The sequence below is a fragment of the Anoplopoma fimbria genome, chromosome 14 (genome assembly GCF_027596085.1).
Source record: "Anoplopoma fimbria isolate UVic2021 breed Golden Eagle Sablefish chromosome 14, Afim_UVic_2022, whole genome shotgun sequence".
NCBI classification, from domain to species: Eukaryota; Metazoa; Chordata; class Actinopteri; order Perciformes; family Anoplopomatidae; genus Anoplopoma; species Anoplopoma fimbria.
The window spans coordinates 3,167,268-3,311,446 of record NC_072462.1 but is presented as its reverse complement, the minus strand read 5'-3'; the positions used below and the strand labels follow the sequence as shown (position 1 = coordinate 3,311,446).

General features: G+C 38.8%; 10 protein-coding genes across 16 annotated transcripts in view; 5 read left to right on the top strand and 5 right to left on the bottom strand.

Moving 5' to 3' along the window:
• The window catches only part of tbca (tubulin cofactor a), a 10,748-nt gene extending 4,861 nt beyond the window's left edge, over nt 1–5,887 (top strand). The window contains exons 3-4 of the mRNA XM_054612795.1: nt 3,185–3,271; nt 4,956–5,887. Coding sequence (XP_054468770.1) covers nt 3,185–3,271; nt 4,956–5,042 — 174 coding nt within the window. The 3' untranslated portion in view covers nt 5,043–5,887. The remainder of the gene's footprint in view (nt 1–3,184; nt 3,272–4,955) is intronic.
• Nucleotides 5,888–10,562: 4,675 nt separating this feature from the next.
• otpa (orthopedia homeobox a) lies at nt 10,563–15,769 on the top strand. The gene is made up of 3 exons (XM_054613138.1): nt 10,563–10,599; nt 11,107–11,537; nt 15,251–15,769. Exons 1-3 carry the CDS (start codon nt 10,563–10,565, stop codon nt 15,767–15,769), a joined length of 987 nt encoding a protein of 328 aa, XP_054469113.1.
• Nucleotides 15,770–26,969: 11,200 nt separating this feature from the next.
• On the top strand, nt 26,970–37,319 carry wdr41 (WD repeat domain 41). Its single transcript, XM_054611877.1, has 14 exons — nt 26,970–27,213; nt 27,299–27,363; nt 30,269–30,384; nt 31,232–31,280; nt 31,380–31,508; nt 31,603–31,665; nt 32,248–32,359; nt 32,490–32,552; nt 33,378–33,482; nt 33,592–33,776; nt 33,876–33,997; nt 35,074–35,159; nt 36,589–36,722; nt 36,816–37,319. The coding sequence occupies exons 2-14, from the start codon at nt 27,316–27,318 to the stop codon at nt 36,954–36,956; spliced, it is 1,353 nt and encodes a 450-aa protein (XP_054467852.1). The 5' UTR covers nt 26,970–27,213; nt 27,299–27,315; the 3' UTR covers nt 36,957–37,319.
• Nucleotides 37,320–41,058: 3,739 nt separating this feature from the next.
• On the bottom strand, nt 41,059–79,857 carry pde8b (phosphodiesterase 8B). 7 transcript variants are annotated; one of them, XM_054611871.1, is made up of 23 exons: nt 79,534–79,857; nt 78,023–78,025; nt 67,773–67,829; nt 60,340–60,530; nt 57,857–57,916; nt 57,100–57,157; nt 56,733–56,821; nt 56,523–56,601; nt 55,633–55,773; nt 55,459–55,547; nt 55,315–55,369; nt 52,207–52,258; nt 51,319–51,396; nt 49,827–49,903; nt 48,787–48,951; nt 48,001–48,046; nt 46,754–46,883; nt 45,617–45,815; nt 44,511–44,728; nt 44,253–44,391; nt 43,410–43,577; nt 43,110–43,239; nt 41,059–41,168 (listed from the first exon to the last, which is right to left on the bottom strand). In XM_054611871.1, the coding sequence occupies exons 1-23, from the start codon at nt 79,855–79,857 to the stop codon at nt 41,059–41,061; spliced, it is 2,658 nt and encodes an 885-aa protein (XP_054467846.1). The 7 variants fall into 7 exon arrangements, with proteins under 7 accessions (XP_054467846.1, XP_054467849.1, XP_054467848.1 ...); XM_054611874.1 differs by lacking the exon at nt 48,787–48,951; XM_054611873.1 differs by lacking the exon at nt 55,633–55,773.
• A 15,856-nt stretch (nt 79,858–95,713) lies between these two features.
• crhbp (corticotropin releasing hormone binding protein) lies at nt 95,714–100,701 on the top strand. Its single transcript, XM_054612957.1, has 7 exons — nt 95,714–95,803; nt 95,892–95,985; nt 96,671–96,828; nt 98,395–98,605; nt 98,845–98,990; nt 100,339–100,456; nt 100,547–100,701. Exons 1-7 carry the CDS (start codon nt 95,714–95,716, stop codon nt 100,699–100,701), a joined length of 972 nt encoding a protein of 323 aa, XP_054468932.1.
• An 8,037-nt stretch (nt 100,702–108,738) lies between these two features.
• Nucleotides 108,739–110,754, bottom strand: s100z (S100 calcium binding protein Z). Its single transcript, XM_054612652.1, has 2 exons — nt 110,614–110,754; nt 108,739–108,894 (listed from the first exon to the last, which is right to left on the bottom strand). Exons 1-2 carry the CDS (start codon nt 110,752–110,754, stop codon nt 108,739–108,741), a joined length of 297 nt encoding a protein of 98 aa, XP_054468627.1.
• Nucleotides 110,755–119,329: 8,575 nt separating this feature from the next.
• Nucleotides 119,330–120,223, top strand: ch25hl2 (cholesterol 25-hydroxylase like 2). Its single transcript, XM_054613023.1, has one exon. The coding sequence runs from the start codon at nt 119,330–119,332 to the stop codon at nt 120,221–120,223; it is 894 nt and encodes a 297-aa protein (XP_054468998.1).
• A 3,202-nt stretch (nt 120,224–123,425) lies between these two features.
• f2rl1.2 (coagulation factor II (thrombin) receptor-like 1, tandem duplicate 2) lies at nt 123,426–125,647 on the bottom strand. The gene is made up of 2 exons (XM_054612403.1): nt 125,487–125,647; nt 123,426–124,889 (listed from the first exon to the last, which is right to left on the bottom strand). The coding sequence occupies exons 1-2, from the start codon at nt 125,560–125,562 to the stop codon at nt 123,799–123,801; spliced, it is 1,167 nt and encodes a 388-aa protein (XP_054468378.1). The 5' UTR covers nt 125,563–125,647; the 3' UTR covers nt 123,426–123,798.
• A 2,356-nt stretch (nt 125,648–128,003) lies between these two features.
• Nucleotides 128,004–130,739, bottom strand: LOC129102314 (proteinase-activated receptor 2-like). Its single transcript, XM_054612402.1, has 2 exons — nt 130,543–130,739; nt 128,004–129,457 (listed from the first exon to the last, which is right to left on the bottom strand). The coding sequence occupies exons 1-2, from the start codon at nt 130,613–130,615 to the stop codon at nt 128,400–128,402; spliced, it is 1,131 nt and encodes a 376-aa protein (XP_054468377.1). The 5' UTR covers nt 130,616–130,739; the 3' UTR covers nt 128,004–128,399.
• A 2,473-nt stretch (nt 130,740–133,212) lies between these two features.
• Nucleotides 133,213–136,745, bottom strand: LOC129102558 (proteinase-activated receptor 1-like). The gene is made up of 2 exons (XM_054612763.1): nt 136,588–136,745; nt 133,213–135,460 (listed from the first exon to the last, which is right to left on the bottom strand). Exons 1-2 carry the CDS (start codon nt 136,670–136,672, stop codon nt 134,211–134,213), a joined length of 1,335 nt encoding a protein of 444 aa, XP_054468738.1. The 5' UTR covers nt 136,673–136,745; the 3' UTR covers nt 133,213–134,210.
• Nucleotides 136,746–144,179: the final 7,434 nt, after the last annotated feature.

Here is a 144,179-nt window from a genome sequence, read left to right as displayed (position 1 = left end):
ATTAAAACTAATCTTTTCATTAGTAGTTTTAGCGGTTTTATAAACGGCAAATTTTCCCCTCTATAATATCTATTAAAAATGTTTGAAAACATCTTCAAACAACTGTATTTATTAAAGTGTCTCTCCAACACCACATTTTGCGAGATTACATGCAAAAACATCATAACGTTATAATTTACCTTTGCCCAATACTCATTTTCACTGAACAGAGCCTGAACTCATCATAATGTAACAAAACGAAACCTTCGTTCGCTGGCCGTTAGCGGTGCTGCTAACTTTACTAGCTCTCTTCCTGTTAGCCGTTAGCGGTGCTGCTAACGTTTCTACCTCTCTTCCTGTCGATTTAAACACAGATTGGTTGTTTACAATGTAACATCATCAGAGATCAGAGACTAAAAATTCCATCCGGATCACGGATCGAAAATGATCCGTTCCACCACTACATTACGACAATTATGTCTTAATTCAAGAAACTTTCCATTTACCATCAGCAGTTTTCCCGCCGCTCTCGGCCAGGAAGTGAAGAGGTTTTTCTCTCCCGTAGTTAGGAAGTGAATTCTATCTCCTTTCACGTAATGAGGTCGGTCCACGGTGATAATGAAGAATTAGGTTTTGAGAGGAGAACCATTAGTGATTTTGTAATTTGCTTGATGCCGATGTAATTATATCATGTTACTTTAGAGGAGTTTGATAATTACTGACACATGCTGGTGATTTAGTGTCCCTGCCCTCGTCTCCATTGTCTCTCACTGTGTCTGCAGCCCTCCGTCATTTGAGTGAGCACAGAAAGCAGTAAAGGGTTTGAAAACTAGTATGACACATTATGACTCACATTATGTTGCTAGCTTGCTTTATGTCTTGATAGCATCTTGAACACTGACTTTATCTGTTAGTGGAACATTTTTACACATATAAACATTTATTTTTTCAACTGTAATACAGAAGGAAAACACAAAGACTAGGATAGGGTCATATTTAACAAAAGGTTTAAATTAAGAAGAATATGAAACAAACAGCATTTATCAGTCTGTTTCCTGAGAGCAACAATCCCATTTCATACAGTGCTTACAGCCATGCTAGCAACATGGCTCCGGGAATGTAAATATGTCTGTGCATCACTTTGGTGCAGACTGAAATATCTCAACAACTATGCGATGGATTGCCATGAAATATTGTGAAGACATTCATGATCACCAGAGAAAGAACCCTGCTGACTTCGTTAATTCCCAGATTCTGTCGTCTGGCGCCACCATTGGTTTTACATTTATGGTTTGAGTGAAATTTCTCAACAGCTGTTGGATGGATTGTCTTGGAGCTTGGTTCAGACATTCATGTTCCTCTGAGGATGAACTGAAATCACTTTGGTGATCCTCTGACTTCTCAACCTGCACCATCATACTTTGGTTTATGACCAAAAACTGTACCTGCAAAATTCAGTCTCAGCTGTACTTTGTGTTAAGTGCTAATTAACAAAAGTTAGCATGCTAACACGGTAAACTAAGGGTGCGTTCCAAATCCCCTACTTTTTCTTTTTTACTTTTAATTTGGACAAACTACTTCCTAATAACATCGACCTTTGAACTTTGACCCTCCTGCTTATATGTCTGAATAGCCAGAAAAGCATGCTGGCTAGCATACTGCAAAAATTGACAAGGATGCAGGAGGACATCTTGGTTTATTTTCTCTTTATACTGCATTTGACATATTTTTATTGGGGCATACTTAAAATCTATCTGGCATACTATTTAGTGTGGTAGAACGTACCCAAAGATTATACATGCTAAACACAGCGTAAGTAAGTATGTTAGCATGCCGTCATTAGCATTTAGCTCAAGGAACAGCTGTGTCTGAGTGAAGCTTCACAGAGCTGCTGGGCTGTAGATTTTTAAGGCTCTTTCACCCTTCTTTAGTTGAACAGTGTTATTTTTTTAATGGAGAGCACATCGTTGACATTGTTTATGAAAAGCCTCCTCGGGGTAGCTCCATTTCTTCCTTTTTTTACTTTTAAGACAAACCCTTTAGACATATCTCCAACAAGAGAGAAACTAAACATCACATTTAAAACCCGGTATCCTTGAAAACAGCTGAGAATATGAACAATAATAAAATATGTGGGCATGGTCCATGAATACTGCTCCACAGAGTACTGGGACCCAGTTGATTTAGATTTTTCCACTTCTAGATGTTCCCGTCAGGGTGGAACTGCAGAGCAGGCAGCGCTTCTGATTATGTTTGCTGCTAACATTAAAATTCCGTGTGTGCTTTGTTTTGTTTGTTCATTCATGGCGCGGCGGCTCTCTGGCGGAGCAGCAGGCTTGGCTGGTGTTAAACGGGGAGATTGGGAGGCCAGATGGATTATGGTTGGAGATGAGAGGTCTGAGGCAGGATGGATTAGAGGTTTTTATTTTAATGGAATCAATACGCCGTAAGTGTCGTCTTCATCCAGCGCTGATGGGATCATTCCACCGCACCGGGAGGGCGCCATGACTTTTCTCTGTTCTCACCACACCTCTGCTTAGTCTGCCTCACCTTGTCATATCTGGATGGCAACCAGCTCCACTAGTTGTCTCTCGGCGTGTCAGTTAGTCCCTGCGTACGAGTTCATCCGACTGCCTGTTAGTGTGCACAGCCGTGTAATGCACATGTGTGTGACTGCGTCCGTGTTTTGACTCTGCGGCTCGACAGAGGGCTAGGTGAGGAAGCATCTGTCAGAGAGGGAGTGTGTCTGACAGCGTTAGCCAGCTCCTCTCTGCTCTTTAGGGTGCCAGTGTTGTGGGGCGGTGGGGGAGGGGGATTCCACTTTAGCCGCGGCTGTGAAAGTTACCGTAACATAGTTTCACTCCAGGCGTAGTAATACCGCTTTACGCCTGATCACGGGGCCCTCGGCTCGGGGGTTTCTTCATTTATCCAGGTGTGCAGTCGGATCGAGGCCGCCCGGCTCCCTTCCCCGATCGATAACTCAATAACATATTTCATACCGCCGGCTTGTTTGCAGATGTTAACCACGGCAGAGTGAGTGTGGGACACCCTGCAAGTTAGGGCCGGGAGCAGTGAAAGAATATGCCTGTTTCTAGCTGCTTAGATTAATCTTCTATACTTACTCAACGATGTGTTCATGAAAAGTGAAAAAAGTCGATTTAATGCACAACATGATGTCACTGATGTGGTCTATGTGTGGTTTCAGATCGAGGTTCTGCAGGAGTCCCATATGATGGTCCCAGACTGCCACCGACGTCTGACCGCAGCACACGCAGATCTGCTTCAGTTATTAGTAAGTAAACCTCACAACAGGACAGATGAGTATTGACGAGACTCATAAATCCATTTATTTTTATTTGCTGTTACTGTGACTTATTTATGGAAATGTTGAAAATAAACGGTGTTCTTGTTTTTGTTAGACACATGACGACAAAAACACTTATTTATCAAAAAAACTAGCGTAGCTTCTCTACTTTTTTTTGGACATTCTTGGTTCTCAGAGGATGAATCCTGCTGACTTTGTTGATCCTCTGGCTTTTGCTCTAGCGCCTCCATTGGGTCAAATTTTTAATGAATGAAATACTTTGGTTTATGACCAAATTCCTGCAAAACGGACATTCCCATCAGCCTTAACTTAACTGTGTGTCTCGTGCCAATTAGCAAGTGATGGCCCGCTAACACGCTAAACTTAGATGGTCACTGTATTGTGACTGTGAGCGTGTTAGCATGCATGCTGAAGTTAGCATTTAGCTCAAAGTACCATAAACCGAATGCGTCGGTGAGTGAAGAAGACACAAAGTTCACTATTATCACAACTGTAAGTCCAAAATAAGCCATGGAGGAAAAACTAATTTACTCATTTTGCGAGAAATTTGAAAAAAAATATAAGATACGGAATTATGACCTGTTAACCTTCCTAACACTAGCTCTAAACAGCTTAAATTAAAACTACTAATGACAAGATTTTTTTATTTATTAAAGCATGTATTTAAATAAAATTTGATCATTTATTTCCTAATAATTTGAATTGCATTTTTTTTGTAAATAACTACTTGAGATGACAATAACAGAGTAGAAAAAAATTACTTTTAGAATTTTTTTGGGTTTACATTCACTACATTACGGTTTAAATTTTGCTTTGAAGTTTCCATTTGAGTGCACTACCCCTTAAGAAGTATTTATATTGACAAAAACAAGTGTACTTTAATATAAACCGTTATCGTCCTTGTTTTAAGATTATACCATGATACAAATTTTCGGCTCTACCGTGAAGCCCAACCACAGGGGTTATAGGAAAAATCCCTTTTTTTGTGTGTGATTTCAATGAACTGCTCCTAAGTATCACACGTTACACCAATTAGCAGCATTTCGTTGTATCCGTGTGCAGCGTGCGTCCAATCCCTTCAGGACTTAAGTTGGTATGTTGGAGGAGCAAACATAAGCATGCGTGTCTCGGGGTCATCTCAATTAATGTGGAGCAAACAGTCGGGCAGCTGGTTGTGTGAGTCACTGGAGGGGAGGCAGAGGGAGCTAACCTGGAATTGGCAACATGTTGTCTCTCACTCATCCTCCCTTCCTTCTTCCTTTCAGACACACATGCACATATGCACACGCTCATCACAGTTCATTAGCGGCGCTGTCACGTTCGGTGACCACTGCAGGAACTCTCTCACACACACACACACACACACACACACACACACACTCGATTTAAGGGCATGGACACCAAACAGTCACGCCATCACTCGGTCCAACCCTTAAATGCTAAATTTAGATCTTGATTACATGATTCTGACTGAAATATGACTGAATTTTACGTTTTTTATGACGAGAACGACACTTTTGTTCAAAAAAAGTTGAGGAGAGTTGTGGCTTTATTCTTAAGTAGCTGTAATTCCTCACTTTTGGGTGGCGGAGGTTGTTCTAAATTGGCAATAACACTAAAAGCATCTGTGTGTGTGTTTGTGTCTTTCCAGGAAGCAGAAGAGGATTTGGCTGAATCAGAGGAGTACAAAGAGGCTAGAAGCATGTTGGACTCAGTGAAGCTGAAGTCTGATAACTGATCAGTTTCTGTTTCTCACTGTGAGATTCACTTGCTTCTTTTTTTTTATTTTTTAAATGTCCATTCCTTTTCTTTTGCCCTGTTTGGAAGCCGTGGAGGGCGTACTGTAATCCGTTCAGACTCCCTGTTCTTGATGTGATTATTTTCTACTGTTTACCGTTAACGTGCCACCCGTGTTTGATCACACTCCTCCTGTGCGTAAAAAATCCCACAAGAACACGATGAAACATTGGGTTTATCACCGCAGAGGAGGTGAGAGGTTGTTTTTCTTTTCATTCGTCATACTGATACACAGTCTGGACTTTAAAGACACCATTAAAAACACACACATTTGTCTTTTTTGCAGTTATAAACATCACTTTTAATGGATTTGATTTGAAGTGGGAAAGCTTTGCACTGGTGAAAGAACGGTAGTTATTATCATTTGTAGTTATATTCAGAATGATTTTGCATTCCTTTTTATATGCATAGGGTCACTTGTAACTGCAGGAAGTTCCGATATTGGCTCTAACCTTTGATGACGATGCATCCCAGAATACTAACCAAAGCTGCAAGTAACGATTATTTTTCATTCTTTCGATTAATGTTTTTGGAAATATCCAAAGAAAAACAAAGTGAAAAATACCCATCACAAGTTTCCTAAACTTGTGTTGTGTTTTGCAAAACGCATATATTAAACTAACTGTGAAATAAAACAGCTGGCAAGCAGCAAATGTTCATATTTGACAAACTGAAACAATGAATGCTGCTTCTTTTTTTTTTTTTATCAATTATCAAAATTGTTTGGGATTGTAATTTTCTTTCACACTGTAATCGATTAATAAACTGATTGTTTCAGCACTTAAATGATGGATTGAATTGCACAGTTTCTTGTTAAGAGCAGTGAAAAGGAAGCCTTCAATAAAGAGGGATTACTTTGGGGGGAAGCCTGTCGGTTAAAAAGACAAATGTCGGATATGGACACGAATGATAAAAACAGGCGGTTACATCTATTATCCAAACAGCCTAAAATAACGACACCTTGCATTAAGGCTGAGAGAGTCCTTCCTAAATAGTCATACTAATGAATGAACTCAATTGCCAGACAAATTAAGGTTACATTTGACTTGATCCTTATTTTACAGATTTCGATAATTATCGGGATCACCCCAAAGTCTCATTACCGCCCTAATGAGGCGCTGCTACTCCGTGACATCCACCCCGCTCCATCTCGTTAAGGAAATCGCTCCTCAATGCTGATTATTTTATTTGGAGGTATAATTATATTTCTTTCGGATAAATCACGGGCCTAATCGAGTCCGTGCAGGGGGCAGCGGCGCTAATTGAGGCATGAGATGCGGTGGCGGGGCGCTACATCTGGGTTTGTGTGACCAGAGGACCCCTGTGCAGGCTGCTGACTGCTCTGAACATGCAGTGGCTGCTGGGTAACAAGCTTTCACATCCTACACTGAAGTACGAGTGATGTTTAATACTCTGTTACAAGACCTTCATATCCTTAAGTAGAAATATGGAGGTGTTATCTGCAAAATATTCCTCAATTACCAAAATAAAAGCACTAATGAGGCAGCAGAATGGCCACTTTCAGGGAGTTATATTTATTATATAATTTAGATTTCTATTAGGCAACTTGTGCGTGAATTTGACAGCAGCATTTTAATGTTTAATTAGAGGACACTTAAATGCATTTAATTTCTTAATCTGATGTTTCAATCCGAGTCTAACAGCTGTATGTGTCGGATAAATGATTTGTTAAAAGCACAATTGTCTTAATCTGAAATGTAGTGTACTAAAAAGCATTAAACACTCAATTGCAAGTATTTAAAAATTCTACTTGCATACAGTAGTAACTATTCCTCGCTCATTTAAAGTAATATATTGGGGCTGCTACTAAAAAAAAAGAAACTGAAAAACTAGCTGCTTTAACCTCTTTGCTTTAAGATGATTTGACTCTTCTGCTGTGGATTATCAGAGAAACCAACTGTCTGCTTTCTAAAATTGGCACTAAATGAAGGATTTGGCCTTTATATAACCTCTGAGCAGGCTGACATGACATTTCCAATCTAATAATGAGAGAATAATGAGAGGATGTGAAGCAAGTATAGGCCTGCATTTACTCAGCTACTGTACTTGAGTAATTGTGAGTTATTGGACTTTACTTAAATCATTTTATGGCACTTTTACTGCAAAATCCAATGGAAAATATTTTAAATAAAATACTTTTTATAAGTCTACTTTGCTCATTATAAGTTAAAAAACTTATAATGAGCAAATTAAATAAAATTAATAAGTTAAACCATTAAACATTGGGCCTTAAAAAAATATAAAATGATAACACTTCACTATTATAATAATCTAATTATAGGCCCTAATATATAAAGTAACTGATCCAAATACTTCTTCCACCACTGAGTATATTGATGCAGTATTTTTAAGTTTATTGATTATAAAAATAAGCTTTAACTAGTCCTTATTTATGACGTGGAAGCGGTGCGTTGCCGCCTTGGACGCATGCGTTTTTTTCCGCTTGTGCGTAAAAGCGCATTGTCCTTCTTTTGTGCCGCTGAAGTTTGTCCATGTTAAGCATCAGATGCTCCCCTCCTCTTCAACACAGTGCTCCTCCCGATCCCTCCATGACTGTCCCCAGATCAGCTGCATGAAACAAGAATCTCATTTGTTAAACCTGGGCCTCCTGCAGATGGAAGATCGATTGTTTTTCCTCCTCAGAAATCTCTAATTGAGTGGATGCAGACTGCAGAGGCGGATCAGAAGGAAGGGAAGGAGAACAGAGATCACCAGGGCCTTGTGGTTTGGAGAACCTGGACTGTCAAACCAAGAGGTCATAGGTTCGAGCCCCAACCCTGCTACCCAAACATGTGGATCTGGAGGTAAAAAAAACCAAACTGAGGCTTCAACCTTGATCCACCTTTCTCATGACAGTACCACACTCACATGTTGTTGTTTTTTGGCTTTATTAAAAGTCACTCCTCATCTCCACGGCGTGTGAAAACGTCTACTTTCCGCACAGATGCACCGCATTAACCTGCAGGGGGCCGAGTTTGTTTGTCTATTTTTATTTATGTCATGGATGAGATGGATGTGAGCGTTAGTGGAGGAGATGTGGCAAACTGTTTACCCTAATTACAGCCTTAACAAGTCAGCAAAACCGGGACCTTCATCTCACACACACACACACACACACACACACACACACACACACACACACACACACACACACACACACACACACACACACACACACGCAATCTATTGACATTATTAAGTGAAATGATGCCTTTGAATTAGCTGAACTAAATACATTGCATCTAGGATTAACAGCTTCCAAATTGGGTCATATTACAAAAAAATAACATCAATATAAACTCGTATTTGAGTCTCACATGCATTGAATAAATTGTTTTATTTTCCACACATTTTTTTGAATAAAGCATGAAATATTGCAAGATTATATTCATCCAAACTAAATGTATTATTTTACAGGCACTAAAGTGTTTATTAAACACTTATTCAGCATGAAAAAAATATTATAGTGCAGCTTTTTCCTCGGCTTGTAAATATTAAAACGAAATATTAAAAACAAAATCAGACATGATGATATTTGTATATATTTTTGGGGGCCTATTCTTACAAACCTCCTGACACCTCATCCTTGTTTTGGGGTTGAATGTGAGCTGCTGTGCTTCCCTCCTGTCTGCAGCTTTACAGCACTGAGCTGTATGTGATGCTTTTAAATGATCCTTTATGGGCGAGGATAAACACAACATTATGTACCTCATTTCTAACATTAAACAATGATTTCTTTATATTTCTGTGACATAAATACGTTTTAAAAATACAGAATATAATTTCGCAGCCTTAAATCTACCTTGAAGTCCAAAACATTCAGAGAGGATAAAAAATATCTCCAAGTGCGCATCTTCTGCTCCGGCTGCTAAAGACACTTTTGGATAAAAAAACCTTCCTCCAGGTCTGCGATGCGTCCGAGAAGAGAGACTGACCTCCAGATTGCAGGTAAATAACACATCAGATGAGCGGAGAGGTGGATGGTGGATGAAGCCTGGATGGATGAAGGGAAGAAGAAAGAAGAGAAGCTGCTTCAGGCTCGGACGTCTCCTTTGTGCCACCTTTTCTTTTTTTTTTCCTTTTCTTCCCCAGCACATAATAAATAAAACAAAAAAACCTGCTCTCTCACAAAACACCCCGACATCTGTCTGAAGCTGTCTGATTTAGATTTGTCCTTAAATATTTGGCAGACTGGTGTGTGTGTGTGTGTGTGTGTGTGTGTGTGTGTGTGTGTGTGTGTGTGTGTGTGTGTGTGTGTGTGTGTGTGTGTGTGTGTGTGTGTGTGTGTGTGTGTGTGTGTGTGTGTGTGTGTGTGTGTGTGTGTGTGTGTGTGTGTGTGTGTGTGTGTGCTAATTGAGCCTAATGGTGGTTTATTCAGTGATTAAAGGGAGCTCCTTACTTTTTTTTCTTTTCTTGTCTCATTGAGAATAAATAATATAGATTTAAAGGCCTCCTCCTCATCTATCCAGCCCGGTGTTTTTAACGGTGTCCCTTTTATCAAAGTGTTGAACTCCCTCCACTTTCCGCCGAATTAATTCGCTCACACATCATTTATACCAAGTCCCTCCCTTCTTGACAGTCGGGCCTAAATACTAGTAAATCACCACTAATTTATACTGATCCGATATGTGGAATAAAGGAGAATAGATCCGCTGCTAATTACATAAAAGCCTAATGGCCTTGAACATGAGAGCCTGGTTAGGAATTATATAAAGTTTGTTGTTTGGCTGACTGGGAAATCATATTAGAGGAGGTTCACTTGGTCTCCAAGAGGCATTTAGTGTCTTTTAAATAGGTCGAAAATATCATTAAGGAGACTAAAAAAAAATAAAAAGCTTCATATTATAGCCTATAGAGTCAAGTTCATATTTAAAGTGTAGCATCTGTTAATGCAGTCATGTGATTCCTATTTATGTGCATATATTTGTGCACTATTTAAAGAAAAAAACAACAACAACAGAGCAGCATGCACAATTAAACAAATATTGTGGTGATCCAACATTTCTTGAACGGGTCGAAAGCTCTCACAGATATTAAATCAGGTTATTTTATTGGATGTAATTCGGAGGAGAAATCAAAGCCAATTACAGGAATGAGGAGGAATGAACTTGTGGATGTGAGAGGATGGATGGAGGAGGAGGAGGAGGAGGAGGAGGAGGAGGAGGAGGAGGAGGAGGAGGAGGATGGGGGTCTGGGGCTGGAGCTGACATACCTCAGGCTTCAGCTGTGATTGGTCCTCGTTTGGAGAAGCTCATGGGTTCATTCCGCCGTTAAGCACCTCCCCGTTTCTCTAAACTACATTATAATGCAACGAACCTCCCTTTTAACCACAAACCGAATTTGCTTTCATTTAGGCTATATATATTCCTTAAATAGGTTAAAGTCACAGAGATTTTTTTTTTTTTTTATATAGTTGGGAATAGCCCCAGAGCGGTGCGCAATGCTTTCTCATGCCGACCTCCTGGATGCTCGCCTCGGTGAGTTATCATCACCAAACTCCGGTCTTCAACTCTACTGTAAGCTGGAGGCTCTTCTAAATCCTAAATCAAGCTCTGAATGTTGTCAATTTGCTTCTTATTTCCTCTTAATGTGACTGGAGTGAGCCAAACGAGCTTAATTCATTGGGAAAGTAATTATTATTATTATTATATTACTGCGTAATTTGATTTAACAATTTCCTAAAATATCAGTGCGGTCGAATTGAATTAAGAGTATTTAAGGAGCAGAGTGTGATGTGCATGGTTGTCTCTCAGAGAGCTGTGTGTTTTAAAATGTCTGCATCTGAGTTTTACATCTGCTTTAATGCATATTAAATACAACAATGCATAGGCTACATAATGGATATTTTGTATTGCAGCAAAAATATGACTCTCTTTTGCATGAGAAGTATTTGCTAACATGTGTCTGCTTTCTTTTTTCCTCCCAGAGAAAACAAGTGTTTTTTCTGTTCATATCTCACCGGCTGGTTGTCTGTGTCTGTGCAGGGATGAAGGACGCCGCCGCGGAGCTCCTGGGACACCGGGAGGCTCTCAAGTGCCGGCTCGGTGGAGGAGGGCCTGACTCCGGACACTCCGTCGGGGAGCTCGGACCCGGACCGGAGGGTGTGGAGGGCTCCACCATGCTCCCGGGAGATGATGGAGGAGGAGGAGGAGGAGGAGGAGGAGGAGGAGGAGGAGGAGGATCCAACGCAGTGCAGGTCAACAGCAAAGAGCAGGAGAAACAGAACAACCAGAACCAGTCCGGAGGAGGCCAGCAGAGCCAGAGCCAGAGCCAGAAACAGAAGCGACACCGGACCCGGTTCACCCCGGCGCAGCTCAACGAGCTGGAGAGGAGCTTCGCCAAGACGCACTACCCAGACATCTTCATGAGGGAGGAGCTGGCTCTGAGGATCGGCCTCACGGAGTCCAGGGTGCAGGTAAGAGCTGGATCTGGTCCTTATGCTGAGGGGGACACGAGGGCAGGACCTGAAGCTGCAGATCCTCCTGTGGATTCAAAAAAAAGTCATTTAAAAATCACCCAAAAAGAAGAAATAGGCTAAAAATATTGATAGCGATATTGTTGTTATTGTGGATATAACAATCCTCATAACAGCATTTTTAAATTTAAAAATAGAAAACAATAGTTCCTTATTGTTGCCACTGTTTGGTATTCTAAATGAGAAATGTTCTGTAACATGAATTGAGATGTGATCCCAGAGGTTCAAAAAAAAAAAAAGCAGTAATTTAGGGTCAAATTGTGGTTTTAAAAATGTTGGATTTTGCACCAAAATAAAAGCAACCTTATTTCCTTATCTTTAAAAAAAGAATGATATAATTACGCATAAAAATATAAACGAAAATGCCGATTTATTGATGCAAAATGAGAAACAATAGTTCCTTATTGTTGCCACTGTTTGGTATTCTAAATGAGAAATGTTCTCATGAATTGAGATGTGATCCCAGAGGTTCAAAGCTTTAGCTAAAAGTCTAATAAATACGTTCTACCCACGTGTTATTTATTTATTTGTATTAATTGGAGACTTTTAAAAATAAATAACAACAATTTAAATGGGTGGCACGTTGTTACAAGCTGTCAATATGCTGATAAAACCACATACATCAGTGTGTTTCTTTATTTTGGGGTTTTACTGTGTTGAGCATTTGTATTTAAATGACTTTGCACATTTGAAATGAACCCTTTAAAATGATGAATATAATAAATAATCAAAGTAAACTTGCTTTCAAAATTACCATTCATTTTTTTTTTCTTGGATGTAGAATTAAACTAAAAAAAAAAAAAAAAAAAAAAGATTTCAGTCGGTGTAGAACAGATTTTATTACTGGATAAACTAAAAGTTATTTTTTATTTGAAAAGCATAAAATAACACCTGATGTTTTCTTAATAGAAGTTATTTCAGTTAAGCACAAATAAACATCTCCAATGATATTAATGTCTTCACTTAGCTCCCGGTTACACTGGAATAATAATCCTATTAAATCTAACCAGTAAAATATCAAAACGCACATTTTCATTATATCCCAGAATTTTACTTTGCCAATTTATTTCATTTAAAAAAAAAGAAAAAACAACTATCACAGCTGAAATAAATATATTTTGTTTGTTATTACATGAAGTCATGTTTTTACAATACAAACTTTAATAATTGAGCCAACAGCCAATAATAAATAAATGTATCTTACAGCACACAGGGCACAGTGTGTGTGTGTGTGTGTGACAGCATTATTACCTCTCACTTCACAAGATGTAATCCTTAAAAAAAGAACAATAACAATACATTTAGGCTTATTATATTATATTATATTATATTATATTATATTATATTATATTATATTATATTATATTATATTATATTATATTTTATTATATTATATTATATTTTATTTCTGCTGACTAAAGGCTGCTTGTTTCAGAATTGTCCCTTTACATTCTGCCTCCACCTCATTAACCCATGATTCCAGCTTAATTACACTCACTGACTCTCCTCCAGATAAACAGCCTGTGCACTGAAACCAGCCTTTTAAATCCACCTGAATCCACTGTGAACGAGCTCTGTGTAAATACACTGGGCTCCTCCGTGATGCCTTCAATGACTTCCAGTCTGCAGATAAAATATCAACCACATTAGGAATCCTGGCTTATTAACTACAGCGATGGCAAATGGCACTTGAAGCACTCACATGTGAAATAAAACCCTAATAATCATTATTATTATTATTATTGCATGGGCTTGTATTTCCATAGAATAAGAATTAGTGTAATAAGGCTCGTTCTGCTGGGATGAGAAAGGGAAGCAGCTCGAGATCTGCTACGTCTTCATGCTGAAGGAGCACTCTGTCTTTTTTTATTTTTTAAACGGAATGAGAAATTGCGTTTTCTTTCTCTGGAAGTGTAATGCATCCCGGGCCGGATTTCACGGCTGGCTAGGCGGAGGAGGAGGAGGAGGAGGAGAGGAGGAGGGAGGAGGAGGAGGAGGAGGAGGAGGAGAGTGAGATTGTCCCGTTCTTATTACTGCGCCTCCACTTTCTCAAGCAAATCTTCACATTAATCATATAGACATATAAGAAAGCGCTTACAACCAAACGCACAGAGAGCTCAAGGACCCCGAAGGAAAGAAAGTCTGTTTGTCTCAGCAAGAACAGTCTTTATTATGTGAGTGTGTGGTGTTCAATGGTTTAAAAAAAAAAAAAAAAGCAGTAATTTAGGGTCAAATTGTGGTTTTAAAAATGTTGGATTTTGCACCAAAATAAAAGCAAAAACCTTATTTCCTTATCTTTAAAAAAAAAAGATATAATTACGCATAAAAATATAAACGAAAATGCCGATTTATTGATGCAAAATGAGAAAAAATAGTTCCTTATTGTTGCCACTGTTTGGTATTCTAAATGAAAAATGTTCTGTAACATGAATTGAGATGTGATCCCAGAGGTTCAAAGCTTTAGCTAAAAGTCTAATAAATAAGTTCTACCCACGTGTTATTTATTTATTTGTATTAATTTTAAAAATAAATAACAACAATTTAAATGGGTGGCACGTTGTTACAAGCTGTCAATATGCTGATAAAACCACATACATCAGCAGATTTATCGCTGCTGGTTCACATCATCATGGTGACCACAGCCCGATGTCACCACCTGCTTTATGGGCTCTCCTCTCCAACAACATGCACCATCACATGCACACATCACATGCACATTCACATGCACATTCACATGCACCATCACATGCACCATCACATGCACATTCACATAAGATAAGATAAGATAAGATAAGATAATCCTTTATTAGTCCCGCAGCGGGGAAATTTGCAGGCTTACAGCAGCATAGAGTAAAGTGCACACAAGAGACATAGTAAAGAAAGACAAGATAAAAAAATAAAAATAAAATAAAACAAGTATTATAAATAAGCAATAAAAAAACAACAGTAACTGAAATATTATATTTACAGACAGAGAAAAACAACAACAACTATTTTAACTATTTTTAACTTTTTTAACTATTATTGCACAGTGTAATGTGTGATGTATTGCACAGGTTTTTATTGTCATGTTATTATTGTCATGTGGTCATGTGGTCTGCTGGGAGCAGAGCTGGTTGTGCAACCTGACAGCAGCAGGAAGGAAGGACCTGCACCATGCACCATCACATGCACCATCATATGCACCATCATATGCACATTCACCATCATATGCACCATCATATGCACCATCATATGCACATTCACATGCACCATCATATGCACATTCACCATCATATGCACCATCATATGCACATTCACCATCACATGCACCATCATATGCACATTCACATGCACCATCATATGCACCATCATATGCACCATCACATGCACCATCACATGCACCATCATATGCACATTCACATGCACCATCATATGCACATTCACCATCACATGCACCATCACATGCACATTCACATCACATGCACCATCATATGCACATTCACATGCACCATCACATGCACCATCATATGCACATTCACCATCAAATGCACATTCACATGCACCATCACATGCACATGCACATTCACATGCACCATCACATGCACATGCACATGCACCATCACATGCACCATCACCCCCCCTGACTCTGCACCGTCTCTGTCCCTCTTCAGGTCTGGTTCCAGAACCGACGCGCCAAGTGGAAGAAGCGCAAGAAGACCACCAACGTGTTCCGGTCTCCGGGGACCCTGCTGCCGACGCACCACGGCCTGTCCCAGTTCAACTCTGCGGCGGCTGCGGCGGCGGCCATGGGGGACAGTCTCTGCTCCTTCCACGCCAACGACGGCCGCTGGGCCACGGCGGGGATGCCCGGCGTGTCCCAGCTGCAGCTCCCTCCGTCTCTGGGTCGCCAGCAGGCCATGGCGCAGTCCCTGTCCCAGTGCAGCCTGGGTGCAGGGCCGCCTCCCAACTCCATGGGTCTGTCCAACATGTCCAATGGCTCCGGGCTGCAGTCGCACCTCTACCAGCCCACGTTCCCCGGGATGGTGCCCGCGTCCCTGTCGGGCCCGGCCAACGTGACGCACTCCCCGCAGCTGTGTAATTCCCCGGACAGTGAGGTCTGGAGAGGGACAAGCATCGCGTCGCTGCGCCGCAAAGCGCTGGAGCACACAGTATCCATGAGCTTCACCTAGGAGAGCTTTTTACCTCCACTCACACTGAGACCCCTCCACAGAGCACCGGGAGAAACACAACCAGGATACTTGATGAAATAAGAAAACGCAGAGCAAAATCTGATTTATTTTTTTTTCCTCCCAAATCACAAACAAGACGGAACACTGAAGCTTTCACTCGGCCTGCTGGGCTCAAGGACTGGTTCTGTTTTAAGCTTTAATTTATGATTTCGCATGCTATTTATTTGTCTATTTAAATTAACTTATTTGTTCTATATTTATTTATTTATATGGCCTCCCATTTGCTTTGTGACTGACTTTTTTTTATTTTTATTTGAAGACAAATTCTGTGGATACTTTGAAATACAAACACTCCTTATGATGCCTTTTTATTTCCACCTGCTGCACATGCACGCACCTCCTAAAGGGGGGTGCACAGTGGACCTGCAGACACCTGGAGGTTTAAACAAGAACCAGGACATCATGGAAGAGGACTTGACTGCATGTTCTGACCAAGGCAAAAAAACTAAACAAGGGAAATACTATAAATTAAGACATGGAAACTGACTTAACTATAATCTGTTATATAGGATGTTTTGTGTAGGAAGCACTCTTGTTCCCATTTGGTCAGTTTGTGATAACTTCTGTTTCCAAAAGTATGTCTGTGCTTATTATCACATTATGACTTTCTTAAATGTTTGAACCATTTTGTTTTCATGGACATGTTTATATCAATTAAATGTAAATGATCAAATAAAAATCATTTTCAATTATGTCACATCATGAATCAAACCTCCTTTTTTTGTAGCAGTTTAAAGGTGTCGCTGTCCTGTAAAAAACATGTATGTCTAAAAAAAAAAAAAAAAAAAGGTGCACGAGAAACAGTCATCTTTTAACTTTGTTTATTTATTGTTTATTTAACTCTTAAAGTACACAGAATCCATGAAGCAACACTTAATCATTTTGGTTTTATGACATCATGCAATGAGTGATGAAGACATGAAGATGACGGTGGAAATACCTTTAAAGCTCAAAATATACATATATATAACATTTGAGCAGTAAAAGTATTCTGTTAGTAGTATTCTTTAGCAACAAAGCTTCAATCAGAAATGATCTAGGAAGTAACAATTGTATTTATTTACTACATTTCTGAAGAATAAACTGTACTTTTTTTTACTCCAGTATACATTTATCTGAATGCTATACATTGCAGAATTGTATTTTACCTTCAAAAACATATGAGCACTTCATTAAATATGCACAAAGGATGCATTGTTAAAGGTTAAACATTCTAAGTAGCCCAAATAAATCAGCTACAACTTTAAAATGCTGCTAACATGTACATGTTAGTGTGTCCATAATAATAATAATCCAATAATTAAATAAACAGTAAAATAATATAGCACTCTGAAATGGGTTATTTTGCATCATGAGAGCTTTTGATACTTAAGATTAATTTAGCTGATAATACTTCTGCACCTTCACGTATAATTTTAATGCATAATTTCTACTTGTATTGTGGTATTTTTACACAGTGGTACTAATACTTAGAAAGTCGTCTCCCTCCTCTGTTTCTGGTTCCAGTGGGTCTAAACTGGTTCTGTTTCAAACAAACAAAGCAAAGAAACTGATCATTATCCCATCATGCATTTCTTTTTTTGGTGGACAAAAGTCTCTTCTTAGCTGGAATGTGATAAAAAAAAATTAAATAAAGGTTATCAAGGAGCAACTCCACACAAAAGGCTCAATTCCCAATTAATTATTTAGGGTAGAATCAGAGGTGTCAAACTCAATCGCAGTGAAGACCGACCTGATAAATGAAAACACAAAATATTAATCCCAAACCTGCTTAATAAAAATACAGAAACAAGAGAATAATTAACTCCATGTTTGACAAAGACCTTGAAGACATTTCTCCAGTTTATATATTAGCAGTAAAACAAACAACAGGCTTTGTTCATATAATATATGAAGGTGGCGTCATGGCAACTCAGCTCTCTGGTTGTACAGAACTTGTGCTGCAAATGCAGATATTTTGACTTTTCACATCATTTTAGTCAATTCTCTTGCTGACTAATCTTTACTGCTAATCTTATTCATAATTTTTCATTCTCTATCAGGATGCAGAATTGTTATTTTTGGGTCATCTATTAGACTGTCAATCCATATTATCCTCTATTTTACAACACAGACTCTGTGTTAAAGTGATGACTGTCACATGATTCATGATTCAGCATCTTTTGAGTCTGAAGACTACAAGTACCAATTTGAGAAAGAATATCTGGTGTTTTTCAGTTATAAAGAAGTGAGATCTCTTTAACTCGCTGCTCATCTCTGCTGCAGGCCAGAGGCCCCGGGCTACGTTAGCCGCTACTAGCATAACACACCAGAATCTCAAACAGAACTTTTGCCTGTCGGGTTGCATCGTGGGTAGTGTAGGCGGTAGGTTTTGACAAGAAAGAATAATGCATGGAATAAAATAGATACCTCTGGTTCAGCTGCATTGATTTTAATACTTGAAAGAACTGCTCAGCATGATTACAAGGAGGTTTTAGTTGTAAGTATCGTTCTACATTTTTAAACTGTAAGACATCTTTAAGACATATTTTCAAGTCAAATATAAAAACTGGCTGCAGCTACTGTAAACGTAATAGTAATAGATTAGGTAGCTGGTGTGGTGAAATTACTGTATATAATTCCTATCTGTGTTTAACATGTTATCCTTTTACCTTTCATTTGTAAGCCCTTGCTCTTAGAGTAATCAAAGTTCATTATTGCTGAGTATGTGCATTTTTCTAAATTAAAGATATGTATTGTTGCAGGCTTTCTGCGACTCTTGACAGATGTCTTATCTTTCTCTTTTAAAGGTGCAGTGTGTAGGATTTGGTGACACCTGGTGATGAGGTGGCAGATTGCAACCAACTGAAACTTCTCCTTTGTACCCAGTGTATGGTTTGTCCTTTCTGGGCTACTGTAGAAACATGGCAGACGAGTCCACCAAGAGGACCAGCTGCATATGTAGATACAAACGTCTCATTCTAAGGTAACAAACACACAACTATTCTTATTTTCACATCATTATACACTACTGAAAACATAGATATTAATAATAAAATATTTTTTTTGCTACTAGACACAATTAAATGCTAGACGCTGCACCTTTAACTCATGAACAATCCTTTAAAAAGTGGTTTGTTTACTCACCTCATTGTTCCCTGCATTTTTGCCACTGGTTTTAAATGGAAATATGAATTTTGAGCATCTAAACCAAAGAGTTTTAGAGGTAAAACTGTATTTCACAAAAAAGAAAAAGATCAGAAAGCCATAAATTATGAACATAATCCATATAGCTAAAATCTACATATGTCTTGTCGATCATCTTATGAGCCCTCAGATTCATTTTGTGACTCTGATGTGACTGCACATGTGTCTTGTGTCTTACGTATTGTGTTTATGAACGTATTAAAGTCTTAAATTAGCCGGACACAATTCTAGAATAGCATACTGTAATTTATCTTATACATAAAGGTATTGTACAATTGTGTCAGAACTAGATTGTAAGCAAAACCTTGTGGTGGAAAGCATGAAATAAAATAGAAATAATTGTACAAAAAAAGGGGAAATTAATAAATCTTGTGACCCTGAAGGGTTCATGATCCACATGTTAGACAATAGTGCTCAAATTGCTTGTTAACCTTCTGTAATTGACAAAAAACAATCAGCTTTTGAATAATTTTGGATTTTTATTTAAGGTTCTGAAACAATGTTAAGTCCTTTAAAATAAATCCTTCTTTATGTACTATACAGTACAGTTTGTGCAGAGCTTCCATGATGTCTGGATTATAATCATAAAGAAAAATAGATCGGGGGGGCGATGAAGCACACGGATAAAGATTTTTGCAGTCTAGCGACAGATGTGAAATAATATTACATAAATGTAATAATTTGTTTCACTATCACACAGGTTAATTAGTTTGTGGAAATGGGTAACCTATTTCTCATTGGGTAATTTGTCACACACTGACGAGGTAGCCAATCAGTGACCCCGCTGCTGGTGGGATCATTTCTCCCAGAATGCTGTGCAGCGAGTGTGTCGCAGAAAAAAATGTGAGAGCGAGCCAATGTTTACCTCCCATTTATTCCACACAAATAAATGAAATCAGTCAATAAACCATCCAAGGGTGAATATGGCTCTCTCGATCTGGGATTATGAATGAGAGCTCATTAATTTTCCTGTGTGTGTGTGTGTGTGTGTGTGTGTGTGTGTGTGTGTGTGTGTGTGTGTGTGTGTGTGTGTGTGTGTGTGTGTGTTTGTGTGATTGTGTGAGAGACGATTTGTGTGTGTGTGTGTGTGTGTGTATACATATGGTTATTGTGTTAACATGTTTAAATTTGTGTATAATAAGGGGAAGTCTGAATGAAATCATGTGAATTCATATTTATGACTAAGCACCAGGCTACTGTTTTAGAAATCAAAATGATTAAAGGGTCCACGTAATATGCTTTTTTACCATATTTACAGAACAATGCATAGAGCAACAAAATATATAATGTGTTAAATATGAGCTTTAGATGTGCTGATAGGGAAATTCTGTCCCTTTCAGAAGCAGCAAGGCTAGCTGTTTCTCCCTTTTCCTCATAATTAGCATACAGACATTGATTGTGGTATCAGTCTCCTCATCTAACTCTGGCAAGAAAAGCAAATAATCATACAGCCCCACAATTTCGCTAAAGTCTGTCTCAAAACAAGAGATGGGATAAAATCAGAGTCTTGATTCTGTGCAAAAATAGATTTTGTTGAAGCTAATTTGAGGCTACATAAATCAAAATGAGTCATATAAAGTGGGTGTTTTCAAAGTTAAGTGTTTTGTAACCAATCTTACACCGCAGCTAAGCAAGGAATGAAATGCAGCAGTAATGCCATACTAAAAAAACTACAACTTTGTGAGAAACCCACTTGATTTGACTAACAGGAAGCTTGACCTTAAAAACGTATTTTCCACAGAAGAAGGACTGAGGAGTTTGCTGCCAATCTTTTGTAATAAGACAAAAAATGAGCTTCCTTTAGAAGAATAACTGATTGTTTTATTGTTTATATTCACTGTTCACTGTTTGTTTTACCATTACATTGTCACTTTACCTTTATGGATAATATATTACTTCTCATTACACATATAAATTAAATACATGTATGTTTGCATTCAGTTTTTCATATTGTAATTTCTGTGTGCTACAAATATTTTATATTTTATCCCTATATTTGAACTTCTGCACTTCTGTATCTAAGATTCTCTTTTTTTTCTACATGCATGATTTTCTTTTTAAACTATATTACATATTTATTGAGCATTGTTAGAGGGAGCATGATATCCATTGACACTAACAACTGCTTCTCTGCAATTGTTTTGCACATGGTAATAAATAACTTGAAAATTTGGGGGATTTGGGAAATATTAGCTTTTTTGCTGTGAGCTTGATGGGAAAAGATCGATACCGCTCTCACATACCTTAAATATGAAGCTGGAGCTATTTGCCGGTTAGCTTAGCTTAGCATAAAGAGATCTCTTCAGGGCGGAGATACAGTGATAAGTACAAACAATTTTTATTTAATGTAGCTTACAAATGGACATGTGGGTACTGTTTTGAGGGAGACTTAAAAAAAAATAGAATTTATCCTTTAAGTAACACTAACATGACCTGTTTTCTAATGTCCGTACTCAATCATCCAATGAGGAAACACAAAAATTGATCTCTTAGATCAGTTTGGGCCACAAATTCCATCAGGTATTGATGTGTAGAAAGAATTCCTTGTTTTTTTCGGTGTTGGTGTCGTCACATCAACGTTGGGAATCCAAATTCATGAGAACTTTAATTTTATTTGACAGGCAGACTCCAGGAGTGTCTTGGTGATTGTTATGCCAGATGGCGGCGAGAAAATTCCATCTGAAGGTTTTATTAATTTTCGTTAAAACGGAGTATAGGCCTCGCCGACGCTGCCTCTGCTCCTCCTCACTGACGGGGCTGACTGACACCTCGCTGCTCCCTCCATTTGTCATTGTTTGAAAAGGTCTTAATTGTATTACATGCAAATGAAGAGATTTGATTTCTGCCCATTATCTATTCATAAGAGAAAATGAACAGAACATTAGTGGGTCACCAGATGAGGGAGGGATGTGGGAGGAGGGGTGAGAGAGACAGGCAGCGATGATCAGTTAGACAGTGAAGAAGACGAAACAGAGGAAAAGAGAAGAGGCAGCTTTACATTACTGAGCTGTGTGACTTCTAACATTTTTTTAAGGGTTGTACTCAAACGATCCTTCCATCCGCATGTCTAAAGCGTGTCTCTGCATGTGTGTATGTAATAGGTCAAGGCTGGTAATTAACCTATGATGACTGAAACACAGCAATTACAGTCATACTCATGTGACAAATCAAAGTGACAAGCTTGAACACACTCAGGCTTCTTCTGTGGTCATCTTCAGACCATCACCCTCTGGATTAGGTGTCATATATATTCCAATCAGATCCACACGCACTTTGTTTTAATTAGGTGTTATGGCACCAAGTGTCACCATACAGGTTAAAAGGGTCAGTTAAAAAAAAGATATAATGTTTTCACTGGAACTACTTTCTACAAAACAAATAGTCTTTATGAAAACTGTTCTGTGGATTATCTGAAAAAAACGGGGACACTGATTCTGGAAAAAGATGTTGCTGTTGACTTTTTAAATGTCTTATTTTAAACCAAAAAAAGAAAGAAAGCAAAATAAATCCTTCTCCAAATGTCTCAGAGCCAGATGTTTCAAAACTGGCAAAAAAGTGGATAAAATCAAATAGTCAAATATCAGTAGACGTGAGAAGAGAGGAATTCTTTGGGTTTTTTTGCGGGTTAAAAGTTTTTTGTTACCTTTGAATGAGCCGTTTATATCTACATATATAGCAGGATTTCTTCTCAGAGCTGGCCGCTGTGGTTCTACAGTAGCCCAGAAAGGACAAACCAAACACTGGCTCTAGAGAGGGACATTTGTGTTTTCATGTCTGAGTATGATTGAAACAAAAGACATGTCAGAACAATGTCTTTCCAACATCAGGATCAGGAAGGACGGGGCTGCGTACGAATCATTTTTTACTACATTCTGAATACCATCAATCAGAAAAGCATGTCCATTTTCCCCGAGAATGTTTCCTTTCTGCAAAGAGCAAATTCTGTTCTGGAAAATATCCTATTAAGTTATTCTACTTACAATTTATGACTGCGTTCCAAATCTCATACTTTTACTTTTAGTACGTACTGCAGCTTCCCTAACTAAATACATACTGTTACATGAAGTATGCATTCATTTGGTAGATACCTCTTCCTCAAAATATTGCATCTTGAACTTTGATCTATTGGCTGAAATATCCGCTGCAGGTTGCTGCAGGATTGTGGGGTCAGAATAGCATAAAAAGCATGCCCGCTTGCAAACTGCATGATGCATCCTGGTATTTTTTGGCATACTGCATTTTACATACTGAATATTTTTCTTTTATACTAAAAAGTATGGTAGTATAGGTAATAGAACTCATAGATAAAAACATATATTCATACATACAATGTCCTGCTGCTGTAAATACTCACTAATACACCAAATGTGTATTAATCCGCGGCAGAAAATAGTCCCCAACAACTGCTCTATTTACTCCATTTTGAGTCACTTTTGCTAAAAAACTACAGTGCCTTGATGTTTTAGAATTTCATTTTAGACCTGAGAAAAAATACAAAACATTTTAATTTCGACTTGATTTTAAAGATTTTTATGGAATTAATAGTATAAGGATAGGAAAGTAGGCAAATTTTGGATATGTTGATATTGGAAAATACAATAATCCTCTAAATCATAAGCTTTGGACTTCTGATACTTCCCTTCGTATTGAGGTCTGAGTGCAGCTCTCGTGTGAGCCTGAGGCCTCTCTAGGTAAAGCAGAACACAGTGATCGGCTGATGAAGAGGGACAGTGAAGTGTGTTGGTCAAGTAAGAGCCTCTCTTCTACACGACCCCTCCGAACAGCAAAGGAGGGAGCCCGTTATCCAATCCTGTTGTCGGGCCCTGTTGTTAAATCACAGCTTAATTCCTTTTCCATCATAATAACCATTTGTTTTCCTTACAGGGTGCAGAACGGGGTAGCAGGAGGAAGAGGGAGCAGACAGACCTTTTTCTTTTGACTGTGGTCTTTAGTGCTTGGAGTGCTTTGGTGGCCATCGCATCATGACTTCACCTCTTAGCTGATTCCATCCATTGGTCATATCTGACACCTCGTCTACACTGGGCCAAGGCTGCTGCATTCAGGAACCACTTACTGTTTTTCCTCCCATTTGTTCCCAGTGAGCTCCTGAATGCCTCCCTGTCTGAGCTCACCTGGTGTTTATCTTTTCTATCATCTTCACCCGATAATGTGTTTGAATTTTACTTTTCCCCGCCTCATTTCCTGGAACCCTCCAAGCCTCATTGCGTTCATTTTTTTAAGCTATGCTCGTCACAATGTCCATACTTTAGTGGGTCAGCTGTTCCACTATTGGATGGATTACAATGAAATTAGGTGCAAACATTCATCGTTCCCAGAGGATGAATCCTCATGACTTTTGTTATTCCCTGACTTTTCCTCTAGCACCACCAACAGGTCATATTCTTCACGTTTTCTGTGAAATATCTCAACATTTACTCAAGGGACTGCTGCATTCTTTTGCATATTCATGGTTACCAGAGGATGTACCCAACAAACCTTGGTAAGCCATTAGGTTGATATTTAGTTGATTGATCGGTCAATTGGTCTCAAAAAGTTTTGAAAGAATAGCCATCAAGTTTTGTGCAGACATTCATTGTCCCCACAGAGTATTTTGACAACTATTTGATGGAGCATCATTAAACTTGGGGCAGACATTTTTGTCCCCCGTCAGGATGAATTGAAGTAACTTTGGTGCTTCTCTGACTTTTGGTCTAGCACCACCATCAGGTCAAAATTTCAATTCGTGCAATATTTTGGTTTATGACAAAATACCTGCAAACCTAATGATATTCATCTCTACTTTGTGTTCAGTGCAAAGTACTAAATGTTTGCATAAAAATACGCTAAACCAAGATGTTGAACATTGTAAACATGCGGAATATATGCATGTTAGCCATCTTTTCATGAGCATGTTATCATGCATACATTAGCATTTAGCTAAAAGCATCATTGTGCCTATAAGTACGGCCTTACAGCATCTTGTTGCTTATGTACTTGGATCACTTTCTTTATCATTTTTTGCATTAATCATATACTGATTCACATCTCTGGAGTCTACATATTTGACCTCTTCATTCAGATATCTGACAGACGGTTAAACAAACAGAGCATCACACACCATCCCCAAATCTAAAACCCATTCACTCCACCTCCACCGATTCCCCTCCTCCTTTCTCTAGCTGCCCTTGAGCTTTTCTATTACCGCATGGAAAGCACCTCGCAGCCCCTGACAAGCGCGGCGGATCGACACTAAATCAGAAATCAGTGCCAGCCGCAGATCTGAGCCACCATGAAGGTCACAGGCCCTACACCGCGTGTCGTCTCAATCGCGGGAGCAGGAGTAGACACAGCTAGGGGTGATGTGTGACTGTGTGTGTGTGTGTGTGTCTATCTGTGTGTTAACAGGGGAGACACCGAGAGGAGGAGGAGGATGGAGGAGGAGGAAGATATGGAGGGAGAGCAGGTCAACATTAATGCAGAAGTCATGGGATGGAGGAGAGAAATGTAAGGGGAAGTAAAAACAACTGAAGGCAGAGAGTGTTTTAACATCATACCAGAGAATCAATCAAATTATTTTATTTTGTCTTTCAGGAATAAAACATATTATTTAGATCAACGAAAAGGCAGCCAGTTAGAAAAAATACTTATTTTTTCTGTTAAATGGAGGTTTGAATCTTCCTCTGCTCTCATGGGATTGTTACACACTGCCATCTAGTTGTTTAAAGGAGAATGACACACAAAAATGTTTTCTTATTCTTGTTACTTCCATTGGATGTTTGAGTTTCTCTGTGCAGAATGATGAATGTTTGACTCTAGAAAACTGTTTCACATTCATCTGCTAAAGAGTTTATCTGTGTATGTACTAGTCTGGCAGCCAACAGTGGTTCAATAAATATGCAATTAACACAAGTTTGATGTAGAAACGTGAATCCTTCCGTGCTTTAGCATTGACTTTTGGGTGTGTTGTAATCATTTTTAGCTACTTTTTGTACCATTTTGATGGTTTTCCACAAATTTAGGCTAGATTCCAATACATACGCTTATTAATTTCCTCCAGTAGTATATTGTAGTATGATTGAGATGGACAGTGCACTAAGTTTAAGGACTGCATTAACTTACAACCACTAAAACCAAATCCCATTTCAGTTTATTTATTTTTTTAAATTATTAATTATAATTATTCTTTCACAGCTCTGTGTTAAAGATTTGTAAAAGAAGACTTTCATTTTAATTTTTTTAAATTTTTATTGTGGTTTTGACAGACATTTGTATGACCCCTAAGGAGGCAAAAAACTGGCAACCCTGTTTGCTTATTCATAGGTTTTGCATTATTCAATGGGGGAGAAGGAGTAAATGTAATTTCAATTATTTTAGGGTAAGTTTATTTTACCTTTTTGTGGGAAAAACTAATGTAAATAAAAACAGAGTATTTTTAAATATATTTTAAAGCAACCACTAAAACCAAATCCCATTTCAGTTTATTTATTTTTCCCTTTTTAAATTAATAATTATAATTATTCGTTCACAACTCTGTGTTAAAGATTTATAAAATATATATATATATATATTTCTACATTTTAATTGTGGTTTTGAGTTTGCTTAATTATAGGCATACTGATAAAGCTGAAAAAAAGAGGGAAAGGCATTTTTTTAACCCATAAGGAGGCAAAAACTGGAAACACTGTTATGCATATAGAAAGATTTTGCATTATTCAATGGGGGGAAAAGGAGAACATGTAATTTAAATTATTTTAGGGTAAGTTGATATGACTTTCTGGTGGAAAAAAACAACATAATTAATAACAGAATATTTTTAAATATATTTTAAAGCAAGTCTGGATGGCTATCTTTACATAAAAAAGGATAAATAAATATATAAATAAAATGTGTTGGTACAGCGGTCCAACTATTTATCGGCCTGAATGAAGTTTGTCCAGCCAAAGCTTCCGTAGTTTGTCCAACCAAAGCTTCCGTAGTCTGAGTCACATGGATGAGTTGTTGTGGTCGTGATGGCGAAAAACACATGAAGCTCGCTTACAAACCTCTGCAGTAACGTCACATTTAAGTGAAACTATCCTGGCAACCAAACCAAGCCGTGTTACAACTCAATATCGTTTCAAAAGAGGGATTCAATTAATAAAACGATATTTAATTGCATCAAGCGGAAGCGTCTCTGGTTCCTCTGCTGACGCTGATGAGTAAGGCGAAGTGCATGCTTTTGTTTTTGTTTTGTTTCTCTTATTCAGATTCATATATAACCTGTCTTCATTATGTTTCCTCCAGATGACACATAAAACACGATGCTCAGGTGGATTCTTGGTGGTCGAGAGGCTCAGGGCTCAGTGGAGGTAATGTTTATTAATCCATATTTCATGATGTATTTCTCTTCTTTGTATTGTAATACTGTGTGTTCCTGCAAAAAAAAAAGGTCTGTGAGATTGACAGGTGGTGGAAAGTAACCAAGTATATATATAGTACCAGTTAAAGTGTGGACACACCTTCTCATTCAACTGCTTTGAAGAATGTAAAATATAAAACATATTCTGGTTTGTTGAGCATTTGTTTGTTTACCACATAATTCCATATGTGTTCCTTCATAGTTTGGATGTCTTCAATATTAATCTACAATGTAGAAAAAATTAAGAAAAATAAAGAAAAGCCATTGAATGAGAAGGTGTGTCCAAACTTTTTGGTACTATATATATATATATATATATATATATATATATATATATATATATATATATATATTATATAATATAAAAATATAATGTATAATAAAACATGTATAATAGTAAAACATATGAAATAAAATAATAAATAATATATATATATATATATATATATATATATATATATATATACAGTACCAGTCAAAAGTTTGGACACACCTTCTCATTCAACTACTTTGAAGAATCTAAAATATAAAACATATTCTGGTTTGTTGAGCATTTGTTTGTTTACCACATAATTCCATATGTGTTCCTTCATAGTTTGGATGTCTTCAATATTAATCTACAATGTAGAAAAAATTAAGAAAAAACATTGAATGAGAAGGTGTGTCCAATCTTTTGACTGGTACTAGTATGAGTGAGCCCACTCCTTTGGCTGAGAAGTGTAGTATATCATTTGATATCAAAGGATGAAGGAAGATGTCCAGGTCCGTTGATGCAGTTTCAACAATTTCTTAATTGAATCAATGCATCTGAAGTCATTCTGCGCAGAATGGAGCCCACACAGAGATTCAGCATGGACTGAGGTTCTCAGCCTTCAGGCTGGACTTATATCTGTGTTGTGCATCCCTTCAATGTGCACAAAGGCAAAACACATGTTGAGCAGTACATACATCATCCAGACACCTTGAAACATACACTTTTTGAAATTTTTCCTGAGACCCTAGTATCCTCCATCTGTGTAAACATCACTATAAACAAGGTTGTCATGTCTTATGTAGGTCATGAGGTCATTATTAGGGCAGCTCCTAAGAACCCAGACTCTCAATATCACACAGCATGCAACAACTCCATGGCCTCATTACAGCAAGGTATAGCAGAATATGATAAAATACACAACAGAAGCACCCCCACACATGAAATGAATGGTCTCAGGATGCTTTACTGGTGGCATGACACAGGACTGATGGTAGCGCTCACCTTCTCTTCTCCGGACAAGCTTTTGCCCCAAACAATCGGAAAGGGGATTGATCAGAGAAAATGACTTTACCCCAGGCCTCAGCAGTCCAATCCCTGTACCTTTGGAAGAATATCCGTCTGTCCCTGATGTTTTTCCTGGAGAGAAGTGGCTTCTTTGCGTGCAGATGCACTCACAGTTCATGTGTGGGGTTTGCTTCTCAGCCAAGGGAGTGGGCTCACTCACACTTTTGCCTAAGAACACAGCCATGAATAAAGAACGGTACCAAAACATCCTCCGAGAGCAACTTCTCCCAACCATCCAAGAGCAGTTTGGTGACGAACAATGCCTTTTCCAGCACGATGGAGCACCTCGCCATTAGGCAGAAGTGATAACTAAGTGGCTCGGGGAACAAAACATCGACATTTTGGGTCCATGGCCAGGAAACTCCCCAGACTTTAATCCCATTGAAAACTTGTGGTCAATCCTCAAGAGGTGGGTGGACAAACAAAAACCCACAAATTCTGAAAAACTCCAATTATTGATTATGCAAGAATGGGCTGTCATCAGTCAGGATGTGGGCCAGAAGTTAATTGACAGCGTGCCAGGGCGAATTGCAGAGGTCTTGAAAAAGAAGGGTCAACACTGCAAATATTGACTCTTTGCATAAACTTAATGTAATTGTCAATAAAAGCCTTTGACACTTCTGAAATGCTTGTAATTATACTTCAGTATACCAAAGTAACATCTGACAAAAAGATCTAAAAACACTGAAGCAGCAAACTTTGTGAAAACCAATACTTGTGTCATTCTCAATACTTTTGGCCACGGCTGTACATGTACAACAAACAATACGTGTTCTCTGGTCTGGGATGCCGTAGTACATGTTATCAAGAGCCCGCTTTCTTCTGAACAGTTTTAATTGAAAAACATTAATGCATGCTGTCCAATTTGTTCTTTATTATGTCTTAATCTTTTAAGATGTATGTTTTCTTTTTTCATAATTATTGTCTGTTGATATCGTGAACTCAGTTCATATTGTGTATTTTTTATTGTAATTCTTTTTGAGGTGGAGCTAATTTTAACAACTTTCTATACAGTTAAGCAGTTAAGTCCAGTGGTTCTCAACCTCTAAAAGGTCACAAGATAAATCTGAGGGGTCGTGAGATGATTAATACAAACATTTTTATTAATTCTGCGGACTTTTCTTGAATCATTGTTTCTTTTTTATGAAGTATTGGATCATTCAAACACTGTGGGCCTGAAGAAGAAAATCATTAAAGAAGTATAGAGGGGAAAAGACTCTTCGTTGAAACTGTTAAAAACTCATAGATATCTGAAGCACAACGGGGACCAAAAACCAATACGTGAATTTAATAAGCTTATATTTTTTACGCTGACATAAGAGTAAAGTCCAGTAAAAAGTACAATATTTCCCTCTTAAATGTAGTGGAGTAGAAGTATAAAATAGCAACAAATGTAAATTGTAGTTGTACAATACTTGAGTAAATGTACTTTCCACCACTGTCTGCTCTATTCTCTCCAGCCTCCTGTCTCAGAGTCCACTGTCTTCCTCTGCACCTCAGCTTGTTTGTCTCACTACTTTCCCTCTTATGTCTGCAGAAAAGCCCCGTGTTGTGCATCGGAGAGGAACAGCCCAAAAACTGGTTCACTGAGCTGCAGGTGCTGAAAGGACATTTTGACATTGTTCGATTTCTGGTGCAGATTGATGACTTCAGGTAAGCAGACCTCAACCCCTCCCCTCCTATTTTTTTTTTCTTCCTCGCTCTCTCTAACTCCTCTCCTCTCTACCCTTGGCTGGCCTCTATCCCTCTGTGATTGACAGGAGATCCTCACCTACAGAAAACTTACAGAGCATGACAAGAGCCCAATCATCACCACTATGTGATTGTGTGTGCACAGTACAGTGTAACCAAAGCCTTTTAATGCCGTCCATACACACATGCTCACACAAGTAGAAAGGTTCTGCACCTGCTCTCTTTTCTGCGCCGCTTTGTGGAAGCATGCTGCACACCGGCATGGTAGAGTGGGTCTGCATAAGAGGTCAGATTGGGATTTATAACAGAACTAAGTATCTGTGTGTGTGTGTGTGTGTGTGTGTGTGTGTCAGGAGGTGGGGGATGCTTCACGCCTGGTCTCCTCCAGTAATAACCCCGTCCTCTGGGTCTCGTCCTCTCCGCACACAAGTCCACAGTCGGGGGGCAAAGGGCAGAAAATTCTCTCCAGATTGCTTTCCAAGTCCGAAACTGTATCCTCGACAGTTCCTCTGTTCTCATTTTATCTCTCTTTTTTTCTTTATCCGGTCATCCTGTCTGTTGATTTTGGGAACAGGTAGTGTGGATGGTTGAGGGTCAGAGGCCAAGTGAGGGGGGGAAACCCCCAGGACAGATGTTTTGTTAAGATTTCTCTGGAGGAGATGGACCTACGGGAAATGATTCCTCACACAGACCAGATTAACTTGGTGTGTTTGACTACGCGTAAGATGAGGCCTGCCAAGTGCACTGAAGTATTTTTGTCACGTATGAGTCTCACTTGGCGTGAAACAACTCGTCTTGTGTTTTCCAGATGTGCCTCAGCAGGCGACGACGGCCTTGTTTTGGTGTGGAATGTCGAGGTAATACGCTGCAAGTTGATTTATTCAGTGCAATGTGGAAATGTACACAACACAGTGGTGCTAATTGTTTGGTTTTTTTCTCCTCTTTCTGACTGTTAGACCGGGGAGAGGCTGCAGGAGCTGAGGGGCCATTCTCAGCAGATAACGGCCATAACCACCTTCAGCTGTAATAATGGACTCACGTCACACACCTCACTCATCACGGCCTCCTCAGACCGAAGTCTCAGTGTATCCTCATCCAAAAATACAGAGCGAACGCACTGAAACATGGTATTGTTGTTGTTTGTAATTCAAATTCGGTTTTCTTAACCTGACTTGTCAGCTGTGGGACCCTGATACTGGCAACAGGGTTCAGACCATTTCAGATCTTCAGTCTTCTGTAAAGGTAAATGTTGTGATCAACCACTTGAGACACAATAATCCTTTTCTTAGTTTTTATTGTGTGCACTTCTGCTTTGTGCAGATAAGCGGTTCTGTATTAACAAATATTCCCTGACAACAAAGTTAGTCTGAAATGCATCTTGCAAACAAATATTTTCATCTTTTAAAAATGGAAAAATATGAAGTATTTAAAGTAGTTTTGAAGGTTATATCTGCACAAATGCATCAGACACATATAGAACATATACGGTGCGGCTTGGCCCTTCACATTCTTTTTATGTATATTCCAATCATCTAAATCTGGGCATTAAGTTTGTATTGGCATGATATATAATATACTAATTAAAATGTTTGACACAAAGGTTGTTCTGCCAGTTATGACTTAAGATAAAATGGTAATTGCCTCCTCTTGATCACATTAAGGTTAATTACAGCCATCTAAGGCTAATTGTTTTTGATTTATTTTCCTCCCAGATTTTGTGTGTGTGTGGTTGTGTGTGTGTGTGTGCTGATGCATTGATGTGTGCATGTCCAAATTTAAAAATAGCACATGTATCTCATGCAGTCATGTGTGTGTCTCCCTCAGTGTTTGCTGGTGCTGGAGCGTCTGTGTGTGTGGGTCTCTGGCGGGGAAGAGCTGTGTGTGTGGAACAAAGACTTCCAGCTGCAGTGTCAGAGACAGAACCACAGCGACACCGGTGAGGGGAAACAACGGGAAACACAACTGTCACAATAATCCGCCGTGGGCTGATTGTTGGCCCAACTGCTCTCACCCCCCGTTTGCAAACAAACTGAGTAATGTTGTCCGTCTGTTTTGGCATTTTGCAGGAATAACTGCTTTGATAGAGCTGCCCAAGAACTGCATAGCAGCGGCCATGGATAAAGAGATAGGTAAGAGACAGGGTTGATGTTCAATATGGGCAAAAATGAGCAAGTTGTTTTGCACCTGATCGGAGTAATTTAATATCGAGTCCTGATCGGATGCTTCTATTTTCCGAAATAATACAGCTGCACAGTGCACAAGTACATTCAAGTTATTAAAATCAATCAATAAGCTCATTGCATTAAGAAGTGTCTGCATGCAAGATGTTCCTTAATGTCTCTGTCAATGGCATTTCTCTCTCCATTTAAAAGTGTCCTGCAGTCTTGACCTTTGTTCCGTTGAGTGTTTATTTTTGTCGTCTGTACATCTTTTGTCCAGATTTCATGAATGAATTACTCGTATTGGCTTTTTGCTCGCGGTGCCTTTGTAGCACTTCTGTCTGTCTGTTGAACACTGAGCTGAAATTAAACAAGTTCACATAAATAACTCAAATAACATAATTAAACACTTTGCTACTGTGTTTTGCTGTTGTTTATGGATTGTGATGTTTTGCCATGTTCCTGGCTCAACCTGTTTGGAGAACCCCTACGTTGTATTTCCCATCGCTAATGGATTGTAACGTAAAAACTCAGACCTTCCTCCACTTTCAGTTTCCTGTAACAGGCTGCGGACTGATTTCTATGTAAAGGACTCGGAATGGTTATGAAAATATGATTGTAACGTTACGTCATGTCACTTTTTTTGCTCGTTGCCCAGAATGCTCGATAGCGCCTACAACAGGATGCTAACTGCAGTTCACTAAACGGCCACCGGTGTCCATGATAACAATGATTTTCTAAAAGTTCCACATAGTACCTTTAAAGAACATTGTCCATTATTTTTTCTCCCTGCAGTGATCTACAGGCTGACAGTCTCTACGGACTCCTCCATGTCCGTGGCCGAGGTCAGCCGCCTGTCCGACCACCAGGACAGGATTCGAGCTCTTATCAACGTCAATGGTCTGTCAGGAAACTCTGACCCATCGATGAAGTTGTTTTTTTGAGATATTGAGGAAATTGCCGGTCCCACCCTTTGGTTCACATGACTTATGTTCCACGTCTTCCTCAGACGGGCTCTTCGCCAGCGGCTCCCATGCGGGCGAGTTGATCTTATGGGACGCGATTGATTGGAACATCCTGGGCTACGAGCACATCCTGTGGGAGGAGTCACAATCCAGCTCTCAGGCTGAAATACGACTGGCTGCTCCCAAACCCAGTGAGATGTCAATTCAGCATCTGACCTCCAATGGACGGGTGAGGAAGACGGCATGAGTGGATGTTGTGTGTCATTCAAAATTGTTTGATTTGTTATCGTGATCCATAACAAAACATAATGTTTGTGTGTTTTTGTAGCACATCCTTGCAGCCGTGGGCAGCGGCCTGTATGTGTACAGCATTCAGACTAAGATGGTGGTGGCCTACAAGAAGGTTGCCCATGACTCTAATGTCTTACACACCATGCTCTTATCTGACAGGTGAGATATCAGTTCATGTCCAAACAGAAAATTACAGGAAATCAGAGTTTCAGTATGATTCAAAGATAATAAATGTTCTCTTTAGAGGAATATTTGATGAATAAGAGGATTTTTTTCCCATAGATGCATCAAAGATTTAGATTTTTAGTGGCTTGTGACCCCTTTTAAACAAAACAATCTCAAATTGCAACCCCTAGTCCTAAATTGCACATTTCAACCACGGATGGATGTTTTCCCTTATATTAGAATATTAGACTGCAAGCCTCCCAAACACGTCAAATGTTTCAGTAATGTACAAAAGAAAGACTTAAGATTAAGCATATGTTTGCGTAGCATCCATGATGTTTTTGTTTTGTTTTTTTACTTTCCTCTCCAGTTAATAATCAGACGACCCCTGAGCAGGTAATCTTCAAAGAATGGTTGAATAGTTGCCGGTTTAAAATGCCCGTCTCAACAAGCAACAAGGAGCGGGTCCTCCTTCTTTGCTAAAAACTAAAACCAATACTTAAAAAGGTGTAAGTCGACTTCATATGTTTGGACATACCAGTGATACAAGTTATGTCTGCTACAAAGGATTGATTGACAATATAAATACATAGAAGCTGGGAATTTTTAAAAGGAATCAGGCATCTAATAAGGATAGAAACTAAGGCATAGATATTTGAACAATATAAAACTGAGGTAAGTCTTTTTTAGAATCATTATTCAATTCTTATTTACAAAAGGAAACAACTAGCATAAGCAATTAGTAATTGATAAATATATATTAGTGAAACTTAGTGACAATAGTAGTGTTTAAAAATACAAATATAAGGCAAAATACAGAGAGCTACCTACAGAGCTGTAGCTCCACCTAGTGGAAATGTAATGCAACTGAAGAAATCTAAAAAGAATACAGTCTTTGTCTACTCCCTGATGTCGTCCAGGCAAACCAAATGACCCAAGATGTTCAATGCACTTTTAATAAATCTCTATGGGCTTGTAGACTGTTGTGGACAAAGCCAGCTAACTAGTAGGTACTCTGTCAGACGCATGTTGAAGCCAGATGTGAACGTGGGCCACTGTCTCTGTTTCAGCGAGCTGATGTCCTGCTCTGAGGACGGCAGTGTGAGGATGTGGGAGATCCAAGACCTGCCTTTATCTGCTGAACCCGCCTCTCCAGGTGACACATACACAACAGGACACACACTAACTTGTAACATGTAAGATGCTTAAATGTCACACTGCTGATGGGATGGAAAGTAGTCCACATTAGCAGAAGCAGAAGAAGTAGTCCCACCGTTTGCCGCCTTAATGAAAACTGGATTCCGTTCCCAGTGATGGATCAGATACATGAGTATGAATCAGAAAGTTCAAAGACTGAGGAAAAAATTGCCTGCACTCAATTTTTTTTGTGTGAGTGTCTTGATGTGTGGGTGGGGTGGAGGTGCAGTAATGCAGTCCAGATGTGGTATTGTTTATATATATATGTATCAAAGGAGAGAGTACTGTACCAGCACTCAGAGAGGCTGTGGGTTCTACTTAAGTGGGGAGGTCTAAAGTCAAATGTGTGTGTGAGGTCGTTCCGTCTTTGATGGTGGAGCTCTTTGCAGTCCGTGTAGAGCTGTAGTGATTCTTAGTAGGTCTTGGCTGGAGAGGCTACATCACTTGCTAATCATTCATATATCGTTTGTTTGTTATGTATCCAAAAGATGCAAATCAATGGCTTACATCTCCTGTGGACAGGAAACTTGGTGTATTTCCCATAATTGTGGCATTGTGGAAGCTTCGTACGGATTTATTTAAATGTAGTTCCCCATTGTTTGGGTTTCAACTCATTGTTTAGCTGTCACGCCTGCAGCTTTACTGTTTCTGTTCACTGTCACTGCTCTCATAGTGTTGGGCTGCAGCAGAACGTTGTTTTCAGAGAATAAGATGGTCAAACCCCCACTGTTCACTACCTGCTTAGCATCAAAAAGCAGACAGACACAGTTAAAGAATAGCTCATAATGAAGCAATTAGCAGCTAAAGAGACAGATCTTTCCCTCAGGAGTTGGTGGAGACCAAAAACAGAGCTAAAAGAGAGAGAACATTGGACTTACATTCATCAGGTGGACACAAACACAGCTACAAATGAATGATCATGCTCCTCTGTAACCGTTGGATGTGTAAATAAGCAAATGTTTGCCAAAAAGAATTCACCATAACAACTGAAAAGGTGATGAGATCTCTCCTAAGTCTTTCCAGATAAACATTTTCCTCTGAGTCTGATTGAAGTTTAACACAGGAAGTAAAGAATCCAAAGAACACATTCACATTACATCTTGGCATTTGACCCATTGTAATAGAAATATATGAAAATGTTGATTCAAGCTGCTTTAGTTTCAGTCATTCTGGTTGATTTTTCTCCACTGATGATGTGTAACTGCTATTTTGAGCTGATTCTACCTGACTTCTGTCTCCACCTGAATATAAAGACATTTTTTGCATTTTGTTCATGCAGTAACTATATAGGTAACAAGTACTTTATGCACCAGATCACCTGTATTGTTTACGTCTATTTAAATCCATTTATCTAAATATGAGTCTTTCCTGTCTGTCCATCACATCAGGGTTCTTTGGAATGTGGTCTTTCAGCCGGTCAAACAAACAGACCAATCTTCCATCAAAGAAGGTCACGGACGTCCCACACATCAGGACGCTGGAGTTGACGGGTGATCTGATTGGACACTCGGGGGCAGTCCAGGTATGAATTTATTTTTACGATGTCTAAACTTCAAAACGGTGTCACAGCAGCGCTTTGACAATCCATCTTTTTGTTTTTTTGCCCTTGTGTCAGATGTTCGTGAGCTTTAGGGAGAACGGTTTGGTCACCTGCTCGACGGACCACCTGCTGATTCTGTGGAAGAACGGAGAGAGGCAGTCCCACCTCCGCAGCCTGGCACTCTTCCAGAAGCTGGAGGAGAATGGAGGACTCTGACCTTTAACCCTTTAAACAAGCAGAGATGTGAAGCTGTCGGTTATGTTGTTCTCAAATCATTTTTTTTTTTACTGTGAAGATTGTTGTTTGCTTTTAATGATTGTGCAATGGTTGTTGTTTTGCCTAATGACTGATAGTATTTATCTTAAATTAAAAAGAGAAAATCAGTAAAATACCTCATCTCAGAAACACTTTTTTCTCATATTTTTATTCCTAACCTGACCTTTTTGTACGGGACATTTCCTGTTTTGGGTCAAATGCTTAGCAGGTATTTTCTTGGCGAGCGTTGGAAAAGAATATCGATACATAAAATATGAAGCTGCAGCTGGTTAGCTTAGCTTAGCATAAAGACTGGAAACCATCAGACCTAAAACTCACTTATTAATATCTTATATCGTCCTGCACATACCTCCAGTAAAAAGACTCAATTAAGGGCTGTGGAATACAAAAATTAAAATGCTGCGCAGCCTTTTTTTGCCTTTCTATTGGTTCGGTTTAAACGTATTTCTGCTCAGTTGCAGATAAAGCTCAAGTTAGACTATTATTATTAATATAATACTATTTAAAGAATCGGATTCCAGTGATAGCTGCGTAGAATGATTAAAGTCCAAAAATCAAAATGTATTGAAAAAAAGATAGATGTAATAATTTCCAAAATTCACAACATGTTTTTATCTAACTTAATATATATTTTGCGCCAATACATATTTGTTTGCGTTCAGCCTTTCAAAAACAACCACGGTCAAAAACTGTTACTGCTTTCTGCAAGTTTTATTCACTAAAGAAAATTGATTTAATTAAAAAAAGAACAAATTCAAACCAATGAATCACAAACTAATGATTTTGTTTGAGGATGTTTTTTTGGGTGAAGACGTCGTAAAAAAACAAACAAGACCTGCCTTCATTTGTAGTTTGAATGCTTCCGGTTAAACAAACAATATATAAAGTTTTAATTGGTGAGCTTTAGAGAGGCTGGTAGATTTTTCTAGAATAAGGACAGAGCCTAATTATCTGTCCCCCCAATGCTTCCATCTTTTTATTTTAAGCAACGATATCCTCCTTGTTGTAGCCTTTTATTAACCGGACAGACATGACGGTGCTACTGATCATCTGATCCAATTCTTCATCCCAAAATGTCAAACTTCTCCTTGAGCTTCGTCGCTGCAATTCAGGTCACAACTTCAAATTTCAAAGTATGCTTTAATCGTCTCTCACAATGCATTTCTGTATCTGACAGAGAACATCAAAATAAGACATCATAATCCAGAGAGCAAACTAAATGAAACACCTGATGGAAAGCTTGAAGCAGTGAAATCCTTCAAAACACACATTACAGTTCTCATGGACAATCATTTTTGTTCTTTGAAAAATAATGTGTACTGTATATAACATCATCTCTCTCTAATTATTGTTATAAATGATAGAAAACAACATAAGTGTTGGAGATGAACGAGAGAGGAAATAGAAATGACTAAGTGATGAAGGCTTATCATTACATAACAAGCACTTATACAATCTGGTTCTGCCTCAGTGGACTCAGAGCGAGGCGTTAAGTGACATCTCGTCTAATTGATATCATCTCCCTCCGTCACTGCTGCTCACAGAAAAGGCATTAAATCGTCTCTGTGAACAGACGTCTTTTAGCAAAAATATCTTCTCATGATCAGAGATGGCAGTAAGGAAACATTCAGAGGTGGAGCCACATTTTTAAGTCACTGTAAAAAAGAAAAGAAAATGTCATCTTGTTTTTAGAGATTTTGGAAATCACCCCTGCAACACATAACAGCCCAAACAAACAAAGAAAACAAGCAAATTATGTAAAAAGCAAAGCAAAAATAATACATTTGGTGAGTATTTACAGGAACAGCAGGTACATTAGGTAGTTTTTTACAGTGTATTGCAACAAAAGCAGACCTAAACACTGAGACGGGACACGGTTAAGGCGTTGATTAAGACCTTGGTCATCAGTTAAATTACTTCATATCATTGTGAATACGTTGAACGTGGAAGTGACCAGTTCTGTGTCTTTAAAGTGAACTGAAACAATAACAGAAACCGATAGTGGAATTCACATCTGATCCAACTTCCCCCTGATTCAGTTTCTGTCTTTTAAAAAGCTCAAAGTTAAAACCAGTTTAAGTTCTGTTTAAAAAACAAACAAAACAAAAAGGATAACATGTCCGAGGTCAAATATATATGTTTTTAATATCTAAAATATGTATGGCTTTTCTTTAGAGGAGAGTAGGAACTATTTCAACCAAAACTATTTCTGTTTTTGTAAAGTTGACCAAAGACTAAGGCACCAGTAAAGAGCTCTCTGTGCCTCTGGTTCATATTTTGTAATGTTTTCTGGATGAAAACATCTGGGGACTAGAGCTGGTATTTCATAATAATGACTTTTCACAATTTCACCAAAGCAGCTCAGATAGTTTATGGATATCTGTAGATTTAACCAATTTTCTTTATAAAATAATATCAAAGGTTTCAATATGCTGCAAGTAGTAACGCTTTGGAATACCGTTTAATTTAATAAAAGTGCTCTGAAAAGCTGCATTAACTAAGAGGTAACACTGGTTCAATTCTCAAATATTAAAACCAGATCTTTATAATCTCTTTTCTCAGTCACAGTGGGGTAATAAGTGACATGACAGATGATTCACCATATTTACCACCTCTGCAATGGCCCCATGTGGCCACCAGAGGGCAGACACAACCAGCAGACCTCATGATCTGATGTCTTATTTCTCTTGAATCCAAATAATCTGGAAATCATGTGCAGGACTAGATTTCTCCCCAAAACAGCAGTCGCAGGATTTTGAGAATACAGTAAATCGGTCGAACAATAACCGTGTTGAGATCCGGAGTTGATTGCAGACAGACTCTGAGCTCTGCAGCTGCTTTTATTTATTTATCTATTTTTATTTGTACAAGCTGGATCCAAACACGGAGTCAGGTCACTGTGAGGTCCGACACAGCTACTCGCTACTCCCACACTAGCGTTGCATGGCCTCTACAGGATTTGTGCACCGAACAACAGTCAGTGTAGCTTCACATACTGAGCTTATACTCGCAGGTCGGATTCGTTTTTTTCCTCTCAAACGTCTACAGTTAGTGTCACAAAGCTATGTGTGTAACATCTGGTATTACTTGATGAATGCATCGCAGATAAACAGGTGACACAGTGCAATTCCCTTCCTCAAATTTGTTCGGACAAAGATCTCAACAAAAAGGACGACGACACTGTTTGGTAGCTACATGATCTTTAAATCCAGCAGTCATCCGAACGCAGCTCTTTGTAGATGTCAGCTCTGAAAACCTGTGTGCACGGCTGCTTCTCCCCCTCTGATTGGACCTCGGATAACTCTCTCTAGAGCTCCCAAGATTCTTAAATCTTCCCAGCAAGTTCTCCCCGTGCACAAGTCAAAGTGTCCCTCACACTGTGGACCACATCACAGCTCAGAAGAGCGAATAAATCCAGCTGAGCACCTTCAGAAGTTGGCAATTTGGAAAGTGAGCGCCTCTAGCTTTGGTCTCCATCTCATTCACCACGTTTTTTTTGTTTTTTTTGTTACAGCAACAGACAGACGTAGAGTGAAAAGATTTGTTTGACAAGGATTAAAAACAAAACAGCAAGAGGATGCTGGAAATAAAAAAATGTCTTGATTAGTTAAAGTGCAGGTTTCTGGTTGTGTTACACTGTATGGTACAGATTGTCAGGTGATCCGCGAGGTGCTCACAGCCTCGTAGAGGTGCTAGTAGGAATACTTATCAGGGCCGTGAAGTCCGAGATGGGCCCCTCAAATGACAACCTGTTCTCCGATGGAAGAACACCGACCTCCGACAACAACCACGCAGGAAAAGAGGCTGTGATTTGAGATTTAAAAACGTTGTCTCCGTGTTTTCATCAGTCAGTGATTTCTGCTCCCCGCTCGCCCAGCCTGCTCCGGGGCTCGTTAACGTGTCCGTCAGGGGCGCAGAGCTCCATCCAATCACCGCTGAAGAGACCAATCGTTCCACCGCGGGGCTGCGTTGGCTGTCCCACCCTGCCCGGTGGGTGATGGAGGAGGAGGTGATGAGGAGGAGGAGGAGGAGGAGGAGGAGGTCAAGAAGGAGGAGGAGGACGCAGGCTCTTGCACTTCATCTCGTCCAAGCCCTTCCAGTACTTGTAGTTCTCTGACAGGTGCTCCATGAGACCAGGCAGGCTGGCAAAGGCTGAGAGGGGGTGCACAGAGAAGTTAAGGTGGGTTGAAGAAAAAAACAAAATTTAAATGATACTTCCCATGACCACATGCACATTAAGACATTATAGTTGCTGTAATCTTCCCTTTTCTTATTCTTTGCAAAAAAGTGTTTCAAGTTAAAGTGAAGCTTCAGCAGTCTGAGTTGGACTTCCTTAGTATAAATATTTTCATACTTTGTGCAACTAGCTGGGAAATTTAGATTTTCTGATCATAGATTAGTCTGCATTTTATTTCATTTTTTTATTTAACAATAAACCTGTTCAATTTATGAAGTCTTTGTTTCTAAAATGTAAAAAGAAAAAAGGGGGAAAATGCTCCAATTTAATGTCTTTGACCCCAAAATATTTGTTTTTTTAAAAGGAGAAAGCCAGCAAACCTCCCACTGGAGAAACTGCAACCACATGTTTGCAAAAAAACCAAAAGTATTATTTATGGTTTCCGTTTAATTTTCTTTCTTTCGACTAATCATTACAGCTTTAGAATTTTGTTGATTTGACAAACAGACTTCTGAAGCCCTAAATTAACCTCTGCTGAACTTTTTACACAGAATCTTTGCCCACCGTCTCTTACATTTTAAAAACTTTAAAAACTTAAAAAAAAAACGGGGGCAACTATCCTTTAAGGCTTCAGGAATAAACACAAACAGACAAGCCAGACCTGCCATCAGACACTTCCTGTTTCATTCCACATGAGCTGGTAGGAACGTGTGTGTGTGTGTGTGTGTGTGTGTGTGTGTGTGTGTGTGTGTGGTTAGTTCATGTACAGTGGTTAATGTTGTGTACACACTTCAATGTTTCTCCCACATTAAAGGACTCGTGGGGTGAAAAGGTCTCTCTGCCTCTCTCTCCCCGTGTTGTTTACGTCCTGGTTTCCGGCCCGTTGATGACCCTCGCTGTCTCTCTGGAGCTAACGGTGACCCCGCCGTGACCCCGCCGTGACCCCACCGTGACCCCACAGTGACCCTGGTGAACTGGAAGCGGCTGCTTGTGTTTGCGTGTTTATGTGTAACTACATAATCTGTGCAGTTGCTCTTCCTCTCCCTTAACCCCGAGTGATCGCCAACCCCCCTCCCCTCTACTGTTTCTCTCTCCGTCCCACTGGCGTTCGGAATCTTTCCGTGACATCAGAGCAGCGTTGACAGTAAACATGTTCCCTCTTGGGGGAGACTAAACTAAAAGGGAAGTTCAGTGGGAATGGGGAGCGATAAGCACCGAGGAATCCTTTCCTGTGATTTTCTATCCTGCAGAATGCAGAGATAAATGAAGCCATTATTAGAAGAAGAGAAGGAGGGCAGGAGTGAGGATCTGAAAGTTTGAGCTTCTGTTTTATCCTGGTAATTGTTTTCTATTTGAATAACTAAACAAATCAGAACCGTACCAGGCTAGATCTGTTTCTACTTTAGTCACAATTGAAATAGAAATCCAATTAAAGGAAACTGGAACTTGAGGTCTATTTACTAGCTTTTACTTGAGCTTTTCAACAATCTGAACAAAGTGCATCTGCTGAGTCGGACTGAGATGTGGCTGAAAGCACTCAAAATTAGCTTGCAACTTCAGATTTTGTTTTTCTAACCAAAGTTATAAAAAGGTATAAAGATTGAACATCCATGCTCAATCTCTTAACTTCATTTTGAGAAGAACAAAGAAAAGATGCAAACAATTGTAATTAGAAGTGGACTTAATAGCAGACATCCAACAGACAAACGACCAGATAAAAAGCAGGTGAGGAAAGTTCACCGAGCCAATTATTTAACGTACTTAAGTCCTTTAAAAGTAAACATTTAAGCTTGTAAAGTGTGTGACTCAAACTATGACAATCAGACTTTATAGTAAATATATACAGGGCTGTACATCAGGAACTATCTAGCCTACTTGGAATTGGAAAAATACAGTAAAACACTTGTAGTTCTTACCATCCCAGGCGTCAAACATGTCAGTGATGAAATAGTCCATGAAGGAGATCTGAGATTTGGGCACGCTGCAGGTGTTCCTGTCAAACACCGGCATCACCACGGGCAGCCCTTGTCTCTTCTCCTCATCCGTCTGCAGCCGAAAAAACACACAGAAATCACAACGAAGCACTAAAAACACCTGAATGTGAGAGACCATAAATGAGATGATGAAATTGAACAAATGCTTTGCCTCCATTTACAGATACACTTATGCTCTTATTCTTTCTATTGAATTAATCATCATTAGTGCCGTTCCCACACCTGTGCAAAGTACTCCTCTGAGATGCGTCCGGCCCACTCGATGCAGAGCTCCAGCGGTCTGCAGGGGTTCGCCACATCTGCACACTTGATCAACATCCTCTTGATGAGCAGACGGTTCTCTGGAGAGTTCCTGATGTTGGCCTGACCGTCACAGTCGCTGTTCACGCTCTGCAGGAGACACAAAGGACAAATGTAGAAATGATAGGTTAGCTTATACACATTTATTGACTATATAATATATATATTTTATATTTTATATATATATATATATATATATATATATATATAGATTTTCATGTCACACTTTATTTTACGTCTGTAAGTTTTGTATAATTTCCTTGAAAGTTACCTTAAGAGAACGATGTAATTCTTTTTTTTGACATACTTACTTTTTTATCATTTTTCATGTTTTGTATTTGATGACTTTTTCGACATACAATACTATGATTTTTTTTTTATTTTTCGAAATGCTATACTATGATTTTAAAAATGTTTTTAGGTGCTATACTTTGACTTTTTATGATTTTTTCGTCATACTATTGTACCCAGCATAGTATGTCGAAAAAGTAATACTATAATATGTCATAGTATAGCATGTCTAAAAAGACGCAGTGTAGTATATCATAAAAAAACCCTCAAATAAAGCCATGGTATATGTCATACAAGATAATAAACACAAGATAAACAATATCACCTTATGGGACCTGAGGCGGTCGATACAATACTATGACTTTATTCAGTAACAAACAAAGAGTTCTTTTCATGAAATTTTGAAGAAATGATTAGCAAATAACAGACCTGCCATGTTTAATCTTAAAGATGTAACAAACTGAGAACACTTACACTCGTGCTGGTCTCCTCTATGGCGGCCATTGGCTTGTTGATGCTGTTGACAAACTTGCTGACGTGCTCAAAGTGTCTGGTCATCTCTGTAGCCAGCACCATGTCTATGATTGCCTGTCGCAGTGTTCGAAACTGATTCCTGTCAGCAGTGATGGAGACAGAGAAGATAAAGTAAAGATCTGGATCCGTCTCATGCGAATACAAGGATTATAAAGTCACACTCTGATACTCCATGAACACAAAGCTGCAGCTACCGACCTGTCTGTGTTCTTGAAGATGTTGCTCTTGCTGTCTCGGACCGTGAGCTGGAAGGCGAGGGCGGCGTGGTGGCTCTCCAGCACGGCCGTGTCGTTGTAGAGGATGGCCAGCTCGCTGCCGGCGTTACACAAGAAGGAGTTGGTCCTGCCAGGGTGATCCACGTCGTGAACAGTGGCCGCTATCAGAGCAGCTACCTCATCCAGCTGGTCCAGACTGTTCTGAAGAGAAAGCACAGCAGAGACACAGAGGGACGTCAGTACTGGACTGCATATACATATTCACCGTTATTGTTAATAAATGAAGCTGTATGATGGATTACCATAATATCAGCAGTATTCACACTCTGACATTAAGAAATGGCTTTGTTTTGGACGACAGTGCCAATAAAGTATGTTCAATACAGAACTAGCACATAACCCCTGTCGGGAATATTATTTATTTGAAAGCATCTTGTTCAAAAATGGCATTTAAACATACTGGATTTGTGACAGGAGGCAGACGCCTCTGTTGTACTGTATTCCATATGCCTTGGTATGATTGGAATTTAGCTAAAGTGGCTAATAAAATGTGGACGTACATTTCTTAACCTAATATATCATATTTTATAGATAAATATGAACGCATTCTGCATATTTTTCAGTCCAGCGTCCAAAAGTAGATATTGCAAAGTGCAGTTATTTTTGTTCATTTTGGTGCATTTGTGCCTTGTTAGTGTGATGCTTGGGTTATATAAGCAATGTTTTATTGGCTAAAAGCCATGTATGGCAAGTCAATTTCATTTCTAAAGCCCAAAATCCCAATTTTATAAGGGCTTTATAATCTGTACCCATATGACCCCTGAGTCCTAAGACCCTCGATTCAGATAAGGTAAACTCTGCAAAGAGTCTTTTAACTGGGGACAAAAAAGGAAGTAAACACAGGAGGAGCAACAGGGGAACAATCCCTCTTATGTATAGTTGAGACAGAAATTCTCTTTTTTTTCTATCACTATATCTGTGGTTACAAGTCTCCAAGCTCTCATTATTAAAGATTGTGTTGATTTAATTAATGGAAGCTATAAAAAGCATTAAACATCATTAGGACGTAATAAACACTGCGGGTGGTACCTTGACTCTCTCTTTGCGGAGGAAGTAGGCGGTGGCGTGCAGCACGTCTGCAGCATGGGTGGAGTTGTGGTAGGAGTTGGAGGAGTGGTAGCTGGCCTCCATGAGCTGCAGCCAGGAGCGCAGCGTGGCGTCCGAGCAGTTCAGGAACTCGCACACGCCGAAACTTGCGAAGATCTTCAGCCCGAGGTAAGTCAGCGGCCTGCAGAGGAAACGCACAAAAAGACAACTCAATACTTCTGTGTCCAACTCTTTTTGCTTCATCGTGGTATCTTTGTTATCCCTTCTTTCTGCATTGGCATATTTTTAGCACATTTATAATTATATACACGTTGGATATTTTTCAAAAGCTACATGGCTGCTGGCTGTCAAAACATAAGAATGGCATTGATCTCTCATCACATGAGGGCTAGGCGCTAATTAAATAAGGTAATTGATCTTCTTTCAATGGAATCATATTGTGATGAAATCATATATTGAGTTATTGTGGCACATAATTACGTTGTCTAAATTTACAATAACAAGCACGTATTAACTCAAAAGGAAATCGTGTGAAGATAGCCCTTTTGTATTTAATTCACACTTTACATTAGAACTCAGTTCAATGCGATTAACAAACAGGAAATATGGATATTTTTATTCATTCTCCCTCTATGATTTCACTTAAAACTGATTACGTCCAATTTGCACAAATCTTTTTAATTAAATTAGAAAATACTTATTCGTCAAGTATTTAATTCACACCGGGGTTACATTTCTTTGACTATTTTCTTTTTGACTTACTAGAGAACATGCTATATATTGTGATATAAATCATTATCGACATGAATGACCCATAAAGGGAGTGAAGATTTTGGCCATATCGCCTCCAAGAAAGTGAATAAAAGCATTTCCCCAAATCTTGAACTACTCCTTTAATGCTTGTTCTTCTATTTAAACATTTGAATCATCAACACATTTGGTTTCCTTCATCATTCACATGAAGTCACCTGATAATTCTTTGAGGATTTAAAAGAAGTGTAACAATAAACTGAGAAACCGCTGGAGTGATACCTCAATTAAGTCATATAATCCCTTTTTATGATATTAAGAATGTGTCTTTGTCTTCCTCCACTCTTTCAGTGTCCATTGTCTCCGTACCTCTTGTGTGTCGCCGCCTCCAGCTCCAGGATGTTGAACTCCCAGCACTCCTCATCGTTCAGCATCTCAGCGATGGATGGAGGGACGTCATTCAGAGTGACGGGGATGGCCAGCTGGCTCTGGCTCATATCTAGCAGACGGACAGACGCGTGCACACACAAACACACAAACACACACACACACACACACACACACAAACACACATGCAGTTCAAGGTGATTTGACCATAAAAGGAGCAAACCGAGAGGGAGCTGTTTGGGATTTGACGGATGAAAAATGAAATTCTGTGCCAGTCTTGGCTCTCTGATATCTATATACTTTGTAAATCTGGCTCCTTTGAAACGTCGGTTTAAGATGGTGTGTGATAAGATTGTTTAAAGAATTGTACGAGAGCAGAAGTCGCTGCAGCTCTGAGAGAAAAATCCTGTTTCCAATTTAACGAATTGCAAAGATAATTTCTTGGAAAACAGACTCTTGAAGTAGATCTTCTCTCAGTTAAGTGCTCTTGTGACTTTAATCATCATAATGGGGTTATGTAATGAACTCAGATGGAAGAATTCACACTCTTCAAGAACATTCATCACGACAATAAGCACTAAATGGGTAATATTTATTCATTAGATTCATTCAAGGCAGCAGATTATGTTACATAATCTCTGTGATAATGAGGGCCACAGGTTAAAACACGTCTGTACTCCCACTCTTTTCTTAATGCATGCACATTAAATGTCTTAAATATCGTTTACAATGTAATCTTGTGAAGAAAGGAAAGTCAACATCAGAGCGCTGAAAATGTATTTATACTTTTTGCAGAGAGTTAGATGAGAAGATTATGATCACGATCATATATGTGCGTTAAATATGAATCTGGAGTTGGGAGTTGATTAGCTTAGTTTAGCATAAAGACTGGAAAAGGGGGGAAACAGCTAGCCTAGCTCTCTCAAACATCACATATCATCCTGTAAAACAAAACTTTTTGTGAATGTATTAAACGCACATTATAAACCATGTTTACTTTGGAGAGAGCCAGTCTGGCCGTTTGGCCCTCCTCAGTCTTAATGAAAAACTAGAAATGCGACTAAACCATGCTATGTTTCTATTAACATATTGGGTCTATCAATTGCATGGTGAGTAAAAAGTACTGTGGCTGTGCAGGGGCCTTTAAGAGGTTATTATATTATATTACTACTAATATCATATTGTATTATATCAATATCACCGATAGTTCATTGGTTCTTTAAACTTACTTTTGCAGAAGACATATTCATTCCCAGAGAGTCTCCGCAGCCCGTCCTGGAGAGAAAAACAAAAATAAGAAAATTGATTGTAGGAAGACATTGATTGTTCTTTGATTCATCTAAAGCTTTAAATTATAGCACATCATTTATCCAAAGCTTTAACTCCATTTACTCAATAAATCTCTTTCTGCAAAACACAAATCTCAAGTAATGGGAAAACTGATAGGACTTGTGTTATTCTTTTTATTTATTGTGAAAAAAACAACAATGAGTTAGTCAGTGTCTCAATACTTTTTGACTACTGTATCCTGTCCGTGGCGTCTTTGTTTTTTAATATTTAAATATACAACTTGTTGTAGCAGGATGATGTATATAATACTTCATAGCAGATCAATTCCTAGTTTGTTTCAATCTTTTCATGGGATTAGCAGAAAAATATGTATAATTTGATATTTATATCTGCAGTCAACCAATGGTTCCTAATAATTACAATCACCATCTGCGTGCAGTGACTCACTTCAAAGTCGGTCTTGTTCAACAAAATTCAGAACAAAATAAATAAACAAAGACTCTCTTGGCACATCGAAAAACACAGATTTGATATTGGAAGCCAAAAAAATTCTTGGTTCAACGAGAATGCACGTTCAATATCAGACGCATGAGGTCAGAACATTTTTACAATGTGATTAAAAAAAAAAGAAGTATATTTCAAACTTCTCCTTATAAAGAGTTTGATGCATGTATAGTTATGAATGAACTCAGAAGCCGACACTGAGTATCTACACGTTCTCTTACACTCATGAGCCCCCCGACCAGGTCGTTGGTGTGGGGGTCGTCTTCTTTGGAGGCGAGCTGAGGGGAGTAGAGCTCCGTGGTCCTCAGGATCTCCAAAACCCGATCCAGGGCCTCGGCCACCGTCACCGGACTGCTCTCCTGGGCCGCGTTGATGATGTTTATCACCTGGGGAGGAGGGAAAAAGGAGAAATATCTTTATGCTGCAGAACAGACACCACATACATGCACGAAAACCCCTCTGCAAGATATGTTAGAAAACAGAGAGCTCCTTTCTTTGTGTAATGGAGATGTTCATGTGACGCTGGAGAAAATGTTGTCTACTAAAAAAAGCTGCTTCTCGAACACACAAGAGCATCACAGGACCTGCAGTATGATTACATTTTTATTTAAATGTGACAAACACAGTATGAAATGCCCCGATGCTGCAGAAATAGTGGAGAAAAACAAAATAAGAATTTCCAAAAACATGGTGCTCTTTCACAACAATCCTAAGAAATGTAGCTTCCTGCTATGAATGCAGAAACAAAAAAAATTGTTTTACTGCAAATCATTTTTTTTTTTATTCTCAAAAAATTCATCATCTATTAAATAAAGTTAAATGCTCTTTTGTTTTTTTTGGAACATTTCATGGTCTTCTCAACTTTTTGGACATTTTGAGTTGTGATCTCCTGTTGCTAGGCATTAGAGGTATTTGTTTTTCAACATAGAACAGATAAAAGAAAATAGAACAATAATTAGTAATACAATTAACAGCAAACAAACAGCAAATTCGAAATAATGTAACTAAATAAATAAATATCGATATATAGAAGTTCAAAAAGGAGTAGGCAGAAGTTTAGTTTAGTTTCAGTGAGCATCCTTAACAAATCCATATAAATCCATAAAGGTGTGCAATTAAAAAGTCCTTAATTTGACTTTAATAGAGAAAAAAACATGCATAATGTATGTGTATTGTTTTATTTAGTAAATTAACTAAGAAAATACAAATACTACATCCCAAGGTTTTTTGTTTTTATGACTGAATGCTGAAGGCAGCGTACCTTTGTGATGGGAGCCTCGATGGTCATGGAGTGAATCCTGGCGACGGAGGAATATCTTCTATTCTGTAAACTTGGAGCTGCAATTAAAAAATAAATAAAAAATGATTTAATGAATCATGATGGTGTGACTCATTGATCATCAGCCCCTATAGTCTATTAAGCCTTTTATAATTAACATCATTAAGACTGTAATACACAGAAATAGATCAAAGGGCCTTCAATTGTTTGCCCTCGTCAAAAGATGTTTAGAAAATGTACAAAAGAGGAAGTACGTCGAGCAATTGTAATACAAAGGTAATGAAGGACGAGAAGACAAAGAAGGGGAAGCGGTTTGCACTCAGCGGAGAGAGATTCCTGAAAATAGCAGCAGCTGTGTCAAAGTGAGATGATGTCATCAGCCCACGACTTCTCTCTTTAGGTTCTCTTTAGTTCAAGAGCCGACCGCGACGCTGTCTGACTCATCTCCCCTCTCTCTTCCTTTGTGCTCACACTTTTTAATTCTCTATCTTATTATTATTATCATCTCAGCCAGGAGACAATGAGATCGATCGTGTGTGTGTGTGTGTGTGTGTGTGTGTGTGTGTGTGTGTGTGTGTGTGTGTGTGTGTGTGTGTGTGTGTGTGTGTGTGCATCTCTGTGTCTGTCTACGGCTAATCTCTCACGCTGCTGCAACAAACTGCATTATATTTTTGGGTGCTTATTCATGGCTGCATGCTCAAGGACCTCTCCTGTTTGCAGTGACTCACACTTTTTCATAACATCTTTTATTGCCTGATTGATACTTCCATTGATTGACTGCTTACTCCTCACTCACTTCATGCTGCTGCACCACGGCCAGAGAAAACAGTTTGCTCAGTAGACTTGAAGCCTAAAGAAACACTTCCATTTACTGTTGTGTGAGACGTGCGAGTGAAAAACATGTCTGATAAACTTGTTGTCTAGACGGGGGTTTAGCGAATTGTATGTTGTATTTACAGCTGTGGTCGTCACAGACACCCTTAGTGGAGATCTGCACTCTAATCAGTGCATCTTTCTAGGTACAGATTGATTTTTTGCATAATCTCTTCGACAGAGTGGCACAAACTGGAGCTACAATCATTCGACGCCACTTGCTTTACATGCACACTACAATACAAACATGAGTCTCTGTTTTTTTTTTGTTCGCAGTCTTTTCGGTGAGTTTCGCAGTAGTTATACACAAACAAACTAGCAACATTTTTGCAGAAATTGCATGGCCAAAAGATAAAAGTCCACACCTCTGGTTGGAAGGAGAAACACATCTAGACTTGGATATCAACATGTTTTTGCATATGCACACATACTGCAATGCACGGCAGCATGTATTTAGGAGCATTAGTGTAATATTAATTGTCATAAGCCATGTAATAAACCTTGTCTTTTACAGAATACGGTGAAAAAACTGAATATTTAGTGCATGTAAACGTAGTCAAAGAAGTTCAAATAAAAGATAATGCATTTTAAACGGTCTTACCGTCACTACTGCGAGAGCTGAGCGATCTGGCATCGATTGAGTCTTTCCTCCGGTCCCGGTGACGTAGAGAATGGCACTCTGTAGAGAGGTAGAGGGAAGGAATGGACATTAAATGAACAGCATGTTTAGACTGTTGCAGTCTAAACATGCTATATATATATATATATAGGTCATTATCAGTGCTCTGATCACTTCATCATGCCCCAGTTTGTGCCTCATGTAAATTCAAACCAAAGGGCTACTATAGGAATACATTATTCTGAAAAATAAAACATTTTGTAAGGTTCCAAAAAGCTATTTTTATAGTCCTTAAAGACTTTTCTTTACTATCTTGATGATAAAATATTCTGTCTGCTACTTGATAAAATAGATTTTTATTTAGTTCTTTAAAAAGTTGCAACTCTTGTCTAGGTAGCCAGAAATGAAATAAGTCCTTGCTCATTATGTACATCCAACCAGTAATGGACATGCATGATTACGCCCTTCTCATTATACCGGTATATGCATAAGGACAATTAGAAATATGGAAAACATGGAATAGATAAATAATTAAAAATGTGCCCAGATCCCCACAAAAACTGACAAAAAGGAAAATGAAAGGACTCAAAAAGGAAAATGAATAATACAATGTTTCCTTTTCAACCAACATATTTAAGGAAAAATATAAATATTTAAATGTATTTATTTTTAATATCAACTAACAATATTATTAGCTGATGTATGCAGTTATATTTTCACTTTTCTAGTTTAGTCCCATAATAAACTTTGGGTTTCAGATGTAATGGCAGCACACAGGCGCCTCATCTAAGTAATACTATTCTATAATTATCTACCTGTCTAATAAAGAGTCTCTGTCAACATTAAAAAAAGTGTGTGGTGGTGAGTTACCTGACTGAGAATGTTCCCCGCTGCATCGCTCCTCCTTGTTGAACTTGTGAACCTGAAGGATACAGAGAGAGAGAGAGAGAGAGAGAGAGAGAGAGAGAGAGAGAGAGAGAGAGAGAGAGAGAGAGACGGTTAGAGTTGAGAGTTTGGACGACAACCAAGAGTCATGGCCGGTTCACCGACGCTGTGAGGAACATAATCTGATAGTCTGATTTCCTGTTCCTTGAAAGCAGCACACTGGCAGGATTTCTTCTGTTGATTAAACCTTTAATGTGAGACAGCGTTGATATTTCTCTTGACTTTGAAGATATCTTTCCGTCTCATATCAACAACTTTTTACACTTTTTAATTCAGGCGGAAAAAGGCAAACGATAAATTGAAGTGTTTGCAGATAATCAGTCACGTTAACACTGACTTTACTTTGTAAACACGCGGTCCAAGCGTTTTGTAATTTATTCTACATATTCATCCACTTATTTATTTTATCTTTCAGCTTCACATTTCTACCCCATACCATCACATTTAGATTGTGCCTCCATTCTTATGTGTTATGTTACCCCCATAACTAGTTGTAAGCCTATGTATCATTGTATGAGTGACAGTTCTGTAATATGTTAAATGTATTTCCTATTTTATATTTTATTAATTTTATATATATATATATATATATATATATATATAAAAATAAAATAAAAAATGAATATATATATATATACACATATATAATTTTTTTTATAAAGAAATATATAAATAAAATTATATAATTTTTTTTTTTACCCAAAACATGTTACCACTGTTCCTCATTAATCCTTTTATCATATATGTATATATATAAACTATAAACTCAAGATTCAAGAAAATAATTCTTAATTTTTTACAATTAAATAAAATGTAAAAAAAATACAACTGTGAACTTTACAGCATATTTCCCTCATGTTTGCAATAATGCATTTTCATGCAGGTGTCAACTGTTCCAGTACATCCTGTTATCCACGCTGAGGTTATGTAGGTATGGATAAGTAAAGCCGGTTTAATCCGGTTACAGAAGATTGTCCTCACCCGATGACTCACTGCACCTTTACAGGTTGCTGACGGTGCACCCTGCACATTTATGTAACGTGAATGTGCACATATGAACTATTCTTTTTTTTATAAACAATAATCAATGGTACAGAGAAAGGGGGTCTCTGATATTTTAGTTAATTGCATATCATTTTTTTTACTTTTGCACAGTTGCTCATTTTCTCTTTTGACCCCATCCCCCCTTCTCTACATTAAGTCTCTTGCTCTCCAGTGCGTCCCATTCTGAGTAAATAGGATTAAGACAGTATAAACACTTCTAATGACATACAAGGTTGCCAGACTTTATTGCTTGCTACGTCTTAATGGGCTTCTTGGGCTGCGAAGCACAAACAGATATCTGAAAAAACGACATATTTTGAATTAACTTGACTGAAGACGGGAAATAGTTGAGATTATGATGGCCCTTTAATCGAGAGGGAAAGAGAAACAAAAGTGGCCGTAAACCTGCTGTAAATCTGCAGTGCTTAAAACAAATACTGCTAACTAAACAACACTATGAAATGGAAAACCGCGGTCCTCAGCCAAAACGTCTGGGTGGGAATAGATGAGGAATAATGTGTGGTTTTAAGTTCTCTGGGGCAAATGTATCAGATCAGGGCTATCCTGAGAGGACCTCTGTGGCCTTGGGTTGTCAAAACGGATAATAGATTCTTAGTGAAGTAACATGACTCACAGATGATTCACTTTAAAATGTCACTTTTGTTCCCACCGTTTGAGGCTGCATGATTCAGGTCGTTAGGGGATGACTTTCTTTTAGTTTTTTCGAGAATGGGATCAGCCGCTGCCATGTCGAAGGATTCCCAAATCCCAAAGCAGAAATGAATGCCATTTGGGCTTTTCTGCAGGCGGACGCCAACGGCTGACTCACCTAATGTCCACACGATGAAAGAGAGCAACGAGCCAAAGCTGGTCTCTGTGCAGCTTTGCCCCGTGGGGGGGGGTATAAATAGCCCTGGCGCCTGGCTGCTGGCCCTCTCGGGGGCCTTAGTGGGGAATCCTTGGTGCTTAGCCGTAGCTTAGCGTAGTATGACGCTATTGGCCCCAGAACCCAGCGGAGAGCGGCGGCACACCTGCTTCAGAGGTGCATCGTCGCCTGTGTGGCTGCATAACCCGGTGAGGTATTTAAATCTGACACTCAGCAGACCAAACAGCTCATCTGAAGTATTTGTGTAACGCTAACTGTCAGCAGAGTTTTGTTTCCTCCAGCAGGAGCTTGAGTGGGCCAAGCTGTGCTGTAACATCAGGACTGATGATGGACATTTGTTTAAGTTCCACAACAGAAAAAAAGAAATCCTCTATGTAATTTTCAAAATTGGGTTTAGAAGAAACATGCTTTTGTAAATTTAATTTTGTAGCAGCAGCTGCTAGTGTGCTTCTAAACTAAGGATTTATCATTAGAGCCTGCAAATCAGCGTTTTGGTTTAGGATTTCAAAAGTGTTGCAGAAGGTATTTATGCTGGAATAGTTCATGCAAAGAAAAGTGGTCCAGCTTTAAATGTCTGCCGAAGAGACCTGAATGTGATGACTGAAATCATCACTTAGTAGATCAATTAATTAGGGTTGTGCATAAGAAAGAATTGTGCACTCGTATTGATTTTGGTTTTTGTTTGTGTCAATATATTGTGATTTAAAAAAATATCTAATTTAAGGAAAACTGTAATAGTCTAAAAAAACATATAATTTACCACATGCGTAAAATCTGAGTGAAAAAAAACTTTTTTTTGCAATTGCATAAACAACAGTTGAATAAGCATTTGCATAAATCACAGTCCCTGTTACATCCAATTACTTTGTGAGGGCTTAAAGACTAAGAGGACACATCTTTCTGCAAATTGAATAATGTATTAATAATGGAATAATTGCATATAAACTATTAATTCAAAATCGATAGAGTTTTGGGAATCAATACGATATTAAAATAACAATATCGCGTTTCTCAATATTTTCATGCACCCCCTACATTACATCATAACCAAAAAGGAAAAGGTCTCTTATCTGTGTCTTACATTAGATCGTCACATGACTCACCTGATTATTGTTGTCTATGTGAGGTCTCTTGATGGCCACGAAATGTCGGATCTTCCTGTTGGGAGTCGAGATAAGAGTCCGTCAGTGATTCTGTTTTCTTGGAAATGCAGAGTGAGCACTTTGTGTGGATTAATCTTAGCTTACCCTCCTTGGCCGATCACAGGTGTTATCTTCACGTGCTGCTGCATGCTGTCGCCGGACTTCTTCCTGGCGTAGTAAATGCCCTGCCACTCCTTCAGAGACAGCAGAGCGGTCAGGCAGTGATACGTCGTTGTCTCTTTTAACAGATGAGTGGATGGAAGGATGTGTTAGACTCACCTTTCCTTTTTTAATACAGGTGTTGATGGTGTCCAGCAGGTCCGCTCTGTTCTTGTCGCTCTTGGGGAGTTCGGTCAGTTCCTTCCCGATCAACTCCCCCTTGTGGTAGCCCATCATCCGCTCGAACGCTGGGTTCACGTACTGGGACCAAACCAGGAAGACGTAGAGTTAAAGTTTAGTAATATTTGATGGTTTTACTATTGATGAGAAATTCTATGAAAAGACCAAACCAACAGTGAATGTATCCAACCAACCATAGAGCTCCTGTTTATTTAACTGATCCCATATACATCATCCTGGTGCTTTAAAGGAAGGTTCCCTTATTTATTTATTTTTCTCTTTATTTTTTTTATATTATTGTATAACAACTCAGTGGTGTTCCTTCTGTATTAAAACCTAAACATTCTAATTTTGGTCAAAGTATGTTTTACCTTCAAAATGCTATTTTTCCAAGACTTTTTCTTCAAAGCCTCCAGACTCCATTGACAAAATAAGTAATTTTACTTCGCAGAAGAGGGAGTATACAAACAACCTTACTTCAAAAAATCCAAACTCACCCTTTCAGTTTTATCCAAACTTTGACTCAGCTAATGCTAAAATTCACATCATTCATAACCTTATTGCTCACTTTGGTAACATCACGTCAATATAGTCCCAAGAAACGCACAATTTACAACTGTTTGAGGAATGTTTGCTGATAAAATCTGTTTTAGATTACATTTTTTTAAATGAACATCCTCCAAGAAGCTTTGGAAGTTTTAAAGTTTTTGTTGTTGGTTTTGATCTTTTCATGGGATTTCTTTACAACAACAAAAATATAGAATTTCACCTGCCTCATCCTCTAAGAGATCTTTCCATGTACCTCTTGTGTGTGCATGTTTGTGCTTTACCTGTATGATGTGGTCCTCACTGGTGATCTCCACGGCCTCTTGGCAGTGCTCCAGAGCCGTGAAGACGGAGTTACAAGCCCTGTGGATCAATAAAGCCGAAGCATCTCAGGATTAGTCACTCCATTACAAACACCCCCACCTTGTCTGTGTGTCTGTGCATGCATGCATATGACCATTAATGTGTCTCTAGGTTTTTTTCGTCTGCCGTACCTGAGTTTGAACTGGCAGCGCACCTCTCCATGCTCGATCTGTATGAGCTCATTGTAGCAGGCCGACACACTGCTGTTCTCCACAAACCTCTGGAGGAAGAACGAGGTTAAGCGGTGTTTGAAGGAGAAAGAGAGACAGGGGAGAGGAAAAAAATCCAAAGAGTCAGGATTTACTCAGTAGAGACTTGTTTGTGCAACCTCCTATACGTCATATTCACACCATCAAACACTGACAATAAGTGCCTCCTACGTTTTAGCGTCTGAAGTGTCTTAGAGGCTCAATGAAAAGCATCAACCAGAAACCAGGATATCACATTCAGTCTGCTGTAAACACACATGAGGAGTGAAAGGTGAGTGGTGAGACGTACTCTGTTAAATCCTGCACAGAGGAGAGGAAGAACAGATGGCTCGTCCTGGTCAGCAGGTCTGTACAACGACAGAAAAAGGAATCATGAGCAGCTGCAACCAGAATCATTTTTCAGAAACATTGAGCGAAAAAAAACTGCAAATAAAGGCCTGAGCTTTTATTTGTTTGGATCAACCAGCGTATATTTTAGGCAGGGTTTTAAATTATTTTGCAAAAATCCTGCTCAGCAAAGATGGGGAATACTATAGAATTGTTTATTTGAAACAGTTTGAATATTACTTTTAAATAACATATACATTTGTGGACCCTTACGTACTAAAAGGAATATAAATCTTCAAGGAATAGACACATATTCTGACTTTTGAAAAGGCAGGAAGTGTGCATTTTTGGCCCACAATAGAACAATTTTGGCTATCTCACAGAACAGATTTACATTAAAAACCTTTCCATAAAGGGAAGGCTGCAACTTTTATTGTGAAATTATAGGAAGTGTTGAGTTCCGTTCATAGATCAAGGAAATGTGAAAACACCAAGACAACCAGGACATAAGGAGGAGGTTTTTGAGTTTGCATTCACTCATTCAGGTAAGTAAAGACTTTATTGTAGTTTTTGTGTGTTGGACTATACTATATAGTACACAGTACATAGTACTATAATAATGTTTTGTTGCTTTAAGGCAAAGTTTTCAGGGACTTTAAGGGGAAACTGCACAAAACACCTACAACCTAAAGTCTTCAAAAGGTAAAAATCAAACTTACTTTTGTGGCACGACAGCGAGAATAACTGTGTTTTCTGACGGCTTCGTTGCACGGATCAACCTGGAATTAAAACAAATGCGGATTAAAAGTCAATAAGGGTTAATTTCATGCACACTTTTAACTCTGGATGAACTTTGGATGGGTTTGTACAGCACCAAACAATAACTACAGCCCCAAAGTCTGCAGAAATAAACACAGAAGGAAGTCTCAGCTAAAGATAATGAGGATAAAACACCAGCAAAATGCAAGGATGTTTAGACATGAATAAAAGATCCTTACAGACCTTGCAGTGACATCCAGAGGTTATTCACACAGCGTTAACACAACCATGAGACACACATTTAACACTTTGTTCAGTGGAAACCCATTTAAATGCTCTAAACACAAGTCCTTTGTTCATAGAGGTCAAAAAGTAGAAGCAAATTATCCAGCTTTTACGAAGTTATTTGCAATAATCAAAGATTGGTTTGATTCAAATGTCACTTCATTTTCTATAGGGAGTCAGTGAGAAGAGGAGGACATATTTTAAGTTTTCAAGTGTAAATACACTTCCTCCTGCATAAATGTAAAAAATGCCCATAACAGGGGACAAACTCAGTGCTGCCAGAATGAACTCAACTAACACCTGGCAAGAACAAAGAAGGAATGAGGTTATTCTGCAATCAAAAGGAGTTTCTGAAAAGAGGCCAGGAGCTTTTTCTGAGGAAAAAATGGACAGAAAGAAAGAAAGAAAGAAAGAAAGAAAGAAAGAAAGAAAGAAAGAAAGGAGGAAATAAAGGAAGAAAGACAGAAAGAAAGAAGGAAGGAAAGAAAGACAGAAGGAAATAAAGAAATAAAGGAAGACTGAAAGAAAGAAAGAAAGAAAGAAAGAAAGAAAGAAAGAAAGAAAGAAAGAAAGAAAGAAAAAAAGACAGACTCCTACATGTTTACTACTCTTGACTCTTCTGGGCCACCGTCCAGCTTTCATGTAAACTAACAAACTGCCTGGAGAGTCGCTCTACGTCAGCAAACACTTGTTTTGTGACATCCAGCGTCCACGGCTTCTTCTTTCCAGAGCAGAACAATGAACTGATCAACAGTCAGAGCTCCAGATATCAGACTACAGAGGATTAAAGAGTGTAGTTTCAGTTTGATAGATTCCTCCAGTGAACACCAGATGGTGCAAACAAACCCTCCACTACAGCTGTTCACAGTTCAGCTGCATTTAACTCTGGATATTCTTGTTTATTAATAGTTTTAGCTAAAAAAATAATTTAGATTTAGATTTACAGGAAGGATTGCATGCTCTTTTTTTACAAGAATTATCTGAACCTTTTGGCCTTTTGGCCTCTTTGTTTAATGTCAAACATGTGTGTTGAAAGCAGCAACAGAGAAGAAGTCTGTGCCAGTTCTTCAAGGAATCACAGGGCAATGTGATGATTAAACAAAGATACAGATTCATCTTTTCCACTGGGAGCACTGGTGCTCCTTACTGAGAATTTCAGAAGCTCCTGAACATTTAAAAAATAAAAATCTGTATTACTGATAAATGCTTTGTGATAAATAGAGCATTTACAGAAATAACAATATGCTGTGTAACTTTAAAGGAAAAGTCACAATGTGAATTGGTTCTTTAAGAGAAAAGATCATTATGTGAAATTGGTTTTTTTTACATTGTCACCAAATAAATGTAATATTTTTCTGTCGAGTCTTATGAGCTACTGGTGAGGGCTGTCCAGATGTATTATGCAATTACAAATATCCAAACCGAGAACAAGAATTGTTTTGGGATTGCTTGTTAGAGCCTTAGTGTCCTTCAAAAATAGTGCCAAAATACGACTAAATGGTCTCAGTCTGGAGTTTTAGGTAATATATTTATTGGCGGTCTTTCTGAGAGTTACATGAGATGATTGAAGCCGCTCTCATGTCTGCATGTTAAATATGAAGCTACAACTGGTTAGCTTAGCTCAGCATTAAGAGTGAAAACAGGGGCAAAACATACATTATATATCAGAAAAGGACTTAATCACTGTGACATCACCCTTTGGTTTATGGACTGACGTTTTGTAGCCTGGAGTTGGTCATTTTGGCGGACACCATCAGATCTAACACCACCGTAGTAGCGACCTGTCAATCAGTGTGTAGCCCCGCCCTAAAGCATACCCTGCTTTATGGTCTGTTTGACTCTAAATGGAGCATCATTTACTAAATGAACATCATGCTGTATTGAAGAAGACTTGAAACTAGAGATTGAGACCATAAACTCATGTTTACAATGTTTACTGAGGGAATAAATCAAGAGAGAAGTAGAGTCATTTTCTCATAGACTTCTATACAACCAGAGGAGTCGCCCCCTGATGGACAGTAGAGAGAATGCAGCTTTAAGGCACTTTCTTAATTGGCTTCAATTCTCTGAACTTGAGGTTGCTGCCTGGGGCTAACTGCTACCCTGGCTCTGCCCAATGGTATAAAAATCCACAGATGAAGTAAGAAGCAACGCTCACCGGCACACAGCTTCGGGCTCAAAGTAGCGCGAGTGGCGTGCGTCGATGACTATAATCTCGTGGTGCTTCTCCAGGAAACACTCGACGGCGGACTCAGGTGTGCGTGCGATGTTACACCTGAAGCCGGCGCGGTCGCAGGCCCACCAGAAGGCATCGCTCTGGCTGTCCTCTTTGGCGAACACCAGCAGGACCTGAGGAGGGAGAAAAAGGAAAAGAATGGAATGGACGCCCAGGTGGGACGGTGCTGTTACTACGGTGATAATTATAGGAAGATCTATGTTAGCGGGTCCTCACTACATTTACTACTCAGACAGGACATTCTCCAGACTTCAGCTGTAAGATACACTTCTGACACCGAGGTTACAGTACGACCAGGGTTAAGAATAAAACAGGACTGCAAAACCTCTTTAAGTTAAGTTTCTTTCAGAGATATTTAACCCTTCAACACATATCTCCCTTTTGAAGGTTGGCTTTTTTTGATCATTAAGGAGACATCATTTAGTTAAGGTTTGACGTTTAAGGTTCTCTCTCAGATATTTTTGGCCCTTTATGAACACTTTCCGTAACTCTGCATTTCTGCAGACTTTGCCCAAGGGAATTACCCACAATTCATAGCAATCTGACATTAAATGCAGGGTTACCACTGCAAGCTTCAAGACATAAAAAAAGGTAAACAAATAGGGTGTTCAGCTGTCTTATAACATTTACTTTGAAACATTAAGGATTAAAAATGTAACATAAAAAACACATGAAATCAGAGATTTTTTAAATTTTATTCATTCATTATTCACCTTTTAGTAAACAGAGCCTGTAAGTCCAATTTATTTAGCGGTGCGTTTGGATGTGATCTTTCTTATGTTTTATTTATTTTGAATATTTTATTAAAACATTTTAACATTACAATTTCAGAGTCTCAAAGTCTGAATATATTTGCATCTTGTTGCTATTATATTATTAATATATAAGTGGCATTAAATTATTTCTGGGAAGATATAATGTTCAACAAAATAAGTTATTGTGACTAAGTGGTTCGGTTTTTTGTCTGGTTATGAATGTTCTTTTTCTTTCTGGGAAAACATGTACAATCCGTGACAGCAACAATATTTACAGTACAAATATATGTTCCCAAAGCACTCACTGTCTCCGTCACACGTTGTATTGTCATATTAAACACAGCAACACAGCTACTCACAAGAGGAATAAATACATTTAAAAAAGGACAAAACTATAAATAATAGCCCTGTCACAGTTTGCATCTTCTCTCTGAGAACGAGTGCACTTCCTCCCACAGTCACATGACCTGCTCAGGGGATTTGAACACTGAGAACTGTCCAAAATTATAAGTATGTTCATCCATCTGCTAGTTTCCTCCTGTGATATACTGGCAGCTCTTTTGCTCATTGCATGCTGGGATACATTCCAGCCCTCAACAAAACCCTCAATAGATTAATGTAGAACACCTGGGCTAAACAGAGCACATCATGTAAACGTCATGGCAACGTTTAAGTTAAGACTCATTCCATCAATAAAAAACTGAGCAGCTCATAATTTTTTTTTTTTTACACCAACAGACATGAAGCCTGCAGACTCTTGTTTTTGATCCCACACTGTGTTCAGACCACGAACACACCAGTCACCTTTGGTACAGTGGTGAGGAAATACAACACTGTAAGAGAGACACACAATCACACACACACACACACACACACACACACACACACACACACACACACACACACACACACACACACACACACACACACACACACACACACACACACACACACACACACACACACACGAACAGCTGGTCTGCAGCCAGAACCAACAGTACTGAGCTCTGCCTCGCAGCAGCATCACCTCCTGACTCCTTCTGAGGACAACAAAGGATAGAGAGACAGAGGGAGAGCATTGGGGTGAGGCAGAGAGAGAGAGAGAGAGAGAGAGAGAGAGAGAATGGAGAACGAGCGAGTTGGTGAAAATAGTGGACTCCTCACTCTTCCTGTATCGTGGATCATTCATTAAGAAAGAACATTTTATAGCTTTATAGGATTTTTAGGTTAAATGTGTCATTGTGAAACAGAGTACGACACAATGATCGTTTTATGTCAATTATCTTATTTTCATATTATAAATAAAAATAAAAATAATTATATTTGGAAGCCAAAATCATAATACAACCTGATTAATTGCACTGTGGTGTACATTCTTAGAATCAGTAAGACAGGAATACAGAAAAGAGCAGGTGAGAACGGCTGAAGAAGACGTAGGAGAAGAAGAAGACGTAGAAGTAGAAGAAGAAGAAAAAGGAGTAGAAGAAGAAAAAGAAGTGGAAGAAGAAGTAGAAGCAGAAGCAGAAGAAGCAGAAGAAGACGACATAGAAGAAGAAGACGTAGAAGAAGAAAAAGAAAGAAGTAGAAGAAGAAAAAGAAGTAGAAGAAAAAGAAGTAGAAGTAGAAGAAGAAGAAAAAGAAGTAGAAGAAGAAGACGTAGAAGAAGAAGAAGACGACATAAAAGAAGAAGACATAGAAAAAGAAGAAGAGGTAGAAGAGGAGAAAATGAGCTGGTATTGGTGAGTGCTTGTGAAAGTCCACAGTCTTTGATCCGGTGCTGGCTTGCGTAACCGTGGCAGCGCTTTGTGTAACCATGGGGCCAATGTGTGAAATTCCACACACACAGCACCCGGCCGACCGCAGGACGACGGCGGCCGCACAGATCTCTGACCTGCTACCCAAATATGTCACCGGGGACGAGTGGGAGGCTGGTTTTAATACCTCCAACTGACAAAGACATTTAAACACCACCATGTCTGTCTGAGACACACACTGTTAATGGTACACGAATGAATGTATGTTTACACAATTATCTGGTTTTTAAAGTAAATATACAATTTGCTTTTTCCAACATTCACCATCGTTCAGAAGTCTGTAATCCTGAATTATTATCCTTTCAGTTTGCAGAAAGTCCTTTTTTAGATATGTTATTTAGTTTAGTACATAAAGAACAAAACGCTGTTCAAAGGTTCAACCAGTTTAGCTTCTTGTTTTAGAATTTTACAATAATGCAGCCTGTAACAAGCTGGAATTAACATGCAACGTGTTGTTTTAGCAAAGCTCTTCTTCAAACTTCACTTCAGAAATAGAAGGTTCATTTAGAGTTAGCACTGTTGGAATTAGCACCAGCTGAACAAATCACAGTTTAACCCGTCAGTCTAACAACTGAGGCGCCTGCAGAGAGAGAGTATTTATAACCCAGTTGCATTGTTGTGGTTCAATAACGATCAATTTACTTTGCTTTTTTGGACTGGACAACACATTCACAATTAAAGTTATGTCATGAAACACTGTTGGAACATCGACTAAATAGAAGTTTGGATCATTTAATCTTCTTCTTTTGGGGTCAAAACTATTTAAACTGTAAATAAAACATATGGTGATGAATTATTCTGTTTTAAATCTCTGTTAAAAAAGTCATTTTTGAAGGAAAAGTTTCAATAAAACTCCAAACCTTTGAGTAAGTAGTGTAAATGTGTTTAGCTACACAAACAACACGGCTCTCGGTTTGTATTTAAACGCCGTACAGTCTCCGCTCTCTCTGACGGCTGCTGCTAAGAGCTGCCTCACATCTCCAGAGGTCAGAGGTTAATCCTCGGTGTTTGCACACCCGGGCCAGATGCCATCTGACAGCGGGAGATTCCCAAACACAGAGAGGTGTCATTGGGGCGAACTGAGCTCTGAGGGCTTTATCTGTGTGGGAGAGTATCAGAGGGACTAGGAAGGAGGGCAGACATGTTTTCAGGCTGTTCAGCAACTCAAATATTTATATAAATTATGATTAATATGTAAAAATATGAGTTTTTGAACTGAGTTTATAAACAGTAGTTTAATTTCTGTTGTACAAGAACTTTATAACAACATTTTGGACATAATTAGTTTTCTTTACTGTGTGCATTTTGATTAATTAAAGTTTTTATTATAGTTATTAATATTGTATTGTATATTTTCATATTTTTATTCTTAATTACATCATATGTCTATACTACTGCGCTTTGATTACTGTCATGCACCAATCACCAAGCCAAACTCCTTGTATGTGCATGAACATAAACAGTTTCAGATTCTGATTCTTTAATAATGTTCTAACTCGAGGTCCGCTTTCTAACTCCACCAGGAATAGAGCGGAAATGATTTGTCATGTAAATGGAAATTAACCACCAGCAATTTTGACAATTGATCAATCTGTCGGCCTGATGATGATTTATCCTTTGGAGGCAACGGACAATTTTTCGGTGGTTAAGAAGTTGCCAGCGGATATCAAACAACAACACAGGTGATGGCTGCTAAATTTCAGACCCTGATAAGAACCAAGACCTCCTCTTCTGTGCACCGGTCATTGTTTACAGTCGGATTTGCAACTTGAAGAGCAAAAATGAAGTTTGCGTTGAGAGATGACGTCTTATCTCATCTTTATAAACAGATAAAACATTTTTAAAGTTAACAAAAAGGTCAAGACGAGAACATAGGTTCCCAGATTGCATTTCTGCCCATATGATACACACGGACTGTTTACCTGCTTTCAATAAAAGCCTGCTCAAAAGTGATTGGTTGGTCAAAACGGAAACGCTTTTGATACTTAGCTATTGTCAGATTCTACGTTCATATGAAGAGATCTGTCTATAGAGATTAATATTTGATTCATCGTTTAAGTATTTTTAAGCAAAAACACCATAAAATCCCAAATACTTTTGGACTTTATTGGAAAAACAAGCTTTACTTGAGCTTTAAATAGATTCAATGATTAATCGAGAGATTAAATAAAAAATATATATAATCGTCAATCAAAACCTTTGTAAAAGCAGTTTATTTTGTTACGGTGGAGAATTAACTTTCATGCTAAACTATATCATACAATCCCACATGAGTTAATAAACTGTATCAAACTGTCGAGGCTTTTGACATAAATCAAGCTGTTAACCCTTCATCCCCCAAACCTCCTTTGGCTTGTTGGACCTCTGCAATGATTTTTGGACACAAAGTGTTTAAGGATTTATTACATTGTTTTACTGCCAGAACGCTTTGAAGCTTCGGCTGTGCATTGTTTCAGAATAATATGCTGATTATTTTCTGTCCAACTTGACATTTCTTTTTTTCTCAACGCATTCAGTTTTTGTACCATAGAAGACCAAAAAAACCTGGGGTACTATTGCTTCAAAAATTACATCATTGGCTATACAATTAACTTTTTTGCAATAAATGTTCTACTAATCTACTAATTGATCAATTGACTAATATATTTGTCTCTAATAAAATGCTCAAATCCCTGTAACTTTGCAAGAAAAAACAAAGGTTACTAAAGGGTTAAAGTAGCAGAATGACAACACTTTTAACTGTTCCAACAAGACATAAAAACCTTAAAACATACGTGTGTGTGTTACGGTAACGTCACTTATCTGTGTAACGAGTGAAACACACATGAATCATGAGATAAGCTGAAGGGGGAGGAGGGGGAAGTGAGGGGGGGGGGGGGGTATCTGGAGAGCTTGAAACTCTCCAGGGCTGTGAGGCAGTAACAGTAAATGTCAAGGAAAAACTCACTATATATAACTCTCTCTCTCTCTCTCTCTCCTGCAGAGCATTTTATCTCTCCCTCGTTTCATCTCTCCATTCCAGAGGAAGGAGTAAAGCGAGGATAGTGGGGGGGTGGTGGTGGTGGTGGTGGTGGTGGGGGATCCGTCAGAGGGCTGGAGGAACAACTTCGGGGAGAGCAGTTTAAGGGGTCTTAAAAAAGGCTTTTTAATAAAGCCCACTTGGTCGCTCCACCTGCCTGCACGCCGCCACAGATTCCTGGAGCGATGCTATTTGGCCGGGTGGATAAGAAGGAGGAGGTGGAGGTGGAGGTGGAGGAGGATACTGTAGCACAACATGAACACAAGTGGCATGCCAGGCCTCTCACATCACCGCTCCGGAGTGGAGCTTAAACCCCCAAAGAAAACCCCCTGGAGATCGGTCAAAAAAAACCGGAGCAAATGAAATGAAAGCAGCTCATAAAAGATTCCTGACGGAGGAACGCTGACGTCTGAAAACACCGGCTGGTCACCTCGCAGAGTTTCTTTGTTTGTTGCGTAAGGTTAAATCTGAGCAGCACATGGACCTAATCCCTCCGACCAGAGGATGAGCAGACAATCCCTCCCTCACCTTGAAATACTCCTCTTGAGGAAACTCTCTGACACCACAGACGACGGACAAAGTGTCTGAGACAGCAAATACAACATCAGAATAATCTCTTCTAAAGACGCACTTTTACATGTTTTTTATTTAGATTTACCTCTTAGGTTCTGGATCTTATTTGCTTGTATGTTTTTATTGTGAAGCACTTTGTAGCTTTGTTTTGTAAGGTGCTATATAAATAAAGTTATTATTATTATTATTATTATTAACAATATCCTTTCAAAGCCATGAATGTACAGTTAATTAAAGTATACTCAGCTCTGTATATAAATCATACAGTGTAATATAGTTTTCATTATTGATTCCAGTTTTGGGAAATTTTTCTAGAAAAAGCGTTAGATCCAAATCCATTGATGATTTTTTATATTTTTTTTAATTTTAAATTTGACACAAACCAACTAGGGGACATATTTCTATTTTATTATTATAATATATTATTTAACGGATAACTTCATTGTTTTTCAAGAGGACATTTTGGACTAAAAAGACAAATTACTCCTCTTAAAGCTTCATTTAACTTCAGAAAAAACTCTTGAATACATTGTTTTTTTGCACAAAACCAGCACTTTAGATTTTGTCACTTACATAAGAATCACATTATGACCTGAATCCCTAATATCGTAAAAGATGTGTTTCAGTGCTCATATGGGACTTTTTGTTGTTGACAAAAAAAAATCATCATTAATGTTCATGTAGAGCTGAAACAATTAACAGATTGACGGAAAAATAATCAACTATTTTGACAATAAATTAATTGTTTGTCATTTTTAAAGCAAAAATAGTGAAATATTATCTGATTCCAGCCTCTCAAATGAGAGAATACACTGCTTTTTTGTCACATATCATTGTAAAGTTACAATTTTGGGGGTTTTGGGACTTTTGGGTGAACAAAACAAGACATTTGGTTCGTAAAAGTTGTGATGTTTTTGATTATTTTTGGGCGTTTCATATACTACTAGATTCATTTGTTAATCATTAAATATTCTGCAAATTAATCGCTAATGAAAACAATCGTTAGTTGCAGCCAAATATTCATGAAAAGGTGTCGAGGAAACTCAACTTGCTGTTATCAAACATGATCTAGGTTACTATCCAGACAACAAAGAAAGAGGAAACGTTTCCTATTTTCTAATTCTTTCATTTGACCGTGAGCTCCACAAACAGGACTAAAGGCACCACGACTCCAGATGTCAGGGAGTCTCTTACCTGGATGGGCTCTTGGGTCAGTCTCATAGGTCCAACACATTGTTCTGTAGATGAAACCTGCAGGAAACACATGAAACCACACATGAATCACTCTGCCACAATCCAAACACGTTCAAAATAAAACACACAAAAACAAAAGAAAGCTGCGAACACTTCTTACCATTTGACCGTTCATGTCCAGAAGCATGTTGGCATATTGTGTTTGATTCTCTCTTCACCTCCTTTAATCTCCTCTCTTACCTCCCTCTTTAACATCTAAGAGTCCATGCAGCCTCTTAAAAACAACAAATATCTGGTTTCTTTACTTCAGATTTTCTCTCTCCTCCGCTGCAGAAGTGGATATTTACATTTAAGTATTAGCCGTCCAGAATGGAGCCGTCCACTCAAACCTCTTGAAGAAGGAATTAGCAGGCAGCCGCAGATTGACTTGGATAATCCCACTGCAGGAGCATCACACCCTGAGCTGTATTTATATATATATATATATATATATATATATATATATATATATATATATATATACACACGTGTATATGCGTCACTCTGCCGTGAACGAGCTGCTTGGCCACATGAGTGTGCACACACATGCTTACACCACACTTTGGACACACGATGAATCAGCTGTTGTATTTACCGTGTTGCATCTCAGCGGACAACACTTGATGATGAACCACCTCTGACTCATTTTTTGTGGTTGGAAGATCTTTGTTGGAATATGTGGTTTTGTGGCGCAAACATGTTTGTAAGAAACACTTATAATCCACGGGGGAATAGTCCAGATTAAGGTTTCTTTCCAGACAAATATCCACAAAAAAAGTAAGGAGACACCAGTTGGTGACTAAACCACATGTAATTTGTCAGCGGTCACATCAGCTGACAAACTTCTAGCCTCAACCAGCCACTAACCAACCAATTAAACGTCATCCAGAGCTTTTATGGTGTTAAACTTTAAGAAATAAATTTGGGTGACATGCATCTATGTTGCTTCAAAAGAACATTATTATATTTGCGAAGAAAAAATAAAACTTAGCATCAGTGTTGGACACAAACCACAAACCCCACTTCACCAGCTATGACATACTGGTAAGTGGCATGCAACCTCACACGATCCAAATGTTTGGCAGTGATGTTGATCTAGTTACTTCAAATATAAGGCTTTTTTTTTCATATCGCATTTGTTATTTTGTGTGTAGTGTGGTATAAAAACACAATTTTAAAGGGAATGAATATCTACTGAAACGGAAACAGAAGCTTAGTAAGCACATAAAATATTCCTCCATACTTCTTTTATCTTTTTAACAAACTATGTGCTGTTTGATGTCTGACATTCACATATTTCTGATTTAAAGAGCAGAAGCAAAATGAGCATTGTCGTATGTAAGAGTGTAAAAAACATCCAGGTATTATTTATTGAGAGTTTAACTGAGTGTGTTGGGATTAAGTTTTGATTGAAAGTTCTGCAAACACTGGCAAAAAAACCAAACAACAAAATAACCAAAACAAAAGAATTTCAATTTATTTGAAGTTCTTGGATTTAATATTTATGTATAAATTATGTATTATGTATAAAGCAAGAAAAAATATATACTTCCAGGCAACATACAGAAAATGTTTTCAGACAGAGAGAAGGGTTATAAACTGAGAGGAAAATGTTATAAAAATATTAAAAACATGCTCGTATCACTATGAAGAAATTCAACAAAGAACTAAGAAATACATTTAAGAAAATGTAAAAGAAAAAGTATTTTTTTATGTTCACTGTTCATTAATTGGTTATTCTTGTTTATCTTTTCTGATCCTGCTAAAATCTATCTGTCTGTCCATCAATCTATCTGATCTAAATGGTCTGTTTCTGTAGAACCCATCACTCAGAGTAAGAAGCTGACTGAGAAATTACATTTTCAAGGCCTTTAAAAGACATAATGTGCCCACTAATATGTCTAAACGTCTGTGCAGAGATCTTGTTTTTTCTTCTTGCAAAAAATCCAAATCGAATCAAAGCATAATCAAGCATAGAGAGTAAGAGTTCCATGAAGTCTGCACGCTATTAAATCAAACAAATCACTTCCTGGAGCTGCTCCACAGAAGAAAAAAATCCTCAAATAAGACGTGATGTTTTTTTTTATTAAACTGTGAAGCAGCTGAAGAAAGTGATTTTGTGGGAAAATCTGACAAATGATGCTGTTTAGTTGATCAGTTCGTCACATCAGAAAATACTTACAAACGGTAGCAACTCCTCTTTGTGCAATATAATGTCATTAAATTAGAAGACTTGTTCTTTTAAACATTTTGTGCTGCTTTTCGGGTGAAAAGATGCTTTCTTTTAGGTGCATCTGCAGAATGTAGAGCGTAGGCTCGACAATATTAACAATAAAATCTCCCACAATAACGATAATTAATGCATGAGATTTGTTTTCTTGTTTTTTCTACAAAAACACTAGATGAACAGCCGATCCACTTAGCCACCGTCTGGAAAAGAATGGATTAAATTATTTTGATGGTCAGGGTAAGTATGCAAAAAAACCTGGTGGCAATTGATTTAGAGTCTCCCCATCTGGTGCTCCAGTATTATACAGAAGTCTTACACAGACTCAATACACAATATACAAGATTTCATGGATGTAAGCCAAGCCAACTAGCTTGTACACACTTTGCATAACATCACTAATCCTATGTTTACACCAAACACAAAACTAATTGTCGCATCATGTTTTGTGTGAAGCATAAGGCTTATATTGTTAACAATAAGACCACTCACATAACTACACAATGCAAACACTAAAACACGCTCAAACCCGATACACAGACTTTAGCTGGGCCTCTTCTTATTGCCGTCCTGGTATCCAAGAAGAGCAAAGAATGTCCGGCTAAACCAGAAATATGTGCAGCAGTGAGATGGCTAATAAGAACAACCTTTGCGGAGCATAAATAATTGTAGATAATAAACCATAATTGACCTCAACCAATTGCCCTGGTGGAAAGAACATCCCTGATCAGGAGAGTCAGTTGTTTGTCTCTGAGTGCAAAGAGATTCTTGGAAGTCTGAGCTGGGATCACGTTCTTGTTGTCAGGGATCACGGTGAGGTCTGAGAAATGATGTCTAGCTAGTAAGTGACGACCCGAGGGAGATCTGAACTACAGAAGTCAGTAAGAGAGACCAGAAGTGGTTCAGTTTCGTAGTTAGGAGATAAAAAAAAGACTGAGGGGACTGAATCACTGTTGACAACAAGAAGCTCCAAAGATGTCAGGGGGGGGGTTGCGGGTTTGTGCTTCATGAGAAAATGAGTAATTGTGTTTTACTTGAAGAGTAAGCAGCCAGATGTGAACCAGAACAGGAAGGAAGTCGGTGCAAACGGGGACAGACAATACAGAAAATCACTGCTAAGAGAAGAATCTGGAGGGAGATCAGTCAGAGGAGTTAAGACTGTGATGTCATCGGACACCATCTCTACTTAAGAGTAGGTGACGAAATCCTCACAGGGAGACAGGAAGGGGAAATAGGTGAAGGGAGATTAAAGAGTACAAAAGACAAGAGATGGGTGGAGGAGGAGGAGCATGAGGAGTTTGCTGGTACGCTTCATTCATAAGGATTCAGACAACGGAGAGGGGAGAGGACAGAAAGTGTGCAGAGTCGATAGAAAGTTGGAGGAAAGAGAATAAAGAAAGACAGGAAGTACTGCAAAGACCTGTTTTTGAGATAAGTTAGTATTTTTGTTCTTATCAGTGATTTGGAAGCTGTAGATTTACATAAAAAGACATGCAGATATAAAGACGATGGAGTGGTTTATAATCCCAAATCGGAAATCACAACATACTGCAAAGACACTCAAAGAGTTACAAGTAGATTAGCTATAAAATTAAGATAAATAATACCATTGATAGTGCAGGTCTGTATGTGTTGTGCATTGATTTCTTGTGTTGTTTTAGCAAAACATCAATAGCATATGAGGCAGTAACTGACAATGATTATATGTTGGAACTGATCATTTCCCCTACTGTTGAGGATCTAAACAGGAAGTATAATGCTGCCATGGAGTGAGAGAAAATATTTGTTTACACTTTGGCAAATTGGTTTCATTAAAAGAATGCCGAACTAGCGGTTAGAAGTTCCTCTTTACACTGTAATCATGAGTGTACAGACAATTGTCACTGGATTCATTTGATAATGAAAGAAAACCTAAAAACGGCAAGTTCTGAAGTTGTATGGAGCTTCTTTTTTCTAGGATTTCTAAATGGATACAAAATCTGTTATATCACAAACGATGATATCCTCAGGAAGTGTAAATCACACTGAATCTATAAATATGTTCATCACCTCTGTGTTCAGACGGAGTTATGTGTGTTTTGTTAAACGAGCAAAATCAAGACAGCCAAACCACAATCATTTACTTCCCATTGTTTTCAGAACACGAACATGCAACGCCATCAGTATTGTTGCCTTTCCTTCTGCACCTCCACATTTTAAAAACCCTCAAACTTAGATCTTCTTGCTAATTTAATAAAGCTTCTCTCGCTGTGGAAACCTTCCTCTTGAAGTCATTCCAGCTCATTCCTTTGTTTTTGTGAAGCACTTTGCGCGGTCGGCTTTGAAAGGTGCTGTATAAATAAAGCCTTAATTACTTTCTGAGGCCTAGGTACATCATGTCATTGCATATAATGTATACACATTAGGATACAGATCAAACATTGTTCTCATTGTGGAGGCCCGAGTTTATTCCCTCAGAATGCAATAAACTTAAACAAAGTTATGGCATGTTTAAGGTGTTTTCTCACTGTTTACAATGATGTTAGATTATAAAGATGACAAGTGAGTTTACATTATGGCTGCAGAACAGAAAGAGTTGTTTACACTCGCAGGCCAATGTCTAATCATTTTTGAGCAAAGTGACAAAGAGTGGTGTATCTCTCATCTCGATATACAGAATGACGTTACTGTGGCTTTCAGAGCGCGGTTAGACCCTCTGATCTTATGCATTAGGAACCACAGTGATAAGCTATTGGATTTATTTTGTGTATTGCCAGTAAAATACCGTGCTTTCCTCATATCATATCACTCATCATTGTTAGGAGTTTACGTGAATCACAGGCGCAACAATGCCGTCTATTCGCCGCAGTCTGCACGCTGCTGCCGTCATCTCCCTCATCCGTTAGGCTTCTTTCCACAGTGTGAAGTCACGATAAGCTCACACCGATCAACTGATATTGTGACGTGGTTTGACGTGGTTTGTCATGTGATCAGGCTTTAAAGTTGATGTTCACACTGCCATTAATAGCGCACTGTAGGGGATATTGTTGTACATAATGACAGTAGTTTCTTAAATCCCCCTTCAGTTTTGTTTCTTTAATATTAACTGTTGAAAAATATTCTTAATTCATGTGCAAATGAGCTCCTATTCTAACGCTTTCTACTCTGCTTTATTAGAAGATGTGCAGTGACCGTGTTAAGCCAATGCTGAAGTGTCTTAAAGCTGCATTCTCTCTCCTGTCCATCAGGGGGCGACTCCTCTGGTTGTATAGAAGTCTATGAGAAAATGACTCTACTTCTCTCTTGATTTATTCCCTCAGTAAACATTGTAAACATGAGTTTATGGTCTCAATCTCTAGTTTCAAGACTTCTTCAATACAGCATGATGTTCATTTAGTAAATGATGCTCCATTTAGAGTCAAACAGACCATAAAGCAGGGATATATATTCAACTGCAATATGTCACAATTCTTTATTAACCAAATTTGATGTATATTTAAAGTGTAACGTACAGTTTAGTTAGATTATATGTTTCTAAAATGTCTCAAATAATGCTATCAGTGTAGAAATCCTGTATTGGTCGAGTTCTTCTCCAGCGAACACAGTTGTAAATAAAGAAGTGTTGTTAGGACAGATACTTCCGCTTATGACCCATTTTTGAATGAGGATCCAGGCTAATCCTGGTCAATGCATTTCCGCCTGACTCATCTATTAATGGAATTTGAAAATGGGTGTTATTCCACCAAAACTGCTCTGCATGAATCTGGTTTGGAATCCCCCCCAAATAAACCTGCAGCATCTGTCTTAAGAAATCAAAGTGTCATCGTCTCTGCTACTGATCATTCACTTCATTTCAAAACTACGCCAAAAAAAAAAAGAGCATGGAAACATGAGTGTGCATGATAAAAATCCAGACTATGCTCCAGTGAGATAACATGCATGTAAACACACACCTACAGGAACTTCTTCAACATGTAAACAGTTGTCCCCGTCCAACATTTCAACTATTTTCCACTTCTCAGTCTGGATGACATTCCTGCTCTCACACACCTCCCCCCTCTTACATCCAAGACTCAGACTGCCTTCACATCATGCCGATGAAACATGAAGACTGACTGTAGCAAAGTCATTTTCAATAGCTGGATCTGGTTTAAAAGCTTCAGTAAAGGTGCAAAAAAGTGCTCAAATAAATCTGAAATAACAAGTAATAACACTTAAAGGCAGTTCAGTAACAATAACATCAATACTGATGACAAATAATGAAACGTGCCCACAAAATGCATCCATTTACAGACACTGATAGCAGCATGCTTCAGCAAACAAATATCTGCACGGCCTGAGTTCGGACTCTCAGCAGCTCAGGTGTGCTTTAAATCAGGTCGAGGTTTGGTCCCGCCCACTTCTGACTGGGCAGGAATTGGGATTTTTCCAACATTGAGAAAGTGTTACAAGCTTTACAGCTTAATAGTCCATGACCATGTATGAATATGGCCCAAATTCTGCTGTGGTAATGGTTTATATCACAATACAGTAATTGTCTTGTGTATCTATAGCGGCCGACGTGAAAAACATGGCGTGTAGATATAAACGGCTCATTCTACAGAAATGAAACAACAATTCTTATGATCAGGTGATCCTAGACTGAAGAAAACATACGTATTTGTATTTATTTTTATTTCTGCATATTGATACCCTTAAATGCTACACACTGGCCCTTTAAGAAAACTTCCATACAAACAAAAACAACTGCCTCTCATGAAACAACAGGCTAAAAACAGTCAGAATAAAATGCTAAATGGCGGTTAAGATCTGATTCATCTACTCTGCATCTCAAACAGACTTTGATTCAACTATGTTTCTTTTGCTGTGACCTGTAACTTCAATGTTCTTGGTATTTTGTCACTTACATTCTGTTATCACTCCATTTCTTTTCTCAATATTGTCTTTTTTCATTTGCAGAAATAAACATAGCCTACAAAGACACTTTCCACAGAGCTACTACCAGTTTAGAACAACTGTGTTTCTGATAGTTCTGATAAGTTCATTTCTATTTCAAAAGCACATAAGCTTTATTGTTCACCATCACTAAACTTCTTGTACGTCTAAACTAGAGATGATGATGGTGATCACCTGACAAAAGTGCTGATTCATTCCCTCTCTGTATATCCTACATTCTTATAAGTTAGTGACTGTGTCAGAGGCCCTGAAGGGATCTCTGTACAGACCAACCAGCATCAGCTCCTCCACATGTGGATGTTCACATCCCCGCAGTGCTGACCAGAGGGGTAAACAAATGACTGGTGCATATCAAACACACACACACACACACACACACACACACACACACACACACACACACACACACACACACACACACACACACACACACACACACACACACACACACACACAGGAGCATGATCAATGCCATGGCAGTTTATGAAGATCCTGCAGGGAAAGGCAGATGGTTTTAATAATAAATGGCATCATTGATCCTCTCACAGTCCTCAGAGAGAGAGAGGAGAACAGCTGACAAACCAGCCACAACACACACACACACACACACACACACACACACACACACACACACACACACACACACACACACACACACACACACACACACACACACACACACACTGCCAAACTAATATAATCACACAAATCTATAAAATAGAATCAAACTGCTGGACCAAAATTATTATAAAACTATTCATTTAATCTGTTGATCAGAAGCCTCCTGTTATACTTAATATGTTTTATTCAATCTGATGACTCATATTGAGACACTTTTCTTCCATATTAGAATCAGAAGACACAAGTTAAGGCTATAAATTGAGGAATATTGAGAAGTAAAGTTGCAATCTGCAAGTTTTTCATTTTAATAAATGTCTGTTTAGTCATTATCTATCGCTTTAAAAGTACAGCACTTTTAAATATATTGCAATACTTTTTAACTTTGTAACTAATATAATATAAATATAATTTAAGTATGGATGTTTGGACGCAGTCAAAGATTCCAGACTAATAAACTCTTAGCAAAGTTTAAACTCAACACACTTGTGGAGCCTCTAAAGGTTCAGTCCAGAGTTATAATAACAACATAACGTTAAAAATAAATCCACAAATGTCAAAGTACGCTAGTTTGTTTAATCCAAATGTCCAAAAATATAGTTTACCAAAATCAAAATGGTAAAAAAAAAGTTACGTTTGAATCACATTTCATTCTGTGAGTCCAGGCCTGAATGGGTTAATGTTTTTCTGAGGGTCTGATGGTCATCTGCTCCACCACTTCTTAACAAATCACAGCTACATCCTCTGGGGCGCCATCATAAATATGAAGAAGTATCTGTTCTCATGCTCCCTCATGAGAGAGATCCATCACGGAGTTAAGAGGAACACAAATAATCTGACAAGACGAGTACACAACTCCAGCCAGGGATCTGACTGGATGAAAACTGACCACATTAATGTGACATTCTCACTTATTAGCTTTTATGCTTGCTTCGTCCACTGAGGAATACCCTGAGATGAAAGCTTTGGAGAAATGCTACTTAGTGCACTTTGAGTTTAGAGTTTGACTTTTGACATGAAGCCTTTCTGTCTGATTAATGCAATAAATAAACTTATTTTTCACCATGCGGATAAATATAATTCTGTTAAATCCTGTGCCAAACCGAATTTAACAGAATATCAAACAAGTGGTCAAACTACAGATGATCCTTTGACTCTTTGCCCTTTGAGGCACAAGAACGAACCCGTTGGATCTTTGCTCATCTTCAGGGAACCTTTTGCCATGGGCCCGCACTTATAGATAATAAACAATAGACTGTAAATAAGCTCACATTCAGACAGTGCAGAGACGTGTAAAAAATATGAGTTTATGGGATAAATTCACCAACATTACACCAGAAACACTTATAGGGTTAAAGTTAAAACTTTACTGTAATACCTTTTGATAAGCAGCATATAAACAGGTAATAAATGGTTTATTACACACTATAATGCAGTTTATGAGCAGATATACATTTATATTTCTTCAACGTTTACTTTTTTTTTTACCATATTTTATTATATATCTTCATATTTCTATTTTTAAATTATGTCTTTATTATTTCACTGTGTTTGTTATTTACTGTTACGCACCAATTAATCACGTAGACAAATTCCTTGTATGTGTAAAGTACTTGGCAATAAACAGCTTCTGATTCTGAACAGCAGCTGTAGAGGCTATAAACAGATAATAAATGCATACATTCAAAGTATGTTTTAAACTATTTATTAAATGTTAATAAAGTCAGATCATAAAGTGAGGAAAATAACAACTGATCCGTCTCTCTCTCTCATTGCCAAAGAGGACAAACCTAAATGTAACAGCCACATTGATCTCCTGTCAAACACGATCATTACATTACAGTCATTTAGCAGACGCTTTTATCCAAAGCGACTTACAGTCAGTAGTATATTACATATCATTCACCCATTCACACACTGATGACAGGCTACCATGCAAGGTGCCACCATCAGACTCTAACTAACATTCATGCAACATCCAGTCCACACCGATGGCAAGCCTTCAGGAGCAACTTGGGGTCAAGTGTCTTGCCCAAGGACACATCGACTGCCGAAGCCGGGTATCGAACCACCGACCTTCTGATTGGAGAACTACCTTGCTCTCCACTACACCACAGCCGCTGACCTCAACATATCTCATCTATGCAAACAGCAGGTCAACAATGTTTAGGTTGCCAGGTTGTGGCTTCAGTACATGCACCTCCAGGACAGTGGAGGAGCCAGGCTGGTATTTAGTTTGAGGGGTGGCACAGAAATCAGGATCTAGTTGTTTTTACTACGCGCTGCATGGAGCTGAAGGCCGAGTAGTCATTAGTTTGTTGTATCAGGAGCAACAGTTGCTGCTGAATGAGGATGAGCATGCATCTACTGTGAAGTCAGATCCAACCGCAGATCATTTTAAACAATTAAACACACATATCTGCAAGCCCACCTGCTATTTATCACATGCATCTGTGACAGAAACGGTTCACGCATCACATCATGTGTGGGCGGCTGTGGCGTAGTGGAGAGCAAGGTAGTTCTCCAATCAGAGGGTCAGTGGTTCGATACCCTCCTTGGGCAAGACACTTAACCCCAAGTTGCTCCTGAAGGCTTGCCATCGGTGTGGACTGGATGTTGCATGAATGTTAGTTAGAGTCTGATGGTGGCACCTTGCATGGTAGCCTGTCATCAGTGTGTGAATGGGTGAATGATATGTAATATACTACTGACTGTAAGTCGCTTTGGATAAAAGCGTCTGCTAAATGACTGTAATGTAATAGAAACAGACGATCTTCTCTCTGATGGTCTCGTTTACTGATGGAGGTCTATAGAGGATCAGGACTAAACTGAGACTGGTTCAGGACCAGATAGAAGTTCCTCACACTAACTTCAAATAAATAAACTATTGCCATTTAAAATTATAACAAGCTCCACAATTTAAAGTAAAAGTCATAGAACTGAAACAAACTGTTTATTAATCCCCAACCTGATTATCGATTAATAGTTTAAGTCAAGTTTCTTTTTCATAAATGACGGTTAGCGGAATATATTTGGGTTTTTGGACAAACTAGCAATAACTCTGGGTTTGGGAAATGGGGAATTCTGGTAAAACAAGATTTATATGGTGAAATCAATATAAGACTAATACTTTGCCCTGGTGGGATCTGCTCTATTGTTTTTACATTTCTATATTTTTTTATAATTTATGTGTGGTGAAAGGTCAGAAGTCATTTAGTCATCTGCTGCAGAATGACTGTAATGTAATGTAATGTCTGTCTGCAGGGAGAATGAACTCAAGTCCTCACAGGGTTGTAAATAAAAGGCGTAGGCCTCCTCCATCTCCTCCTGACAAACAAACAAACAAACAATCCCTGCACTCACTCCTCCAGGTGCTGATGCTGTGAATGAGCCAGCATCCCCACCCACCACCCCTCTGTACTACACCTGTATACCTTGACGGTGGTGTGGACTGGATGTTGCATGAATGTTAGTTAGAGTCTGATGGTGGCACCTTGCATGGTAGCCTGTCATCAGTGTGTGAATGGGTGAATGATATGTAATATACTACTGACTGTAAGTCGCTTTGGATAAAACCTTGTTGCAGCAGATGACTAAATGACTTTGACATCTGACCTTTCACCACACATACATTATAAAAAAATATAGAAATGTAAAAACAATAGAGCAGATCCCACCAGGGCAAAGTATTAGTCTTATATTGATTTCACCATATAAATCTTATTTTACCATAAATGACATGTAATGTAATGTCTGTCTGCAGGGAGAATGAACTCAAGTCCTCACACAGGGTTGTAAATAAAAGGCGTAGGCCTCCTCCATCTCCTCCTGACAGACAAACAAACAACCCCACAGGGTGATCCCTGCACTCTCTCCTCCAGGTGCTGATGCTGTGGATGAGCACCACCACCACCACCACCCCTCTGTACTACACCCATATACCTTGACTGTGGTGTGGCTGGTCTGCGTCTCGGCCTCGATGCGGACGTGCCCACCTCCACCTCCACCTCCACCTCCACCTCCACCTCCGCTGCTGCTGTTGTTCTCCCGGCCGCCTCGGAACGAGTTATTGCGCGATTGTCGGCTCTGGTAGGCGAGGACGGAGGGGATGCTCTCGGCCGCGTCGGTCTTGATGAAGAGCCCGTGCAGGGTGGCCGCGGTGCCCTGGGAGATGGTGGTGGTCTGGTGCGGGGAGTTGGATTCATCCGAGTCCCGGCAGTAGATCACGCCGCTCTGGGAGACGTGGATGCTGGGAGCGCAGCCCATGCCTCCGCGGCGCCTTCTGGAGTCAGATCCCCCGGTAACGCACACCGACACTCGGGTACCGCCGCTGCCTGCGCACAGGCTGCAGGGCTCGGATCTCTCTCTCTCTCTCTCTCTCTCTCTCTCTCTCTCTCTCTCTCTCTCTCTCCTCCGTGCACACACCTCCGTTTGCATGAAGGAGGAGGAGGAGGAGGAGGAGAGGAGGAGGTGTTGGGGATGGGGATGGTTTTAAAATCCACGCAGCCCTCCTCTACTGCAGGATGTTGGATGTCATCATAATCAGGACCAAACCTGTTATAGAAATAACCCGGATCAATAAATAAAAAGAAATAAACCTAAACGGACTGAAGCACCTGGCTCCTCTTCATCTCCTCCTCTTCATCTCCTCCTCTTCATCCTCGGCCTGAGAGTCTCTCTGGTTCATGAAATCTGCTCTGTGTCTCTTACTTTAGTTATTCTGCCTGCAGATCATTGGCCACAGTCCATCCCTCTCTCTCTCTCTCTCTCTCTCTCCCCCCCTCTCTCTCTACATCACTATAACATTATACCACTCCTTTCTCTCCATCATGACGCTCTTGTCTCCCCAGAGGCCAGGGGTCGTTTAGAGCCTCTCTATGATGAGTTATGATGCTGAGAGAAGAAGTGGTGGCTTGTTGGAAAAACCACTTCCCGTTTTCTCTTCCAGCGTATTTGGATTCCTTGAAAAAGATTCCTTGTTAGATTCCTTGTTTTTGCCAAAATTCTGCAGCAGATGACTAAATGACTTTGACATCTGACCTTTCACCACACATAAATTATAAAAAAAATATAGAAATGTAAAAACAATAGAGCAGATCCCACCAGGGCAAAGTATTAGTCTTATATTGATTTCACCATATAAATCTTGTTTTACCAGAATTCCCCATTTCCCAAACCCAGAGTTATTGCTAGTTTGTCCAAAAACCCAAATATATTCCGCTAACCGTCATTTATGAAAAAGAAACTTGACTTAAACTATTAATCGATAATCAGGTTGGGGATTAATAAACAGTTTGTTTCAGTTCTATGACTTTTACTTTAAATTGTGGAGCTTGTTGTAATTTTAAATGGCAATAGTTTATTTATTTGAAGTTAGTGTGAGGAACTTCTATCTGGTTCTGAACCAGTCTCAGTTTAGTCCTGATCCTCTATAGACCTCCATCAGTAAACGAGACCATCAGAGAGAAGATCGTCTGTTTCTATAAAGTTATTCTTAAAGCTCGTCATCGGAGCCACCGGGTCGGATTCTGGAGAAACCAGATGAAATCATGAAGGTTCACCAGAAACTCCTTCAGCTCAGACTCCAGCAGAGACCAGTCCACCAGAGACCAGATCCAGCAGAGACCAGTCCACCGTGGACAGACCCAGATCCAGCAGAGACCAGTCCACCGTGGACAGACCCAGATCCAGCAGAGACCAGTCCACCGTGGACAGACCCAGATCCAGCAGACACCAGTCCACCGTGGACAGACCCAGATCCAGCAGAGAGTCTGGTGCTCAGAAACACTACCAGTTTTGTCCACAGGGACCGCCAAAATCAACACTAAATGAAAGTTCCTTGTAGTAACTTTACGTTTGACTGTTATTCATCCAATGATGAGCCCTCAATGAGCTTTATGGACATAGTTACAGATTGTAAACACAAACAAAGTGGACACTGACACTGCACAGTAACCCTAATTACAATACAATAAAATAAGAAAACGATACTTGAAAAATAACAAAAAAAGAACAAACTAGCTGTTGAAAGCTGGTTCCAGGTTCTGAAAATGAGAGGATTGTCTGATCTTCTTTTCCATATTACATTTAATAATTTAGGGTTTTGACATTTGGTCAGACAAACAAGCAATTATCTCTTCTTCGAAAACGGCAGATTAACAGTGTTTAGATTGCCAGGTTGGGACTGTGGAGGAGCCAGACTGAGACCAGTATTTAATTAAGCAGAAATCAGGATCTTGTTCAGTTTTTGGTCTAGTGAGTGAAGCTGAAGGTCCTTATTCTGGTTTAATCAATGCATCATTCATGCACACGGGCAACAGTGAGGGTCTAGTTATTAATTATTGCACTAATCGACTTTAAAGAACCTCCAACAGGTAAACAGGCTTGTGATGTGTGTTTAACAATGGTAGCGCTGCACAATTAATCAAAATGTTATCAAATCACAATATGGTCTACTGCAATTTTCAAATCCCAGGGGGCGCAATATTTATTTAAGAAAAATGTTTGTCAAAATACCATTTTAAATATAAATGTTGTTGTGCTGCAGAGGCCTTAACATCGTATTCTACACCGAGATGTGTCGCAACAGGTCGGGTCGCTTCAAAAACACCACGGTAAATTAATGTAATTAACAGGAAAACATTTTTTCCAAGCAAACACTGCTGTAGCTGTTCTTTTAAATCAGAAGGAAAAATAAAATAATTGCTGATATCAATACCCGTTCCAACCAAATCTACTGGCATCAAAACAGGAAGTCAGTGGCAAAGTATTAAAGCCCGCCTCTTGCTTGATTTGATTGGCTGCCACGATCAAGTGTGACATCAACAAATGGTGCAACTCCACACCTTGCGCTGAAAAGTTGAAAATGTTTAACTAAAATGTCTAGTAACAGCCTTAAAAACGCACAGCAGGGAAACAATTGTTTGGCTGGCAACATGTTTCTAGGGACGCGACTCGGAGTGATCGGCCCTTTAAGAAAACATCTTTTTTTGGTACAGATCCCCCAAGAAAACCAACCAAAATCACTATAATATGTTTTTCAATAAAAATGAGAATAATGACGTAAAAATTATTATTCCCTTAATATCGCAGATCATATCGCAATTGCAATATCAGTCAAAATAATCGCAATAAGATCTTTTTTCAAAATCGACCTGGCCTCAGCCAATGGCATGGCCAGGTCTCAGTCTGTGGTTGCCATGATTACCGGTGAACGTTCTGCTCCAACATTTGTCTTCACCCGTTAAAAGTAACTATAATCAATATGTTTTTAAGAACAATGGATCACATGACAGCATTAACACTTGACTCTGCATTTCTACACAGCTTTACGGCGCGTTTTAGCATCTTTCAGCTCCTGGTTTTGTTTTTTTACAGCCCACAACTTTACTGTTTTGTTCTCACTGCTATCACTTAAGCCAAATGTTCACTTCCTGCTCAGCACCAAACAGCAGACAGACACAGTTAGAGACCAGCTGGTGAACAAAATGGGGCATTTAACTGCTAAAGAGTCAGATATTCTTCTCAGGGGATGGTGGAGACCAAAAACGGAGCTAAAAGAGAGAGAGTATTGGACTCACATTCATCAGGCAACTTAAAAGGCAGTGTTGTGTTAAAAGCTTTTATTTGGTGTCGCTGAAAAATCTGTTAATGCAGGTTTAATTAAGTTGTCTAATTCTCCATTAAATATGCATGAATGTTAGTAAATTGTTTAGGTTTCCATTGGAGGAATGTTATTATTAAAATACTGAGGTACTTGTAGGAGTATTTCCATTTCACTACATTTTAGAGGCAAATATTGTACTTTTCACTTCACAACATTTAGTTACTTTTCAGATTCTGATTCTAAATACAAAATATAAATCAACAAACATATTATGATGTATTATTTTAGGTCAAAGTACCCAGAAGTGTATGAAATAATCAAAATTAGCTCCAGAATTAAGAGCAGCAACATTAAAGTGCCATTATGCACAATGAGTACTTTTACTTTTGGTACTTTAAGTATATTTTGATGCTGATACTGTTATACTTTTACTTTATTTTAAATGCAGGATTTTAACTTGTAAACGGGTACTTTTACTCTGTAGTATATACTTTTACTTAAGTAATACACCTGAATACTTATTCCACCACTGTGGTTTTCTCACTTTCTAATTAGCCGTCAAATTGGCAGTTCAAATATTAATCTGTTTCTTTTTCACATCGTCAACACAAATTCTATCAATAAACATTAATAAATTACTTAAAATCTCTGAATAAATGTAGTTACAATGTATAAGCGCTTGAATGATATCTAACTTTGGAGAGCCACTAAAAATGGGAACACTGAACAGTTCATCTGTCAGGATTATATATATTTAACTGTACAAAGTTATATTATACGATGTGTTCGACCCTGAAAAAGGTCAACTGTAACAGTTAACAGTACTTTAATACTTTATGTATTAGCGAGCCTGGCTTGAATCCACATGCTGCACATAAATATAGAAAGATTCTGAGTTTATTTATTAACTTTCCTGTTAAAAGTAAGAGCTGGAAAAGTTGTCCCAAAACTTTCTATGACAAAGTGAAAGAGGACAATGTATATATAAGTACAACCTTCACTACTAGAGTATCTCCAGTTTCTGCTACTTTATACTTCTACTGCACTACACTTCAAATGGAAATATTATTATGCTATCACATCTATAGAAACTAATCACTTTACAAATTAAGATTTCACATGCAGAACATATGGCTTGGTTATAAAAATGAGTCACTGTTACAGATTAATACAACAGAAAGTAAAATACAAACAAGCTACAACACTAAAGGGATAATCCAATAATAAAGTATATTAAAGTGCAATATTAACAGGGACTGTTTTTTTGAAGCGAGTACTTTTCCTTTTGATACTTCAAGTACATTTAGCTAGTGGTACTTCTCTACTTATACATTATCAATGCAGGGATTCTACTAACACTGGAGTTTACTGCTACTTCTCCTTAAGTAAAGGATCTAAATATCACTTTAAGTATAAACTACTGTATGTGTGGCAATAAGTATTTGAGTGTGCAATAAATCTCCTTTATTGTACTCAGCACTGTTAAATGATCTCCTGTTGAGTCTGCAGACGGCCCCCTGGTGGCCGGCCTCACACATGACCACCACCTCACCAAAACCAGTACCCTGCACTGGTTTAGATACATCCCCTCATACATGTCACCACCACAGCTGTGTCTTTACTTTAAGCTCCAACATCCAGATGACACTAACCAGCAAATACAAAGACCTGCAAGCGACTATACACACAATAAACAGCCATAAATACACAAACAAACTACATTAATTATCCTTAATAATGAGAGTTTTGCACGTTATGCCTCCAAGTGTTAACAGCACACAGACCTGCTTACACAAACAACTTTAAATAGGTTTTTTCTAGAGTTATATAGAGTTTTAGAGTTTGTGCATTCATAGAAAATGCAATAAGAACTCTAAAATATGATGCTTTTCTTGCACTAATGCTCCACTTTTCTGTAATTGAAAATGTTAAAATGCATTTTTGTTGGCTCGTTAATGATCAACAAGTTAGAGTAGAGGTACTTCAGTGGTTTGGTTGTGTATTATGAACATAAACTATTAAATAAAAAGAAGATCTAAGTAGTGTTAACTGCGCTCCTACCTTCTTTGGTCCATTGGGGAATAAAGCCCTTTCCTCTGGAGACAGTGCGCTCATGTCTTAAACACACAAAGTTTTGTCCTTCAGTAAAAAAAAAAAAAAAAAAAAAAAAAAAAAAAAGAAATCTTAGATAATAATTATTAATTTAATTTAATTTGGACATCCGAGCGGTGGTTCGGTCAGCCGTCGGCCTCTGAACCTCTCAGCCTCCCCGGGTCCAGGCTGCAGGGCTCGGACTCGGTGTCCGTGCAGCCCTAGTGTCCTCTCGGTCCGGGGACGCACCAGGACGAGGAAGTAGCCTATGCAGGGTTTATTTATTTATATGTTAAAAGTAACTGATCCTTTACAACCTGCTTATCTATAATCTGATTATTATTATTATTAATATTGACATTTAATTAAGGTTGGGAAGATTATATACTGTTACTTTAAAGGGCTTAAAAAAGAGTAAAAGTATGAGAAATACAGGTAAAAGTACTGCATCCAAGTAGTACTACCTTATCAGCAAACTGCACTATTACAACCAATTTATGTATAATCTAAGTATTATTATTAATATTGACATTTTAATTAAAGGTTGGGAAGATTATATAGCCTACTGTTACTTTAAAGGGTTTAAAAAAGAGTAAAAGTATGAAAAATACTTAATACAGGTAAAAGTACTGCATCCAAGTAGTACTACCTTATCAGCAAACTGCTTTATTACAACCTGCTTATCTATAATCTAATTATTATTATTAATATTGACATTTTAATTAAGGTTGGGAAGATTATATACTGTTACTTTAAAGGGTTTAAAAAAGAGTAAAAGTATGAAAAATACTTAATACAGGTAAAAGTACTGCATCCAAGTAGTACTACTTTATCAGCAAACTGCACTATTACAACCAACTTATCTATAATTAATTATTATTATTAATATTGACATTTTATTCAGGTTGGGAAGATATTCACAATAGCCTACTGTTACTTTAAAAGGTTAAAAAAAGTAAAAGTATTAAAAAAATCTTAAATACAAGGAGAAGTACTGAATCCAAGTAGTACTACTTTATCAGCAAACTGCTTTGTTTCAACCTGCTTATCTATAATCTGATTATTATTATTAATATTGACATTTTAATTTAGGTTGGGAAGATTATAGCAATAGCCTACTGTTACTTTAAAAGGTTAAAAAAAAGTAAAAGTATGAAAAATACTTAATACAGGTAAAAGTACTGCATCCAAGTAGTACTACTTTATCAGCAAACTGCACTATTACAACCAACTTATCTATTTAATTATTATTATCAATATTGACATTTTATTCAGGGTTGGGAAGATATTCACAATAGCCTACTGTTACTTTAAAAGGTTAAAAAAGAAGTAAAAGAAGTATTAAAAAAATCTTAAATACAAGGAGAAGTACTGAATCCAAGTATTTATCAGCAAAGTACAACCAGTCCCTCTGTCCCAGTACAACCAGTCCTCTGTCCCAGTATAACCAGTCCCTCTGTCCCAGTACAACCAGTCCCTCTGTCCCAGTACAACCAGTCCTCTGTCCCAGTACCACCAGTCCCTCTGTCCCAGTATAACCAGTCCCTCTGTCCTAGTACAACCAGTCCTCTGTCCCAGTACAACCAGTCCTCTGTCCCAGTATAACCAGTCCCTCTGTCCCAGTACAACCAGTCCCTCTGTCCCAGTACAACCAGTCCCCCTGTCCCTGTCCCAGTACAACCAGTCCCTCTGTCCCAGTACAACCAGTCCTCTGTCCCAGTACAACCAGTCCCTCTGTCCCAGTACAACCAGTCCCTCTGTCCCAGTACAACCAGTCCCTCTGTCCCAGTACAACCAGTCCCTCTGTCCCAGTACAACACCAGTCCCTCTGTCCCAGTACAACCAGTCCCTCTGTCCCAGTACAACCAGTCCCTCTGTCCCAGTACAACCAGTCCTCTGTCCCAGTACAACCAGTCCCTCTGTCCCAGTACAACCAGTCCTCTGTCCCAGTACAACCAGTCCCCCTGTCCCAGTACAACCAGTCCTCTGTCCCAGTACAACCAGTCCCTCTGTCCCAGTACCAGTCCTCTGTCCCAGTACAACCAGTCCCTCTGTCCCAGTACAACCAGTCCTCTGTCCCAGTACAACCAGTCCCCCTGTCCCAGTACAACACGTCCTCTGTCCCAGTACAACCAGTCCCTCTGTCCCAGTACAACCAGTACAACCAGTCCCTCTGTCCCAGTACAACCCTGTCTGTCCCTCTGTCCCAGTACAACCAGTCCCTCTGTCCCAGTACAACCAGTCCCTCTGTCCCAGTACAACCAGTCCTCTGTCCCAGTACAACCAGTCCCTCTGTCCCAGTACAACCAGTCCTCTGTCCCAGTACAACCAGTCCCCCTGTCCCATTACAACCAGTCATCTGTCCCAGTACAACCAGTCCCTCTGTCCCAGTACAACCAGTCCTCTGTCCCAGTACAACCAGTCCTCTGTCCCAGTACAACCAGTCCCCCTGTCCCATTACAACCAGTCATCTGTCCCAGTACAACCAGTCCCTCTGTCCCAGTACAACCAGTCCCCCTGTCCCAGTACAACCAGTCCTCTGTCCCATTACAACCAGTCCCTCTGTCCCAGTACAACCAGTCCTCTCCCAGCAGAAAGGCCTCACTGGAGGCAACCCAGCATGCACCTGTTGGTCACGTGGGTCAACATTGGATGGGTGTGTTTGATTTGGGTCACCTAGCTTGCTCCGCCGGGTGGAGCAGAATCACTGCTCAGTAATGCATCTTTTTAATTAACCCTATAATGACTTTATTCTTCATCATATAACATTAGGATAAAAAATACATAACTAGAATATAAGAAAAATAACTGATTATTAAAATAACCGTCTTTTTTTACAGTAATGAGATTTAATTTAATTACTTCCACCACTGATTTTAATGTTGTAGCAGCTTAAGATGGAGATTATTTTAACAAGTTTATATACTGATGGGTAGTTTAATTTAATCATATTTTACAAAATCATCATATATTGATGCAAATAAAAAACTTTGTAAAGTTTGTAAAACTAACTACTTTCTGCAAAGTAGTTAGTGGAGGGAAGTAACTAGATAAGTAGCCTACATTGACTGTAGGCTACTGTATTGAAGTAAAGCAAGAATTTGAGTTAATGATACTTTACTTTAGTATTTCCAATTTATACTACTTACATATAAGCTTCACTACATTTCAGAGGAAATATATTGTACTTATTAAACTACTACATTATTTCAATAACTATAATTTCTTTGCAGATTCTACATTTAAGATTTCACATGTATACAAAACATAAAAACTTTTAAAATATGATGTATTTTAGTGATTAGTTTAAAATAAAGCAGTTTAAATTATCTCCATTTCTGACTTTAAAAGGCTGCTCACATGTTATTGCTATTCTGCAGGAGCAGTATTTTTACTTTTCATACTTTAAGTGCACTTTTCATGATAAGACTTTTACTTATATGGAATTTAGAATACAGGACTTGTACTATAGTGGAGTATTTTTACCTTGAGGAAATTGATATTTTTCAAATTTAAGATAAGCATTGTAAGCATGCATTTTAAGATTAACTTTACTTGCATTGTTTTTTATGAACAATATCACTATCCAGGGTGCAGAGATGTGTGTTAAATGAAATGAAAATATAGGAAAAAAAAAAAATATATATATATGTATTCCTGATTGCAGCAGAAAACATTATGACCTCATGTTGCACTCAGTGCATCGTTTAGTCCCTGAGCTTCTTGTTGAGTTTAATCAACAGTGAAGCCTATTCAAGGAATATTCCCATAATTCATGAATGACAACGATGGGTGGAGGGCCTGGGGGGGGGGGGGGGTTGCTATGAATATATTGCTCTGCAGCTTCTTTTTCTAAACTTTGTCAACATTGTCATTGTAAACAAAGAGCTTCTCTGGAGCATGACTGAGATGTTTCATGTCCTAATGTGTCCACGTTTTGACCCAGTTCAGACAATTCTGAGAAACACGGATGTTGGCTGACCGGGTCATATCCACAGGAGATAAGGGGGGGGTTGTTATACTTTCACCATAACAAAACCACTAGTTTTTTTATTTAATGATCAATATTCGCTGAGGTTGTAGAAACAGGAAAATACTTGAAGAACTTTTGTTTTTATAATCATGAAATGTTATTTTTCTCAGACATTCATGTTCCCCTCAGGATGAGTTAGCATAACTTTGATGACCTTCTGACCTTTTATCTTAGCGCCGTTATCAGGTCAAAACGTAAACATGTCCAATACTTTGGTTTATGGCTGATTAAAACTACATTCCCAGCAGCCCCAGCTTCACTTTGTCTTTTTTAGTGCTAATTAGCAAAAAGTTAGCATGCTAATTACTATGAAAGTAAATACAGGGAACATCAGGCCTTTTCCCTACTTATCATCAGAATTTTAGCATGCTGACATTAGCATTTAGCTCAATCCTGTAACCTCCAAGTTTTGATTTAAACATTTCCAAACATAAACAATTGATTTTAATGGCAGAAGAGACTTTTTAAATCAGAAGAGTATGTATGTGTAAGTGTATATGTAAATGAGCTACATTAAAAAAAAAAGGATGTTTTTATTTTGCATGCTCCTCAGCTGGCCAGCAGAGGGCATGAGAAGTACAGTAGATAAGATTTGATCAGCTCCTTTCACATTTCTTTTTGTATTTTATTAACTTGTCTGTCGTTTTTCTTCCTCTGTACTCTGATGGGAAACGGTGAAGAAGAAAGGAAGCAAGTGAGAAAACACATCAAAGGGACAAAAATGAAGATTGTCTTGATGAAAAAGTGAAGAGAAACATGAGATAAATAATACATTTATATATATATTTCTTTTTAAATCATTCCATTATCATGCAACAATGTTAATTAAAAAAGGAGACAGCTGGATGCAATTTAAACAAACAGATAAAAAGCTATATTTTCTGAGTTAAAGCCAATTCAATATCCTATAAAAATGGATAAATTGAATGCTGAGTATAAGCTGTTGCGTCTTCATATCAGATGTATAAATGTGTAAAAAAGACTTTTCTTGGACGACACATAAAAGCTGAAGATGAATGAGCTCTCATCCTGTTTACCAGGAAGATGGATTTCAGTCTCTTCTGCTCAACTTGCAAGAATGTGTAGCTTAAACCCTGTTATGACATAAGACGGCCTTTGTTTCCCCAAATCTGAATTATGCATGGCTCCACTGAATCCTTCTTACACACACACACACACACACACACACACACACACACACACACACACACACACACACACACACACACACACACACACACACACACACACACACACAAACACGGTACGGACTGCTTATGTTACACTTTGATGCACCAAGGAGGATTTCACACTTGATCTGTTTGTCCGTATATATTCATGTGCACACACACACACACACACACACACACACACACACACACACACACACACACACACACACACACACACACACACACACACACACACACACACACACACACACACACAGATGAGGTCTGAGGTGAGCAGGCTGTCACAGACTTTTCTCCTGCGTGTGCATTAAGATCAGTTTTCATGTTCTGGATTTGTGAAGCGAAGGAGAAATAATCGTTATATTCACATTTCCTGCTGTTAGTTTTGAGAAAAAGATTATTTCTTAATGTAACCTTCATTGTACAATAATTTGCACTCTCTTATTTGCAATATTAACTTTAGTATTTTCACCATGATTGATTGTTTTTATCAAATACATTGATTAACTCTGTCAAGATTATTTTTGGTGTATATGTGCTGTTTTATTTGGTATTACTCACAATACTCACAGTGTGTATTGTGGTCTGTGTGTGTGTGTGTGTGTGTGTGTGTGTGTGTGTGTGTGTGTGTGTGTGTGTGTGTGTGTGTGTGTGTGTCATCAATAGTTATATAAGAGGGATTTTGGATTTTCAAGAAAAGAGAAAAGTGAAGATATCTTCATCCTCACACAAAGTCTAAAACTTTACCTGCGTTCCAAATCGCATACTTTTAAAAGGATTCAAGGATTCATTAATCTTTTTTTTTATGCAACACAAGAACGCACAACAAAAAGCAGTTGTAGCCATTTTGCAACAAAAGAAACACATGACAAACAAAACAAAACAATAACTGTAATGCATTCTTATGAACTTACATCAGGCTGAATTCAAAGAGCAGCGACAAAACGAATACTATAACACTTTATGTGTATTAAAACCAGAAGACTCAGAGTTAGTAAACACATTTAAACATTTTCACTTTTAATCCTCTGATTGGTTTCATTCAAATGTTGCAAACCAACAGAATTAATCCTGCTGACGTGTATTTTACAGGTACAGACAATAACCGTGATACATACAAAATGAAATATTGATATAATGTAAATAATTCACATATGATAAAAGCATGTAGTTGAAATCTGATATTGTAACATCTCTAGCATATGAGTGTTTTTTAGTGCTGATCTGATATTTTTACACCATTGAGGTCAATGAGGCTTCAAATGATGCTTTTAAATGGATAAAACGACAAATCCATAACTACAAGTGGAGGAGTGGATGCATTTTTTTTGATTAAACTGAGTGTGTGAATGTTTTCAAAATGATATGTATACTTTAATAAAGTAAATAATGTGAGTAAAATCACATTCATTAGTTTGATTTACATCCCATGGATTGCATAAATAAGGTGTTTTTATTATGCATACACTTGATTTCTTCTTATTTTATAGTTATCATGTGACGTGTGATGTATGACTCCCCCCCCCTCAAATCCTGAACAAAGATCAAATAACCTTATTTCTGATCCTCCAGAACAGCAGGCCTCTCTCTGCACCCGTCATCAGCAACGGTACATCAGACCCGGACGTTTCTGCTGTCGTTCCTCCTCTCACACCTCTGCTATTAGTCTGAGCACCGAGATGTATCGACAGGAGACGCTCAATAAGGAGAGGGAGGGTCGGCTATCGCGTGATAAGAAATGCAATTTTCTTACTATACTAAAGAAATATGGAAACGGCAGATTTTTTTTAAGAGAGACGTGAACTTTCTGCTGAATGTGAGGGCTGTTTGTCAGTGACTGTGTTTCATATTGGCATGTGTGAGTCGCTGCTATCTGTTGTTTCAATTTTTAATAAAGTTTTTGACAGAAAAGTATCATCTTCTGAAAAGTTATCCATTTAGGTTTTTTGTTGTTTGTTCAAATGTATTTATTAGGATTCAGTCTCTCCAAGTGTCTGATGGAGGACACGTCAGCAGCACAAAGCTCCAGGCTTTCTGACCGACCTTTTATTAAAACAGGTTAGTGTTACATGTAACGTTGAGAGGTGGAGGTGGGTCAAGGTGAGAGATTTCCAGTTGCTATAACTGATAAATCAATATATGTTATGGTTTGTTTTTCTTTCTCTGTCTGTTTGGTCCACCACTTTGGTCAAGACTGAAATATTTCAATAACTTTTTAATGGATTAACACAAAACTTTGTTCAGACGTGCATGATCCCCAGAGGATGAATCCTAACGACTTTGGTGATCCTAGCAGGTCAACGTTTTCACTTGACATCCAGTGAAATATCTAGAAGATGGATTGGAACAAACTTTTTCTCTGACATTAATGATCCCCAAACGATGAATCCCAAACACCACCTGCCAATCAGTGTGTAGCCCCGCCCCTAAAGCATACCCTGCTTTATGGTCTGTTTGACTCTAAATGGAGCATCATTTACTAAATGAACATCATGCTGTATTGAAGAAGACTTGAAACTAGAGATTGAGACCATAAACTCATGTTTACAATGTTTACTGAGGGGATAAATCAAGAAGAAATGTCACTTAGAACATGTTTAAGCATGTTTCTATGCAACAGCGCTGCATCATAAATGTCCCTCTGATAACACAGTTTGTCTTATTTTTAAATGAATTTGCTCAAATGTTTCAAAGAGTCCACTGTTGTCAGAGAAATTATGCTGAAATAAATACACTTGTGTAAAAAAAGGAAAGCTGCCTCATTGAGGATGAACATCATAAGTGGCACTCATGCTATATGGAGACCATTTTTGTCCAAAGAGCTGCTGATCATGCAGATGATCAGATACTTCCTCCCCCTGATGGTGAGAGAATATTTTGAGAGAACTAATTTGCTAAAGTGGATATTATGTCCGCTCCACTAAACAATAATGTACATAAATACCAGAAAGGACAGAATATCTGATATGACGGAGCCCGATGACACTTCATCACCAGTACTAAAGGCTTCTGCTGTTCAACCGGACCTCTCAGGGCTGAATTAAAAGCCTGCATCTCTTTCAAAGTCACCCACGAGCCAAATAAAACTCATTACGCACATCACAGGAAATAGTTTTAATTAGCGTTCAAAAGGAGAAGTCTGAATGTATAAATGCACCTTTCAGGTCAGTGGTGTTACAGGTGTAGCAAAGCGCCAAAGCTACTAGACTACAACGCAGGAATAAGGAATGATAAAATCATAAACAAGGACACTAGGTCGGAAAGCAGGAAGTCGTCTTTTATTGTACAAACATTCTGCAACAATAGACTGTTCAGTTTTCAAGCAGGACTTATTGAACTAGGGACAAGTGATATACAACTTAAAGTACCTAACCGGAAACTTTTATAAAAGAGGTGGAGATGTAGACAGCCCCCAATATACTGAGAAAAGAGTTTTGAATTTGACATTGATACTTTTGGAGGACCGAAAGAGTTCATCCTACAAAACTTATATTGTCTCAAGCCAATTTCCATTCTCCTTCTGGGTGTACAAAAACATTTCTATATCCGGAGCTTATCTTGCAGACACCAGCATGTTGTTTCCCCCCAACTCGCCACCAAGAGTGTCGATTACACCGAGGCCCAATTCTCCTGCTTTTGAATGGATTGACCTTTTCTGCAGCCTGAGGCACCTGCAGACCTGCAGGGACCGAGCTGAGATGAGTTCTCTATGTCCTTGACGCTCAAGACAAGTCTGTGAATGCAACGTAAGACTTTTAAATGACCAAGGACTTCATTCTTAGTGCATTTCATTTTACCATTAAGTTGTTTTCATGCTGATTAAACGAGCAAATGATGCTTCACAGATGCTGCAGATGTGTAGAAACTCAAAACATTTGAATGTTGGAGGACTGGTTCCAATAATAATTTGGCGCATAGTTTGTTTGGTGTCATGGCTACAAAAGCACGGGTCCATCTTTCAGAAACTGCTTATTTATTGGCATTCAGCAAGGTTTCAATGGCGTTCTTCTTACCCTCCCTGAAAGACCACAGCACTGGGTCTTTCAGGGACCCATGTCATGACATTTGAAATTTCTGTACAGCCCGTTGTCCTCATATCTGGAGTTTGGATAGAGACCTCGAAGTTCTTCATCATCAATGATAGAAAGTCTACTCCTCACTGTTGTACCATCAGATTTTGTAGAAATGATGAGGAGCATCCCAAAATCTTTGACATCCGCTAAAGAAAATCTATTTCGTCCTTTGTTACATGACTGGCTGGTCAAACTCGCCGTCCTGTAACAAAGAAGAAAACGATCTAAATATAAAGTTTATATCATAAACAACAATCAAACAAGACAAAACTATCATTCTAGCTTGAACCAAGCCCTCACGTTAACTTCATTTAATGTCAATATACTGGAGTCATAAGAAAAAAGAAGAAACTACAACACACACACAGGAGGTAATAGAAAGCCGGCATCATGTGGCCCAAATTATTATTGAATAATGTATAAATATTCCCAAAACTAGTCCAAAATATGAACTTTAATTGGTTTGTTTGTTTGTCAGCAGCTCATTTCACGAGTTTCAGCCTTTAACTTTCTGATTTTTTAATATTAAATGTTAAATTTAAGGCGGCTGTGGCACATGAGGTAGAGCGCTTGTCCCGTAACCACAAGGTTGGTGGTTCAAACCCCTCTACCGGCAACATGCCGAGGTGTCCTTGAGCAAGACACCTAACCCCAAGTTGCTCCCCGGGTGCTTCATTGCAGCCCACTGCTCCTCCGGGATGGGTTAAATGCAGAGAAATAATTTCCCCATTGTGGGACTAATAAAGGCTTAATTATTAATTATTATTATTAAAGAATGTTTTAAAAAGCAAAGTTAACTCACCATCAGGACTCTACTGAATGAAGATCTCGCCCACAAAGTAAAGATGATGAAGCTCTTTGTGTTTCATCTTTTCCACAACAGCATTTATATTTATTCAAATGTTTTGCTGAGCCAATATCCCATAATAACTCACAATGGAGTAAGAACTGGTCCAAATCCAGTTGTAGAAATCTGTCATGTTAAAAGATGATCAAAAAAACCTCTTGCCTCCTCTCTCCTCCTCTCTCTCCCCCTCTCTCGTCACGAGCTGGCCCCTATAAGAAGCAGCGCGGCTCGGGGAGCAGCTCACACTTTCTCCGCTCAGGTGCGCCTCTGCAGACCGAGATGCGCGTTATGGAGCGCACGTTCCGAGAGCAGCTCTTCTTCCTGGTGTTGTGTCTGTCCGTCCTCAAGGGAGACTCCAGATACATCGAGGTGAGAACTTAAGCTTTGTTGTTGGATAAAGACTAAGGTAAGTTTATAAACTCTTCATCTTCTTCCTCCTCTTCTCCTCCTCCTGCAGAACAACGAGATCTCCAAAGATGAATTATTTTCATTTTTCAACTCGGAGCTGAAGAGAGACACACCTGAGGAATTAATGTACCGCCGACCTTTACGTGAGTCACAAAACATCTTCTATGTGTGCATGAGAGTGAGGGGGAAAAGACACATTTATTTACTTTTAAATAAATAAAATTGAATTATTTAAGAAATATATCAATCAATTTTGAACAGGACTACTTTCTCTCTCTTCTTTTTTCCAGTTCTGTTTACAGTTTCAATTTGTTTAATGGGCATTTCAATTAAAAAAATCGATTAGCCTAGAAGCAAAAGAAAAAAAAGGGAAAAAATATGTAATAATACATTTTTTGGAGTAGCACAGAAACAAAAGAAAAAAAGAACAATAAATAATAAAAATAATAATTTGAGTAGCATAGAAGCAAATGAAAAATGGACTATAAAAAATAATAATAAAAATGATTTGAGTTGTAGAGAAGAATAAGAAAAAGGCACAAATAAAAAAATTAAATACACTAAAAAATATTGATTGACATTGAAGCAACAGAAAAAAGAATAAAAAATTAAAATGAATAAAAATAATAATTTGAGTAGCAAAGAAGCAAATGAAAAAATTACAATAAAAAATTACAATAAAAAATAAAAGTAATTTGAGTGAGAAGCAAAAGAAAAAGGCACAATAAATAAAAATACATAGAAAAAATAAAAAGTATCCATCTCCTATGTGCTGTCTTCTGGTGGTTTTGTGTGTGACGTGTATAAATAGACTGGTGTGTGTCTCAGGTTGTCTGGACATGGTGGCGGTGGAGGGTCAGTTCACCTTCACAGCTGAGCGTCCTCAGCTCAGCTGTGCCGCTTTCTTCATGGCAGAACCCAACGAGCTGATCAGTGTGGATTATGACAACGTGGACATCGACTGCAGCGGAGGAGACTTCATCACGGTAGCAATACACAAAATATATCATCTTCTTCCTCTTATATGTTTAAAAAAAAGGTGTGAAACAGCATCTAGCTCTTGGAAGTGATGATGAAATAATAACATGTTCAGCTTTAAGGGGATAATAGGCGAGAGTTTTAACATTTTAACTTATAGATATCTCCATGAAACTTCAGAAATGTTATGTTTAAATATGCAAACCAGGCATTTTGTTATTAGATATGTGCTTGCATAAATCTCAAGAATAGAAATCAGAACATTGCATAAAGCCAGGTTCAAAATTGTTTGTTTCTTGTCAAAGGTTTTTACACAAAGAGTGTTGTATATATCTTCTTTTTAATCACTCCATAACTCAAAGAATTCAGTCAGCATCCATTAAAAAAAACTAAATTCTCTCTGTTAAAAACCTTTAGAATATAGATAGGAATGAAACTGGAAAGTTGGGTTAATGTAAGAGCTACTGAAGTGGAGATTTCTGGATCAGAGTCTGAGAAAAAACTCATTTTAAAGATATGTTTTATAACATACATTTTGAAGACTTAAACTTCCTCAGTTGATAACTTACATTCAGACAATATTACAAGTTTATTGAAATGTTATAATTCAATATGCAAATTAGGCATTACCTAATGGTCACTTTTGGTGAATTTAAAGGACATCTACAGACTCAAACAGACAAAGTAGTAAAATAAACACCTAACACCTGCGTGTTTAGGATGTTTCCTTTCAACTAGTCCGAAAAAAAGACATGTTATGGAAGCAGAAGGGCTGCACGGCGGTGTAGTGGTTAGCACTGTCGCCTCACAGCAAGAGGGGCCCGGGTTCATTTCCCGGGCTGGACAACCTTCTGTGTGGAGTTTGCATGTTCTCCCCGTGTCAGCGTGGGTTCTCTCCGGGTTCTCCGGCTTCCTCCCACAGTCCAAAGATATGCAGCTTAGGTGCATTGAAGACTCTAAATTGCCCGTAGGTGTGGATGTGAGCGTGAGTGGTTGTTTGTCTCTATATGTCAGCCCTGCGACAGACTGGAGACCTCTTCCAGGGTGAACCCTGCCTTCACCCATTGACAGCTGAGATCGGCTCCAGCACCCCTGCGACCCTTAACTGGATAAGCAGGTTACGGAAAATGGATGGATGGAAGCAGAATCTGAAAACTGATCAATGCATGGTGTTGTTGCCTGTAGTGTCTCGTCTAAATTGCGGCACCTCTAACTCCTGTTGCATAAAACAGCTTCTTAGGTCTGTTGTATATATTCAGTAATCACTGGTGATGGAATGTGACCTTGTTCTTGTTTAGGTACTGTACAGCTTGTACTTGTTTTCATGCCTTCAGAATGGGGTCATTTAACTTGCATGAGCTTAAAAACGCTTCCTGATTAGACAGAAAGCTCCTTTAACATAATGCACCTCTACATACCCTCTACCACCTCTACAGTGTGCTCCAAACGTATCCTAATAGTCTAAACCTTGAGTATTAAGTTCAACCAAAGGTCATTCATACTTTGATTAAATTAAACAAAAAAGAACCTCCAGAAATCCTCCGTGTCTTTACCTGTTACCGTGTCCCACCAAGGTGTTTGACGGCTGGGTGATGAAAGGAGAGAAGTTCCCCAGCTCCCAGGATCACCCTCTGCCTCTGTACGAGCGCTACGTGGACTACTGCGACTCGGGGTCGCTGAGGAGAAGCGTTCGCTCCTCTCAGAACGTGGCCATGGTCTTCTTCCGCATCCACAACGCCGGCAGCAGCTTCACCCTAACCGTCAGGAAACACATCAATCCTTTCCGTGAGTGAGAGTGTGTCACATTCATGAATACAAATGCACAAGTTTCAGATTTCAGTGTGAGTCTAGCAGGGTGGTTTAGTCATCAACTGCACCAACAGGAGACCGTTTGCCTGCAGAAACATGTGAGGACAGGATTAAAAAATCTGAATCTAAGGGCCAATTTGAACCCAACGATTGGGTCCATCCAGGAAATCCTTGTGACTTCCCTCCTTTTCTTTCCATTTCCTGCCTCCTTGCAGCTTGTAATGTCATCTCCCAGTCACCAGAGGGCAGTTACACAATGGTGAACCCGCAGCAGCACAGGAACTGCAGCTTCTCCATCATCTATCCGGTGGAGATCGACGTCTCCGAGTTCAGCCTGGGACACTACAACAAATATCCCAAGGTGAGGAAATACACAAGACACTGATTTATGTACAAGATCTACTTTACTGTTTCCTTAGGGCTCTTGATTCTTCTCCTCGCCTTACATTTCTCAAAGTTCTGCCCCCTTCTTCACTTTCTCAATCTGAACTCGTCAAATATCGAGGCTTGGTCAGTTGTCATGAGCTTCAAACCATGACCTCTAGATTCCCCTTCTAGCGCCAGTTTTGGACGTATCAGGGAAGACGTGTCATTTTCCGCTTTTCAAAATAAACTTCCAGCGTTGGTTTACTTAAAGTTTTTAGGTTCACTTGCAACAAAAGTACTTGCTTCGGCTTATCAAGAGATTGTGGTTTGGGTTAAAAGGAGTTTGTTTCGTGCGTAAAATAACTACGCTTGTTACATAACTGGCTGTAAGTTACGTGTCAAACTTACGGTAGAAAAGTAAATGTTAATTTGGTTTAACTCAGGACATGAACAGAGGTCTGGGTGAAAGTCTTGTGTTAATTGGATGCATCCATCCTCCACTCTCTGCCACCCAAAGAAAAGTATTGCACACTTTAAAATAAGTCAGTTGCTTTAGCCGTCTCATAATGACGCGGTCGAGTTTACATTGGAGTAAGTTGAATGTTTTTTGATGATTAACTACTTTTGGTAAAAAGCGATTTTGAGTTTGAGTGAACTGACCCTTTAAAACCTAAACGTTATGTGCAGTTCTACTTCTACCTCAATTCCACTTGATTTGCCTGCTTGCTGATGATATGATTTTTAAATTACAAGTTCATGTTGCACATTTTTTTGATGCTTAAGAAGTACTAAAGTAAACAGAACAGCAAGTCCTCATACCTGTATGACAAAATAAGTGCAAAATCTACAAAACATCTAATCTTAACTGTTGGTTCTGTTGCCTAAACCCAACCGTTGGTTTTGTTGCTTGAACCCAACAGTTGGTTTTGTTGCCTGAACCTAACTAACAAACAAAACCAACAGTTAGGTCTACAAATCCACGTAATTAGGTTTAGGAAAACAGTTTAGAAACCAATATGGTAAAACCACCATGTTGTGTGTCCTGTTTGTTTGACCCGTCCATTTCCCCTCTTGTCCCACAATCATCATCTTTTTAGATATCATAAAGTACGTCACTTGCTCTGAATGATGCTTCAACGCGTGGATGCATTTAATTTGTGTGTCCACCACAAATAAGGCTCCTAATTGACTTTCCATTGGCATTATCTTTTATGCTGAGCGAGACAGAACAAGCGGACAATTCTTGTCCCAGTAAACAAAACCAATAGATTGCATTTCGTTTTATATTTCAAAACCTGCCATCATACTCGTCTGGTCATGAAGCATTGTGTTGTCGTCCACAGAGGTCCATGCCCGGCTGTGCAGAATCAGGGGATTTTGTGCAGCTGCTGGGAGGAAGCGGCATCGACACGTCGAAGCTGCTGCCCATCACCGACCTCTGCATCTCCTTCACCGGACCCAGTGAGTACACCCCGACCTCCACCCTAACCACGTCATCAAACCGGTTGAACTAAGCTCCATAATAAATCTTTTCTCCTCCCCGCTCCACAGCCCACATGAAGATCGGCTGCGATAACACCGTGGTGAGGATGGTGTCCAGCGGGAAGTTCGTGAGCCGAGTGTCGTTCAGCTACAGACTACTGGACAGCCAGGAGCTGCAGACCATCAAACTGAACAATGTGGAGGATTTCTGTTTCAATAACTGATCCCGACAGGATCATGACGAGACAAATCTATCATTTGACTGCAAACATTTCTTCTTTTGTCAATTATTTCATTAAAAAAAGAAACAAGAGATCCACCTGGTCGGCCCTTCTGATTGGACGAAATGTCTTAAATTCAAATACAAAAGCGTATTAAGAATAAAATAAATACAGACAGTTATATTATATTACAGACTTTAAATTTGTTTTGAATTATTTTTTTTCGTTGCTTAATGAAGTGTCCTTTTGTGTTTGTTGGAACTGCTATTGTTTTTGCTTTGTGGACAGTATGTGAACAACACTTATGATATTGTTATTATGTTACATATGAGTTCATGATCAACATTCTTGTAAAAGGAATGGTGCTGATATGAATGTCTGTTTATTTTGCTGAATGACACATGATGTGCTGAGTCACATCCTGCCACAGATGACATAGAGGGCAATAGGTCAATATAATAAATAAAAGTGTTCATTGCCATTATGCAGTTGAATTTGTATAAAACCTTTTTGTAATAAAATTATATACCGCATGACAAAGCACTCAACTGTGTTTCCTGTGTTTGACTTGCACGACAACAATCCTTTTGTCGGATAAATACACATTATTCTATACAGTTCCTTTACATTTATATGTAGATAAATGATATTCGACTTCTGGTTCGTTGTGCTAAAAGGAAAATCCTGCAAATATTCCTGTTTGTTCTGTTCACTGCTCCATTAAATTACTTTCCATCCATTAGTTTCGGTGGAGGAACACATACGGGAGGTGTTCGCTGCTCCACCTTTCCAGACAGGACCACTTCTGTTTGTTCAGGAGTACACCAAAGTACATAAACTTTTACATTTTGATAAGGGTTGCAGTTCGGGTTATCAGTCCATCTGTGACCTGTTTCTCTGCTGGGTGTCTTTTTCAACCATTTATGATATTGACAATCAAACCAATCCTGTGACTTTCAGTTCTCTGCAATGGATAAAATGTAAGCGTTGTTTTAACCACAGTGATGCCTCTAGGGATGGCAGTGTTGGTTGGTCAAGTATTATAAATAAGCAATAAAAACAGTAGAAAAACACAAGTTTGGACCTGTACATAAATATCCTTATAACTATTGGATTGCCATGAGCATTTTGATTAGATATTCATGGTTCCCAGAGGATGAATCCTACTGACTTAGGTTGTTCCCTGCATATTCATCTCACCACACCAGCAGTTTTAATTTGCCCAATTAGGAGTTTAAATATAGATGGTGCAGGCAGAGTAGTTGCTCTGAGACCCGTGTGCCCGTAGAGAGGGCGAGCCATCAAACAATGTGTTGGTTGGAAAACCAAAGCGCTTGTGAATAATTCGGTTGAAGGAGACAGTATCTTTAACAAAATCAAATGCTTATTTTACATAACCTATAAATACTAAATAAACTTTCAAAACTATTCAATTAAAAGAACAATTTATCATTGTCTTGGTATTGGTACTTTGTCACACACAGAAATGCAATAATGATCGCTGGGAGATTTGTATGTCTATATTGTCCAATGTCATGTCTGTATTTGATTATTTGACCAGATGATGCAATAGTGTGTGTGTGTGTGTGTGTGTGTGTGTGTGTGTGTGTGTGTGTGTGTGTGTGTGTGTGTGTGTGTGTGTGTGTGTACATTTGGGGCCAATCGTAACTACCTTTGGCCACGTGTGTCAAATACTTTGGTTTATCACCAAACATCTGCAAAACAAAAGACATTCCCATCAGCCTCAGCTGCAGTTTGTGCTTAGTGCTTATTTGCAAACGTTAGCATGCTCAAAAGCTCAATTATCAACATCAGCATGTTAGCATCTTCGTTATGAGCACGTTAGCATGCCGACGGTAGCATTTCGCTAAAAGCATCGCTGTGCCACAGTAAAAACTCACAGAGCAGCTAGTGTGGCTGAAAACTCTTTGAGTTGTGTAAAGATGTAAACATAATCAATGAAAAACTGACTTCATATTCTAATATTCTAATAATATCAACCCGCTGCTGAGATTTCATTTCAGCTGTTCCGTATTGTCTAATGACTCAGAACTCGCTGGCTTTTTTAAACGACCCAGAGACCTTGCAGGTTTGTCAGTGGACTGCGTGCCACTTTATCACCGCTGCAGATGTGGGATGATGTCACTATCTTTGATGACGCCCCTCACTGTCACTAACGGGAGAACAGCAGGCGACTTTCCAGGAAAATGATGGCCTGAACGGTTCAAACCAATGGAGCGAGCGGTGATTAAAGGCCTGCAGGTGTTTTATCATTGACAGACACCTGCAGCCACAGCTGGTGATGAACGAGCGCGTGATGACGACCCACGACTTTACAGCAGATACCAGTGTGTGTCATTGTGTGTGTGTGTGTACATACTGGGGTGGTAAGCACCTCTAGTGGTTTATCACTAATCTAAAATTGAATATTACAGGAAATGAAGGTGCGGATACAAAGCAGCTGTGATCAAATCCCATGAAAAGACCAAAAGCAACAATGTGTTAGTCTTAAATGAATCTTTAAAACCAAGTTCTCCAATTGAAGATTGGCCAGTTTTATGATTGTAAAGGTTGGTAGTAAGTTTAGGCACAAAAACAACGTGGTTAGCTTTAAGGAAAGATCATGATTTGGGTTTAAATGTCGATTTTGTTAAGGCTTTGTCATCAAGGTCACAATAAGAAACATTTTTGTTAAGTTTCAGAAACGATTGTGGTCAAAAAACAAACAACAAAAAATGTTGACTGTCTCCACAAGTCTGATATTTTGACACATACATCCACAAAGACTGTATATAAGAAGTTGACGTAGTCACCAAGATGTCACTCGTTTGTTTGTGGACTGATGGTTTTGAAGCCACAAGTTCTGCATTTTGGCCGTCGTGTTTTATTTCATATGTATACATCATACTTTTATATAATGCTTAAAAATCTCTTATTCTTTGTAAGTATATATCAGGCAACTTCCTATGTGTCACCCCTGTGCTAATGACGTTAATGAATAAGCCTGATGACGCATTCCCTACATGAAGTTAATGAGCTACGACAACATGGTCCATAGGTTATTTTCTAGAGACGATTATTTATATTACTTATGTATTCAATCTATAGGTTTTGTAAAAGTTGTCAGTAGAGGCCTGTTCCTACGTTTACGTTCTTTTAAACTGCGAAACAACAGAGTTGTTGCTCAAAGAGAGTTTTATTTTTGACTGACTGATTGTGATGTTTGTTCGAATTCCTCTGTTACTCTAAAGATTTAGAAAATCAAGCGTGACATTTGAATTTGGCCTTTCTGAGCGACAAAATCATCAATACTTTGTCAATCACTCGGCGGGGGATCGAAGCGGATACAGACACTCAATATTTTGAATGTTGTGTCTAAAACATCCAACTTTTATACTCATGAGACAATTATATATTTTAGAAAAGTTATTCTCAATAGGTAAATTTTTTTTAGATTTGAAAGGAAATCATTTTAATCATCTCTTGCAAATGTACTTTGATATTTGCTCACTGATTGGTGTTTTTTGTAAGATCAACTTTTAGTCATGCCTTTTAGTGAAATGTCATGTCACCTTTTGAATGGATGCTAAAGTTTTTGTAGAGAATTTCAGCTGGTCTATTAATTTAATTGGTCCCCATAGGATGGATGTTAATGGTGTTTACCATTTCCTTTAACGCCATCACGAGGTTGACATCTCTAGATTAGATTTAAACGTCCCGACGACTATTTGATGGATTGCCATGAAATTTGGTTCTCATTCTGGAGAACCTGAACGAGGACGGAACAGTAAAATGAGATTTTTCTAAAGGTAGTCTGGTGCTCGGAAACTATTCCACTTTCGTCCACAAGGCACGCCGAAATCGACACAAAATGATAAAGTTCCTTGTAGTAACTTTGATTGCAAATGTATCACATGAGGGTCTATAAGTCATGTTTTCTGGGTCACACATATAGGCTGAATTCCTTCAAATAGATGGATTAGGTTAGACCTGACACACTTATTCATTACTCATTAAAAAAGCACGGAACACCATAACTTGTTATCTATAAAATACAGTGTACAACAAGGTCAGATAAAACAATGTAAACATTTAAACTTCCTTATTATATAGTTTGTACCTAAATGTAAATCATTTCTTTTATAATTTATGAATTCCATTGATCTTCTAATTTCTCTGTGCAGCAGCAAACCGACTGTTAACATCATGTGAGTCCAGTATGAATCCAAGGCGACATTAGAAGTGATGCAAAGACCACTTTAACGTTTTTTTCCCAGTGTGGTGGAAGGATCAGGCTGTACGTTGGCCATAAGGAGCTTCCGGACCCGTTTTTCACCCCGTGTGTCGTCGTCATCCCCCGGAGGGATGACCACACCATTTTCCAGGATAAAGCAAGCCGCCGTGGAAAATCTGGCACCTCGCATGCTGCGCTTCATAACAGGATCATCCTCCATCTGCAGCACTAATCAGCAGCACTAAAGGTGTTCGGACACATAATGAGAATTCATGGTGCTGCTCTCTTCTTCTTCTTCTTCTTCTTCTTCTTCTTCTTCTTCTTCTTATTGCTGCCTAAAACTGTGAGGGAGACCTGAAGAAAAAAAAAACTAAACTATTGTGTAATTCATCTTCTACCTTCACCGATCTGACTTGACTTAATAGTTCTCTTACAGTCCATTAAAAAATATGGAAAAATAAAATGCAGAAGGGGCAGAGTTTGAATCAAGATATTTAATTCTTATTTGTGCATTGGTAGCATTTCGATTGCTTCGGCTCTCAACACGGTGACGTCTGAGCCGGCAGCCTGTAGCTAACGGTGCTAACAGTGCTAATGATTTATATGTTTATCTGTTATATTTTTGACATACCAATTTAGGAGAAATCTACTGACACAAATAGACAGTAGAATAAACACAAATGTGTATTTGAGATGTTTTCTTTCCACTAGTCTGAAACTCAACATGTTATGGAGGCAAAATATCCCAAATCGCAAAATGTTTCTCCCAGCAGGGACCAACGGAACAGAGAGGCAAAGCTCGCAAAGCTGGATTGTGTTTCTTTGTGATTTTTTTTTTTACATGCTTTTTCTTTCTTGTTCTTATCTTGTCTGTCTTCATAATTCAATTCATTTTATATTGTTGTTGTTCTGTTCGTGGTGTACACACAGAGCCAACTTTAATGTCCCTTGTTAAGGTCTGCAGCTGTGTGACCCCTTGTTCTGCAAAAACGCTTTACATATCACATTCACACACACACACACACACACGCACAGGTCAGTAATGGGGAGTTATGACACAAACAGTGACGCACAGAGTGACGGATCTGTAGAAGGGACAGCATGTGGGAGATGAGAGCTTGAGGCGTATTTCTAAAGACATTGGTGGCAGGTTGCAGCTACAGACCGACACTAGAAATGAGGAGAAAGCGTCATAAAATACATCAAAGACAAATATATACCTGCTACATGTTTATTAATCACATTAGGAAAGATTTCTTTGGGCTCTCCCCTCTTTTATTCCTCCATCACACCTTTCTTATTGGGCGTTTCTTTCTAATTCTCAACCTGATCTTATCAACAACTAAACGTGTTCAGGAAACACATTTTATGTTTGTGGCATGTTTTAGATACAAAATCACAAACATTTCTTTAAACTTTATCAGCCTTTCTTTCCATTATCCCTCTCGATATCAATGACACATGAACCTCATCTTTTCTTTTTTGTCCCATTTTTCTTTTCACCTTTTCTCTCTGGTCATTAAAGTTCCTCGTCTCCTGCTTCCAGAGCCATAAAGAAGCTTCTGACTTCACATTTTACAGTAAATAAAGAATCAGTCTATACATTTTTTATGCAGTTTTGCTGGGCTGTACATTAAAACAGTGTCTCTCCCATCATGCTGGAAACTTAGTTGCATGTGCAATTCAGGTGCAAGCATCTCTTAATTGCCAGTAATCCCCCCCCCCCACTAACAACACGTCATGATGATACATATACAACTATCAGAGATGCTCACGACACGTGACTCAAACTCACATGATGTTTAGTCCCAGGAAATGAGGAGACGCTCACTTCAAATAGTGTACGTGGAGTGAGAGAATATAAATATCCACATTGAAAAATAATAAAATGACACTTGTGATTGATTGCAACCTTTTAAGAATGGGAACAAAAATACATAATTACTGCATGGCATCTTCCCGAGGGAGATATGGTGATTATCCTGCTCCATTACAGCCAATCACAGACAAATTGCATTGTAACGGTGAGGGGTTTGTGCGAGCACCATCTGCGCGCATAAAAGCTCTGCACTGTAGTTTTGTTTCAGTAATTTTCCTCAGATGTCACAGCGGAGAATGTCACCGCAAATCAACCGTCTGGTCGGGTATTTTGGGGGAAAAGGGACGTACGGAGGGAAAACCCTCAGAAAAAAAAACAGCTTGAGTCGACACGTTCGACCTCCCCAAGGTGACAAAATCAACACTTCTGCGTGATTGGCTGCTGGACCCAGGTGGTCTGTCATACTGGGACTTGCCCTGTGTCATTGAGACATGATGGCACACTGTCGCTTCACAAAACCACGACGCCTCTCACACATCCTCTGTATTTGAGCATTTCTATTTCATTCTGCTTTATGCTTCCACTCCACCACATTTCAGAGGGAATTATTGTACTTTTACTCCACCAAAGTCTCCTCAAAACTTTTCAGATTGTTTCATTTAAATAACTTTAAATAATAAGAAAAGTTCCACACATTTAATAAAACGTGTGTGTATCAGAACTTTTTTTCTTCTTCTCTCTTAATCATCTCACGGCCCCCCTGTTTTATCTGGTGACCCTTTGGAGGGGCCCGACCCCTAGGTTGGGAACCACTGGACTAAACTAGGTAACTGTATATAAAGTAGTTCCAACAGTAGAATACTTAATGCAATTGTCTTAATTCAAGTCATCAGCTGGGGAAGTTTCATGGTGATATAAGTCATTTGTTTACCCTATAGCCTGATTCATAGAACATTTTACTATCCATAAATAATATCCATAAATCAGAAAATACTGTCTGTTGGCTCAGCCGACACCTTGTTTAGAGCCGTGAGGAGGCGATAGATATGTTCTGAATTTCCAATTCATCACCTTTAAATAAAGGATTTGTAAACAACTGCACACTGCACATGCCCACATGCCAAAACATTTTGTGTTAAAACGTCCGATAAATAAATCAAGACAAAGTTCCAGTTTACAGATGATATATTCAGTTTTTTATTCACTGTAGCTCCATTTAGTTTTTACATGATGTCACCCAGTAGTTGTGATTTATTTTGCCATAATAGTTCTCATCTTAAAAGACTCAAAGTCAACTACTGATCAAAACCAAATCGACACAAAAAAACTTAGGGGGAAAAAAAGAAACATTTTCACACAATATATATATATCTCAAAGCATTAAATGTTACAGACATAGTACAGTAGATCTCCCTACGGTGAGCCTGTGACCTTTTCCATGACTCTTTGCGCCAACATGAGTGGAAAATAAGTGTTCCTCCTCTGGGAACACCGACTGACAGCGAGACGGACAAGGGAAAGGTTTCCTAAATGAAGCATCAGGCTGAGACAACGTCTCCAAAGACTTTTATATCCGAGCAGGGACAACAAATACATGACGACGGCGTGTTTTTAAAGGTTAATGCCTCTCAATTAATCAGCAGAAATGACCTGAACCTACTGGGCCTCCTTTCACTGTATAGACACAAACTAGGAGGGAAGTTTTTACTGTAATGCACTCAAGTTTTGGATCAAACACAGCTCCAAACACAATAAAAAAAAGATGACAATGACAACACCGTGGGCATTTTTTTATTGTATTTTCTAGTTTAAACAACACTCTAATATAAAAAATTACTAATTTGGGATTCTGAGATCACAAAGTCATTGTTAAACAGTATTGTTTTACAGATGGGGGGGCGCTAATACAAATAATTTGACTGATGGGACATTAACTGTATCGTTTTTTTAGTGAGGTGGCATTTTTTTTTAAACCATCGGTTCACAGCTACTTGGATTTCTTCTGCTGCTCTTGGAAGAAGTCGTTGCAGGCCACAGTGAGGGCGGCCACCAACACAACGAACTCATTGAAGTCCACCTCGTTGTCTTTGTTAGAGTCCAGGTCGTTCATGATTTTCTCCACCAGCATTGGATCCTTCTGAGACTGAAAAACGGGAAATTAAAATAGAACATTAGTCCAACAAACAATAATGACTCTCCTGTATTACTTGGACTTGTTAGCCAATAGTATTGTCACTGATCGGGCATTAAAAAGAGCTTCAACACTTCTAGATTTCCGTTTTTTGTTGGAGCTTCATATTGACTCACGGCAAAGATCTGCCGTCCGTGTCCGCTGGAGAGCAGAGTGATGTTGCTGCTAAATGAGCCATGAGCTGCAGCTGATCACACCCGACATTTATTGCTTTTGCTCATTTCCTCCAGGATTGGAAGGCAAGACATGGCTTTCCTTTTACCCCCCCTAACCTCCGAGGCACCGCTGATCTTTACGTCGTGACACTCATCAAGGGCCAACGTTTTTAGCAAAAGGTTGAAATTAAAATCCAGTTCGCAATGAGGGCAAACTCAGATGGGATTGATTTCATTAGGAAAATATCACTGCAGCGCTGCTGGAGTTTTTCTTATTTTGTCAAAAAGACTTTAAAAGTAATGTCTTAATTGTGAAAGTTGAACGCACACAGCTCTGAAAAAATGAAAAGACGAACTGCTAAACTGAATCCTGCATAAATATTAGTAAACAAGTACCCACCAGGAATTAAAAACAAAAGCTATTTCTTTCAAAATTCAACTTTCATGCTTTCTAGCAGCACATAGAGTAAACATTTGAAAAAAGTACATCTATATATATATATATATATATATATATATATATATATATATATATGGTATATTTAGCTTTAAAAGTAGGAGAATCAGTTCATTGTTCATCTGAAATTCTATTGCAAAACAAAGTTTTTCAAATTGTTCCATAGAAACTATTAGGAAATGATATAAAACTGATTAAATAAAATAAAGAAGAAAGTCTAAAATAAACTCAAAAACAATATAAATGAACAAAAACTACCAACCCTGAAAGGAGAGCCAACTTAAACTTAACTGAAATAAAAACTATAGAAAAGAAAATATTATATATATATATATGAACACACAGTAATCTATCAAGTGTCAGTGTTTCCTGTCGGAGGAAACTGAGGGCGAGTGCGTCGCTGCGTCTATTCTCAGAGGTGACTGCAGCTCGAGGGGATGTGATGACATCATGGGAGCGTCTATATTTGGAGGCGATACGGGCCACTGATGATGATGAGGATGCTGTATGAGCACCTGAGGCTTCCCATCCGCATGAGGGAGGACAAGACGAAGAAGAAAAATATATATGTGTGGAGACATCAGAGGTCTGACTCTGAGGCCTCGGACGTTTTCTTAACGCTCTCAATCATTTTTCGGGCTCGTGCTCGCCGCTATCAGACGGACTCAGGGGAGCTTATCTGAAATGACCTCTCCTTCTCCCCTCAGCCTTTTATTTCACACAGCGCTGTGATGTTACAGCCACCAGCAGTTTACACTCTGACAGCAGGATAGCAATCAATGAGAAAACAATTTCCTCGGACAAGGTCGGCATGTTCGTCTTCAAAACATCTTACGACATCGTGCTGCTTTCTAGTGAGTCAGTGGACATCAAAGGGTCGTCCAAAGAGCCTTAATAAGTGGATTACTATAAATACTATTCGTCATTATAGATCCATTGAGGAAACTCTTTAGTGCACCAACATATTCCAAATCAGGGGCAGTTTCAGGGTTAACCCTTCTATTTAAAAACACGATAAATTAAACCAGGTAATCAAACATGCTGAAAGGTCTACTGTACCGTGAGGAAGTCGGTGAGCTCACTGTTGAGGAGCTCCTTCATCTCGCCCTTGTTGAGCTTGTATTTGTCTCCATCGTTTCCGGAGTAGTTGTAGAAAACCTTTATCAGCGCATCCATTGCACCTTCGAGCTGGCTCGGCATTCTGCTGGAAGGATGATGAACACTTGAGGCTTCCTGACAAAGAAAAACCACACATTTAATATAATAAAACTAACATTATTTACATGAGAGTGATAAACAGATTGTCTGTGGGAGAGAGGTGCTCTTACCTGGTTAGAGTCCCGTGCGACTGTGACGAGAGATGCGGCAGCACAGCTTGTTTATTAGGAAATGAGCGGAGGCTAAGTAAAGCCTCCTCTGTCTTTGTGGAGATAATTAATTCCACAGGTGAGACGCCCATGGTTACTCCGTCTTTCTTTCCAGGAGTTAATCAAGGATGTAAGGTGGAAAAAAACAAAACATGTACCAGTGTAACCCTGGAGATCCCCCGGGTGTTCATCAGTGTCTGGGCCGTGCGAGGGCCTTCACACATTCACTCCCTGAAGTGACTTCACAACACTTACAATACAAAACCATTAAGACAATCTAATTGTTTAAAGATGCAATGTGTAAAACCTGGCCACATGATCCACACTAATGGGAGGAAGTATTTCACCTCTACTACTATTTTTTTTAAATAATTGACTAAATGTAATTTACAAAGAATTCAGGTCAAACATTTGCAGCACATGTAGAAAATATGAAGGTTGTATAGAGCACATATATATATATATATAAATAAAAAATAATATTAACGCACAATTAAAAAAAACAAGTATATATATCTATATATATATAGATATATATAAGATAAGATAAGATAAGATAATCCTTTATTAGTCCCGCAGTGGGGAATTTACAGTATACACACACAGCTATAAACAAACTTATTAGATGAGGGAAAAAAGTTCCATAATTTACAAATAGCGTTTTAGTGTTTTTTTTATGTTTGTTAAACTAAGAGAGTTACATTTTGAAGACAAAGTGAAAACTTTGTTTATGAATGAAAGATGTTCCAGATAAAATTACAAAATTTGTCAAATTGCCCAACCCTGTCTACTAGAAATTACATATGTACTTCCATTTGGTTTTACCAGAACACATTTTTAAAGGATAATTTATGCTGCTTGAATAACATTTGTTGGAAAATATATTTTACGGAGGTGGTCTGGTGGATGATGGGCGTGTGTGTGGTTAGGTTTAAGCAACAAAAGCACCTGGTTAGGGAAATAATGTTATTCTGGTTAAATATGATTAGAGCAAAATTATCATAAAAGTCAGTTATGACTTTTTCAATATTTAGAGCTACTACAAGGAGCTTTCTATTTCCGTTTATTTTAGAGGTCCCTGTTGACAAATGAAGTATTGTTTCAGAGCAGCAGAGTCCCTTTAGAAAACCTCTATTTTACTGCAGCAGCCTATCACAGTCCTGGTTCTGGTTCTCCCGTATCTCCCTGACCTCCAGCGGGCCTAGTAATACGGCCTGGGTCATGATTTTGTCTTCAAATGCATTAAGAATAAATTGAACCAACAACCTCCCAGTCACAAGCTAAAAGAAGCCAAATTGACATGTTGTCACTAATCATTTTGCAACAACTTGTGTGTCCCCCAAAACACGTGTACGTGCAAATTATTGTATAAAGGTAGGTTCCAGAAGACAGGTCTTCCCACTGATTCCACATCTATATTCCACTGACTTTGAGTTGTGCCTACTTCGCTCAACATAGAGTTTCTTTTTCTGTATCCCTCCCAAGCAACCTCTGTTTTCACTTCACATCAGTCAGATAAATCAAACGTGTTGTGACCTGCTTTGCTTGCCAGTGGGTCACCGTTCTCACAGGCTCACCTTGTGAGAGGAAATCGTCATGTTCTCATCGTCGGGGGTTTATTTTTAGCGACAGCAGGTTCTTATCTTTTGTCATTTTGTGTCCGACGGTCGCTCTCACACATGATTGTCCCTCCTCTGTCACTGTGTCACCACTGACAGTGGAGAATAACACTCAGCCCCCAAAGACAACCCCTGAGGGATGTTAGCTGTCAGGTGCGTTCCTGCAACTTCTTCTTCCACTTGCAGCCGCTGCCACGGAGCCGATAAGTTTCCATTTATTAAGCTGATGAAACAGTTTCCCCCTCACGGCTGCTAATAGTGAGTGTTGTGCAGGAAGGTGACCCATGAAACCCTCAGCACCAACTGACATCACCTCAAACACTGAAAAGGTTTCTAATCATTTCACAACGCACAAGTTCATTTTAGATATCAGCACAGGATTTGATTTCAGTGTAATGAGTGTTACCCTCACATCATATCATGTAAACATAAAACACATAAATTGAAACTTATTAAGAACTGTGTCTCATTAACAGTTAAATAAGATTTCACAGGTCAGTCTCTGAATCAAATAAAGAATATTGTTGGATGTATTTATTTATATTGTTTCTCAGTTATACCCTCTCACAGTATTAAAAAAAAATTCTTAAAGATAAAATAAATATTCTGAGACAAAACACAACACCTGTTTTACATTTTAAAGCCCTCCTCAGTCGTTGAGAGGATACAAAGCGTTCCTCCTACCTTCATGATGGATGATGTATCATTGTATGTCTCCTGGTGTCCCCTCAGGCCCTCTGCAGCATCTTCAAGGTCACTGCAAAGACAATAAGAGATGATGCTTCCATTTTTTTACACTGAAGCTTTGACATGTCCTGCTGCAAAAAGATTTTAAAAATACATTCAGAATGTGCACACTGGAGTCATAAACCAGAACTGAATGTATAATGTTCAATGTAAAGAAGTTAGAGTTATATTAAAGAAACACAGTTTACCTCCTGTTTTTGCATTACAAGACACACATTTTATGTTTGATGACAAATGTGCAATAGCTGTATTACATTTGGCAATTTTTGTGTTTCCATTTCAATTTATACATTTTAACATTTTATGACGCTTGTTTCATTTTCTATTCTCTTGGTCTTTTTGTGGTGCGTTGCTTTTGCACTTTGTCTCGATGCTTGTGATGTTTTATGTAAAGCGTCTTGCATTGCCCTGCTGCTGAAATGTGCTATGTAAATCAACTGGCCTTGCCACACTGACTCTGTATTCTCAGGTTTCTGTGGTGCAGCAGGCTGACTGGAGGCTCTGTTTGAGCGGGACGAGACCTGCACCTGTTGATGAGCGCTGACATGATTCTGTTTTCATACCTGCGGTGGAGATCACATGCTATCACGAAGCATTAAGAAGCTTTCAAACAGAGAAAGAAAGAAATGGATCTCTGTTCATATCTCCATCTGCATTTCTATTAGGTGAGCAAGAACACAGGAGATGGAAACCCTAAAGATAAGATAAGATAAGATAAGATAAGATAAAATAAGATAATCCTTTATTAGTCCCGCAGCGGGGAAATTTACAGGATTACAGCAGCAAAGAGGATAGTGCAAACAAGAGACATAGTAAATAAAAAAAGATCAAAATATGTATTATAAATAAGCAAATGAGCAATAAAAAACAGTAAAGAACAGTAGAGAATCCACAGTAATATTATATATACAGACAGAAACTATTATAAATATTGTATTGCACAGTGTATTAGTGTATTAGTGTATTAGTGCATTAGTGTCATGTGGTCTGCTGGGAGCAGAGCTGGTTGTGCAGCCTGACAGCAGCAGGAAGGAAGGACCTGCGGTACCTCTCCTTCACACACCGGGGGTGAAGCAGCCGGTGGTGAAGGAGCTGCACAGAGCTGCCAGGGTGTCCTGCATGGGGTGGGAGGTGTTGTTCATCAGGGATGACAGCTTGGCCATCATCCTCCTGTCTCCCACCACCTCCACCGTATCCAGTGGACACCCCAGCACACTGCTGACAAGTTTATTTATTCTCTTCCTGTCGGCTAAAGTGAAGTCCGATTATAGTTGTTAATCTTTAAAAAATATATAATAATGTATTATAAACTATTCATGTATTCAGTGGGTTTAAATGCTAAATATGAGGAAGTTGAAGTAAAGTGTATTTTTTCTTCTAGGACCAAAGTCCAAGGCGTCACCATAGCTGTGGCTCTCACCCTGTCAGGATCAGTGCAAACAGCCGCCGGAGGATTTCTCACCGTCTGAACTTCACGGATAGAATTTGACAAACTTAGTTACCTTCTGAAATAAAGACGACTTTGTGCAGGCTGGTTCTCATCCAGCATTTGTAGCTATACCTACGTAAGATAATAAGCCGTGATTCGTAGTTATGCACATAATTAAATAGATGAGTCCAACAATCTTTAGGCCAGGTCACCGTTTGTTCACCATGTAAAACGAGAAGTCAACCTTTATCTTCGTGTCATTTGATTTGCGTAATTCAGTAACAGCACCTCCGTAGTTATGTTAACTCAAACGACAATCTTTTCCTAAACCTAACTAAGTAGTTTTGTTGCCTTAACCTAATCTAAGCTTATTTAGAAAAGACTGTATGCTTGTAACAAGTGGAAATTGACACTGGTTGCCAGCTTTCGTTTTTTCACTTTTCTCTATGGTGGCATTGGTCTGTATTCTCAAAATTTTAGGATTAATGTTGTTGTTGATTTGGTTGTATTTGATCAGGATCAGCTGCTCTGTTTGATTAAAAAAATGTATTTGGATATTTCCTTTGTGATTATTTACATTTTTTAGTCTGACATTTTTTTGAAGGTGTGGAGCCAATTAAATAAAACAACAAATAAACAGTCCATAGTTGAGCAATTTACAGCAGATATGTTTGCTCTGCAGTACAAAGACATCTTTAGAGTTTTTAAGCAACAAAAGTAGATTAAAGCAGTCGGTTACATCCATTGAGCTGGAGTTCAATGGATGTGTGCTCTCCCTCGGGAGTGAATGGAGGAGTCTCGCACCTTGTCATCGTCTCCTCAGACACCAAGTGGTGCATGTTAGTGATGTGTAGAGTTCCCCTTCTCTTTTATATCGCCAACAACTGTCTGACAAGTGGTGACGCAGAACCCAAAGTGGTTTGCGATGGTCTGTATCCAATCACACAGCTGATCGTTGTGGCACTGAAGCAACTTCTTCTGATCGTATTTGACAACGTGACAACAGCCATACTCTATTTCTCGAAAGGGTCGATACTCTGGGATCTTGAGAGATAGCGAGTCGGTGGCCAGATCTTCTACGTCAAACTGATAGCTATTTTTGACTTCTGTGACTTTCACAGTTTTTCCTCTGGGTTTGACTTGACATTAAGCCCGAGGCCGTCGTAATAAGAGTCTGAATCATCGACCTCTGGACTCTCACTGGCCTTTTGCATTTGAACTTTTCCTATATTTTTATGAATGGGCTACTCCAGTGTAGAGGCTAAGAACAGTACAGATGAATACCATCAGTGCACTAAGGGTTGGGCTCTGGCTCAACCTCCTTAAGAGGAGACACCCCAGGAAAATATTGTTCATGCACTTGTCAATTTTGAGATTATTGACTATTTTGCTTCCATACCATGTCTTCTGTAATTTTAAAAAACATATCTTTCAAGGCCATTTTCTCTAAATGAGTTTTTTCCTGAGAATCTGTGTCAGAAATCTCCACTTCAGAAGCATTTACATTCACCAACCTTTCCAGTTTGGTTAGTTTTCCTATCTATAATCTGACGCTTTTACAGAGTTTTTTTTATTTTATTTGCTGTTTGGCAGTATTTTCATGTTTATGGAGTGATACAAAGAGATATCCAAAATTCTGTAAAAACTTTTGACTCTAATATGTCAACAAAATGAAACAAAAATACAATGTTCAGATCTCTGTTCTGGAAATGTATGAAAATGAGCACGGACCTAATAAGAAAATGCCTCATTTGCATTTTCATTCATACAAGTTCAGAAAACTTGTCATCCATAAAATAATGCCTTGATGTAGGTAATCAACAGTGGAAGTTTCCTGGTGACATATATTAGTTAAAATCTTTACCTGGGGTGTTTACCCTTAAACAAGGATACATCATTTAAGGTTTAGGCGACTGGCAAAATTATTTTTCAAATCCAGTTTGATGTCTCTTCTAGTGTCATCTGTGTCTTTGGTGAATACTTGATTTTTACTGCCCTCTGTTGGCTGATCAGTGGTATCAGAAAGTGTGCTGATCAGATGACGAAGTCTCATCTGCTCAGTGAGCACTGTCCTCGTAGAAACAGGAAGGATGTATGTTTTTCATTTTTACATGTTGTGTTTCCCCACACTGTTTACACTACACACAATACGTCTTTATACTGTTCCTATAATACATTCCAGTTATAAAGTGTGTCAGTAACGTCCATGCTGACACTAGTTTGTTCCTCTTCATAACAAACATAAATTGCAATAAACTAGAATCATTTAAAGCAACAATAAAGTTGTATTAATCAAACTGTGAACTTTGAACCTCAGGTTTAAGGAAATAAGTCACTAAGCTGCTCCCCCCTTGGTTACTGTTGCTAGGCCTGTCTATATGGCGTTTTCAACAATATCACTTTAGAGATATTCCAAAGGAGATTATGAAACATCAGAGAGAAGTAGATAGAAAGGGCTACAGGGCCAATATATTATTTATTTTGTTTAACCTTGGTTATGTCTCCCTATATCTTTCATTATCTAATATCAAACTAAATTATTCCACTATTAAATGTATGTTTAAAGTGCGCAATAGCTATTGCTCATACATCGTGAGCTTGATCCATACACTGGATATCATTAATTAATAATAATTCATATTAAACCGTCTTTAATTGCTAACGTGTTAAGCTAGCTAGCTAACGTTATTAGCAGTTTACGATGACGTTGTTGATCTTAGTTGCATTCAGCTGAGAAGCAAGTCTTTAAAACTGTTAAAAACATATACAAAATCTCTTTTCTTGCGTTTTTTGGCTTCGGTAAGACAAAAAATACGACATTCTTGCCTTAACTTTGAGGAAATCTATTGTCGGACTTTCAGAACTTGAAAAACATACCGCGGGAAACTCGACACGCCTCCTGCGTCTAGTTACGCTGCTAAGGAGGGATTGGATTGGACGGTGGCCTTTCTAGGGAGGGGCTTAGTGAAAGGCCAAAACTCCATCTGCTGATGAAGATCATGAAGTATGACTGAAAGCTCCAGAATAGCTATCAAATATATTTATACATGTATTATGCTGTATTGTGATTTTATTGGTCGTTTGTAAAGATCTATGGATATGTTTCGGCCTTTTATATTACTGTTTGATAATATATATTTGATTTTTAAGCAGTGAAGTGAAGTGAAGATAGATGGTGCCAGAACTGGAAAGTTTCAATCGTCAATTTGCACAAATTCACCAGTAAAAAAAACTGCTGCAATTTGCACTAATATTAGCCTGAGGTTCCAGTATTGTTCCATTAATATCAGATTTGTTACTTGTGTAAAAGTAGCAATACCACACTGTAGAAGTACCTGGTCACAGGTAAAAGTACTGCATTAAAAAAACGTACTCATATAAAAAAAATAGCATCAGATCAGCATCAAAATACCAAAGTACCAAAAGTAAAAATACTCATTATACACACACATACACACACACGTTTGTTAATGTAGTTGCATAGAAGTATAAGAAATACTCAATACAAGTACCACAAAATTGAAATTAGTAGTGATTCCCTGTGTTGTATAAATTGTGTCATACTTCTAAATCATTCATATTTGAATCTCTTGTCATGCCAGATGTTTTCATTCAAAGTTTTCCAGATGTTTTTTGATGAGATACTGAAATTAAACATTTTGGTGTCCTACACACTGCTGTTCAGTCTGATAGAATTCAATGTATCATGATTTGCAGCAATAGTAAAATACAAGTTAGGTGACCTAATGTGACTCTGAAGCACATACTATATATACACGATATTTATTGAAACATCCGCTGTCTATCAAACGATTGTGTCTCACCACAGAAACAACAGCTGCTGTGATTTTCTGCCATGAAATCTTCTTATTTTTTATTTTTTCCTGTAAACAAACTCAAACTGAGTCCAATCCGGCATCAGAAAGAAAGTGCTTTTGAATTCCTGTCTCATTTGACAGCTTTTCCATGATTAATGACTCTTTTTGGGCTCATGCTGTGTGTGTGTGTGTGTGTGTGTGTGTGTGTGTGTGTGTGTGTGTGTGTGTGTGTGTGTGTGTGTGTGTGTGTGTGTGTGTGTGTGTGTGTGTGTGTGTGTGTGTGGATACATGTGTGTGTTTATTTGCATGTGTTTGATGATGTGAGAGTGGGAAAGACAAAAAAAAACATCAACGTGCAGATTATTAACTTGCAGCAGTGAATATTTTGTTTCCATTCTGTTAATATTAACTTGCAGCTCTTTGTTTTTATTGTCACAAAGTCAAAGTCAAAGTCAAAATCAAAAGGAAACGGAAGCTCGCTCTCCATGATTTGGGTCAGAAATGAGAGCTTGTTGTGGCCCCGCTCCTGAGTCCTGGCTGCCGTCCTCGTGTCCATGAGAAAAAAAGGGCCTTTTACAGAGCGCCTTCTTTTAAAAGAAGGGTGTTGGGGAGGTGGTGGGGGGAGTGGAGGTGGGGCTTGAACATACATAAGAGGCGAAGAAAGTCCGCCAGTCCTAATTTTGGCTAAACCATCCCCAGACAATTTGCTGTTGCTCAACCTAAACGAGGAAGCTGATTGGATCTTTACATCCGTTTAGACCCTCCTTATCCACCAGGAGATCGGCCTCGTTAGTGATGAGCACAGGCAGGTCACTCAGAACTTCATCCTGTATGTTGGGTGAGGACAACGTGACGGGGGTCCAGTCCCAGGGCCTGGTCCTGCAGCCCGCCTGGGACTACCTCCACCGGAACCACCACGACCTCCTGAGGAGCCCTCTGTTCCCCGTGGTCCTCTCCGTCACCTCCTACTTCCTCCTGGTGGGTCTTTACACCCTCCTCGACCTGCTGGCGCCCACCTGGCCCTGCATCAACCGCCACCGGCTCCACCCAGACCGACCCGTCACCTGGCCTAACATCTGGACCACCCTGGGCGTCACTGTCTACAACCACCTGCTGTACATCTTCCCCGCCGCCGTCGCCCAGTGGCTGTGGAGGCCGCCCACCCCGCTGCCCTGCGAGGCGCCCACTCTCTGGAGCTTCTTCCTGGGCATCCTGGGCTGCACGGTGGTCTTCGACTTCCAGTACTACCTGTGGCACCTGCTGCACCACCGGGTCCCGTGGTTGTACCGCACGTTCCACGCCGTGCACCACCAGTACAACCAGTCCTTCAGCCTCGTCACCCAGCACCTGTCCGGGTGGGAGTTGTTCAGCGTGGGGTTCTGGGCCACAGTGGACCCGGTCCTGCTCCGGTGCCACTGCCTCACAACGTGGGCCTTCATGGTCTTCAACATCTACATTTCCACAGAGGACCACTGCGGCTACGACTTCCCGTGGGCCATGCATAACCTGGTGCCCTTCGGCCTGTGGGGCGGTGCACCAAAGCACGACGCCCACCACCAGCGGCCCAGCACCAACTTCGCCCCGTTCTTCTCCCACTGGGACTGGATGGGGGGCACCCACTCTGAGCCGACTCCCACCGACCACGCTGCAAAGGAGGAACCGTCCGAGACCAAAGGGAGAAACGACTAAAGAACTTCAATAATCTCTCATTTTCGCTCTTTTACTCAAACTGCCTCTTTTGTAAATGCTCTCCCTCCAACAGCAGACCAGTTTCTCTCTTTCCTGTGTGTCCTTTTGATATTTCCTTTGTGGATATATTCTCTAACAGAACACTTCACAGTTTATGAGCTGTTATCAGTCTAACATCTGGTAAGTTGTTGAGAAAAATGACCTTTTTTTTTATGTCTGCTTCATGTACATCCATAAAGATTTCTCATTCATGTTGATTAAAGGTTACGGTCAGGTATCTCAGGTCAGTTTCCAGACACAACATATTTCGAGCTCTTATTTGAATATTTTGCTGATGGTAGATGTGATTAAAAGCACACATAAGCAGCGTACGTTGTCCCTCTCTTCCTCCTCAGCACTGATCCTCTCGCTCACACGCATGAATAGTGGCCTTTTTATCTGCACGCCAGTATGATGCGTGGGCGAAATACTAATCTAACGCCTCTCTCTTTGAGATGCTCCTGCTGGAAGAGTTTCTCAATAAAACTCTCTTAAATAAGACAATACCTTTTGTGATACAACTCTGAAAATAATCTTTTTTTATTATGTCTTTATGTTCAAAGCAGCAGGTCATACTATGTTGGACTGATGGAGATTACTTCGAGAATAAACAGATTACTCATTCATTCATTAGAATAAATCAAAATGCAAAGTAGCTCAGAGATAATGTGCAAATAAAATACATTTCCAATGAAATACTGACTACTTCATCTTTGTAGAAAAGTGTATTTTTACTCATACGTGCACCTGCATTTCAACTAACAAACCAGCAGAGGTCCCCCTTTTCTTCCAGAGGCAATGAGAACATATCAAGTCACTTCTAAAATACTTATTTTGACAAATTAAACTATAGCAGGACACACGATACACACTTCTCCCTTTGTGCAGTGGAATACCTACTAATATTACACAGGAAACGCAGTGTGTGGTAGTACTGTGGTGATCGGCTGTGTAACTCTTTGTTTCCATGTTCTTGGTATCAACACCTGCAGTCAGAACTGGTTTGGCTTGTTTCTGGTTTTACAAGGGAATTTACTGTTGCAACAGGTAGTGCTTATTTTAGAAACACAGACGCCTCCAGCAGATCTGTCTGTGTTAGAATTATTCTGGAATTTCTAATTCTAATTATGAATTAAATAAACAGACTTTATCCCACACTTAATATGTCACAGATGTGTATGCATTCTCTGCATTAGTTCACTTTTTAAAATAATCTTAAATGGGTAAAAAGATTACATTATGAAGGTCAAGTTGACCTATTTCCTGTCTCATTTCTAAGAAATGTGAAGTTTAAACACCTTTGTTTTGTTCTGCAAACTCTTATTCTGCAAAATCTGAAAAATATTGTTGCACATATGTCATTCTTGTGGTTACAGGTCTGTTGCAATTTACGAGCAGCCTAAAGCACGGGATTGTTGCAGCATGGAAATATGCAATAAAGACAACCACGAGTGAGCAACTGCAGAAGTTACTCATCTGAACCTTTGCCCTCATTTATTTTCTCCATAATGATAACCACATGCATGCTTAAAAACGCAGAATTATAAAACATGGCCTAATTTTAAATAAACCAATAATCTGGATACTTTTGTGTAAGAATTGGCAGATGTTTGTTAATCAGTTTATCCTTTTCACTATCCATCAGTGTAATTGTTCTTTTTGTACACTTTTACGAAGTAATGGTTACAGAGAAGATTGTTATCATGAAGAGCTAAATAAACCAGCAGCAGGTTAGCCTGGTTCTGTCTGCAGGTAACAAAATCCACCTACCAGCACCTCTAAATGTTTACTAACCAACATGACCAGAAGAACCACAACATTTTGCTTTTACACACAGTTTATGTGCGATTCAAACTAACAGTATATATAACATTACACACTGAATCTATGTGCAGTAGCTGCGTTTAGTGCAGTAAAAACGTTCCAAGTTTACTATATTGAGAAAAAACTGGATTGTTTTAACGTGGGACCTTGCTTCATGTTCACCTTTTAAGTATTCTGCCTTTCAATCCTACATAATAATTCATCATGCATTCTGCTACAGGGTTAATGTTTCACTCCCAAATGTTAAAGAAACAAATTACATTTTACAAATCAACCAATGTTTCTGTGTTATAAACATAATTTAACACCTCTCATAAGACTCATTTCCTTCTTCTCTTCCTGTCACATATATAATCCATCTATAAATCTCTAAATCCTCCTCCTGTTGGTATTTTACTATCAGTTACACTTTACAGCTGCAGCTTTCTTTGTTTACACGGTGTAGTTGTGTAAATGTACCACGGGCGGGGAGTGGCTCCGTCCTCAACATGTGAAAAGAAGGTATTCCACTCCGAGACAAAAGGTAAGATGACACTCAACAACAGCAATCATTTACGTCGACCTCAGCCAGTCATTAAACAGGAAGCTCTCGCCATTCAGTGTGTGTGCGTAGCTGTGGGGGAGGGGACTCTATGGGTGGGGTCACTGCTTCAAACACACTTCTTATCTCGAGATAAAATACAAGGAGAATTGTCTTTGGTTCACAAGGCCCCTTTGTTGACAGCATATTGTCTTTTAGGGTATAAAGTGGGGGTTGAATTAGGAGATTTGTTAGTGAAAGTGAGCTGTGTAGCTTTAATGTTTTCCGTGTTTCATAGAGAGTAGACCCTGAAACTATAGCCCCATCCTCACAACAAGCCTCGTCACGCTCTGACACATTCTTTAACTCCCTCCAGTCTGACCGTCTTTGTTTTTTTACTTCAGAAAAGCACGTTAAACAACTGATCAAACACAAAAATTAAATAAAATAAAGTCCGCCTCTAGAAACAAACAAACAACCAACTCAACACATTCCATGAATTCCTAACATTTCCTCAAGATGATGAGAACAATCCATGACAAAGGGTCTCCGGCTGAGTGGAGAAAAAAAAGAGGACAGACGGTGACTCACTCCGCACAGGAATTTAAATCGGTTACGCAATATATATATATCTAAAAAAAGGAGTATCACAGAAACTGCATCACGTTGTTTTAATCATTTATTTAAGGAACTATGTAACAGTGGCAAACTTTTTTTCTTTTCTTCTTCTCAACATTTAAGCACATGTGGTTCAAGATGACGCCATAAAAACATTTAAACAAAAAAACAGGTATGAATATTACGTTTATAATTTTACTAAACCTGCACTTTTTGTCTCTTCAGTGCAGTGAACTAGTCAGTCACAGTCTTGGGAAAAAAACAAAAAAACTCATTTTATGCCTTTAAAAAAAACCTTCTCTCGATTTATATATAAATAAAAAAAATGAAAATATGCATCCATGTTTCAACACTAAATAGCTCATAATAAAGTCTCATACATCTAAAAAGGTCCTCCGCTCTCCAATCTTCACAGTTAAGAGTTCATCTTTGGTTACTACCTGAGGTGACCTGGTTGTGACCGATGGGCCTTATGTCGGTTATTACCGACCTATTAATATGTCTCAGTGTCCTTTAGCGCAAGAACAGGCGTGATATCCAATCAGAGTGTCTATATGTTCTCTTCTCTGGATCTCTAACAGGAGCTGCTCTGCGTGTTCCCGCTGTCCGACACGTACTTGTTGCTCTTCTTGGAGTACTTCATGGAGCTGAAGGAGACCCTCATCCTCTCCACCGTCCTGCTGCTCCTGCACAGCAGCGTGTTCTTCACGTGGTTCCTGAAGTCCTCGGACACGTAGTAGTAGATGAACGGGTCCAGGCAGCTGTTGAGGCTCGCCAGGCACAGCGTGGAGATGTAGAAGCTGTAGCCGTTGTTCACCACGCCGTCCTTCAGCAGCGAGTAGTGCACCACCAGCATGATGTTGCTGGGGATGAAGCACACGAGGAACGTCACCAGGACCGTGACGATCAACACCACGGCCTTCTGGCGGTTCTTGGCCGCCGAGCTTTCCCCCATGGCGTTCCCCAGAGCGCGGAGCAGCAGGACGTAGGCCACGACGATGACCACGCACGGGACGAGGAACACCACCAAACCCATGAAGATGAAGTAGAAGTACGGGAGCTTCACGGACGGGAACGGGTCGAGGGCGTCCTGTATGACGTTGACGTCGTGGCAGGTGGTGATGTTGGGGTCTTTGAGCTTGGCGGTGTGGTCGTACAGGTACAGCGGCGTGCTGGTGAGCCAGACGAAGGCCCAGATGGCCACGCAGACGCCGACGGCCACCTTGTTGTTCTTCCTCTGCTGCGACAGAGGGTGAGCCACCACCCAGTAGCGCTGCACGCTGAGGCAGGCGATGAAGAGGACGGAGCAGTACATGTTCCCGTAGAAGAAGCTCACCACAACTTTGCACAGCGGCTCTCCGTAGATCCAGTTGTTGCCGTTGAGGTGGTAGGAGATCTTCAGCGGCGTCCAGATGACAAAGAGCAGGTCGGCCAGGGCGAGGTTGGCCATGTAGATGGAGGACGGGTGCTTCTTCTTGGTACGGAAGAGGAAGACCCAGATGGCCATGCCGTTGACGGGAAGCCCCACGACAAACACGATGATGTAGACGATGGGGAGGAAGACGGTGGTGAGACTGCTCTTCAGCGTGTCCGATGTCTTCTGGTCCACAATGACTTGATTGGAGTTTGAAGGGTCATTGAAGCCGATGAACCCACGTCCTTTACCTGAAACAATACAACAGAAATTAACACACCAGAATATTACTAAATCAATTATCCAAAAAGACAAAACATTGTCAACTATTTCTACAATAGAGTCCAGCTTCTCAAAAGTGATGATTTGCTGCTTTTCATCATTATAAAATCCACAAACTGAGTATCTTTGTGTTTACACCAGAACTAATTATGTGACAATGTCAACTATAACTTTTCTTTTTAAGAAAAAAAGTTAAAATATATCATGAAGTCGTCTTTAATGAAAATGATCATTATTATGCAAGCCATAATAAAAACAACAAGCCTATGCAAACTAATCATGAAACCCAAGTAATGCAATGCAAGTTATTAAAATATGAATACAGGTAAAGGGCAAAAAGATTAGCTTATCTTGTTAGATGTCATTTCCTTACGCATACATTGCCCAACATTCCTTTCGCCCAAAGTCACAGGTATCAGTTCATCAAAAGGTCTCTCTTATTATAGCAACATTTAAAAACATTTCTGGTAGTACAGTCGATGTGACACAGCCTGTCTGTCTGTCACACTCTTGGGAGGAGACCATGGACACACTGCGTTTCCAACACAAGAAACTTCCGCTCTTACCTTTGAAATTTGCTGGATTTGCGGCAGAAAAGCAGCAGAAAATCAAGAGTAGCCACGAACACCGACATAAATCCATGTTTGTGTTCTTCACGAGCTCTCAGCTTGACTGCTCTCTTAACAGTCTCCCTCCAGCAACTTCTTAAATGTGTCCTACGACCGTGAAGGCCACACCCCGAGACTACCTGTCCGTGCGACAGGTACGTCACCTGTGACCCCGCCCACCTGGCTGACGTTTCACCCTGGAGGTTTCTGTTCAACCAACATAAACTACAAATAATAAGTATATATAAAGGAGTACTTTTAATAACTTGAATATTACTTTTTTTTAATTTTAAATAAAACAAATACTTCAGATATACTTTGTTTATGTAATTCTTCTGATGGCACTTATATTTTTTATTATATTTTATTTAATAATTTTCTTAAGATGTAACCTTTCAGTTTTTCAGGTCTGTTGAATCTCACAGCAACTGACTGAAATTTTTTGGACCTATTTCACAATTTCTTGCAACAGAATTATTTTGGTCCTGCAAGAAAAGAAAAAAACAGGTTTAACAGAGATAGCCTCTCCTTAAAGGACGTGTTGAAATGTTTGTATATAGTATAAACATGAATTATAGATTGAACTGCCTGCTCTATTATATTCCTTTCTGCAGTTCACCTACTTAACTTGACTACTATTATCATAACTATTTTATTTTCAATTAACATATGCTTCATTTTATTTTATTTACTCATCCAGTTTTTTATTTTATTTACTTTTTTATTATATATTTATTTATTTATGGGTTGGTGGAAGGTCGTTTTTTTGTCACAGGGAGAAAAAAACAAGATTGTTCTGTGGTTTGGAAGAGTAAACAATTTTTCATTTGATTCTTTGCTGTATTCTTTATTTTGCGTGGATACGTACAGTTTTTTGTGATGTTTTGGACTGGAACTGAAGATAGTATATAAGATAATTTGGTCGCTAATTTGGTGTTTATATCATTTTTTCTCCAGTAACTGACATCACAGAATATTGAAAAATATCCATCACAAGGTCCTCAAGCCCAAATTCATCTTCAAAATCCAAAACCCAAAGATATTTAGCTTATTTTCATATAGGAAAAGCAGAAAATCCTTACATCCAAGAGGCTGGAACGGTCAAATTATTGACATTATCTCTTAAAAAACTATTTGAAGAATGTATCAGTTATCAGTGCAGATTAATTATCTGTTGGTAGACTAATGGACTACTTCTTTCAGGTCTAAATTTAACATTTTATTACAGTTCTCACACAGAAGAAAACTATTACTATTCCATGCTGATGATGTGGACAGACAGATATGTTCTATCTCATATCTTATCATATAACAGTTTCTGTGTAAAAACACCATGCAACCTCTCTCCCTCCCTTATTGTGTCTAAACTGGTCTTATCATTAAAGAGGATCAGTTGAATCTTAAACAACAGTGAAGCTACCTAGTAACCGCTGTAAATATGTTACTGAGTGATGTGTTCGTGTACAGTTGTTTTTACTCCTGTAAATATCTGAACTGGTGCATTCATTAAAAGCCGAGGCGGAGACCTTTAGGGCAGAAATATCAAGCGACAAGAGTCTAAACGAGAATAGAGTTCAGTATGGAAAGCTTTTAGGTCATTAATAGTATAAAACGTTATAAATTGGAATATTTTTGCAAACTATGTTTCACTTTAGGGAAACTTATTTGTACAACTCTTTTGGCCTGTTTTGATGAAATTCAAATTAGATGCATAAAATACTACAACTGTATATTCATCATGTTGAAAAACACAGTCTTTCTAGCCGTCTTCGTCAATTTCAATACATCCCAATAAATACAGTGATTGTAATTTACTTCACCAAAGTAACACCATAAACCCAAGAGACGTTTTGTATTGTTGGGGAGAGAAAGAGACGTCATGCCAGGCAGCATTATGTAGATCTAATGTGTTAGAACATTTAAGGACTTTAGGAAGACCAATACAATGAACGATGAATTTACAGATTAAAGTATTAAGAGATTAAAATATGAGAAAATGTCAATAACCAAAAGTTTTTAGACTTTAAAGCCATTAAATGCAATTAAATATCTGTTTGATTATCATACCGGCGGCCAAAGTATAAAAGTATGATGAAAACCAGCAGGGACAAATATGGCTTAGAATTATTTAGTGCTTACCTGTAGTTTAAAACAACAACCTTTTTGCTAAAAGCCAACATTTGCCCATTATAAGTTGATTATCTTCCTACTACTGCAGTATTGACAGTGTTTGCTGCAGGTCTGATGGTACAAAAAACATGTTGAACAGCCCCTGCAGCCACGACAACCCTATAATTAAGTTTTTAGAAAAACATCTGACAGCCTGAGATCCGATAAAAAAACATTGATTAATGAACATAACTGCCTACAGCGCAAATGTAAGACTTTTTTTTATACCTTCCAAGACATTTTCTGTGTGTTTTTAGGAAACTGAGCTCAACGCTTTCTGAGACTTTAAAAAGACCTGAAGGTTGCACATTTACATTTATTGACACACTTTGAAACGATTACTTCAAAAACACATAATAGAGATATACAAACACATGTCAAGCTTGTATCATGTATCACACAACATGCTAAGACTTTTGGCACGTCAAAACTCTGACAAAGAATTAATCTCAGCTTGGACTAAACGATCAGATACAATAAAAAAACAAAACATAATTCACGTCCCAAAGAAAACCAATAAAACTGCATGGATACTTCTTATTAAATATCAGATGTATTATCCAAGATATAAAAATAAAACTGCATTTACATTTACTTAGACAGCTCAAAGCTTCGAGGAGGTTTTTAAAAACAGATGAATCTTCAAAGTTTCCTCACAGAGACAAAGGAAGTCACATGAAAGAAATCCATAAAGATGATGAGTCAGCACTCGGTGCTCTGCGTGTTCCCCGACTCCGACGTGTACTTGTTGCTCTTCTTGGAGTACTTTAGTGCGCTGAAGGAGACCCTCATCCTCTCCACCGTCCGCTCGCTCCTGCAGAGGAACGTGTTCTTCACGTGCTCCCTGAAGTCCTCCGAGATGAAGTAGTACACAAACGGGTCCAGGCAGCTGTTGAGACTCGCCAGGCACAGCGTGGACACGTAGAACCCGTACAGGTTGTTTTCCGCCCCGCCCAGAAGGAGGATGTAGTGCACCAGCAGCATGATGTTGCTCGGGACGAAGCACACCAGGAACATCACCAGCACCGTGACGATCAGGACCACGGCCTTCCGACGCCTCTTGGCGATGGCTGGGTCCGCCATGCTGTTTCTGAGGGCCTTGAGCATGAGGACGTAGGAGATGATGCAGACGACGGTGGGGGCGACAAAACCGAGAGTCCCCATCGTCAGGAAGTAGCCCGCCGCCATTTTCTTCTGGCTGGGTTTGGTGACGTCGTGGCAGGTGAGGATTCCCATGTTGCTCACGCGGACCTCTTGGTCGTAGAGGTAGAGCGGGATCGTGATAAGCCAGACCGTCACCCAGATGGCGACGGAGACGCCGATGGCCACAGAGTTGGCCTTCTGGTGGTGGGACAGCGGGTAGACCACAGCCCAGTACCGCTGCACGCTGATGCAGGCGATGAAGGCGATGGAGCAGTACATGTTGCCGTAGAAGAACGCCACCAGCACCTTGCAGAGTCCGTCACCGTAGATCCAGTCGTTGCCGTTCAAGTGGTACGCGATCTTCAAGGGCACCCAGATGACGAAGAGCAGGTCGGCCAGGGCGAGGTTGGCCATGTAGATGGAGGACGGGTGCTTCTTCTTGGTCCGGAAGAGGAAGACCCAGATGGCGAGGGCGTTGGCGGGAAGCCCCACGACGAAGACGACGATGTAGACGATGGGGAGGAAGACGGTGGTGAGGGGGCTGCTCAGGACTTGTTTGGCGATGGAGCTGACCCAAACCCCATCGTTGGTCTCCGTACCGGTGAGGCCTCGTCCATCTGAGAGAAGATATGAAACGAAAACATGTGAGAAGCAGAAGTGCAACAGGTCGACGTGAAGGAACGTGATCTGAATTTACCTCCAATACCACACTGTAGAAACACTCCACTACAAGTTAAAGTCCTGCAATCAAAACCGTTCTTAGCTAATTTTACTTCCAAAACTGAAAGTATATTATAGTAAATGTTCCCTGTCAGGGTTTTACTATCATATCTGATGTTTCTGGATTCATATTACTGCTGCATTATGTTTCCGTGCATTCTAACTTCTTTATATCCTGTTGTCTAGTTTAATATACATCAATGCATCATATTTTATAAGATCATCATGTTTGTCTCGGTCCTGTGAGAACCTCGTATCTCTAAAAAGAACAAACAACCAGTTTTCAGCTTTGTGACGATGCATTTTCCAGCTGATCCAAGAGGCTTTTTAAAGAGTTCATTTATCTGAAGAAGTAGGAGGATTTTCTCAACACATAAAGGAAACACTTCATCCTTCAGTTTATCACAAACATTCAACATCAACACATCTGGAGATACAAGGTTTTACCTGGACAGGAAGGGGATGAAAAACTGTCATCGGAGAAGAAACTAAAGCTGACAAATGTAGTAGAAAGTACAATATCTACCTCTGAGATGGAGTGAAGTAAAAGTACAATATTTACATCTGAGATTTAAAGCAGTAAAAAGTACAATATGTACCTCTGAGATGTAGTAAAAAGTACAATATGTACCTCTGAGATGTAGTGAAGTAGAAAGTACAATATGTACCTCTGACGTGTAATGGAAGAGAAAGGTAAAGTTGCATACAATGGAAATACTCAGGTACAAGTACGTCAGGTTTGTACTTAAACACAGTACTTGAGTTACATTCCATCAGTGTGAACACTACTACTTATACTCATAATTAACCACCATCTACTTCACATAATACTTTATCACTTATTAAATATGATCAGACTACTCCTGACGTGTTGATCGACCCCAACACATCAAACAAACACATTCTTCCTCTGTCAGTCAGAACAAAGCCCTCCACGGACCCCAGCACAGGTGGAACCAGCACAGGTGGAACCAGCCTTTACCTTGCTCTGACGCGCAGGTGTGCAGCAAACACAGCAGCAGGAGCGGCTGAAAGCATCGCGTCCTGTCGGCCATGACTGCTCCCAGATACCGAGCCCTGTCCGCGGGTGTGGCTGCGCTTCTTTAACTGCCATCCCGGTCCCACGGAGCCGGGGTTTGACCGACCGAGACACGCCTCTCAGGTGATGTCAGAGGTGTGACGCTGTCCTTCCCTCAGGTGAGTTCATGGTGACACCAGTAACAGGTTGTCACATGACACTGGTTTCACACCAGTAAACAGCTGATGGTGTTATTATTAAACGACATTTGTTATTATTATTTTCTTATTTAAGTGTCCTTTGAAAAAGATTTGACTTCAGAGGTGAAGACATTTACTCAAGTACTACTTTTGAGATACTGACCTACTTTACTTTTACTTTTCACTCTGCTTGTTTCATTTATTTGGCATCTGTAGTTACAAGTTACTTTGCAGATCTAGATTTCTAATAAAAATATAAATCCACTAATAATAATCCTGCAAATGTCCCCGCTGTGGAACTAATAAAGGATTATCTTATCTTATTTTATCTTATAAATGATGATGAATTAATACAGGTTAAGCAGCAGTAATAAAGTAATTAAATTAGCTCCACCTTTATCAGCTGTAACATAAATGTGATAAATATATAAAGCAATAATTGGAATCCAGTAGGCCTGATAATACTACTTTTTTACTTTTTAATATTATTGACAATATCATTCTCTATATCATGCTCAATATTAATAGTGCTAGTTTTACTTCCTATACACTATATATATATATATATATATATATATATATATAGCGGGTAAAATAAGTATTGAACACGTCACCATTTTTCTCAGTAAATATATTTCTAAAGGTGCTATTGACATGAACTTTTCACCAATGTCGGTAACAACCCAAGTAATCCATACATACAAAGAAAAGCAAACAAATAAGTTCAGAAATTAAGTTATGTGTAATAAAATGGAATGACACAGGGAAAAAGTATTGAACACATGAAGAAAGGGAGGTGCAAAAAGGCATGGAAAGCCAAGACACCAGTCAGTGATTAGAAAGCAGTCCTGCCCCTTGTCGATGCAAATTAATATCAGCTGGTTCAGTCCCAACTGATGGCCTATAAAAAGGTGTCTCATTACCAAGGTGTCAAACAACAAACATCTCATGATGGGTAAAAGCAAAGAGCTCTCTCAAGACCTTCACAACCTTATTGTTGCAAAACGTACTGATGGCATTGGTTACAGAAGGATTTCTAAACTTCTGAATGTTCCAGTGAGCACTGTTGGGGCCATAATCCGGAAGTGGAAAGAACATCATTTCACCATAAACCGGCCACGACCAGGTGCTCCTCGCAAGATTTCTGTCAGAGGAGTGAAAATAATTATCAGAAGAGTTGTCCAAGAGCCAAGGACCACTTGTGCAGAGCTTCAGAAAGACCTGGAATCAGCAGGTACAATTGTTTCAAAGAAAACAATAAGTAATGCACTCAACCGCCGTGGCCTGTATGCACGCTCACCACACAAGACTCCATTGCTGAAGAAAAAGCATGTTGAAGCTCGTTTAAAGTTTGCTGCACAACATTTAGACAAGCCTGTGAAATACTGGGAGGATATAGTCTTGTATGTATGGATTACTTGGGTTGTTACCGACATCCGGTGAAAATTTCATGTCAATAGCACCTTTAGAAATATATTTACTGAGAAAAATGGTGACGTGTTCAATACTTATTTTACCGGCTATATATATATATATATATATATATATATATATATATATATATATATGTATTCTCTATTTAAACTTTGTTGTTGTAATTTTACTTTTTGTCTTTTAGTCTTTTTATTTACTATTCTTTTGTTTACTATTATTGCTATTTCATTTTATTTGGCACTTGTGTCAGTATTTCTTCTTTTACACTTAATAATTATTATATTGTTCATATATGTTAATATTTTTATTACATTGTTTTTTGTTGTTATGCTGTTTTAATCTTTGATCAAACTCCTTTGAGAATAAAGTTATATCTTATCATATCTTGTTCTTTGTAATTTAAGTACATTTTGATGTGAATACTCGTGTACTTTTACTTGATTTGAATGCAGGACCTTTACTGGCAACATAGTATTTTTACACTGTAGTATTGCTTCTTTACTTACGTAAAAAAAACTGAATGCTTCTTCAACCTCTGCTTCTCGATTTTATGAAACACAAGCATCAAACTGATGAAAAGGTAATTTCCTAAATATATAATTAAAGCCATAGTTTGACCTACTTCTGTTTTTCACCACATTACTTGTGACCTTATCAAGAAAGCAGAACAGAAGCTGCTGTACGTGAAAATATGCACACAGGTGTGTACATGTCTTTGTTATGTGATTATGTTATATTAAGAGCAATATTTTAGTTTGGTTACTGGATGACTGACTCTTTCTTTAAGCTGGTTCAAGTCTTCCTTTGTTACATATTATTCCATATTCTATAATAAAGGGATCAAATGTGTGTAAATAATGATAATACCAAAAGCAACCATTTCTTTGACTTAATTTAAACCCAATATGTAGAAAAGAGCTGAAGTTGTAGCTCTTTACATTGAATGAAAGTGACAAAACAAAGAAAAGACCACAAACCATTATTTCACCAAATAAGGAAATATCTTTATGTACATAAGTGAAATTGTCTTGTACATGACGAAGTATATATTCTTTATATTCTTTGTGTTTCAATGTTAATTGAACATCTTTTTGTTTTTGGAAAGTTTTCAGACACAACAACACATTTAAAGACGGACTCTCAGGAACTGTGATGAAACAGGTTTTTTTTTACAATCTTTGGACATTTAACATCCTGAACAATTAATTAAAAAGATAATTGGCAGACTTATCGAGTGGACTTAGAGAAGTACTCAACAGTACATCAAGTTGTATAACATTAAAAGATTCAAAAAGTATTTATTCGGTCAGTATCTATTTTATACTATCACATGACTTTCTGCTGAGACCGATATAAACACAGATAAAGAGGTTTCCTTTTATTATCAGTATCTTAGCGCTTCCTGCTGGAGGAGAAAAGACAATAAAACTGCAGTGATACTGTGTATAATATACTTGAAGTACTTCACACTTCCAACCAGCAGAGAGCAGCGTGCAACAAACTACTGTTATCTCCAAAACACTATCACAACGATAAGATAACAGATTCATTCAGATGCCAAACATGGAAAATAAAAGGTGAATACTTTCTTTAAAAAAAGTAAAAAGTACGACATTGACAGTTTTTCAAATGTGAAACATAAAAAAAGACAAAGTAGCAAATAGTTTCCTTCCGTTAACTCTAATACTAACAGATTCACTTGCAGCTTATAAACTTAATAAACTCTTATTCTACAGTGCAAAAAAATAAAAAGCATTTCAGAGTATCAACTGTTCCTTATCTAATCTCTACTTCCTTCATATCAAAAGCCTCTTCTGTCATTGCACAAAACAAAGTTATTTCTGTTGGCAGCACTTCAGTCGTCCTCCCTTCATCCTGAAAGAAAAATAAACTACAGATTCACTTTGTGCTCTTTATTGGCTGTTACTTGGACTTCATAATACAATCTTTCTACTGTTTAATGATTTTAAAATCACAGGTAGGAGTCAGTTCATCTGATCACACCAGCAGCTTCTTGTACTGGCTGTTGAGGTTCGCCTGGTAAGAGTCCATCTTTGCGACCGGAGTGTTCATTTTGGAGCTTTCTGCACGGCTGGATTTCAGAATTGTTCTGCTGCTGGATCTGCTGAACGCAGAATGGCTGCTGTTGCTGTTCCCATCCGTGACCTTCTGACACCTCAGCGCGCTGGAGAGCTGTTTCTGGCACTGGGATGATCCAAAGTAGTAGACCAGAGGGTCCAGGAGGCAGTTGAGACTCCCGACACACAGGAACACCAGGTAGACGGCGTAGGAACCGTCAGGGGCCTCCTGGTTCTGCTGGACCCCCTTGTTGAACTGCAGGTAGTGCGCCAGGAGGAGGCAGTTCGTTGGCGTGAAGCACAGCACGAACATCACCAGCACCGTAAACGCCATAACAATCGCTCTTGCTCTCCTGCGGGAGCTTCCAGGGAAACCTTTCGGGACTCTGCTGAGCGACCAGATGACCCGGGCGTAGGACACAGCGATGACGAGAAGAGGCAGGAAGAAGAGGGCGACGCAGAGGGTGACGAAGTACGCCTTGTAGCGCCAGATCAGCTGGCTCGCCAGTTGCACGTCGTGGCAGGTGGTGATGTCCAACTCCTGGAGGTGGAAGGTCTGGTCGGAGAGCACCAGGGGCACGGAGCCGGCGAGGGATATAATCCACATGGCCACGCAGGCTATGTTGGCGTTGCGGGGCCTCCTCCACGACAGGGAGTCGATAGGGTAGACCACGGCGAGGAGACGGTCCACGCTGATGCAAGCTATGAGGAGCACGGAGCAGTACATGTTCCAGTAGAAGGCGGCGGTGACCACGCGGCACATGAGCGGGCCGAATATCCAGTCGTTGCCGCCGAAGTGGTAGGAGATCTTGAAGGGGAGCAGCGAGGCGAAGAGCAGGTCGGCGGAGGCCAAGTTCAGCATGTAGATGGCGGCGGGCTTCTTGGGTCGGATCCCCCGGGCGAAGGCCAGAATGGCAGCGACGTTGATGGGAATGCTGACGAGGCAGATCAGAGTGTAGAAGGACGGGATGAGGATGGTGGACACGGGGCCCGTTAGGAACTGAAGCGCCGCCTCGGAGATGTTAGGCTGGACGGAGACGTTCGCATTACGCATCCAGATACTTTTGGAGAGATTAGATTTAAAGACGTTGTTGTCTGCATAAAGGTCACTCAGGTCAAGGTGGTCAGCCGAAGGGTCAAAGAAGGTGAAGGTCCTCCCTCGTGCACTGACTGGAGAGAGAAAGACATGTGTCAGGGTTTAGGGTTGTTTATTCGGGACATTGACAGGTATTTTATTCATATAGTGATTTCATTTATAGAGATGAAACAACAGAAAAACAAGAGGCGACTATTGTTTTTGATACAAAATGTTGTTTTTATCTAAAACTTCCAGATTTTGAAATGTGAATATTTGTTGTCTTCTATTTCATTGAATTTAATATCTTATCTGAAATTATGCTGGGTTATTGACAAAACAATTAATTGAGAAAATTGTAAGCAGCTTAACCCATACTGAGAGTTATTGGTAAAAGAGTTGCAAACCTTAAATCAATTAGACGACGGACAGAAAAGAATAAGTTTTGTTCGTTTTAAAGCTACAATTGTGAAAAAAAGAAAGTATTCTCTGGTTTCAGGTCTTTCTCAGTATTATGTTGTTAACTAAACGTCTTTGAGTTTGGCACTTCTTGGTTGAAAAAAAGACATTTGATGACGTCACTTTGACTCTTGGTCATTTTTTTTTACATGAATTTTTTCATAAACTTTTATAAATATATAAAAAATAGTCATTATTCTAGTTAACCACTGTGTTATTATAATTTATTACAGGGCTGCAACCAACAGTTCATTATCGATTAAATTCCTAAAGCTCAAGGTGACGTCATCAAATGTCTTGTTTTGTCTGACCAAACCAAAAGCTACAAAATGTTAATATTCAAGCAGTTGAAACCAGAGACTGTTTGACATTTAAACAATTAATGTATCATCAGAATGATTAATATTCTTTTGACTGGAATTCGATCTAAGTATCTCCAGTAAATATTTTCAAAGTATGCATTTTTTTCCCACCATATTGTACCAAATGTGCAGTGAGATTAGTCTTAAATCCTAAATGAATAATATAATAAATATAATTTAATAATTTTATTACACATAACTTCATTTCTGAACTTGTTTGGTTGTCTTTGTATGTATGGATTACTTGGGTTGTTACCGACATCTGGTGAACATTTCATGTCAATAGCACCTTTAGAAATATATTTACTGAGAAAAATGGTAATCCATACATACAAAGAAAACCAAACAAGTTCAGAAATGAAGTTATGTGTAATAAAATGGTAATAAATAGGTCTTCTCACCGTTATTGGCAGCAGCCGAGGCAGCGTGCACGCACACCAGCACCAGCAGCAAAGTCTTTGGACACATTGCTGCGCAAAAAGTCATGAAAAACAGCAGAAATATTATTAAATATCGATAATCCTCATGCAGTCCAACGCTGTCCGTGTCGTCTCACCCAGTGCAGACAGCAGAGTGTTTAATGTCCGCCCACAGTCCATCACCAACTACAGCCTGCAACACATTCCGATCCTCTGATGTCACATTTACAGTCACCGAGCATCCGAACTGTTCATGTGAGAATGAACCAGAACAAAAGCAGCAAAGCTTTCATGGCTATTAGGCTCATGTTTCCTTTGATGTGATTTTAATGTGGATTATTTAATATATTATGTTTAAAATAAGAATAGCATATTCAGAAATGTGAAATGACTTGTTTGCATTCCTTCATCCAGTCTTCAAAGTAACTTTTTTCTATCTGAGATTTCATGAAACGTTATTAAACACACAATAAAGTAAATAAGTACATATTTATTTACTATTACAAAGTGCAACATAACTTTTCTGTATGAGATTTATTTCTAAACATTTACAAATTCAAGTCACTAAGTAAAGATGTGTTCACAATTATATATCATTTTAGAGCTTTATAATAAAAGCATCTAAGATAAAAGAAACAGAACTCAAATAACATCAACAACAAAAGCAAAACATCAGTTCAGAAAAACTAAAAAAGTAAGTTTGAATTGGATGATCTAAACTAATCTAATTTATTCTGATCGAATGTACTTTTGCTTAATGCCTGGATTATGTTATTTAAACACATAAATTCTCATCCATTGAGCCAAAATAGCACAATATTGGTGTTTTATGGATTCAGACTATAACAAATAGATAGAAAAGATCTGTCCATGAGGCATTTATTCCATTCTGAATGTGAAAAACAGTAAAATTCCCCCAAACTACCATCTACTAACGATTTAGTTTATTCTAAAAGATCTTTTGTTAACTACTGTCATATTTGTTCACATGCATTCACTTCACCTCCACTGTAACCCCCCACACCTTTTTATCTCAACCATCAAAAGTTAAAAAAGGTTCCTGTAGTTTCGAGTGTGTTTATGAGGTGTTAAACGTGTGGTTAGCTGCATCAGTGCCCTGTAACGAGGTTACTGTGATATGTACAGTAACTAGCTGGTAGCAATAAGCAAGTAACTTGAATGTTTATGTGAGATATAAAAACATCCACCAACGCACTTTCAGTGGACGAAAAAGAACATATTTGTCTTTGTGTGTGACGTGAATCCCTGGAGGAGCTAAAGTGCTTCCTGTTTGCAGCAGTCATTACATTTACATTACATTACAGTCATTTAGCAGACGCTTTTATCCAAAGCGACTTACAGGAAGTGTTGTCTCAATTAAAAGAGGTATTTTAGAGCAGATTCAATTCTAAATGAGGGAAAGCACAATTTGTTTGCCAATTTGCAATGAGTTTGGAAGTAATGTTTAAAATGATATCATGATGAGGTCAGAATACCTTTACCTTTTATGTCTCTGTTCAATTCTGTGTTTACTTATTTCTGTAAACTACATGTTCAGACTCTCTTTCCAGAAGATTACATGATATTTATGTTTCCTTTTTTGGGCATTAAACGTTCCCACTGAACAAGCTGAAGTTCACCTTCAAGTGTGGTTTGTAGTTATAAAGCAGAAGTGAAAAAAGAGGAAACATGACAGAAAACATGGTGAGAATGTGTTTGTTAGAAAGAAAGAAAACGTTGTGTACTGGTTACTTTCTCTGAGTGGGTTCATGTCTGACTCATCCATCCTGAGCTTTGTATCCACTGGGACTCTGTATCTGAGCTCACAGACAGACAGACTGAGCCTGTTTCCGCTCAAAAATATTTGTCACAATGATCTGTTTCTTATTTCTAAAAGCCCATTATTTAAACTAAACCACATGATTTTACAGGTCTCCCTTTCTGGTGTTTAGTGATAGTTTTACATTGTTTGAATATACGCTTGCTCACTTTGTTGCTCAAAGCATGGGGCCAAAAGACAGAGCTTATCTTAGTATAAAGTCTGGAAACTGCAGACCTGGCTATGCTCAAATGTAGAAAAACAAATCTGCCCACCAGCGTCTCTAAAGCTCACTAATTTCACACATATTACATCTTTCCTGGAGTCCTGTCATCAGCGTGAAGACACTAGAACAATAAGTGAAGACACAAGGAAGTCACTGCCCTTGGTGGACAAAAAATATCCTGGCACATACAACCTCGAACTGGTTGTTTTTATACTTTTTGTGCAGATTAGAGAGCTTTGAAGGCGGATTTTGTTACCTTTGAACAGAACCAGGCTATCTGCAAACTTGAACTTTTAAATTCAAAAGGGGAACTTGTTTGCAGTTCCAGTTCCTTATTTACACATCCAGTAATTATTGAGCAACTTTATAGTTAATTTGAAGACGAGTTTGTGTCGTCTTGATGAATCTAAGTTTAATAACCTCTCTATTTTAGCTCCGTTTTGGTCTCCACCAACTCGTGAAAGAGAAATCTGTCCCTTTAGCTGCTAAATGCTCCTCTATTTTCACCTGCTAGATGCTAACTTTGCCTCTCATGTGTTTGGTACTGGACAGGAAGCATTTTGTGGGTTTATCAGAGCAAAAATTGGGGACTTTAAAACCAAAACAAAAGCAGAAAGATACCATGAAGCTCCACAGAGCTCCTGCAGAGCGGTGTGATAATTATTTCTTGACGGTAAGGTAAAGATATTGATAATTTCCGCTTTAAATTCTGTTGTGAGAGAGAGTGCAGCTGGACATGTTGTTCACTTCAGAGGTTATGTTGTTCCTGCAGCGTGCTGGGTTTGGGCGTAACTAAAACCAACATGAGCTCATTCCTTCTCACAGGAGGAGGCAGGATGCAGACTGTGGGAGATTAGAGTCCACAGAGAAGTCCCTGGCACAGTTCCAGCCCAGTTTGATTCCTGTTGTTTTCTTTGTCATCTGCGGCACATTTTATAGTCCTCTGGGTATCGTCCAGGCGGACTGGATTCAACAACAGGGTGTTAAAGTGCTGGGAAAAAGGACAAAAACAGCCAAAGTTCAAAAGCTGATGAACAGACATCCCCAAAATCCACAGAATGCCAGGTTTCCTCTATTTGAATTCATTCTTGAGAAGAAATAAAGTCACAAAAATATGCAGACAGAGACGTCACTTTCCTCACGAAAAAACGATTTTATCATCTGGTGCATGATTCAGATCTGTGAAAATTAAAACCAGCAGTGAGATATTCTGTATATTTATGTGTGTTTGTGTGTGTGTGTGTGTGTGTGTGTGTGTGTGTGTGTGTGTGTGTGTGTGTGTGTGTGTGTGTGTGTGTGTGTGTGTGTGTGTGTGTGTGTGTGTGTGTGTGTGTGCAGGAGGACAGAATGAAAATGGTGCTGAAAGAGGAACCTTTTGGTCATCGGACAGACGAAGGTGTCTGGTATTAAAAAGCCTATAATAAAATATGCAAACTGTGGTCCGTCTTTAAACCACTTGAGTGTCTCTTTACAGTTCAAATTTCTTACACTGCATTGTTTTATATTTATTTCATACCTTATTCTAGTGTAGCTTGTTTTTTTGTTTTTATTCTGTTGGATCTTAAATGACAGTTTTAACTGTACTCACATAAATGTGTCTTTTAATGTTATATATGTAAAGTGCTTTGAATTGACTTGTTGCTAAAATGAGCTACACTAATAAACTTGCCCTGCATGCATGGACTGAAATTTTCTCTGCTGATGAATCTGCATTTTAAATTGGGGGTGCAGTTGGAGGGGTAACAATATGATGGTGTTAATGAGCGGTTTATGCAGCTGAGCAGGAAACCTACAGTCAAACATGCAAAGTGGAAGTGTGTTTAATGTAATGCCTTGTCTAGAGTTAGTGATTTATTAAGGCACAGAGCAGGAAGAGGATATTTTGAGATCGTTTAGTAAAAGTAGCAATAGCACATTGTAAATATACAAAATACTAAAGTTCACTTTCAGTTAGTACAGAATGTACTCCCGGCAACATGTACTTGTGCTTCAGAGAGCACATTTGGGGGAGGACGTGCCCGTTTTTTACCCCCAGGGTTGTGTTGTAGAGGGATTTAATAATGTTTACCATATCTTTTGAAAAAAATATTAATGTTTTCACTTTTTGATGTCCCAACTAGACATAGGTGCAGAGCTGTTTGAGCCAAAACGCTGCTATGATTGTGTACTCAAAGAATTTTGACATCCGTGAGAAAAACACAAAGATAATTAACAATGTTGTAGAAGATCTTCATCATTGTGGGAAACAAGGTTGTTAAATAATTGGATGGATATAGGAGTGTCAGTTCTCCAGGAATATAAAAAACACCTTAATGGGACATTCTGAGAAACAGAACATCATGCTCTAAGTATTGGAAATAAATTTAGCCATGATGCTTTGGGGGATGTAAACAGGAAGTCTAATGTCACATTCCAACGTCAAAGTTCTAAACTTTGTGTATCAAGTCCTAAACTAGTCATTATTCACCCAGAGTAAAAAATACTAAATGTCTCAGGAAGAGAGAGGGATGGACAGACACGTAACAGATGTGGTGTGTACAGAATAGACAGATGTGGACGATCAGGATGACTAGATAGACTGTGAATATAACGTAGGATTTTGAGCAACTTCAGGTTCCACCATTACCACTAATTATATAATTTTAGGTAGTTTAAGATGATCAAATCTTTAAAACATGAAGCTCTAGAGTAACTATATTCATTTGTGTGTAGAGTTCTGCAAGAATGAGTCCTTCAACCCCGGAAATGAGGCAGCATTCTTGCACTTCCTGTGTTCCTGAGTTTTTTGAATGGGTTTTTGATAAAATGCCTGAAATAGGTTGTGTGGTTTATATGAGTTTTGGAGATATAAACATTTTGTTCTACGATATCAAATATGTCAGTAAATAGCTCACCTCTGGTGAATTTGGAAGCTTTTACGTGTCCCCTTGTAAACTATTGTCGCGAATTCGCTTCAAACCGCTTCCGAATTTGTTTAATTACTATTATACCCAATTATGCCTAATGTCGCTAATTTGCCTCATACCAGAATTTATATATATTGTATGTGCTATATTGAAATTAACAATATCCACTTAATTTAGCATCTGCATGACAGAAAAAAACACAAATAATATTTTTTTTATATAATTGTAAATAAATTCAGGCAGTAAGGGTTAAAACAGCATCACTTTATAGCCTCACTTTAGCTTTTGACTTCTTCTGATGGTATTCACACTTCAAAAGTCATAATAATGGTGTTTATTTGTGAAGATTATGTTGCTGAACCAAACCTGTAAGTATCATAAACTTTTGTTTGCAACAGATTTTATTTTCTGTAATAATCCAAAATCTTCTTAATGGTTGAACTAGAAAAAACCCATCCCTGCAGCGCTCGATTTCTACACACCTCCATGCAGCCTGCAAATACTGAGAGCACATATTTTTACTCTTTATTGTTTTTGTGAATGAGTTTACTTTAACAAATTCTTGTCTTTTTTTCTGAAACTTGAATCAATTCATGACCATGTGAAATGAATAAGAAGAACAATATGTTCCTCTTAAATGTAGTGCAGGAGAAGTATAAAATAACATTAAATAAAAAAAATCTAACAGCTGTTGATTAACCTAAATGACTATGTTCCATTGTAGACGGAATCAAGTCAACAAAAACTTGCTATTTGTTTGTGTTGAGGATTATTAATTTCCCTGCATGACAATGATCCTGAATATACAATAAACTTTACTAAATCAGATTGAAGTCAAATAAAAAGTAAGTGTGATGACTTAAATGTAAACTTTTAGGAGATGGAGACACTTTTTGATTCATCTTCATTTTTGGAAATGATCTACTTCCTTTCTCTGAATCATTGATAAAAACGTCCACGTCACTCTCAACCAACGAAACCAAAGTTGGCACAGAAGCACAAATGAAAAGATTCAAAACCACAGTGACACAACACAGGTATGACAAAGTGTTTCGTCTCTTTTCCTTCCCCTCTCACAGCCCCCTCCTCCAAATTACACAATGAATCCTGCTTCATTGGTAGTAGCCTCTAGCTCGAGGGTTGGAACATTTACCTGGCACTTATTAGCCACACACTTCCTGTGGGCGTTATGCATGCCAGATCTGTAAAAAAAAGGGCAATAAGAAATCAGGTAATACTACCAAGGTTAGTGAGTATGAATGAGGACAAGTCAAGTGAGGGAAACATCATATCCTAACAAGTGATGTGTATGCATTTGCAGCTGGTGATTGTTTGTACAACCTGCAAAAACTGTTTTTTTTGGGCCATTTAGGGGCAACAGAAACAGAGCGTGATAATATATAATATAATAATTATCTCTTGGAAAACTACTGACCCATGAGCAAAAAAAGAACCCACTACATTAGATTTAATGTAGATTTAAACATTACACACAGACATTTTATCAAATGTTAAAATACAATTAATAATTTTTGCAACTACAACCTCCTACTTTTTTTTTTCCTCTAAAAAAGTGTTTAAAAAAACAGAAATAAGAGTGCTTTTGAAGAAGAAGACTTGGGCAGCAATTTCAAATTAAAAGCATTGAAATGTTATTGTCAAACGTGGCCTAAATTCACCGCAGAGTTTTAATGGTGTTTAGACAGCAGAAAGCATGAAACCAGTACAGGAAACCATCCAAATCGTCTGAGCAATCTGTGATTACAAGAACTGTGTCTTAAGGGACGACTTGAATAATTAATGTCACATGGCGTATAAATACTGTGGCAAGAGGTATTGTATTATTCAGAGATGAAGTGGCCCCTACAGTACAACAAAAACATGACATGTAATAGTACGATAATGAAGGGGGATGTCGTCCTCTTGTGGAGAAAAACAGGCTTCTTACTAACATTTCTTTACACAAATGAGAGCAGCAAAAAGCATGCTTATGTTTTTTATAATAATTTGAAAGACTATTTACTGTAAGTCCTCTAAATATAAGTTATCTCAGTTCCTCCACACACATTCTTTTCTCTGAAATTCATGCCCCAAAGTCGTAAAAAGACAAACTTTATTTATTGCTTTTTGGATAGTAAGAAACAGAAAAGCAATATTGTGGCAAACAATGAGTTATATACAGGAAACAGGTGTGCCTTCGGCCATTTAGAGGTGTTGAAGGGAAAGGAAGCAGGCCTGCAATAGACGTGTGATTTCTGTTTCATTTCACTGTAAATGAATATTACTTTCATTTATGTTCACAACTCATAAAATAAATATATCTAAGGAGTGCCTGTTTTAAATTGGTGACAAATTACTTGAATGACCCTTTGACGATTTTTTTCCTTCCTCTCGTCAAACATTACATTACATTACATTACAGTCATTTAGCAGACGCTTTTATCCAAAGCGACTTACAGGAAGTGTATTCAACATAGGTATTCAAGAGAACTACTAGTCACCAGAAGTCATAAGTGCATCTCCTTTCTTAAACAAGCATCTGAGAGCATAAACCAGAGCAAAAGTACAGTGCAGAAACAAATTACTACGAAAACAATAATTGCAACAGACTAATACGAATACA

What these genes read in the sequence shown, in the direction of transcription:
- otpa (XM_054613138.1), top strand. Translation starts at nt 10,563, where the DNA reads ATGCTTTCTCATGCCGACCTCCTGGATGCTCGCCTCG. An exon ending in CCTCCTGGATGCTCGCCTCG is followed by an intron (nt 10,600 to 11,106) that starts GTGAGTTATCAT and finishes GTGTCTGTGCAG; the next exon opens with GGATGAAGGACGCCGCCGCG. An exon ending in TCACGGAGTCCAGGGTGCAG is followed by an intron (nt 11,538 to 15,250) that starts GTAAGAGCTGGA and finishes GTCCCTCTTCAG; the next exon opens with GTCTGGTTCCAGAACCGACG.
- wdr41 (XM_054611877.1), top strand. Translation starts at nt 27,316, where the DNA reads ATGCTCAGGTGGATTCTTGGTGGTCGAGAGGCTCAGGGCTCAGTGGAG. An exon ending in CCTCAGACCGAAGTCTCAGT is followed by an intron (nt 31,509 to 31,602) that starts GTATCCTCATCC and finishes CTGACTTGTCAG; the next exon opens with CTGTGGGACCCTGATACTGG. An exon ending in ATCTTCAGTCTTCTGTAAAG is followed by an intron (nt 31,666 to 32,247) that starts GTAAATGTTGTG and finishes TGTCTCCCTCAG; the next exon opens with TGTTTGCTGGTGCTGGAGCG.
- pde8b (XM_054611871.1), bottom strand. Translation starts at nt 79,857, where the DNA reads ATGGGCTGCGCTCCCAGCATCCACGTCTCCCAGAGCGGCGTGATCTAC. An exon ending in TGACCCAAGAGCCCATCCAG is followed by an intron (nt 60,531 to 67,772) that starts GTAAGAGACTCC and finishes CTCCCTCCTCAG; the next exon opens with GTCCTGCTGGTGTTCGCCAA. An exon ending in CGGGGAACATTCTCAGTCAG is followed by an intron (nt 51,397 to 52,206) that starts GTAACTCACCAC and finishes ACCTCTCTACAG; the next exon opens with AGTGCCATTCTCTACGTCAC.
- crhbp (XM_054612957.1), top strand. Translation starts at nt 95,714, where the DNA reads ATGCGCGTTATGGAGCGCACGTTCCGAGAGCAGCTCTTCTTCCTGGTG. An exon ending in AATGTACCGCCGACCTTTAC is followed by an intron (nt 95,986 to 96,670) that starts GTGAGTCACAAA and finishes TGTGTGTCTCAG; the next exon opens with GTTGTCTGGACATGGTGGCG. An exon ending in GAAACACATCAATCCTTTCC is followed by an intron (nt 98,606 to 98,844) that starts GTGAGTGAGAGT and finishes GCCTCCTTGCAG; the next exon opens with CTTGTAATGTCATCTCCCAG.
- s100z (XM_054612652.1), bottom strand. Translation starts at nt 110,754, where the DNA reads ATGCCGAGCCAGCTCGAAGGTGCAATGGATGCGCTGATAAAGGTTTTC. An exon ending in AGCTCACCGACTTCCTCACG is followed by an intron (nt 108,895 to 110,613) that starts GTACAGTAGACC and finishes CCCGTTTTTCAG; the next exon opens with TCTCAGAAGGATCCAATGCT.
- ch25hl2 (XM_054613023.1), top strand. Translation starts at nt 119,330, where the DNA reads ATGAGCACAGGCAGGTCACTCAGAACTTCATCCTGTATGTTGGGTGAG.
- f2rl1.2 (XM_054612403.1), bottom strand. Translation starts at nt 125,562, where the DNA reads ATGGATTTATGTCGGTGTTCGTGGCTACTCTTGATTTTCTGCTGCTTT. An exon ending in AAATCCAGCAAATTTCAAAG is followed by an intron (nt 124,890 to 125,486) that starts GTAAGAGCGGAA and finishes GTATTGTTTCAG; the next exon opens with GTAAAGGACGTGGGTTCATC.
- LOC129102314 (XM_054612402.1), bottom strand. Translation starts at nt 130,615, where the DNA reads ATGGCCGACAGGACGCGATGCTTTCAGCCGCTCCTGCTGCTGTGTTTG. An exon ending in CACCTGCGCGTCAGAGCAAG is followed by an intron (nt 129,458 to 130,542) that starts GTAAAGGCTGGT and finishes ATCTTCTCTCAG; the next exon opens with ATGGACGAGGCCTCACCGGT.
- LOC129102558 (XM_054612763.1), bottom strand. Translation starts at nt 136,672, where the DNA reads ATGACTTTTTGCGCAGCAATGTGTCCAAAGACTTTGCTGCTGGTGCTG. An exon ending in CTCGGCTGCTGCCAATAACG is followed by an intron (nt 135,461 to 136,587) that starts GTGAGAAGACCT and finishes TTCTCTCTCCAG; the next exon opens with TCAGTGCACGAGGGAGGACC.